This window comes from Nicotiana tabacum, chromosome 8, assembly GCF_000715075.1.
Source record: "Nicotiana tabacum cultivar K326 chromosome 8, ASM71507v2, whole genome shotgun sequence".
Taxonomy (NCBI): domain Eukaryota; kingdom Viridiplantae; phylum Streptophyta; class Magnoliopsida; order Solanales; family Solanaceae; genus Nicotiana; species Nicotiana tabacum.
In genome coordinates this window covers 39,023,155-39,167,333 of record NC_134087.1, presented here as the reverse complement: position 1 = coordinate 39,167,333, position 144,179 = coordinate 39,023,155, and the positions used below count along the sequence as shown (strand labels likewise).

The window sequence follows — 144,179 nt, the reverse complement described above, 5'->3', positions numbered from 1 at the left end:
GCAAATATTTTTCCTGCAGTAGTCACTCTTTGCTCTAACAAATATTTCAAATTGTGATGATCAGTTCTTACAATAAAATGACTCATCTATAGGTAGTGTCTCTACCTGTCAACAACAGATAATACAGCCATGTACTCCTTCTCATAAGCAGATAACCCCATGTGCCTAGGGGCTAATATTTTACTAAAGAAGGCAATAGGTTTGCCTTCTTGCATTAACACTACGCCCATACCCTTACCACAAGCATCAGATTCAATGATGAATGGTTTAGTGAAGTTTGCTAATGTCAGTACATGGGCTATTGTCATAGCTTCCTTAAGCTGAAAAAATGATTGTTCGGCCTCTGGATTCCACTGAAAGGCATTTTTCCTCAGCAATTTTGTCAATGGTTTGCTAATAATTCCATATGACTTGATAAACCTTAAGTAATATCCTATAATCCCTAGGAACCCCCTCAGGGCCTTAACTGAATTAGGAATAGGCCATATAGACATGGCCTCAATCTTAGAAGGGTCAGTAGACACTCCTTCACTAGTGATAATGTGACCCAGGTAATCCACCTTAGGTTACCCAAAGGAATATTTGGACAACTTAGCAAAGAGCTGTTCAGTTCTTAATATCTCCAACACCTTTGTAAGATGAATGACATGAGATGACATAGAAGGACTATAGACTATGATGTCATCAAAAAATACTAAGACAAACTTTCTCAAGTAGGGCTGAAATACATGATTCATTAAAGATTGGAAGGTGGCAAGCGCATTGGTCAAGCCAAAAGACATGACCCATAACTCATAGTGACCCAAGTGAGTTCTAAATGCAGTTTTGTATATATCACCCTCCCCCATTATGATTTGGTGATAACCTGCCCTTAAGTCAATCTTAGAATACACACTTGATCCACATAGCTCATCCATTAGGTTTTCCACTAAAGGAATTTTAAATTTATCTTTAATGGTCATGTTATTCAATTCTCTATATATAATCAATACAAAACCTCCAACCACCATCTTTCTTCTTAACCAATAGCACAGGAGAAGAAAAAGGTGAATGACTGCGTTGTATTAAACCATTATGCAGCATTTCATTGCCTTGTTTCTCTATTTCATTTTTCTGAAAAAAAATTTACCTGTATGGCCTGATACTGACTGGATTTGCATCTGATTTCAGGGGAATGTGATGGTCATGATTCCTCTTGGGAGGTAGGGAAGTAGGCTCAGCAAATATTTTTCCTGCAGTAGTCACTCTTTACTCCAACAAATATTTCAAACTGTGATGATCAGTTCTTACAATAAAATGACTCCTCTATAGGTAGTGTCTCCACCTGTCAACAGCAAATAATACAGCTATGTACTCCTTCTCATAAGTAGATAGCCCCATGTGCCTAGGGGCTAAAACTTTACTAACGAAGGCAATAGGTCTGTCTTCCTTCATTAACACTGCACCCATACTCTTATATCAAGCATCATTTTCAATGATGAATGGTTTAGTGAAGTTTGATAATGTCAGTACATGGGCTATTGTCATAGCTTCCTTAAGCTGAAAAAATGCTTGTTCGGCCTCTAGATTCCACTTGAAGGCATTTTTCCTCAGGAAGTTTGTCAATGGTATGCTAATGGTTCCATATGACTTGATAAACCTTCTGTAATATCCTGCCATACCTATGAACCCCCTCAGGGCCTTAACTTAATTAATAATAGGTCATATATACATGGCCTCAATCCTAGAAGGGCCAGTAGACACTCCTTCACCTGTGATAATGTGACCCAGGTAATCCACCTTAGGTTACCCAAAGGAATATTTGGACAGCTTAGCAAAGAGTTGTTCAGTTCTTAATGTCTCCAACACATTTGTGAGATGAATGACATGAGATGACATAGAAGGACTATAGACGAAGATGTCATCAAAAAATACTAAGACAAACTTTCTCAAGTAGGGATGAAATACGTGATTCATTAAAGATTTGAAGGTGGCAAGTGCATTGGTCAAGCCAAAAGACATGACCCTAAACTCATAGTGACCCAAGTTAGTTCTAAATGCAGTTCAGTTTTGTATATATCACCCTCCCTCATTCCGATTTGGTGATAGCCTGCCCTTACGTCAATCTTAGAATACACATTTGATCCACATAGCTCATTCATTAGGTCTTCCACTAAAGAAATTGGAAATTTATCCTTAATGGTCATGTTATTCAATTCTCTATAATCAATACAATACAAAACCTCCAACTACCATCTTTCTTATTAACCACTAGCATAGGAGAAGAAAAAGGTGAATGACTGGTTGTATTAGACCATTGTGCAGCATTTCATTGACTTGTTCCTCTATTTCATTTTTCTTAAAAAAATTATACATGTATGGCCTGATACTGACTGGATTTGCATCTGATTTCAGGGGAATGTGATGGTCATGATTCCTCTTGGGAGGTAGGGAAGTAGGCTCAGCAAATATTTTTCCTGCAGTAGTCACTCTTTACTCCAATAGGTATTTCCTCTTCTTTTTGCTCTTCTGTAGCTAAAATAGTAAACAGATGAGCCCAAACTGTCTTTCCCTTTATAAGTAGTTGTTTCACCCCATAAGAAGACATACTTTTTAGCTCCCCTTGACTGTAAATCCACTTTAACTCTACTATTTTCCCTTTGTGAGTCACTTCAACCTTGTACTCTATAAAATCTAGAAGTACATGGTTGTGTTTTTTCATCTAGTCTCCTCCTAGAATCATTTCACTCCCTCCCAATCTAATCAATCTCACTGAATCTTCAAACTCTACACCTTGAATCTTCCATTTAAAGGTGGGACAAGTGTGATAACTCATCACATGATTCCCATTAACCATAGTAACCCTCATAGGAGAGGTCTCCTTGATTGCACATCCCATTTTCTTGGTTGTTTCTATGTCTAAAAAATGGTGTGTACTCCCTGAGTCCAACAAAATAGACATATTATTCTTCTTAGACTCACCTCTCAGTTTAATAGTATTAGGAACCTCAGTCCATGACAAGGCATTTAGACTAATTGCCTCATCAACTACTTCCTCATCCTGTAAGTATGGCACTGCTTATTCAATCCCTGCTTCCCCTGGCTCATTTGCCTCTTGATCAGTGGTCGCAGAGATAGCATTTAACTGTCTCTGTTTGCATTGATGTCCGGGGTGATACTTTTCTCCACACTTGTAACAGAGTCCTTGGGCCCTCCTAGTCTCAAATAACTTATTACTTTGATTACCCACTGAACTATTAGGTACTCTAGTGGTTTGGGCAGAGTAACTTGTAGTTAAACTCCGATTTCCCTGTGCTTTTTCCTTCTTGTTCAAGGACTCTATCAAATTCTCCTGATGTCTAGCCATCTCCACAGCCTTACTGAGTGAATATGGTTCTAACAACTTAACAGAATGTCTAATTTCTTCCTTGAGCCCTTCAATGAAAAACTCTTAGAAGAAATCCTCAGGTATAGTCGGATTCCTAATCAATACCCAAGCCTTCAAGTCCTCAAATTGCTCCAAATATTCATTAACAGTTGTCGCGCCCCCTTTTTCTCGCAAAATCGGGCTTGTGACATTTGGGAGGACAACTCGTTCCCTTTTAGGAATTGGGTTTTGGACTTGAAGAGTCTCCGCCTAATGATTAAGTGCATTAGGACACTAAGAAGGGTTTAAGTTTGAAGAACCAGAGTTCGGGTAAGGGCTAGAAATTATCTCGAGGGGAAGGTGTTAGGCATCCCTCAAGTTCCACTAGTGTGGTTCCCGGCCATGTTACAATTGTGACTTTACATGATCAAATAAGCAATTAAGGGCCTCAAATAGAAGAGGATTTTCACATATTATTATAAGCAAACTGAAAGTTTGAAGAGAATAAAGAAAGCAGAAATTTTAAGGAAAATAGTTCAGACAATAAAACAAGTTAAAAAGAAAGGGGGTCCTTGGTTTACAAACAATATGGATCACATCAATGCAATACCCGGTAATCGCTCCTCAGAAGAGGGGTTGCACGTGGTATTAGCGCACCGGTCATCATATCCATATCTACCCTTCCCACCCTGTTAAGGCAGTAAAGCACAAAATGGTGTCGTTACTTATTTCATGCTAGTACTCGCCCCAATCCTATCAATCCCGGAGGCATTTGGGACTATTAGTCCTAAAGGGAAGAGAAATTTGGTTTTCAGAGTTTTAAAAGGATAAAATTCTAGGGCGACAATCAAAACATATAAAGCATGTATGGGATAACACATAACATTTAAAGGGCTCAAACAGGCCTCCTCATTTAAAGAAACAAATTGGCTAGCATGACTTACAAGTACTGGTTATGGTCTGAATTAAATTAAAGAGTAGGATAGGCTGATTCATCACATATTTCTCAGATGAAGAGTCCGAATTAGCCTTCTTGGTTGTAATTTATCAAAGACTGATGCAGTTGATTAATTACCTAATGGTTTGCCTAAGTGAGACCTATAGGCATGATATCTAACAGTGCTTACTCCGATTTTAAAGAAGGCTTACTGATTGTAGAAAACACATAAGTTCTGCGGATGTTAAACGACATTACTACTAATTTTAGACTTGTAGATGAAATAAACGAATCAGATTCAACTGGTTACTCCTATAGGCATGATTTCTAGGCATTGTTGGTTTTAAGACGATTATAAAAGTGCAGGAGTCTTATAGACATGGAATCTAGAATGAAACGTATTATTACTTAACCTACAACTATTTGCCTGATGATAGATGTAAAATGCAGAAGGGCAGAAACTAGAGGCAGGATTTCTATATGACGTGCATAAATGCAGAAAACTATAGGCAGGATTTCTATATGACGTGCATGAATGCAGAAAACTTATAGGCAGGATTTCTATATGGCGTGTATGAATACAGAAACTTATAGGCAGGGTTTTTGATGCGAAAGTGCAGAAACTATAGGCAGGATTTCTAATGAAATGCGGAAGTGCAGAAATTGTAAATAGTAACACCTATGAGCATGTTGTCTACCTTTTTCATACATAAGTGACCCTCCCCTTTTCACTAGAACCCCATAAGTTATTACAACATATTACAGACCAGAATGAATTAAGAAAAGTAAAATTACATCAGAAATTAAGCTACAACCAAGGAGCCTAATTCAGACTCAAGGTCTAACAATATGAGGTGAACCAACTTCCAGGATCAGGTTTCCAAAGCCTTCTCTTATTTGGGATGTGTCAAAGTTCCTCAAGAGCCTCAAATGGACTCCGGACAGTGCTTACAACCCAAATATATTGCAGAATTAAGATCATGGTGCAGTGTGGAAATGCTAGCCCTCATATGTCCCAATTCAGAGGGAACACAAGGTCCCAAAGCAAGGCTCATAAGAGGGGGCAGAACTTAGAATCTAAGAGAAAGTTTAAGTGCATAGAGGGGGGAATTAAGGAGAGCCATGGCAGGCTGGTGGTCATGCCCATCAATTAGGAGTGCTGGCACACCTCTGACTAGCCTATTAGCCACATTTTGAGAGTTGGGATCCATTGAGGATCAGGTTCAGACCTAAGCAGCAATTTGGATGCTGTCAGGCCATGAACCTTAACTCAAACACATAGAAGGGAGTGGGGGTATAGGGAGTTCATAACAAACAACAGATGCAAAGAGAGAGTAGCATATTCAATACAGAACATGAACAACAAAGTAGACAGGAGTGTAGCAACTGTAAAAAAAACACATATGGATGGTGCTGAAATCAAAATTAAGACATACCAGTTTCAGGGAAACAAATAAGTGAAAGCTAAAGTCTTGTAAACCAAATTGCAAGCAAACAGTACAAAAGATCTCAGAAGAGAGTTGAGTATTGAAATCGAGAGGTGTGTGTGTAAAGTATTGAATTTGAAGTGTTGAAATGAAGGTTCAAGGTGTCTTAAGTGCAGAAGGGTCGTGCCCCTTTTATAGTGCAAAAAACAAGTAAGAAAAGGTAAGGGACTAGTTTGCAATCAATCACACAGAATCTCCCTTCAGTTAAGGGATTCTGATTTCAAACGGGTAGAAGACAATTAAGGAAAGAATTGGATTAAAATCTTTTCCAAAGTAGTACAAGAAGGGCAAAAACATAGAAACTATTTAAGGAAAGAGTTTGATAGCAACACGATTTGTGCAAATAAGGAAAGGCAATCAATCATCCGCCAGTAAAAATTAGAAACTGAGTTTTGGTATGAATGAATCCAACCAGAAAAGGTGAAGAAAGGTTTAATTAAAAAAATCAGTAACAATCAATCGAACCTTATTAAAAGGAATTCTGAATCAATCACAAATTGGAAAAATCTCTTTTGAAGGAAGAATTCCTCATATATAAAGCATACAGACATGTCAAACAAGAAAGAACTGTCATGCTAATTAGAAAGAATCTTGCATAGAAAAGTTCAGAGTCACAAGCAAAGAGGCTCAAATTCAGTACAGAGACTCAGACTTAGTTCGAGAGACTCCAGGGTTCCATAATAGAACCCTAGTCCAAACATAAAATCAAACTTGCCAAAACCCCCAAATCCTAGGGTTTTCAACTCGAGTCAGATGCAGAGACGAGAAGACAAATAACCGAAACAGGCTCAGAGGTCTCTTTCAGAGGCTCATGAGAAAACAAACAGGTAAAATAGCAGGTTCGAAACAAGCATAGTGAAAAAGTTGATTTGAGGCATAAAGAACATGTTTTAAGAAAAGCTTGGAACTAAAACAAGTTCAGAAGACAAAGGGGTAGCATAAACTTAAGGAAACAGTAGATGAAACATGTTTAGAAAGAACTCAAACAAAGTATAGAAGAAGGAAAATAAGAACTAAGAGCTTAGTAGAAATTACAGTAAAGGAACACAGGGTTAAATGAACACATAAGATAAACGTGTGAAAGCATGATATAGAAACCAGTAGAGGAAAGAACGGAGCACAGTAGAAGAATATGCATAATAAGGCAAACCTAAGAACACAGGAGAAGGACATGCAAGGTAGAAAAGAGAACATAAAACATAGCATAGACAGATTCACACAAAGAAAAGAAGAGGGGGAGTCAGAAAACATTTTAAATTTTTTTTCAGAAACCCTAAATCGAAGAGAAACAAATTTTGAAAGAGAAGATTGGGGAAAACATTTTAAAAATTTCAGTAGAACACAGACATAGCATAGATCTAAGAAAATAACCAGAGAAAACCTCGAATTGCTTAGGGTTTCAGAGAAACCCTAGAAATGAGAAAGGCTTGGAAGAAAATCCGATCCTGAGTCGAAAAGACTCATACTGCTTGAACACGCCGGAGTGATGGCCGGAGAAGCCATAGATCTACAGATCTGAGAAGGATCTGAAGAGAGCCATCGGAGCCGGACCTCAAAACTTCGAACAACCATGGTTTGTTGGTGGAGGGGGTGAGTACCAACCATCTATGGCCTGAGAAGCCATAGATTCCAGTGGAAACATGGTAGAATAAGGTGGGAGATGGCTAGGGTTTCAGAGAGCTTGAGAGTGTTTTGAGAGACGAAGGGTTTCAAGGCGGCGGGTCAGGTGAGAATGAGGGATATTAGGGTTTTCGTTTTAGGTTTAATTATGGAAGGGTGATTCTTGGCCGTTGATCTTGAGTGATCAACGGTCCAGATTTAAGTGGTAAGTGGGGAACGGGTTGGGTCGTTCGTAATTGGGTCATGGGTTGGGTCCAAATTGAAACTGGGTTGGTTTTAATTTGGGTGGAAGTGGGGTCAAATTGAGGTTAAAATTGAAAGGAAATGAGGCTGTAATTGAAATAGAAATAGGCTAAATGTTAAATAGACAATTTTCCTCTTTTATTTTATAAAAATAGTGAAAAAGACTTTAAAAACAAATTAAAAATACTGACCCAACTAATAACGCATAATATTGATTTAAAAATATTGAAACCAATTTTACAATTATAGAAATGCTATTAATCTTAAAATAGGCTATAATTGCAATTATATGTAATTTAGTCTTTTAAATACAAAATAAATTTGTAAAAATGTACAAAAACTTATCTTAACTATATTTTGGTATAAATATGGGAATAAAATAAATTATTTACCAAAATTGATGATTTCGGGAATAATTATGGATTTTGTACTGCTAAAATGGATAGTAAATTGATTTTAAAAACTCTTCAAAAGATTGGAAAAATACTAAAACACTTGGGTATGCTTATGTATGAATATATGCTATTTTGAAAGTATTTTGTATATAAAACATAGGGAAAAATTGGGTATCAACAGCTGCCCCTCTTTACCCGAGAAGAATGAAAGAGTTGTCGGGTAAAGTTATGATGGCCAATTTTGACCGAATGAAATGATTTGAAGAATTTTGACCGAGCTCTGGTTCGTGAGCTACCTACATATACCTGGTCTTACAGGAATCAGGCCATATGTAGTTCAGGATCCATTGGCGGAATATGCCGATGGAGATTTCGAAAATCGGACGCGATGTTCGGGTTGAGAAGGATGGTCAGAGTCTGATAGGCTACGGGAACTGGAGCGAGATCGCCCCTGCTGAGACGGCTGTTGCTAGCCGGTTTACCTGCAAATTAGCATATATTGTGCATAAATTTAAACGTGATGCAAGTTTCCATTGGACCATCAATGTTGTCTTTGGACGGTTAGGATGACGTCCTCGGACCATGACGTCCTGGGCCATGAAGCGTATAATAAAGGATTTGCAGGCTATGAAATGATGTCCTCGGTCTATGAGAATGATGCCTCTGAACTATGATGCCTTTGAATAATGATATGCAAGAGATAAAATGCGGTCCTTAGGCCATGGCATGGCGTTCTCGGGCTATGCAAATGGTGCCTCCAAACAATGACGCCTTTGGACAATTTGGCGATCTTTCAGCCCATGAAATGCAGAAGGTGGCGATATTTCAGCCGATGCAAGACATAAATAAAAGGTGGCGATATTTCAGCCATGCAGGATGGAGACAGTGCTTAGTCTCGGAAGGCAGAAAGGTAGCCTTATGCAATGCAGGGAAATGCAGATGGAGGTAGAGCTTAACCTCGGAAGGCAGAAAGGTAGCCTTATGCAATGCAGGAATGCAAATGGAGGTGTTGATACCCAATTTTTCCCTATGTATTTCTTTTACATGCAAATACTTTCAAATATCATGTACATACATATATAAGTATGCCCAAGTGTTTTAGTATTTTTCCAATTTTTTAAAAGATTTTTAAATTGATTTATTGCTCAATAATTATTCCCAAAATTATCACTTTGGTGAATAACTTATTTTATTCTCATATTTATACCAAAATATAGGTAGGTTAACTTTCATATATTTTTACAAATTAATTTGGTATTTTAAAAGCTAAATTGCATATAATTACAATTTTAGCCTGCTTTAAGATTTAATAGCATTTTATAATTATGAAATTGGTTCCAATATTTTTTTCATTAATATTTATATACTATTAACGGATCCAGTGCTTTTAATTTGCTTTCAAAATCATTTTTTACTATTTTTATAAAATAAAAAGGGAAAACTGGCTATTTAAATTTTGGCCTCAGTTCGTTTCAATTGTAGCCCCATTACATTTCGATTTTAGCCTAAAATTGACCAAATTTCAAACTCAAATTCGGACCAGCCCAATTACCACTCTAACCCGACCCAGCACCTATTCAACCGACCCAGACAATAAACCCTTTTAATCCCGGCTGTTGATCATTTAGATCAACGGCCACCGTTGCTTCTTACCTTTTTTAATCCAAACGACCCTAAACCCTACCTTATTCTTTCAGAGACGCCGCCTTTGAATCTCAACTCTCTCTCAACTCACCTCAAACCCTAGCCGCCACCTCTTACTGAAACCCTAATCCATGGTTTCCCAGGCTCATCAGAGGCCTATACCAGCCTCTCATGGCTTCTACGTGCTCGTTTCTGAGGTCCTATGACCAGATCTTGAAAGGTTTCGACCTAGCCTTTGCTTGATGACTGTTCTCCGATCGTCTTCAACCTTTGTCCGGCCAGCCATGGCTATCCGAGTTCGACCTTCGACTCTCCTGCTTAGATCGATGGTTTTCAAATCCTTCCTCATCACCTGGGTTTCTTACAAAACCCTAATCTCTAAGGTTCCTCCGATTTTATTTCAGATCTGCTCCGGATCTATGTGTGTTTTGAACTTGCTAAGCATTTTTCTCGAAGTTTCTTTAATTTTGCTTTCAAAACTCTTTATTCTTCAACTAGGGGTTCATGTTAAGTTATTTCGAATCTCTTCTCTGATTCTCGACATGTTTTGCTGTGTTTTGCTTGTGTTGTTTTTCTATTTGAGTTAGCATGTTGAAAACCCTAATTTTTGGAATTTTGTTTGAGTTTCTTAGTCTATTTGTTTGTATTAGTTTGATTTACCTTGTTTACACCTGATTAGCGTTGAAAACCCTAAATTTTGGGGTTTATTTGAGATTCTGAATTCGCTTGTTTGTTTCACTTGTTTATCGCCTCTAAACTCGACTAATTTTCGAAAACCCTAGTTCTTTGGGGCCTATTCGAGTCCCTTGAGTTTATTCGTGCAATTCGTCTGTCTGAAGTTGCTCAGCCTGATTCTTTTTGTTTCAGCATCTCTCTTTCTTATGTGATTCCTTTTTGTTCTGAGTTCCGACTATCTGTCAAACTCGACTGTGTTTTCAGAAAGGTTTTTACTTGATTCTTCGCATGCTTCTAATCTTTTCCTCTACTACTAAATCACTGAAACCTGACCTACGTGACTATCATGCTATGAATGCTTGCTCTATGCTATTACTGTATGATGTTCCTTCTCGCCATAGCTTGGCCTCACATGCTTATTACTTGTGCACTTCATTTATATACTAAGTCCCTTCTGTGATTGATTTCAAACTCGTGATTGATTTTTCAAAACTTTTCCTTATGAAATTCTGATTTTTTTACTCGCCCGTTAACGGTTAATTGATTCTTTCTCTCTGTTTGGCCTTACCAGATCCTTTCCAAAATAAGTACATTCCTGTATTTAGACTTAATCCCTTACTATATGGTTTTACTGCTCCTTTTATGGTAACAATCATTCTGCTTACAAATTGATCTTCTTTCCTTATATTAATCCTGTTAGTGTCTGTTTGAACGGTAATCCCTTGATTAAAGGGGAATACTTGTGTTAATTGATTCTGATTGTGTTTATTTCCATGTTTGTGTTGAAACCTTATTTGTAACCTTATTCTCTACTCGTATTCAAAACTATAAATACTTGTACCTCTTCTCTTTCAAAAAACAAGTTTGAACACACAGCATAAGTCACCACTTCTTCTCTCAAATACACTTAGGTTTTCTAAAAAAGCATTCGAGTTTTCTCTAAACTCATAAGCTCTCTTCTCTGATTGTGTTTTGGCTGCAAGTATCCTGCTTTTCTTTGTGCTTACTTTTCTGCAACTGGTATGTCTCTTCTTGTTTAAATTCTGCCCCATCTCTTATGTGTTTATGCTTCAGTCTTTTCTTTGTTTATTTTACTGCTTTCTGCAAGCTTGTTATTCCTGCTCCTATATGAATCCCCATCCCTAAACCCTTTGTCTGCTGAGTTATGGTTCAGAAAACACGACAACCCTTGACATTGTTGTTCATGTATATGGACTGGACTCCCTGAGTCCTAAACTCTTTCAATTCCCATTCCTTTTCCCCCTTATATGTATTCTGAGCTTGAGACTTTGGTCTGGCAGTGTCATAATCACTGCCTAGACCATAGTCTGACCTTCAATAGGTCTGTGCTCTTATTTGTTGGTTGAACAGGCTTGGTTAGGGGTGTGCCAGCCTACCTTGTGGCTAGGCATGACCACCAGCCTGTCATGGCATTCCCCAACCCCCTCTCTTGCACTTACACTCATTCTTAGAACGTAAGTTCTGCCCCTCTCTTGTGAACCTTGCTTTGGGATCCATGAGCTCCCTCTGAACTTGGACACTTGAGGGCTGGCTCTTCCACACTGCACTGTAACTCTTTCTAATTAACATCTTGGGTGTAAGCACTGCCTGGAGTTCCTGAAACTCCCTGGATCTCTGAAACACCCTAGATAAGAGAAGGCTTTGGAAATCTGGATCTCGGAAGTGGTTCAATCTCATATTGTTAGATGCTAAGTCTGAATTAGGCTGCTCGGATGTAGCTGTAATTTCTAATGTATTTTTTCATTTCTGTCTTATTTTTTACTGGTCTGTAATAATTTGTACTCATGGGATTTTAGTGAAAAGGGGAGGGGGTTACTTTTCATGTACAAAAGGGTAGAAATCATATCTATAGGTTTAATTTCTACACTGCGCAATTTCACATGTAGAGACCATGCCTATAGGATTTAACTTCTAAACTTTATGCAACTATGCATATAGATACCGTGCTCATAGGGGTTTACATTTCTGCATATAATGATACCATTAGGCAAACTGTAGGCTTAATTATAAAGTTGTATGTAGATACCATGTTTGTAAGACTCCTATTAAAAAGTGTTAAAATCAGTTAACGTATAGAAAGCATGCCTATAGGAACTTCGAGTCGGAACTGTCTCATTTTTTCAAAACAGCACCAATCGTTTAAATTAATATATACTTTGGTAAAACTGGTAGTCTTCTGTGATTTTCTGAACCTCGTAAGTTAACAAATATTTTCTAAACCAAACTGGCATTTTCTGAAACTCACTTTTTCTGATAAGGTTCGTGAAACTCTTTTTTTTTTAACTAGTATGCATGTCTTCTGAAGCTCCTTTCTTTTCTTTTAAATCTTTTTCAAAACAGTACATTCTTTTTCTGAAACTCATTTCACTCTGATAAAAAAACTGGTAACTCTTCATAACTAGTTTGCTTTTCAAAATTGTTAGTTCTATCCAACACATAGCTGAAAGTAGACTAGTCCTTAAGAACTGCATTCGAGCGAGCCTAATGCGGACTTCTTGTCTAAAAGTATGTGTTGAACCAGTCCGCTTATCGCTTTAATTTTAAAGACCAGTACATGCAAGACATGCTAAACTCTATGGCTTATCTGACTTAAGGAGGTTTACTTGAGCCTTACTTGCTTATATGCTTCCCCTTTTACTTGCATTATGTGTTTTGATTGACGCCTAGTGTTTTGTCCTTTGAAAGCTCTCAAAATGCCCCAAATCCCTTTCCCTTTAGGATTAGTAGTCCTAAATGCCTCCGGGACTGATAAGATTGGGACGGGTACTAGCATACAATAAGTAACGAAACTTTCCGCACTTTAATACCTTAACGGGGTGGGATGGGTAGAATATGGATATGATGACCGGTGCACTAATATCATGTGCGACCCCTCTTCTGAGGAGTGATTGCTGGATATTGCATTGATGTGATCCATATTATTTGTAAACCTAGGACCCCTCTCCCCTTTACTTGTTAATTTTTAAGTTTTCTTATAAATTAATTTTCCAAACTCTCTACTCCTTCAACTCTTAAACTTGTTTGCAAAACTATGTGAAAAGTCCTTTTCTTTTCTACTTGTCTGCTTAAAGTCACAATTGTAGCATGGTCGGGAACCACACTAGTGGGTCTTGAGGGGTGCCTAACACCTTCCCCTCGAGATAATTTCTAGCCCTTACCCAACCTCTGGTTCTTCATCTCAATTATTTCTTAAAGTGTCCTAATGAACTATAATCATTAGGTGGCGACTCTTCAACTTCTAAACCCAATTCTCGAAAGGGAATAGAGTTGTCCTCCCAAATGTCGTATACCCGATTTCGACTCTTAGAAAAAGGGGCGTCAATAGGCGGTAGAGATTAACCTCGAAAGGCAGAAAGGTAGCCTTATGCAATGTAGGAAATACAGATGGAGGTAGAGCTTAACCTCGGAAGGCAAAAAGGTAGCCTTATGCAATGCAGGAAATGCAGATGGAGACAGAGCTTAGTCTCGGAAGGCATAAAGGTAGCCTTATGCAATGCAAGAAATGCAGATGGAGACAATGCTTAGTCTTGGAAGGCAGAAAAGTAGCCTTATGCAATGCAAGAAATGCAGATGGAGACAATGCTTAGTCTTGGAAGGCAGAAAGGTAGCCTTATGCAATGAAATGCTGATGGAGACAATGCTTAGTCTCGGAAGGCAAAAAGGTAGCCTTATGCAATGTAGGAAATGCAGATGGAGACAATGCTTAGTCTCGGAAGGTAGAAAGGTAGCCTTATGCAATGCAGAAAATGCAGATGGAGACAATGCTTAGTCTCAGAAGGCAGAAAGGTAGCCTTATGCAATGAGTAAAAAGGGCAAAATGATGATAGAATTTTCTTAGCTGATAGCGGATCGAGGCATTGTGACTGCTGGGGATACTGTGTCTGCTGGGGGTACTGCGTGCAGATTGCAGCTGTGAGTAAGTGCAATGGTTCTGGGAGTTATATTCCTGAGCAATGTGAGTCTCGTGAGTGTGTAGTATATTTTATGATTTTGCAACTCAAGCGCCTGCATTCAAAGAAAAATCGTTAGTTTGTAAAGGGGGGAGGTTAGTTCGTATTCTCGCTGGCTCTGCTTGACCTGCTCGGCTCCGTTTCGATGCTATTGGGCGTATCATTGGGGTAGCGTTGCTAAATGAAGCAACTTTGGTAACAGACATGCATGATTTAGTAAAGAAATATGACAATAAATACATAATTAAGAATAGTTTTCTTTAGATGAACTGAACACTACGACGTGGTCCAAGATACTGCAACTTCTCTCGCTCCGGAATTTTGAGGGTCCTTCTCAAAATTCTGCCCCAGTTTACTGTGATGCTGCTTCCGACGGCTGTTTGCGTTGAATGGCTGAAATTACTTTGGAATTTTGAGGGTCCTCCTCAAAATTCTGCCCCAGTTTCCAATAGCGAGGGGAAATGAAAATTTTATTGAATTATGACCGAACCCGTAGGGCTGCCTATGTATCCCCTCTTAAACGGGAATCAGGTCAGGCGTAGTTCAAATTACATCATATGAGGAAAGCATAAAAGTCACACATAGTATCGCTTCACTGCATCTGAATTGATCGGCTTCGGCCAAACTTCACTGTCCATTTCCGCAAGTATGAAGGCTCCTCCGGTGAGGACTTGGTGAACCATATATGGACCCTGCCAGTTGGGAGAGAACTTCCCTTTGGCCTCCTCTTGATGTGGGAAAATTTTCTTTAACACCAGCTACCCCGGTGTAAACTGTCTCGGCTTGACTCTTTTGTTGAAGGCTCTGGACATTCTGTTCTGATAGAGCTGACCGTGGCAAACTGCATTCATTCTCTTTCCATCTATAAGAGCTAGCTGCTCGTAGCGACTCTCTACCCATTCTGCATCATCAAGTTCGGCTTCCTGTATGATTCTTAAGGAGGGAATTTTTATCTCAGTGGAAATGACTGCTTCTGTACCATAAACCAATATATAGGGAGTTGCCCCGGTTGATGTGCAGATTGTGGTGCGGTATCCCAACAAGGCAAATGGTTACTTCTTATGCCATTGCTTATGCTTTTCTATCATCTTCCTCAGTATCTTCTTGATATTCTTATTGGCGGCTTCTACGGCTCCATTCATCTGAGGTCTGTAAGTTGTAGAATTCTTGTGTTTGATCTTGAAGGTTTCACACATGGCTTTCATCAGGTCGCTGTTGATATTGGAACCATTATCAGTGATGATTGACTCCGGAATTCCGAATCGACAAACAATACGGTCGCGGACAAAATCTGCTACCACTTTCTTAGTCACTACTTTGTACGATGCTACTTCAACCCATTTGGTGAAATAATCAATTGCCACTAGATTGAACCTGTGCCCGTTTGATGCGGCAGGCTCGATAGGTTCGATAACATCCATTCCCCAAGTGGCGAACGGCCATGGAGAGCTTGTTGTAGTAAGCTCGTTTGGAGGCACATTTATCATGTCTGCATGTATCTAACAACGATGGCATTTTCGGACATACTGGATGCAGTCTGTTTCCATAGTCATCCAAAAATAACCAGCTCGGAGTATTTTCTTGGCTAAGACAAAGCCGTTCATATGTGGACCGCAGGTCCCTGCATGAATTTCCTCCAATAGCCTGGATGCTTCCTTTGCGTCGACACACCTTAGTAATCCCAAAATCAGGAGTCCTCCTATATAGGATTCCTCCTCTATGAAAGAAGTTGTTAGATAATCTCCAAAGTGTGCGCTTCTAAGTAGGATTTGCGAGTTCTGGATATTCTCCCTTCGTCAAATATTCCTTGAAATCATGAAACCAAGGTATTCCGTCTGCTTCTTCTTCTACATGAGTGTAGTAAGCTGGCTGATCATAGATCTTTACCATAATAGGATCAATGAAGTTCTTGCCGGGGTGTTGTATCATGGACGATAGGGTATCCAATACATCAGTAAACTCATTCTGAACTCTGGGAACATGTTGGAACTCTGTCTTTATGAACCTCTTCCTCAATTCCTGTACATGATGCAAATAAGGGAGTATCTTAGAGTTCTTGGTTGCCCATTCTTCACGAACCTGATGTATAAGCAGGTCTGAATATCCGATCACTAGCAATTCCTGAATATTCATGTCAATGGCCATCTTGAGCCCTAAGATACAGGCTTCGTACTCGGCCATGTTGTTGGTGCACGGGAACCTGAGCTTGGCAGACACCGAATAATACTGGCCGGTTTCTGATACTAGGACCACTCCTATGCCAATTCCTTTGAAGTTTGTTGCTCCGTCTAAAAATATTCTCCAACCATCATAGGGTTCTGCAATATCTTCCCCTATGAAAGATACCTCTTCATCAGGAAAATACGTCTTTAGAGGCCTGTATTCTCCATCCACGGGATTTTCAGCAAGATGATCTGCCAGTGCTTGTCCTTTGATTGCCTTCTGAGTCACGTAAACAATGTCGAATTCACTCAGCAGGATTTGCCACTTGGCTATCTTTCCAGTGGGCATGGTCTTCTGAAAGATGTACTTTAAAGGATCCATTCTTGATATGAGATAAGTATTATAGGCACAGAAATAGTGCCTCAACTTCTGAACTACCCAAGTCAGGGCACAACAGGTGCATTCCAATAGAGAATATCGAGCCTCATACAGGGTGAACTTCTTACTGAGGTAATAGATGGCCTGCTCCTTTCTTCTCGTTTCATCATGCTACCCTAGGACACAACCGAAAGCTCCATCCAATACTGCGAGGTAGAGTAATAGGGGTCTACCTGGCTCAGGCGGGACCAAAACTGGCGGCATTGACAGGTATTCCTTGATTCTGTTGAAGGCTTTCTGACAATCATCAGTCCATTTGGTAGCGGCGTCCTTCTTCAACATCTTAAATATTGGCTTACAAATGACAGTGTATTGAGCTATGAACCGGCTGATGTAGTTAAGCCTTCCCAAGAAACTCATAACCTCTTTCTTGTTCTTCAGTGGTGGCAATTCTTGGATGGCTTTGACCTTTGATGGATCCAGTTCTATTCTTTGATGACTCACAATGAACCGAAGTAGTTTTCCAGCAGGAACCCCGAATGCACACTTGGCGGGATTCAGCTTCAAGTTGTACCTTCTTAGTCTGTTGAAGAACTTCCTCAGATCTTCCATGTGGTCATTGGATCTCTTAGATTTGATGATGACATCGTCTACATATACCTCGATCTCTTTGTGTATCATGTCATGGAAAATAGCAGTCATGGCCCTCATGTAGGTGGCCTCAGCGTTCTTTAACCCGATGGCATCATCTTGTAACAATACATCCCCCACGGCGTAAGGAAAGCCGTCTATTCCGCATCTTCCTCATCCATCTATATCTGATGATACCCAGCAAAACAATTAACGAGTGACTGCAGTTCATGCTTGGCGCAGTTGTCAATTAGAATGTGTATGTTCGGCAAGGGGAAGTCATCTTTCGGATTGTCCCGGTTGAGATTCCGGTAGTCGACATAGACACTAACTTTCCCGTCCTTCTTCGGCACTGGCACAATATTGGCTAACTATGTTGGATACTCTACTACCCTGAGAACCTTGGCTTTGACTTTCTTGGTGACTTCTTCCTTGATTTTCAAACTCATGTCAGGTTTGAACTTCCTGAGTTTCTATTTTACTGGTGGACATGTCGGATCGGTTGGCAGTTTGTGAGCTACAATAGATGTACTGAGACCAGACATGTCATCATAAGACCAGACGAATATGTCTTTATATTCCCTTAGAAATTTCGTGTACTCTTTCTTTTCTGATGGTGATAGATGAACGTTAATTCGTGTTTCTTTGACATTTTCTGCATCTCCTAGGTTGACAATCTCAGTTTCGTCCAGGTTAGACTTAGGTCTATTCTCAAAATCCTCAACCTCTTTAACAACCTCTTTTGGTATATCATCTTCTTCTGAATCCATATCCGTTTGTTGCATTGCCTCGTCGCACGTCACAATCGTCGGTTCATCAAGATAAGTAATAGTAATGCTGTGTAAATAAAGTAAACGATAAAAAGTAATAAGAGCAAGATTTATAAGAAACTAAAATGCTTTGATAAATTTTTATAATTGTTTTGAACATTGGAGCTCTTATTTCAATATTAAAAATGCAGAAAGAAAGTCAATTAGCGAAGAAATAAAGATAATGCATGGTGCTTTGTTCAGCCTTGCTACCCCGAAGCTTTCCGGGCCCTGGTGGTTCTAATGGACCAATTATTGAGGCGTGATACTCGGTTCACAGCTTGTATAGAAGGGCTTTCCTCCCTCTCCCCCTCTAAAATGACACAACAATCCATATTATCATCTTTCAAAAACAAATTCCTCATCGCCTCCAGTGCTTCCTCTTCTCCTGACCCATATATGACATTGGCGGGCTAGAAAGTCTGTTCCAAGCGAGGTATTGGATGCTCCAGTGGGTAGTAGGGACTGCGCCATGGTGGCGACCAGTGGTTGAATTCCTCCCAAGTGTATTCATATCCCAAACCGAAAGTGGTACCGTGTTTCTTCAACTTGATAGGCTTAGCGATTCCTTGGAGATTCTTGCCAAGTCCCTTGCCAGGTTCGTATCCACACCAATTCAGTATACTTTCAATTTTGCTATCCCACCATTTGTCCTTGTCCACGGTGTTGACTCGTTCAATGTGATGGTAGGTTTCTCCTCCTATCTTCCTTCTTCCTCTAATTGCTGGGATGGTCTAGCGACTGTATATGGGATTGCTATCGTCGTCGTGAATAATTACCTCTTGGTGATTCCACTCGAATTTCACTACTTGATGTAGGGTTGATGCTACAGCCCCAGTGGCATGGATCCAGGGTCATCCCAATAGCAAGTTGTAAGATGCTGGGACGTCTATCACTTGAAAATCAACGTCGAACCAAGTCGGTCCCATTTGCAGACACAAATTGATTTCCCCAATAGTGGACCTTTGGGATCCATCGAAAGCTTTAATATTGATGGCTCCATCCTTGATCTCATGTAGGCTCTTTCCCAATGCTCTTAGAGTCACCAATGGATAAATATTAAGGCTGGACCCTCCGTCAATCAGGACTCTGGTGATGAAATGACCTTCGCACTGCACGGTGATGTGCAAGGCCTTGTTGTGGCTTAACCCTTCAGGTGGTAGCTCGTCTTCGTGGAAAGTGATTTTGTGACTCTCCAATATTTGCCCCACCATGTTTGCCATTTTTCCTCCAGTTATGTTGCTGGGTACAACAGCCTCGCTCAGTACCTTCAATAAGGCATTCTTATGTGTGTCAGAGCTTTGTAGCAGAACCAAGATAGATATTTGGGCTGGCGTTTTGTTCAACTGATCAATGACCGAATACTCTTTGGCTTGTATCTTCCTCTAGAGATCATCAGGCCCAGTTTCAATGACGGTTGGTCATCCAGAGGCCTGCTTACTGGACTCGGTTAGGTGTTTTGGGGTATAAACCCTGCCGATTCTTGTCATACCATATGCTGCAATTGCTTCTCCAGATTTGGTTTTCCCTTTCCTTCTTGCCTCGGCGGTGTAATCCCATGGTATGGCCTTTGTATGGAACGATGTTACGGCTGTCATAGCCACCAAAATGGGTACCTTTGCCTTGGATGGTAACACAACCATTTTGAATGGTACAGGTGTCTTTGGAGACCCAAACTCGACCTCAATAGGTCCTGGCGTCTTTGCAGAAGAAGGTGCTTCAAACTCAAGTGGTATGGACATATCTACTTCAGCATTTTCAGAAGGCTGGATCTAGACCACAATCGGATTAAGTGTGATCGTTGGTTCCTTTGGCTCGTCACCTTCAGCGATCAATCTGATTGACCCTTTGGGGTCCCCAATTGTCCTCTATCTCAATCATGTGAACACCCCCACCCTTGTGGTCAGGCAGAGGGTTGTTGCGAACATTCGGAGCTGGCTCCTTTGCTATGATGACCTTGTTGTCAATCAAAGCTTAGATCTTATCCTTTAGAGAGCGGCACTCATCAATGGTATGCCCCTTCATGTCAGAATGGTATGTACAAGTTTTGTTTTGGTTGACCCATTGGGAGGGGTTTACGGCAGGGATGGGGGGTGATGTAACCAGCAGCTTTGAGCCTTTCATACAGTTGGTCGATAGGTTTGGCAATGGCAGTATACTGTTTGAGGGGTCTGTGGTCGAATTTTGGTCGGGGTCTAGGAAAGTTTTGGCGGGTGGGAGGTGGTTGATAGTGAGAGGGTTGAGTATTGTAGGCTTGATAGACATGTGAGGGTTGTGAATATCTGGGCGAAGTGTGCTGATATGTGGGAAGTGGAGGTGATTGGTAAGTAGGTGGTGGAGTTTGGTAAGAGGGCGAGGGTGCTTGAAATTTGGGGTAGGTTGATATGTGAGTGGAGGTATTGGGTAGGCTTGGTATTCAACTGGGGATTTTGTTCTTTGTGCAACCATCACGGCACTCACGTCCCTTTTCTTGGACGTGCCACCAGACTGTAGAGCCTTGTTGGTGGCCTGCAAAGCTTCAAAGTTAGTGACCATACCACTTTTGATACCTTCCTCGATCCTTTCCCCTAGCTTGATGATGTCGGAAAATTTCTGGCTTTCAATCAGCATTAACCTTTCATAGTACTGTGGGTCTTGAGCTCGGACGAAAAACCTGTTCATTTGTTCTTCTTCTAAAGCCGGTCGAACCTTAGCAGCTTCTGATCTCCAACGAGTAGCATACTCACGGAACGTCTCAGTGGGTTTCTTCTTTAAGTTCTGGATGTAGAACACGTCTGGTGCATTTTCCGCATTGAACCTGAACCTGTCCATGAAATTGGATGCCATACTTACCCAATTTGACCACTTCTTAGGGTCTTGGTTGATCTACCAAGACAAAGCATCTCCTTTCAGACTTCTCATAAAGAGTTTCATGAGAATCTTTTCATCCCTTCCTACTCAGACCAGCTTGTCGCAATATGTCCTCAAATGGACTTTGGGATCCCTTGTGCCATCAAACATCTCGAACTTGGGAGGTGTGTACCCCTCAGGAAGTTCGATATCTGGCTGAATGCAAAGATCCTCGTAATTCAGTCCCTCAATCCCCTTGCTTCCTTCGACACCCTAAACTCGGCTAGTCAGCTTCTTGAGTTCCGCGGCCAGATTTCTGATAAGAGAGTCAGACTCTGGCATGCTTGAAATAGGTTGAGTATAGTGTGGTGTGGTTTCCACATAGATGGAGGTGTTGTGGGGATGATCATTTGGGTAGTTTAGTGGTTCAGGAATGAGCAGTGGGGTGTTGTCTGAAGTGTGGCATGTGTTGCAGTGGTGATAGGGAGCGGGTTGGTTTTGTGGTTTCGGGATGCTTTGTGGAGGTGTGGGGTTTTGAGTGTTGGCAAAGTTGACATTTGGGGTAGTGAGGGAAAATGACAAATTCGCCGAGTTCCGAACTTGGTCCAGTTCTTCCTGAAACCTCAACAACTTCTGTTCGAGCTGGGAGGCACTTTCCTTGGAAACCTGAATACCCTGAGGAACCTCTACCCTTTCAACTGAGTTCTCTTTTCTGATGTTGCTCAAATCTTCCATCTTTCCCTTGTTCTTGTTTCTGATAGGACTCGGAAGAGGAGGAGGTGGAGGGCCCTTAGATCTTGTGGAGTATGATGACGATGCCAGAGTTCACGAACTAACCTTTGGGGAGGGGAATAAACAAAAGGTAAAAACAAAAAAAAGGTAGCAAGTTAGTGCGGATTATGAGAAGAAAACGCTGCAATATTTAAACACATAGTGCAAGAATATGAATCGTATCCTAATTTGGGAGCCTCGTTGTGCCCGATATAGGCATAGCGACAAGTTGATTTGGAGAACTTATAATGCTAAATGCCTAATTTTATTGATAAAAAATAAGGCGAATCCCAAAATGACACTAAAATAGCAGAAAAATAAAATGTTACTAATGGTCGTTGGTCTTATTACATTTTTAAAACAAAAGAAAAGACTCCTAACTACTTGGTCCCAGAAGGACCTTCCCCAGACTTGGCATCTTTAGCTCCATCGAACAGCTTCACCAGCTCACATAGTCCCAGCAGCAAATAGGCTCTAGCCAAGTCTACTCTTCGTTTCCCTCAGCGTTCTGGTAGTTTTCAATCCTCTGGATGAACTTCCTTTCCAATTCCACTAAACCCCGCTCCAAATACCCTAGTCACTTGTTGGTGCTGACAACCATATCCTTCCATTCTTTGATCAACTTTTGATAGGCTTCTTGAATCTCCTGGTGCTCACTTTTGCATTTCTGTATCCTCTTGCACAATTGGTTGTACTTGACCTGTGCTTTAGCCTTTTCATCGATGATCCTATGACCTCGAACAAACCCAGGTTGGCCCAGACCATTGTGATTATCCTCCAGCCATCCCGAATAGTATGGGGTGCAGCCAGCATGGTATCTATCTGGCTCGATAGTATCTCTTCCTATGATGATCTTCCAATGCCACATATGTTGAGCCTGGCACTTATAAGGACTGTCATCAGCTTGGAAATCAGCCCGGAAGTGACTCATCTTGTCGACTCTTGGTATAACCTGCTTCCTACCAGCTTGTCTCATGACCTGGGGGGGGGCATAAGGGTAAGTTCCTCTTAAACCGACCAGTATCAGAAATGGTGCGTCCCTGGATTGGGCGATGAACTTGTTAGTAGGGAACCATTCGAACATCCATTGTATTTTATCCTCAGTCAGATTTTCAAACAGATTCACCCATCTTTTGGCATCTTCTGGCTGAGCGAACATGTCGGGCATATAGTTTATTCGCCTTGGTTGATGGAAGGCTATATGATCGTCCCAGTCTCTCCGTTGAATCTCTTGTCGATATTCACCCCTTTGGAGATGCTCCATGAGCCAGATCTGGAGTAGCAAGTTGCAGCCTTCGAAGTGTGGGGCTCCTTGTTGACACTTTTCCAAGGCTCGGTACATTTCTGCAACGATCATGGGCACTATGCTAAAGGGTTGCCCACCAATTCCCTCCATTAAGGTTTTAGTGACCATAGCTAGCCTGGTGTGAATCCTTGCTTTCTTCATAGGAAACACTATCATCCCCAAGAAGCAGAACATAAAGACAAAGACGCTTCTGTGGATATGCCCCAATGAGGTGAGGGCGAATTCATCTGGGTAAGTGCAGTAGGACTTACTATGGTCGTACCTTTCGTACAGATAGTCGAAAGGAATGTAGGAATCCTTCAAACAGGTCAAGTCTGTGTTTTTCTTTAGTCCCATCATTTTGAGAAAACCCCTACCCTTGCGATTTTCCGGCATAAGTAAATCCGGAGTCTCCCACGGAATACCAGCTAATCCTCATATTTCCTCAAGAAGATGTGTCATCTCAATCTCCCCGAAGCGAAACACAGACCTATCACAGTCCCAGAACAGAGTAGCAGCTTCTATGATTTTGTTGTTGGGTTGGACCTCCAGGAGAGAAGGCAAATTTCCTAGGTATTTCCGGACAAGAGCCTGATCACTGGAGTGAAGATCCTCCCACCAGCTTAGCAACCTTGGGTGGATGTTGGTGACCATGCCAAATCTGGGGACTTCGTGCCTCATTTCTGCAAAACAAAGTGTTAGACCCTTACCCCGCCGGACTCGACTATTTAAACCAATAATTAGCATAAGCAGCATTTAGTTCTCCAAATAAATGCATAGAATATGGTAATGTCCGTTTGGGTTCCCAGGGAACCCAATGGACTTTGGACAAGGCTATCTTAAAGAGTTATTATGTGGACAACATAACTGACTCGGCTAGGTTTTGACAGTGATGCATGCACAATTAAACAGAGTAGGGTTTCTATAAGGTATTAGACTGGTACCTTTGAGCGGACAACTCAAGAGGGAAAGGCACGGAACCGTCGACTACAACGTTGATCGACTGATTTTACCGCAAATACGCCTTTGACAAATTTAGGGGGTAATGATATCGGAAGGGCGCAACCACTCATTATAAATGTTGATATGGTATTTTGTTTGGCACGAGTGGAATATGATGATTGAATATGCAGTTACAAGAATAAAACAAGTTGTCATGTATTTGCACGTTCATAAAGTAATGATTACAATAATTGCTCATAATTACAACAGTATTAAAGGAAAGCATTAAAGAAAAGAAACAATGAGCCAAGTCAGTTTCGTAATAGAAGAGAAATAAAGACATTAAATAAAGGCAAAAAAGAAGCAGTAAAGTCACAAATAACATGAGATGGTAAAAGCCTAAAAGAAGTATCCCCAACAGAGTCGCCACACTGTCGCACCCCCTTTTTCTCGCAAAATCAGGCTTGTGACATTTGGGAGGACAACTTGTTCCCTTTTGGGAATTGGGTTTTGGAACTTGAAGAGTTGCCACCTAATGATTAAGTGCATTAGAACACTAAGAAGGGTTTGAGTTTGAAGATCCAGAGTTTGGGTAAGGGCTAGAAATTATCTCGAGGAGAAGGTGTTAGGCACCTCTCAAGATTTACTAGTATGGTTCCCGGCCAAGTTACAATTGTGACTTCACAGGATCAAATAAGCAATTAAGGGCCTCAAATAGAAGAGGATTTTCACATATTATTGCAAGCAAACTGAAAGTTTGAAGAGAATAAAGAAAGCAAAAATTTTAAGGAAAATAGTTCAGACAATAAAACAAGTTAAAAAGAAAGGGGGTCCTAGGTTTACAAACAATATGGATCACATCAATGCAATACTCGGCAATCGCTCCTCAGAAGAGGGGTTGCATGTGGTATTAGCACACTGGTCATCATATCCATATCTACCCTTCCCACCCCGTTAAGGTAGTCAAGCGCAGAATGGTGTCGTTACTTATTGCATGCTAGTACTCGCCCCAATCCTATTAGTCCTGGAGGCATTTGGGACTACTAGTTCTAAAGAGAAGGGAAATTTGGTTTTCAGAGTTTTAAAAGGATAAAATTCTAGGGCGACAATCAAAACATATAAAGTAGGTATGGGAGAACACATAACATTTAAAGGGCTTAAACAGGCCTCCTCATTTAAAGAAACAAATTGGCTAGCATGACTTACAAGTACTGGTTATGGTCTGAATTAAATTAAAGAGTAGGATAGGCTGATTCATCACATATTTCTCAGATGAAGAGTCCGAATTAGCCTTCTCTGGTTGTAATTTATCAAAGACTGATGCAGTTGATTAATTACCTAATGGTTTGCCTAAGTGAGACCTATAGGCATGATATCTAACATTGTTTACTCTGATTTTAAAGAATGCTTACTGATTGTAGAAAACACATAAGTTCTGCGGATGTTAAACGACATTACTACTGATTTTAGACTTATAGATAAAATAAATGAATCAGATTCAACTGGTTACTCCTATAGGCATGATTTCTAGGCATTGTTGGTTTTAAGACGATTATAAAAGTGCAGGAGTCCTATAGACATGGTATCTAGAATGAAACTTATTATTACTTAACCTACAACTATTTTCATGATGATAGATGTAAAATGCAGAAGGGCAGAAACTAGAGGCAGGATTTCTACATGACGTGCATGAATGCATAAAACTATAGGCAAGATTTCTATATGACGTGCATGAATGCAGAAAACTTATAGGCAGGATTTTTATATGGCGTGCATGAATACAGAAAACTTATAGGCAGGGTTTCTAATGCGAAAGTGCAGAAACTATAGGCAGGGTTTCTATATGATATGCAGAAGTGCAGAACTTGTGAATAGTAACGCCTATGAGCATGCTGTCTACCCTTTGCATACATAAGTGACCCTCCCCTTTTCACTAGAACCCCATAAGTTATTACAACATATTACAGACCAGAATGAATTAAGAAAAGTAAAATTACATCAGAAATTAAGCTACAACCAAGGAGCCTAATTCAGACTCAAGGTCTAACAATATAAGGTGAACCAACTTCCAGGATCAGGTTTCCAAAGCCTTCTCTTATTTGGGATGTGTCAAAGTTCCTCAAGAGCCTTAAATGGACTCCGGGCAGTGCTTACAACCCAAATATATTGAAGAATTAAGATCATGGTGCAGTGTGGAAATGCCAGCTCTCAGATGTCCCAATTCAGAGGGAACACAAGGTCCCAAAGCAAGGCTCATAAGAGGGGGCAGAACTTAGAATCTAAGAGTAACTGTAAGTGCATAGAGGGGGAATTAGGGAGAGCCATGGCAGGCTGGTGGTCATGCCCATCAATCAGGAGTGCTGGCACACCCCTAACTAGCCTATTAGCCACATTTTGAGAGTTGGGATCCATTGAGGATCAGGTTCAGACCTAAGCAGCAATTTGGATGTTGTCAGGCCATAAACCTTAACTCAAACACATAGAAGGGAGTGGGGGTATAGGGAGTTCATAACAAACAGCAGATGCAAAGAGAGAGTAGCATATTCAATACAGAACATGAACAGCAAAGTAGACAGGAGTGTAGCAACTGTAAAATAAACACATATGGATGGTGCTGAAATCAAAATTAAGACATACCAGTTTCAAGGAAACAAATAAGTGAAAGCTGAAGTCTTGTAAACCAAATTACAAGCAAACAGTACAAAAGATCTCAAAAGAGAGTTGAGTATTGAAATTAAGTATTGAAATCGAGAGGTGTGTGTGTAAAGTATTGAATTCGAAGTGTTGAACTGAAGGTTCAAGGTGTCTAAGTGCAGAAGGGTCGTGCCCCTTTTATAGTACAGAAAACAAGTAAGAAAAGGTAAGGGAATAGTTTGCAATCAATCGCACAGAATCTCCCTTCAGTTAAGGGATTCTGATTTCAAACAGGTAAAAGACAATTAAGGAAAGAATTGGATTAAAATCTTTTCCAAAGTAGTACAAGAAGGGCAAATACATAGAAACTATTTAAGGAAAAAGTTTGATAGCAACACGGTTTGTGCAAATAAGGAAAGGCAATCAATCATCCGCCAGTAAAAATCAGAAATTGAGTTTTGGTATGAATGAATCCAACCAGAAAAGGTGAAGAAAGGTTTAATTAAAGAAAATCAGTAACAATCAATCAAACCTTATTAAAAGGAATTCTGAATCAATCACAAATTGGCAAAATCTCTTTTGAAGGAAGAATTCCTCATATATAAAGCATACAGACATGTCAAACAAGAAAGAACTGTCATGCTAATTAGAAAGAATCTACCATAGAAAAGTTCATACTCACAAGCAAAGAGGCTTAAATTCAGTACATAGACTCAGACTTAGTTCGAGAGAATCCAGGGTTCCATAATAGAACCCTAGTCCAAACATAAGATCAAACTCGCCAAAATCCCCAAATCCTAGGGTTTTCAACTCGAGTCAGATGCAGAGACGAGAAGACAAATAACTGAAACAGGCTCAGAGGTCTCTTTCAGAGGCTCATGAGAAAACAAATAGGTAAAATAGCAGGTTCAAAACAAGCGTAGTAAAAAAGCTGATTTGAGGCATAAAGAACATGTTTTAAGAAAAGCTTGGAACTTAAACAAGTTCAGAAGACAAGGAGGTAGCATAAACTTAAGGAAATAGTAGATGAAACATGTTTAGAAAGAACTCAAACAAAGTCTAGAAGAAGGCAAATAAGAACTAGAGCTTAGTAGAAATTACAGTAAAGGAACATAGGGTTAAACGAACACATAAGATAAACGTGTGAAAGCATGATATAGAAACCAGTAGAGGAAAGAACGGAGCACAGTAGAAGAATATACATAATAAGGCAAACCTATGAACACAGGAGAAGGACATGCGAGGTAGAAAAGAGAACATAAAAACATAGTGTAGACAGATTCACACAAAGAAAAGAAGAGGAGGAGTCAGAAAACATTTTAAAACTTTTTTCAGAAACCCTAAATCGAAGAGAAACAAATTTTAAAAGAGAAGATTGGGGAAAACGTTTTAAAAATTACAGTAGAACACAGATATAGCATAGATCTAAGAAAATAATCAGAGAAAACCTTGAATAGCTTAGGGTTTCAGAGAAACCCTAGAAATGAGAAAGGCTTGGAAGAAAATCTGATCCTGAGTCGAAAAGACTCATACTGCTTGAACACGCCGGAGTGATGGCTGGAGAAGACATAGATCTACAGATCTGAGAAGGATCTAAAGAGAGCCATCGGAGTCGGGCTTCGAAACTTCGAAAAACCATGGTTTGATGGTGGAGGGGGTGAGTACCAACCATCCATGGCCTGAAAAGCCATGGATTCAGGTGGAAACATGGTAGAATAAGGTGGGAGTGGTTAGGGTTTTAGAGAGCTTGAGAGTGTTTTGAGAGACGAAGGATTTCAAGGCGGCGGGTCAGGTGAGAATGAGGGAGATTAGGGTAGTTATTTTAGGTTTAATTATGGAAGGGTGAGTCTTGGCCATTGATCTTGAGTGATCAACGGTCCAGATTTAAGTGGTAAGTGGGGAACGGGTTGGGTCGTTCGTAATTGGGTCATGGGTTGGGTCCAGATTGAAATTGGGTTGGTTTTAATTTGGGCGGAATTGGGGTCAAATTGAGGTTAAAATTGAAAGGAAATGAGGTTGCATTGAAATAGAAATAGGTTAAATGTTAAATAGCCAATTTTTCTCTTTTATTTTATAAAAATAGTAAAAAAGACTTTAAAACAAATTAAAACTACTTACCCAACTAATAACACATAAATATTGATTTAAAAATATTGAAACCAATTTTACAATTATAGAAATGCTATTAATCTTAAAATAGGCTATAATTGCAATTATATGCAATTTAGTCTTTTAAATACCAAATAAATTTGTAAAAATGTACAAAATTTTATCTTAATTATATTTTGGTATACATATGGGAATAAAATAAATTATTCATCAAAATTGATGATTTCGGGAATAATTATGGATTTTGTACTGCTAAAATGGATAGTAAATTGATTTTAAAAACTCTTCAAAATATTGGAAAAATACTAAAACACTTGGGTATGCTTATGTATGCATATACACTATTTTGAAAGTATTTTGTATATAAAAATTCATAGAAAAAAATTGGGTATCAACAACAGTTCATTTTTATTCTATGTATTTAAATTCACCAATAAGGTTCAGTTTACTGTTAGATGCGCCTTCAAATCTATTACAGATTTCTATGGTAAAATCTACCCATCTAACTATACCCTTGCTAACATGACAGGAAAAGAACCAGGATTCTGCCTTACCATTAAGGTAAAGAACAGCTTCCTCCAGTTTCTGTTGTGGATCAGTTATGTAATTACACTGAAAGTACCTCTCGAATTTACGCAACCAAGAACAAGGGTCTACTCCCTCAAAATATGGGATTTCCCACTTGGAATGAGAGAAGTTCCCTTGAGATCGACCAAATAAAGGTTCACCATTTTCTCCAGCTCGAGCATGACTACCCGACCCCATAATCTGCATTCCTTCAGTTGGTGCACTCCCCAGGATTCCTCCTTGTGGAACGATCATCTTCTCCAACAACTTATCGATTTTGTTACCTAATTCATCAATTCTCGAATCATTAGATATCATGTACCTTTGTAATTAAGCTTCCAACTTTTTAACTGATTCATCTGTAGATTTAGACCTTGTTTCTTCTTCTGTCATCATGATTTGGCTAGGAAAGTGCTCTGATACCAATTGTGATGGACTTACTATTTAGAATTGTAATTATATGAATGATTGAGAAATAATAGAAGAAACATTATTAGAATTCAGTATCTAATCGAATGATTATTACAAGTATGTTGAAATTACAATGAAATTATAAATCTAGAGAATTAATCTGCAACTCCATTGATGAATTCAACCTAAAAAGAGAAGAACGAATTAGAAGAATAATAATAATAAGAAGAAGAAGAAGAAGAAGAAGAAGAAGAAGAAGAAGAAGAGAGAGAATTGAGAGAAGAAACGAGAGAGAGAGTGAGGGAAATGAATACCAATCCAAAACTGAATTAGTTGGGCCAGCCCAATTCTGTTATAACAGCCCAAGTCTTCTAACTGCTTCTAAATTCTGCACCGTTGGATAAAATTGTATTTTGATCTCAGCCGTTGGTTTATCTTCTTATCTAGGCCATTGATCTATTATTAACTATCTCCTCTACTTGCCACGTATCCTCTCTTATTACCCCTTATTTACCCTAAAGCTTTCTCATTTCATCTCCTTCAGACCGTTGTTTCCCAATCCTAATAGATTACCTGGAGTAGAAGTTTGTGAAGAGTCTGAATCTGCTTCTGTCACTGGCATACTGGAGATGGAGGAGTGTATTAGCCTGATTGTTTGGTTTACAGGAGGAGATGACGTTTGGGGTTGGGATTCTGCAACTGGAATTGGTGTTTTAATTGGTTGGGGCAAATCTAAAATATTAGAAATATTAGGGGTGGGATTGGGTGAATTAGTAATTGTACTAGTTGTCGATTCTATGTGACTTTTTTGAATTGCATTACTAGAGAACAAATTTTTGAATGAAAAACTATTTTCAACAAATTGTGTAGCTTGAGGTAAATAAATTTTTGATGAGATTGGATCACGGCACTGGTGGCAATAATGGGATAATGAAAACCGAGATAAACACATGGGGTGGATTTTGGTTCAAGTTTATTTTTGGAGTATGGTTTAAGCCATGGATAACATAAACACCCAAGAAATCTTAGGGAAGCATAGTCAAGTGTCCTACCAAGAATTATTATTTAAAAGTGTGGTAGGGAGTCAGTTAATGAGAATAACCACATGGTGACAGGCGAAGGACCAAAAAAATTATGGGAGAGACGCCTCATGTAAGAGTGTTCGTGCAACGCTCAGCAAGAGCAACTCTTTGAGGTGTATAGGGTGGGGTGGAAAGGTGTCTGATACTGTGAAGCAAGAGATAAGAGTCAAAACTATTATACTCTCCTCCACCATCAGTATAAAGCGATAGAATTTTGATATCGAAATATTTTTCTATCAAAGGATGGAAGTTTTGAAAAAATTCTCTTTCTTCAGATTTATTTTTAAGTGTGTAGAGCCAAGTATATCTCATGTATTGATCAACAAAAATACAATAATATAATTTTTTGTCAAGACATAACAGAGGAGAGGGCCCCCATAAATCACTAAAAATAATTTGAAGAGGTTTAGAGCTTTTCAGAGTTAATTGTATGAAACGGATGTCGATAGGCTTTATTAGACAAACAAGAATTACAATAAAGAAACTTGGCTCGCTCAACAATTGGAAGTGAGAATTTATTTAAGACGTATGTAAGAACTCTAGAGTGTGGATGACCAGTCTTTGGTACCAAGTGGTCAGCAAAGTTGAAGTGGTAGATATGTGATCTTGTAGATGTGAAGTGGACTAATCATATAGTTTATTTTTTGGTCCGGCCGCATTCCAACAGTGTCTGCATTTTCAAATCCTTCACAAGAAAAGAAAAAGGAAAGAATTCAATAGATGTTAAATTGTCCGATTAAATTTGGAAAAAGAAATAAGATTATGTTTGATAATTGGAGCACATAGAGTATGAGTTAACTTAAAAATATTATTTGATGCATTTAAATGAGTAGAACCGATATGTGAGATGGTAATTTATTACCATCACCCATAGAGACATCCTCGTTATCGTGGTATGGTTGTAGGTTATGTGGTTCAATTGTGATATGGTGTGTGGCACCAGAATCCAATACCCATGGGTTATTGGTAGTGTTAAAGCCTGTGATATAATTGGCTTTGGACTCAAAATGATTATGTGACTTGGATCAACATATATTTGCAGTATGGCCAATCTTGTTGCATAATTGACAACGAATAACACCCATTGGGTTATTGTTTGGGGTTGCCACTGGATAGATGTATTGGAGCGAGTATTTTGTCGCCATGGTTGGGAGTTGTTGTCATAAGATTGGCGGCGATTGTTGCGATTGTTGACATTGTTGTTCGGTTTGTTGTGAGTAGCAACCACTGTTGTGATAGGACTATGAGTTTTCTTAGCTTCCTCATGTCGGATAAAGAGCTCGTAGTCAAGAAATTTTTCATATAGTTCCTCATAGATGATTGTGGTGTCACGTGCTCGTATGGCACCAATATCTCACGAAACTGAGGGCCAATTCCACTAAGAATCTTAATAATAAGTTCGGAGTTAGTGACCAGGGCACCTGCAGTGGCAAGTTTATAGGAGAAGGACCGAATACGATGAAGGTACTCAGTAATAGGAATGGTGTCTTTTGTGATTCCTGCAAGTTGATCATGAAGACTGAAGATCCGAGTCTAGGACTTGTTTTCACAAGCAGTGTGCAAGGAGTCCCAAGCCTGTTTGGATGTGTTAGCAGCTGTCATGACCCAAATTCACATGACTGGCACCCGGCACACTATACGATCCGAGCAAATCAACCCATATGATGCACCCAAACTAATATGCATGAAAACTAATTAACTGCGAAAGCTCTTTGAAAAACATATATATTTTCAAGTTAAACGATGGAAAGTTTTCCAATTCAGAATCATACATGAAGTCTTTCATAATAATAATAATGAGACTAAGTAAAATAAATATATTTTCATGTACGTCATGTACAACCCCATTACTACAACTTTTCACGACTATCTATGGAGCCTCTATACCAAACGTATAACTAAATACTTGGGATAATGCTCGACTAACTTAAATTAATAAAATAACATGATAGCTGCCACGAAATAGGTATAGTGCCTCACCATATACCTAAGGAAGAGAGTCATCCTAGTCATGTCTGCATACCACGTACCATACCTCATCCTGAAATATGTAATGGAAATGGGGCCCTAGAGGGGGCCCCCTAAGGGCTAAGTACACAACAACGGTACTCAATAAGTGTCCTAGACTCTCTCTAACTCAAGTTCATGGGACAAGATTTTAAAAAAACTATGCAACCATTATTTGATATAAAGTGATATACAATTATATAAATCATGTTCTTTATCATTTCAAAAGAAAATACAAGTAAAGTATAAACCATGATATGGATTCTTAAAACATTTATATCAATCCAAGATTTTGAATAAAAATCATACAAAACCTTTTCAATTTCATTAAGTCATTGAAATCACTTTCGGTTCCTTAGGCCTAAACATAAGAAAGTCTTCTTTATCTTTCACCGGGAGTACTATACCGACACCGACATAATAAACAATCACTAGGTGATCATTCTAGCAACAAGTATTTGACCGTACTTGTCTAGGCGACTTTTCGTAGTGCCGTACGAGTCGACTTAACCTCATTACTTTAAGAAATGATCATTTTTCCTCTCAATGTGGGACTTCATCCTACAAACCTCGGCTAAATCTTGGAATGCGTCCCTACACCGGCATGTGTAGTTTTGTGGTAACGAACTTAATATTCGAATCAATCTCGGTCATCTCCACTAGTAACTCCCAAAACATTTGAATATCAAAAGTAGATTCATAGTATAATTGCATCAAAGGATATATTTTTATCAAATCATGATTTTCATAGCCAATCCAAATGATTTGAGAAAAATCAAATGAATAACCTTTTTCCTGTTAAAGCCTTTAGCAATTAATACCAATCTAAAAATACAACAAGTGCTTCCTTTGTTGAAATTTCAAAAGACAAACATTTTTCATGAAAACATATCTTTAGCCCTCAAGCATTTTATACTCTCATCAACAAATAAGTTTTAATAAAACTTATAAAGTTTTCCTTAAGTGTCATCTTGCAAATAAATTTTTTAAAAATAAGATTTTTATCATCACATGACACTTCAAAATCAACAAACTTAGAAACACATGGTGACATCCTTCCCGCTTGTCCCCACAAGTACGGATGCACATTTATAAGTAATATCATGAATTAACAAATCACCCCTTTCGAGAGAATTCCTCAAGAAGAGTAAGTCATAATCAACTTACCTCAACCTTCAAGCTCCAAAAATACTACAACGCTCCAATTGATTAAAATTCCCATCAATTACCCAATATCATCAAGTCACTATTCATTGTCTTCTCCAATATAACCCTAGGTTCATTAACACCCATTTCAAGAACTAGTGTTGTATCTTATCCAAATGGTGATTCTCGATTCAACTCTTTCATCAATGAAGTTATCAAGTCCATAAGAAACATTAAAAACTCAAGATATATCCATTTATATCAATTCATCACTATTCATCTTCTTTTTTGCCCAAATATCATTTTCAAGACCCACCATTAGGGTTCATACAATATTCCGTTACAAGTTCAAATAAAACTTATAAACATGCTACCCATACTTCAATATATCATTGATGGTAGGCTAGAAACTCGTGTTTAAATCGTAGTATTGCACTATAATTACCGCATTTACATGCGTTAGAGTTTAAATGATAGTGAATTATACTTATTACGTGTTTTATGTCTTTCAGGAAATGATTTCGAGCTATTAAGGTAATTTGGAGATAAATCGAACAAGTTGTGGCTTTGAATTTGGAGATAAATCGAACAAGTTGGAGCTTTGAAGTCCGAGTAGAAGCCCAAGAAATTAAGTCGGGATCACGTTTGGGGGTCGAAGACCAAGTCCAGGTGTCAAAAAGTGGACGAAACCATTTACTCTGAGAAAATATCATTGTCGTGTCGCATGGTACAACACGACTGTATAAAAGGACTACCTGTCAAAAAAGTCTGCTCTCTAAATATCCTTACAAGTGCATCGCATGGCACGGCGCGGGTGTACAATTTTGTTAGAGTTATTTCTTCTTTTGGCTAGGAAAGGGTAGTTTCATCCGGGCTCATTCCTACGGGGTATAAATACACAAAAAATACATCTTTGAAGAGACTTTTGACCTACGAAAGGATTGAGAAGCAACTAAGGCAATAAATTCATCAGGACTTCAACCAACAATCGGTGCAATATGGGAGTTTGTATTGAATCATTATCATTGATGTCTTCTATGTTTTTATACCTCATTGAGATGACGTTTTCCATTGCAATGGAGTAAATTCCATTAGGGTGTTGACAGATATGGTATTTTGATAACTTGATCAGGGATTTGATTCTTGATAATTGTTGGAATTAATTGATGGAGTTTTAATTCGTATTGTAGAGTTATTTCTTATTTTGCTTAATCGAAAGAGGAGCTTGATATTGAATTTCTTTACATCTTATGCTCTAGTTTATTATAACGATTCAAATAGGTAATCGAAAGAGCCTATTGAATTGTTAGTCGAACTAGAAAATAGGGGAATATTAGTGAGAACTTACCCTTTAGACTATAACCATAAGTTTATTCATTGCAATTGTTTACCGCGCTTCAATTGAATTAATTACTGAAATTAACGTTTAATAAAAAAAGGAGCATAAACTTCAAGTGTAATCTAATTATCTGTTAAATTCGTGAGAATCAACAGTATTATAGAGTGAACTAACTCAAGAATTGGATCCCGAGTCAATTATCTTGCACTTATCTAGTTAATTACCCTTATTTCTCTCATAGATATTTCGTCATTGCTCATCTACTGTCTTTTGTTATCAATTGTTAATTGCTTAATTTTTAGTAGTTAATCATAGTAATATTCATCAAATCAAGTGTTAATTTTCCTGGATAGTAATCAACTAAAGATTATTCCAACACTGTTTAAATCCAATCCTTGTGGAGACGATAATTAAACTATACTATCTTTGACTAGCGAGCAATAATTTTGTGTTGTATTTTGCGCTCGTCAAATTTTGGCGCCCTTGCCGGGATTGGCAATTAATAGTTTTTAGTACTAATTCAGGAACCAATTTTTACTTTAATGTATTCACGGTTTCTTGCTTGTGTGCAGGATACAGGTTTGATTTCTCTGGTGTATGACTCGATCTTCTTCAAAGGAAGTGATACCCTACAAACTAGAGTTGGAGAAACACTTGCGACAACTAAGAAAAGAAAGAAAATTAACAGAAAATTTCTTGGTTCATACTTCGGCTCAAGACAACATGGAAAACATGGAGATTGATGGATTATACTTAGCTGCAAGAGAGGCAGCACAACAAGAAGCTGCACGGATAGCAACTGAGGCAGCCCTCGTAGCTACTGATGACACTATCAAAGATGGTGGGGGTCAAAGATTTTCTGAACCAACCCTTGGTTGAAGATAAGTTCGAGAATGCATCACCTAGGCCTGGAAGATCATTGGGTGACTATGCCACACTAGTCTAGATCAAGGACTGTCAAGTGTCAAACCTCCACCCATAGCATCAAACAACTTTGAGTTGAAGCAAGGCTTGCTTCAAACCATCCAAAACAAATGTATCTTCAGAGGGAAGGTGAATGAAGATCCTAACACTCACTTGATGGACTTTGAAGAAATCATGAACACATTATAGTAGATTGGAGTATTAAAATATGTGATCTACTTAAGGGCATTCCCCTTTTCATTGAAGGATAACGCGAAGCATTGACTTCTTAGCTTACCCACAGGGTCGATTAGGACATGGGAATATATGACAATAAATTTTCTTGACACGTACTTCTCAGCTACAAAAACAGGAAAATTCATAAGGGAAATCCACCATTTCAGCTAGAAGGGGACAGAAACGATTTTCGAAGCTTGGGAAAGATTCAAGGAGATAGTCAAAAAGTGTCAGCACAATGTAATTGATTTGTGGATGCAACTCCATGATTTTTGGGATGGACTGACACCTTCCTCGCGACGAACTTTGAATACTGTATGTGGAGGTCCAATAATAAAGAAAACTCAGTAGGAGGTTGTTTTAATTCTTGATGAATTATCTGAGGATGATAACAAGTGGCCTACTGAGAGTAATGACAGAAGAAAATAAGTTGGGGTTCACCAGTTGGACTCTAACACATCCATGCAAATCTAGCTAGACACCATGGCCAAGGAGATAAGAAAGCTGACATTGGCCAAGGTACAGAGTGAGCCGCAAGCAACAAGTGACTTTTGTAGAATGGGACACCCTACACATGAGTGTCAAGCTTCAGCTGAGGAAGTAAATATTGTGGGGAACTATAATAGAGAAAACTACCAAGGTGGGAGCAACTATAATGCTATGGGGAAAAGACATCCAGGTTTTTCATGGAGTTCATCTAGTGGGAGTTTGAACTCATGGCAGCAAAATAATCCTAGACTCCAGGGTCAAAGACCACCAAGTTTTTAGAACCAGTAGAGATGGCAGTACCATCCACAATAGTCAAATCAGTCTAGTATGAAATATCTCATGAAGGCATTTATCGAAAAATCAGATGAAAATTTTGAGAATCAAGGCAGAGCCATCCGAGAATAGGGCACGATCATCCGGAATTTAGAAATACAAATGGGATAGATTGCAAATTTATTATCTAAGATGGCTCTCGGTACTCTACCCTCTGATACTGAAAAGCACCCAAAGGAGACAATGAAAGTTGTAGCTCTGAGAAGTGGCAAAACATTGGCTGACCAGTGGTGAAAACTAGGCCCGAGGTAGTGAACAAGCAGACCAAGACATTAGAAGAGAAAAAGAGTTAAGAGCAGAAAGGCCAGAGTAGTGGGGTACAAAATGAGATTGAAAAAAGTAGACATATGCCAGCTCTACCATTCCCTCAAAAGATGATGCGGGAAAAACTTGACAAGTGTTTCGGGAGGTTCTTGGAGATTCTCAAGCAACTTTATGTGAACATTCCATTCACAGAGGTACTCACTCATATGCCTGCTTATGTTAAGTTCTTGAAGGAAATCTTGTCCAGCAAGAGGAAATTAGAGGAGACAACGGTGGTCAAGATGAATGCCCACTGTAGTGCCATATTGCAAAATAAAATTCCTCAAAAGTGTGGGGCTCCAAGAAGCTTTGCCATACCATGCTCGTTGAGGAGTCAGAAATTTGACAAGGCCCTCTATGATTCTGGTGCTTATATAAATCTAATACATTTGTCTGTGTTCAGGAAATTGGAAGGTGAGCTTAGAATGATCAAATCAATACCAGTGTCCATATAACTAGCTGACCAGACCACCATTTTGTCTGAAGGAATCATTGTGGAGATTCTAGTACGGGTGGACAAGTTTGTGTTCCCCGTAGACTTTATTGTTTAACCTAAAAATGGTTTTCAATGTCAAAATAATAATTTTATATGACGGGCCACAAGCAACCGATTCAATCCGAAAGATATAAAATTTCGTTAATATAACGTGATAGAGAAGTGGGAAATAAATTCAATGACAGATAATATAATAAAAATAAAGTAGAGAAGAAAGAATTCTTATTGAATGATCCTTGATAGGATAATGAGCCGAACAGAGCTTGAAGGGCCGAATTATGGCTAACTTGAGAGCAATATACTATAAATTACAATGTATAGAATTATAGAGAAGAAAATTAGATTCTCCTGATGGTGGTAAAAGTATGTCTATTTATAGGGCTAAATCTAAGTAACTAGTTTCCTTGAATTATGGGTCCATTATGAGCATTTACTCAATCCATCCATTACTTTGGAAGACTTGTAACAGCTGTGTAAATGCTGGAATTCCGTAACTGATGAGTTAATTCTATAACTGATGAGTTAATTCCATAACTGATGAGTTAATTTCGTAATTAATGAGTCAATCTCGTGCATGTTGAGTCAATCCTGTGCCTGTTGAGTCAATCTCGTGCCTGTTGAGTCAATCTCGTGCCTGTTCTGGGCTATTTCATAATGATCAGTTCCGGGATAACAGGCACGGTATGAGTATGTTTGGTCCGGGGGGTGTTTCACATATCATCTTTACATGTCATTCTTCACTTTTCTTCAAACTTTACTGACACGTGTCGCCATTTAATAGACCCACATGACGAGTTTAATTTTTACTAATACAGATAGTGCCCCCACTTTCCGGTTACTCACTATGATATGACGGGAAGTGGAAGATTTTATCCTTTTCATCCTTGCCTCTGCCTCATTAAAAACCTTGCCAGAAAAACCCAATAGGGATAAAAACTGGACGAAGGAAAAAAGAGTGCAGAACTTAGATATTCAGATGATAACTCCATCGTTGATGTTCCTTTCGTCAATAATCGGTTGGTTTACCCCTTTCTTGTTTCGGGGTTTGAAGACAAATCTTTGCCTTATGTTTGCAAAGTTTGATATATATATTTCGGCTTTATTTTCTGCCTATTTTAATGTTTGGGTTTTTGTTTTACCCTTTAACTTTGCATTAAAAATGCTTCAATGCTCCGTAACTTTTTTGAATAAGCACGAATGATAAAAGAGGGCCATTTTATGAATGACACTTAATGAAGAAGATGTTTCAACTTCATAATGGTGTAAATATACAAAAGAGGGAGGAATTTTCACATGTTTTTCTTTAACAATGTTTTGAAGAAAGTTTTTACATTTAACTTTCATAACATTTCGCATGTGTTTGTGTATCGTCGATAACTCATTTTGCAACTGTTTTTTCTTTTAACAGATTCAATATAAGCTTACAGTCGTAACTGTTGCAACAGTTTTTTTTTAATTAGTACAAGGATATAACTATTTTTGTTTACAACAGTTTTAAATATAAGGGTATGAATTTTTACCCATAACTATTTTTGTTGATAACAGTTTTCAAATGAATACAAGGGTAATGCTTTTTCATCCGTAACTGTTTTCAGTTACAACAGTTTTTGAGTAAGTACAAAGATGTGCATTTTTACCCGTAACTAATATTCTACCTTTAACCTTTTTTAAAACATTCGTTTATATTTACGAATATTTTTTCAAAGGTTTTCGAGTCAGGATTGTGTTTTTGGCACGTGACTTTGCTCTTAACTTTCAATTTGTTGGGTAGACCTTAGGCTTGACTTGAATTTTGAATTTTCTAGTCTTCTTTGCCTTCTATATATATAGTCCCCAAGTGTTAGAGCTTTGAAGTATAAAATCTCGAGCATTTGATTATTCCTTCCACGTGGTCCATTTCCTGAAAAGGAAAAACATACGGGACTCGGAGGTATATATTTAGATGATGACTGCTTAACCCCCTTTTTTACCAAAAGGGTTGTAACCTAGACCGGGATTAATACAGTGTTCCTCGTGTTTTTCGGGTCTAATATCATCATTTGGTATTTTAGAGAATTTATCCGAGTACTAATTTTTCTTGGCACTTTAGAAAATTATTTGAGTGCTCATACTTAGTCTTTTAGACTTAAAATATATATTTGGATGCATCGTTACATGTGCGATGTCTTAATGTTGCACCTTTGGGTGTCTAACTTTTATATAAAAGAGGGCTCTTTTATATACTTTAAACGCTATGAAGAGGACGTCTCCTTTTCATTCAGGCGTAAAATAGGATCGATTGATTTAAGTAGAGTTTTAGTCTGAAGGAATATTAATCCCGATAGGATTTACAAGAGTATTGACCCCATTAAAGTTTATGGGAGTATTGACCCTGGTAAGACATTGAGTTTGAGGGAGTATTAATCCCAAATAAATATATATCTTAGTAGATTTGTCCTGAAGAGACATTTAATCTGATTGGATTTTGAATCTAAATTGGAGTATATGAACATACTTCCAAATAGAGAGGGACACATGTCCGAAATAATATTTGAGATTTACGGAATAATCGATCCGAGTCATAATACAATTAGCCATTAAGAAAGGCGTAGATATTTAGCTTGAATGGTTGTTGTTGGACCGAATATAAATCACATATTTGTTCAAAGTGAACTTTATTCTGGTGGCTTATTTGCATACATTTATCTTGACTTAGATGTAACACTCTCGTTTTTTATCGTGGGATTCTTGACTCTGACATGGAGTTCTTGATCCTTTTTATGTACGTGTAGTATATGTATTTTTGAAAAACTCATTCAACATTGTTTGAAGTGTTTATGCTTGATATGAGTAATACAACTAACTGAGTTGAGCTGGTAAATAATGTCAGGTCAAATTGACTAATCTTCACGTATGAGTAATTTCCCTAGTGTTTGAGTTTTGACGTATGAGAACTCAAACACTGGGATCATAATTTGACAATTCGCGGTCTAATAGTCCCCGGCATGATAGTTAATTTCTATATTGATGGACTTTCAGATGGTCCAGTTCCAACATAGGGACGGTACCAAAGCTCTTTTTATCAAATATTTTGTACCCTGGCCGGGAACTACGGAGGTTCCAAAATGTTGTCGAGGATCATGCCATATCTTGATTTGAGTTATTCATACAGAATTAATGAGTTTTTGATTTGAAGCCTTATTATCGGAGTAATTTTCACTGCTTTCTTTATAAATTTCTCGCATCATATATTTTGTTTGTTTGGTCCATGTGGCATATTAGCTGTTGGAGCCTTGAATATTCTCAAATATAATTCTCCTCCAACAAGGCAGGTAGTACGGGATGAGACACACTCAGAGTTATCGAGAACATGCTTATCTTTGGGTAAAGTCCCATTCTGCAAGTAATATAAATGAATTTATTATGCCAATTCCAAATTATATTAGTCAGGCTTACCTCATTTTCATTCTAATTGATGATAGATTAGGAATCGCATAAATAAGAGATGGCTCGATCCCGAGACTGTTTGATCCGGAAACGATATTTCTCAATAAGTGCCCGGGGCTGCTTTCTAAGTCAGTGATATCAGCAGTAGATCTGAGACTAACACATCCGACTCAATTTTCTTGGGCTGCATAGTTTTCTTGGATTTGATCAATCGTTAAATCAATATTTTTGCTTTGAGTCCCCAAGCTAATTTAAGCCCTGTAGCATATGCTTCATACTCGGCTTTGTTGTTAGTAATAAAATAACTTTTATGAATTATCTAACTACTTTCCCTGATAGGCATTAAGCATTGCCCCTAACTCGAGAGGTTTAGTACTTGTGGACCTAATTGTGTAGAAGGTTCGGATCCTGAGAATTATCCCAGAAATAACATGTTCGAGTAATATGTTCAAGCTAAGATTAATCATGAAATCTGCTAAATTTGTGATTTTAAAGTTGTACGTGGCTGATAAACAATATCATATTCACTTAGTTCGACTACTCATGTAGCTAGCCTTCCTGACAGTTCATGTTTACGCAAAATATTGCGTGATGAAAATATAGTGACTAAGGGAATTGAATGACATTGAATAAAGTCTTAGATTTAGAGCATCAGAGATAATTTGGTGTACATGCAATCATCTTTCTCCTCAGAATTTTGAAAGTAATGATGTGTTGTTGTTAGATAGCAAGTTCAAATGATTCGACTTTTCGGACTAAACCGCTCTTTCAAAGATCTGTAACTTTATCTTTTTATGATTTGACTCTAGTTTCTTCTTTTGCTTGGCTGGATTATACCGCGGGTCAATATTTAGCATATAAACATTTTCTTCCGGTGGTACACCTGCTATGTTAGCATGGAGGCAAGCAAAGCAATTTTTGTTAGCATGTAAAAGTTTGATCACCTTACCTTTAAATTCCGTGTCGAGTTTTGACCAACGTAAACCTTCCTATTTGGGAAGTCAATGATAATTTCTAGTTCTTCAGCATTTGACCTCGTGGCTTCTGATGCCTTCGGTTCAATGATTGCTTCCGAAAATATTTGTATGATTGTCCAAGGTTATTAATGAACCTTCCTTCCTCGTGTCTATTCCATCCCGCAACTATCTCTTCTTTTTCAGTTGTTAGGTGTGGTGTCTTTGTAAGCAATCTCGTAGATGTTTTACCCATGTTCTTCCTAATCTTCATTCTTTTCCTGTGAAATTTTACAATTTAGCAAGGTAATTCCTTGCCTGTTCGGGTAGAGCCTGATCTTTTCCAGCCCGTGAAGGAAATCTCGTATCTCTTTGCTCGGACCTGTTTTTTAGATTTTTGCATTTAGATTCGAATCACCCAAGAATCACATCCACTTGATCTCCGGACCTATTTTTTACTTTCAATTGAATGAACGTGTCTTCCTCTATTCGAAGCTTTGTATTATATCGAATGTAAATTTTACTCCTCAGTTCTGGGAAGGTCCGGCGTTATTCTTCTTAAATCGGATCCGGAATCACCTCGGTTTGATTTTCGAACCTGTTTTTGGACATCTTATTAGTGTCGATTCGACTTACCGTGTCTTCTCTGTTTAAATTTCGGTGCTGCAACGGTTATGCATATCATTCTCGCAGGACAGATAGGAATTTCCGGAGGTGTTCTATCCGCTCGTTCTATTCCTTGATCTGTTTCTGCAAGGTTAGAACTAAATTTTGCAAATTAAAATTACCTGGCGTATCTGAACCTCCTGTTCCGGAATTGTTTCGTATAGATCCGTTATAATCAGTTCTGGTACTGATAGTTGCGGTACCAATATATCGATGTACATTCTCCATTCTTCTCTGCTTGTTGCTTACATATCATTATCATGGCTATTCTTCCCTTTTTATTTTGCATGGTAAAGCCATCTCCAACTTGGTTGTCCTCGACTGTGTTGATTGGTAAATTTTGGCCATGATGAAGGTTTAAACTGAAAACAAGCGAATATTAACAAAAATTGTTGCTATCTTTGGATGAATAGCAAATTTGCTTGAGTTCCCGGTAATAGAACCAAACTGTTTAACCTAAAAATGGTTTTCAAGGTCAAAACAATAATTTTATATGACGGACCACAAGTAACTAATTCAATCCGAAAGATATAAAATTTCGTTAATACAACGTGATAGAAAAGTGGGAAATAAATTCAATGACAGATAATATAATAAAAATAAAGCAGAAAAGAAAGAATTCTTATTGATTGATCCTTGATAGGATAATGAGCCGAACAGAGCTTGAAGGGCCGAATTATGGCTAATTTGAGAGCAATATGCTATAAATTACAATGTATAGAACTATAGAGAAGAAAACTAGATTCCCCTGATGGTGGTAAAAGTATGTCTATTTATGGGGCTAAATCTAAGTAACTAGTCTCCTTGAATTATGGGTCAATTATGAGCATTTACTCAATTCATCCATTACTTTTGGAAGACTTGTAACAGCTGTGTAAATGCTGGAATTTCGTAACTGATGAGTTAATTCTATAACTGATGAGTTAATTCCATAACTGATGAGTTAATTTCGTAATTAATGAGTCAATCTCGTGCCTATTAAGTCAATTCCATGCTTGTTGAGTCAATCCCGTGCATGTTCAGTCAATCTCGTGCCTATTCTGGGCTATTTCATGATGATCAGTTCCGGGCTAACAGGCATGGTATGAGTATGTTCGGTCCCGGGGGTGTTTCACATATCATCTTTATATGTCATTCTTCATTTTTCTTCAAACTTTACTGACACGTGTCGCCATTTAATAGACCTACATGGCGAGTCTAATTTTTACTAATACATTTATTGTGGTGGATATAAAAGTGAACAATGAGGTGCCTCTAATTCTAGGGAGGCTATTTTTATGTATAAGCAAAGCTATCCTTGATACCTACAAGGGGCAGTTTATGCTCAAAGTGGGCAATGAAAAAGTGGTGTTCCAGATGAAGAGGATGATGAAATACTCTAGTGATGAGGTGTTTGCCTACTCGTGCTTCAAGCCTAATGTTGTTGGGGAATTGGCTGAAAAATATAAGTTTAACAAGATTGTGGGGGATACTCTAGAGAGGTATATTACTCAGTCTAACAGAGTGGAGGATGAAGATCCTGAAATGAAGAAAGAGGCTTAAGCCCTTGAAACTGAGGATCAAGCGGTTAATGAGGAGGAACTAAAAGAGGAGGCTCCTAAGCTTATTGCGGAATTGAAAGTCCTCCCTACTCACTTGAAATATGATTTTCTTGAAACTATTAATTTTTCTGCGATTATTTCTGCTTACTTGATAGGTACACAAGAGCAAAAGCTAGTGGAGCTGATGAAAAAGTACAAAAGGACCATTGGCTGGAGTATAGCTGATATTCAAGGAATCAGTCCAGCCATTTGCATGCATAAAATTATGTTGGAAGAAAATAGCAAGCCAGTGGTGCAGCCCCAATGTTAGCTAAATAAAAATTTGGATGAGGTAGTGCCCAAGGAGATCATCAAATTGCTAAATGCGAGAGTAATTTTTCCCATCCACCAGTGAAAGTCATACCTAAAAAGGGGGCATGACAGTGGAGAAGAATTAAAACAATGAATTGATCCCAACAAGAACAGTCACTGGGTGGAGAATGTGCATTTATTATAGAAGGTTGAATGATTCAACAAGGAAAGACCACTTCCCATTTTCCTTTATTAATCAAATGCTCGAGAAAGTGACTTGACATGGATGCTACTGTTTCTTGGATGGGTACTGAGGCTACAGTCAGATATCCATTGCCCCATACGATGTTGAGAGACCACATTCACTTACATGTCAGGTATTTTTGCTTACAGGAGGATGTCATTTGGGTTATGTAATACACCTGTCACTTTTCAAAGGTGCATGATATCTATATTCTCCGATCTAAATGGGAAGTGTCTAAAGGTATTTATGGATGATTTCACCCTCTTTGGTGATGACTTTGAGGATTGCTTGAAGAATTTGGAGCTTGTGCTTGAACATTGTGAAGCCACTCAACTGGTTCTTAATTGGGAAAAGTGTCACTTCATGGTGAAAGAGGGAATTGTGCTGGGCCAAAAAGTGACTGGACATGGCATTGAAGTTGATAGAGCTAAGGTTTATGTAATTGATAGGCTCCCTCCACCGACTTCTGTGAAGAGCATAAGGAGATTCATGGGACATGTTTGGTTCATAGGAGGTTCATTAAAAACTTTTCCAGCATTACCAAGTTGTTGCCATCATTACTAGCGAAGGATGTCAAGTTTGTTTTCACTATGGAGTGCTTAAGAGCATTCGAATTGATAAAGGAAAAGCTTGTGAGTACTCATATTATGGTGACACCTGATTGGAGCTAGACATTTGAAATAATGTGTGACGCTAGTGAAGTGGTTGTGGGGGGTAGTTCTGGGGTAAAGAAAAGGATAAGATGTTTAGGCCCATATACTATACAAATAAGACATTTAATGATGCTCAAGTCAACTATGCCAATATTGAGAAAAAGTTCTTTGTTGTGGTCTTTGCTTTTGACAAGTTTAGATCATATCTAGTGGGGAGTAAAATGATTGTACACACTGATCACTTGGCCCTAAGTCCAAGCCACGTCTGATGCGGTGGGTGTTGTTGCTCCAAGAGTTTGACTTGGAGATAAAAGATAGGAAGGGCACAGAAAATCAAGTCGCGGATCATCTATCTCGACTTGAGAGACCTCCAGTTGAAACAGTTAAATAAGGGAAGAATTCCCTAATGAGCAGATTTTCTCCATTGTTGCGGTCTCTGAAAGGCCTCCTAGGTATGCTGATGTAGCCAACTTTTTGGCTAGTGGATGGTTGCCTTGTGACCTCTCTCGTGATCAAAGAAGGAAGCTTCAAGGTGAGGTATAAGTTATTTTTGGAATGACCCTTTCTTGTTTAAACTATGTGTAGATGGCGTGATTCGAAGATATGTGCCTCAAGGAGAGATGGCAAGCATTCTGTCTCATTGCCATGATGGATAAATTGGAGGACACTATAATGGAAATCTCAGTGTAGCAAAGGTCATGGAAGTCGGTTTCTATTGGCCTATTTTGTACAAACACACATGGGCGTATGTTGCTGCATGTGACAAGTGTCAAAAGTAAGGAAATATTAGCAAGAGGGATGAAAAACCTCTCAACTCCATTCTGGTATGTGAAAATTTTGACGTTTGAGGCATTGACTTCATGGGCCCATTACCAATGTCTCATTCTTATAAGTATATCCTCATAGCCATTGACTACGTCTCTAAATGGGTCAAAGCAATCCCTACTAGGACAAATGATGCTCGTGTGGCGTGTGAGTTCTTACGAAAGAATATATTTACCTATTTTGGGACACCTCGAGTGATTATCATTGAAATTGATCGCACTTTATGAACAAGCAGTTTGTTGCATTGCTGTCTAAGTATGGGGTCAAACACAAAATAGGGACCCCATACTATGTCCAAACTAGTGGGCAAGTTGAAGTGGCTAACTGTGAACTTAAACGAATTCTTGAAAAATGGTTAGTGCTTCTCATAAGGATTGGTCTGTAATGTTGGATGAAGCTCTATGGGCGTACAGAACTGCATTTAAAACAATCACAAGGACTTCACCATTCAAATTAGTGTCTGAAAAATCATGTCATCTACCTGTTAAGATAGAACATAAAGCTTATTGGGCAATTAAGATGCTTAATCTTGATCTTAGTCTTGCAGGTGAACACATGTTGGTGCATATGAACGAGTTGGAGAAGTTTAGACTGGACGCATATGAAAATGCATAAATCTTTAAGGAGAAGACAAAGAGGTGGCATGATCGCCTGATTAAGCTAAAAGAGTTTCATAAAGGGGAGAAAGTTTTACTATACAATAGTAGACTTAGGTTGTTCCCCAAAAAATTCAAGTCAAGATGTACATGTCCATATGTGATGAAACATATCTCATTGTATGGCGCCATTAAGATCCAAGATAAGGAAGGGAATTAGAGCTTTAAAGTGAATGGGCACAGGTTGAAATTGTACCTGGTTGGAGGATTTGACAAGCAATCCTCTAGCATCGTGATCAAATGAGCCTAAGTGACAGAGTTAAGCTGACGACTATAATTCAAAACTACTTCTAACCTTTTTTCTTGCTTTTGTAGAATAGTTAGATAATTGTAGTATAGGATTATTAGACTTTAGGAGTTTTGATAATTGCTTGAACAGGTATGAGCATGGATTGGACACATAATAAATACACAGTAGAGTTGGGGTGCAATCCGTAGGCTCAAATGTGAAAAAAATTGAAACTCTGAGAAAAATGACCTAGCGCGCTACATGGGGCGCTGCATAGGGCACCGTGCTAAGCCAATGGGGTGTCTCTGTCAGAATTCAAGCCTCTAAACTTCTCCACTACCGCATCACATGGGTGACGCGGTTGTGCAAATTTTCGGCCAAAATTTAAAAAAAAACTAAAAAATTTAAAAAACATAACGACCAACCCCCACTTCCTTATACAGCCCCCCCCCCCCATATCTCTCATTCTTTCTTCTTAAACATTCCTCTCTAACTCACCCCCTAAATTCTTCTTCTTCAAATTTCTTCCACTCAAATCCTATCACTCCCATTCACCTCAAGGTAAGTTCTCTCTCCTCTTCTTCTCCCTTTCTTTTAGTATTTATTTGTAATATGTAGATAGTTTTAGTTTAATTTAACTTAACCCCAGGTAGTTAAAGTTTTGATAATTTTCTAGTAATTTCACATTGTCTGGCGGAATTTGTGCTTGGAGTTGTTGGGATATTTGATATTATTATCATTGTGGATTTTTTTTGATGTATTTTGACCGTGTTGGAATAATTTTATGATGAAGTATGGTGGAGGCGCCCATATGGCCAAAAATTGGTAAAGTTTTGTGTAAAATTTGTGCACTTTGTGCTATTATGAAGATGTGGTGATTGTGTTGGGTGGTGTGTTTATGTAGTTGTATGGTAGTTTTAACCCACTTTGAATTGAAATAAGATGGTAAAATATTTGCCCACAATGTGTTTGTTGAAATGCTTTAGTGACGTAAATTTGTGTTAGTGTTGCTAATTTAGAAGGGGAGTGCTTTGTGGGATGTATTGCTAGATGATAAGTATGGGGAGGGGGTCATGTTCTTATGTTGTGAAACTTTAACGTGTTAGTCCCGAGTGCTAATCGATTGACCACCCCATGCTAATGTGTTGCGAAGTGCTAATTGGGGTGCCCGATTAATACTAAGTACTTGTGTAGTGTTGTATTTTAACTTCTTAATTTTGTTATTGTTAAATTAGTATAACTTCTTATGTTTCTTTTCTTAGTTACTAGTGTAGCTTCTTGATTTTATATTTACACTAGTATAGTTCGTGGTTTTGTTGTTGTAATATTATGTTGGTGGTTGGGTGAGTTATTGATTACTTGTGGCGTGCTTTCAATGGGGTAGTATGAGTCCCCGATATACATTATACTTGTGAACATGCTAATAACATAAGTGTGGGGTGGTTACCCCGTTTGGTTTTGCCTTTTGTTTTAAGTAATGTGGCTAATTGTGTTCGTCTTGTGCAGGTACAATGTCTCGTCGTCCTAGCAAACGTGCTAACACAAATTCCTCCGAGGTTGCTTCTAGTAGCCGTAAAGGAGGTAGGTGGGCACCTCCCCTCGCCCCAGTGGAGGAGGAAGTGGAGCGCATTGATCCAGATGCGTATGTAGTACCGAGCTGCAAGTATAGCATTTGGGTTGTGCCAGCTCATGCTAGAAATTGGTGTCGGACCTTTGTTTTAACGGTGATCCCTGACCTAAAAGTTGGCATTGATGATGGCAAGCTATCTAGGAAGTACTCGGGGATTTTAAAAACATTAGATACTTGGGTTTTGAAAGCTTGTTCCATCCCAATGAGTCAGTGAACGTAAACATGGTAAATGAGTTCTATGCTAACTGACAGCCTAAAATCAGTTTGGATGTGGTGTATACGGTGCAGGTGAGAAGAAAGATGATCCTCATTTCCTCACAGGTGATAAATAATATTATGGGGTTCACAGAGCACTCTCATAAGTTGTTCCAGAGGTTACTGCGTCGGCCCCCTATCTTGATATTAGGCTCCATCTGTGTGGAGCTGATTCTTCTACCATGTGGACGGGGGATGCTAATGAGTTCCACAAAGACATGAAGAAAGAGCAATTTCCAGTATCCCTCTAGGGTCATTCTCCAGTTGATTAATGCAAAGATCATGCCTACCCAAAACGACACTAATGTCTCCAAGTTGAAGGTGTGTCTCATTTATGCCATCTTGACTCAAATAAAGTTCGATCTGGGCAAGATTATGCTTGAGCACATAGCTCGAGTACGACCACTTAGGGACCGCCACCTGTATTTCCCAAGCATGATCACTCGGCTTCTATGGACGCACCATGTGGAGGAGGAGTTCCATTATGATCGGATGATTCCGGCAATGCGACCTCTTAAGGCCTTTGATGTCACAACTGTGATAGGCCCCCTTCTACTGATGTTCATGTGGATCATAGATTACTTCATGTCGAGGAGACGCTACAACTGCTATTTGCTAATATGCGCCTTCGCTGCTCGGGAAAAGACTGACTTGGCAGAGCTGCAGGAGGACCACTCCGTCTCCGAGGTCACTCAGTAGTGGTTGGCTTGGCCGATGGAGCACAGATGCCACCGGATGAGGACGTAAACTCTGTACCTCCGATGATGAGGAGTTTCTACCCACCTTTGAGGGTGTTGATGAGGAGTAGGCCAAGGGCCTCAGGGAGTTACCTTTTTACTCTTGTTTCTATTGTTTTGCATTGGAGACAAAGCAATTTCTTAAGTGCGGGGTGGGGTGCTCCTATTTGTTTGTATTTGTATCTATTTTCTATTTATTAGTTGGTTTTGTTTGATTTGTTTCTTGCTTTCTTAGTCAATATGGTTTGTAATTATAACTCTAAATTCTATCGGCCTGTAATAGTTAGTAGTCATAATTGTTTAGTTTCGACTCTTTCAGACGATAGATTTTGTTGACTAACTTCTTGAGGGATTTGAAGTCGAACGAGAAAAATACAAAAAAATCAATATATTTGAAAATCCAAAAATATGTCTTTTATTTTTATTTTAGTTTACTTTCTTTGGTAGTATAATAATTTCTCCTTGGTTTTTCTTTGTGTCGTGGTTCTATCCAACAGTTTTACTTGAACCAGGTGTAGTTAATTTTTTTTAGGAATATAGAATCTTGAGTCATAGCGCTAATTTGAAGCAATTTTTCTTGACTGCATATGCCTTGAGAGTGGTAAGTGTCTTAGTTGTGATGTCTAGGCTTAGTTCTGGAATCACGAATAAGTACCTTAAATTGTCTGATTGTGACTTTTCTTAACTACTTTGACTAGAGAGTTAGGATAGATCCGATCCTAACTGAGTTATGTGCCAATGTGAGAGTGAGGTTTGTGTTGATATTCTATGCATGTCAATTGATGTCTAGAACTTGCCACGTGTATTTGCAAAGCGAAATAGTAGTCTTGTCAATCTAGGAAGTGGTATAGGCATCTCTTTGTTGAGAGAATTATATGTTTGTGACCCGCCTATTTTTTTGGTATCCTAATTAGCTCTTTTGAGCTTGTAGTCCTATTTTCTTTAGCAACTACACTACAAGTCTCATCCCTTTGTTTGAATTGACTATCTGGTTGAACTGTTTACCCCTCTTGAGCACTTGATATATTTATAAGCTTGTTAAAAGGTAAGTGGAGGTATGGTTAGGTTTTTGAGTGAAACTATAGAAAAGGATAAAGATAATTTTTTGAAAAAATTGTGAGAGCCACTTGTAGGGAATTTAAAAAAAAGAGAAAGAAAAAAATTCTAGTGTTTGTATATATTATAAAGAAAATTATTCCTTGCTAGTGGTAAATCTTGCTTTGTCTATGCTTAAAAAAATTGGGAGCTTGGTGTTAATATGAAGTGAAGGTTGAGGTTTGGTTCAATACAAGTGTGGGGTTTGAATTGTTAATGTATATGTATTAAAGTGCTCAGGGAAGTATAGTCACTATATCTATATGTATCCTACCTGTCTCGCACCTACATTACAACCAAAATAAAGTCATATTTGATCCTTGACTGAATGAGCTCAATTAGTAGAGTATTACACTACGGGGCAAATCTATGGTACATTTTCTGTGGCACATGAATTTTATTTCTGAGAGTTAGTGAATTCTTTCTATCTTGAGTTCCTATTTTTCTTGAATTTTATTGTGTGTGGAACTACTCTATATTGTTTGTATGAGGGCACATGATCTTGGCATGATGTGTTAGGGAAGTTGTTTGATGAAAAGGTAGTCCCTATGTAAAGTGTAATTTGATTGCCTGAGAACGAGCAATAGTCTAAGTGTGGGGTGTTGATGGTAGGCTAGAAACCCGTATTTTAGTCGTAGTATTACACCCTAATTACTATATTTTACGTGCGTTTAAGCTTAAATAATAGTGAATTACATTTATTACATATTTTATGCCTTGCAGAAAATAATTCCGAGTTATTAAGGTAATTTGGAGCTAAATCAAACAAGTTGAAGCTTTGAAGTTTGAGTAGAAGCCTAAGAAATTAAGTCGGGATCACGTTCGGGGGTTGAGGACCAACTCCGGATGTCAAAAAGTGGACGTAACAATTTACTCTGAGAAAACATCACTGTCGCACCGCATAGGGCACCGCATGGCGCGACGCGGCTGTGTAAAAGGGCTGCCTGTCAAAAATTCTGCTATCTGAAAATCCTCACACGCGCGCCGCATGGCGCGGGCGTATAATTTTGTTAGAGTTATTTCCTGTTTCAGCTAGGAAAGGGTAGTTTCGTCTAAGCTCATACCTACACGGTATAATATACCAAAAATACGTTTTTGAAGGGACTTTTGACCTACGAAAAAGAATGGAGAAGCAATTAATGCAAGAAGACACAAGAATTTATTTCAACCAATGATCGGTGCAATACAGGAGTTTGTATCGAATCATTATCATTGATGTCTTCTATGTTTTTAAACTTCATTGAGATGACTTTTTCCATTGCTATAGAGTAAATTCCATTAGGGTGTTGACAGATACAGTGTTTTGACAACTTGATTAGGGATTCAATTTTTGATAATTGTTGAAATTAATTGATGAAGTTTTAATTCGTATTGTGGAGTTATTTCTTATTTTACTTAATCGAAAGAGGAGCTTGATATAGAATTTCTTTATGTCTTATGCTCTAGTTTAAATTTGTGATTCAACTAAGTAATCGAAAGAGCCTCTTGAATTGTTAATCAAACTAGAAAATCATAGAATATTCATGAGAAGTTACCCTTTAGACCATAACTATCATTTTATTTGTAGCAATTGTTTACCGCGCTTCAATTGGATTAATTACTGAAACTAACGTTTAATCAAAATAGGAGCATAAACTTCAAGTATAATCTAATTATCTATTGAATTCATGAGAATCAACAGTATTATAGAGTGAATTAACTCAAGCATTGGATCCCGAGTCAATTATCTTGCACATGTCTAGTCAATTACCCTTATTTCTCTCATATATATTTTGTCGTTGCTCATCTGCTGTCTTTTGTGATCAATTATTAATTGCTTAATTTTTAGTAGTTAATCGTAGTAGTATTCATCAAATCAAGTGTTAATTTCCTGGATAGTAATCAACTGAAGATTATTCGAACATTATTTAAATCTAATCCATGTGGAGTATTCGAACACTATTTAAATCCAATCCACGTGGAGACGATAATTAAACTATACTATCTTTGACTAGCGAGCAATATATTTGTGTTATATTTTGTGCTTGTCAATCATATAAGTGAAGCTCAAGTGAAGGGATTACCTCTTTTCCTCTTTCTGGTGTCCTTGAAGATTCAATACATTTCCTATGAATTTTGATCCATGGATGTTGTTAAAACTAATATTAAATGGTGTTATGCAACCACAAATGCATCTTAAACACTTACCTTTGTATTGATGAGGGGTGTGCTCCTCCTTCTCTCTAGAATCAAGACCTAGCTCAAAAGTGAAACTTTATTCTCTCTCCCCGAATTGTCCATTTTTATAATTTTGATGACATGCATAGCTACGCCCTCTTGCAATATAGCTACGCTCACTTCTCTTTAGCTCCCCTTACTTTGACAAGCTTGCTGGAATCATCTAAGCTTAAGGTAGCGTAGCTACGCACAACTCGAGTAGCTACGTGTCTAATGTGCTACTACCTTTTAGTAAAAAGATCATAACTTCTTATAGGAATATTCAAATGACGAACGCTTTGAAGCATTGAAAACTAGACTCATAGACCTTTAATTTGACCGTACACCACATAAATCTTCATATATTGGGAGTTATGCTCGTCCAATGTTGGTTCTTGTGCAAACACATTTGAAACTTTAGCCCATTATACAATTTCCAAATTGACTTAGCCTTAGGGTTCTTCTTAGACCATAAATCATTATTAATATACCTCATACACATATTACCATGATCAATTGATATCCTTCATATTATTAGTCATGTTCATTCCCGAATTAATATAATTAGCACATATCAATCTTCTTAATGGTCTTAAAACACTTCAAATTTTTCTGGGGTGTTACACCAGCAGCAAATGTGGAAGCAATGGTAGGGTCAACAAACACCATAAGAACATTCTGGATGAGTTGATCCTGACGGAATCAAAGTGTATAAGCAGGGTTTGGGGTTGTATAGGTGCCAAAAGTAGTGATCGGTATAGGAATCTAGGTAGACCCGTCAAGGTGACCATAGAGGTCATGGTTGTGCATAAGCATAGAGAACTGAGCTTTCCAAGTGGCAAAATTGTGACTGCCACTGGAGCCGTCAAAATGGGCTTGGCCACAACCCAGCCCGCTACTTGAGTAGTGTTGGGATATGATTTTTTGAGCCCATTTAAAATTGAGACTTATAAGCCCGGCCCAAGTCAGCCCACTGGCCCTTGAGGCTTGACCGAGGCTGGACCTGGGCCGGCCCGTGGGCCAAAAGTTAATTAAATTCAAATTAACTAACTATTAAATAATTAATATTTTAAAAAAGTAAAAACTAAAAAACTATTAACTGTAATTCCTATTCCCAATCTTAGACTGCTCATTTACTTTTCCATATCAACTAGAATTTAGATTTTTGACATGCATGTAATGTGACAAAATTAATTTTTCTTTTGCTTAATTAATAATGAACTCGAAAAGTTTTAGGTGGCCAATAATAATCTTTTTTTCAAAAAAAAATATTACTTTAAGTGACCAATGATTAGTTTGGATTACTTTAATATATTATTAATATTTAAACTGCTCTTCAGTATAGTAAAAGATCAGTTTTAAATACAAAAACAAATTGACCACTAGCAAATTTCATGAATTTTAAAAATTTTATGGACTATAATGATGAAATCAGCAAATGGTGTTAATCCTATATTAAAAAACCTCAGTATATAAACTTATTGAAGCAATCCTCGAATCTGAGAAAAATGAAACAAAAATATTAAGAAAATATTCATGTAACTTTAAAAAAGAAGAGCTAGAGATTTAGAGAATTTACATTTCAATTACGAAATTTCTCGTCAAATATCAAGCTGTGCTAAGGTTGGGCTGACCCGTTTTGACATCTCTAACTGCCACTAAGTTTGATAGGTAGTTGGGAAGCAGGGTTGAATTGGACGATGGTTGTGGTACCGGTAGTGTTGTCGGCATTGACAACTCTTGGAGTGTTTTCATCTTTCGTCATTGGAGGGTTTGGTGTGAAAAAAAAAATTGGATCATGCTCGTTAGAGTTGTATAGGCTCTAATACTATATAAACAGTCAAGAATATGATGGAAAATTGTATCTATATTGAATGCCAAGCTCAGTTTAAATACAAGTCTTCCTAACAGTACTCCTTGAATTAGGAGACTTATTTAAATCAAAACACTATCAAGAACTAACTAACTAAATGATAAATATGAACTAAAAGAATAACTCTAAATCTATATCTAATCTAAGGATAAGCATGAAGGCTAAGAACTAATCCAAATGAATAAACAATTGGTAACAAGTGTTGTTCCAATAGATTCTCCAATAGAACTTGTGTTTTCAGATAAAGCAAGGTGACAACATAGCAGAAGGGATCATTGTACTTGAAGAACAATTTCGCCCTTAAGCGAGGGAAATTGAATCTTTAATTTAAAGTTGCATGCAATATTTTGCTACATACAATTTTCTATATAAACTTATGATTAATCATGCTCATTATGCATCTAATACTGAACTTGATACAATATTTGCATATTTTTATATATATAAAATGAGCGGAGCTAGTCATGCAGTTGCAGGTTTGACCGAATCCAGTAATTTTGGTCCAAATATTGTATTCGTCTTAAGAAATCTATTGAATTATACACAAATTGCCAATTTAGAACTCAATAACTTAAAAAAATAGAATCTGAACCCAAAGGCTTCAAATAGTGACTCTCTCTCTCTCTCTCAAATAGTAATAACCTTAATCTTTTTTATTGAAATTTTATGAATCTCCAAATACTAATGTTATATGAGATGCAGGGGTGGAGTCAACTATTCTATTACAGATTCAGCCTAACCCAGTAGATTTGGTACAAACATTATAGGAGTATTTATTTTAAGGAATTCATTAAATATATCCAAATTAATAATTTAGAACCCAATGACTTAAAAAAATTACAATCCCGATCCCACACGATTCAAATCTTGACTTCACCAACATAGTGAGATTTTGTAAGATCACTTACCACACAAGAGGTAAGTTAACTAAACAATCTAATTCACCACAATTTAGAAAATTTTACGTACACGCTAAATATAATATTTAAGCAATAAGGATAAAAACTTGTTCATTTCAATGGTAGCTTATCATGTTAAATAGTATAAATTATAATGAGGCGAAAATATATACTATATTAACTAACTATAGTTAAATGAGGAAAGTTCATGTAAACACCCGTGGTAATTTTTTGAGAAATTTTCACAAATCACTATTATTTAGTGGTCATTAGCTAGCTGTAGCTACCATTTAATATATTACTTCCTATAGCTATGTTTTCATCAGTTTTGCTAGAGTGTATTCGATGTATTTAAGTTATTGTATTCATGAATACAATAGCAAACTTCGGTATGAAACAAGGGAGTACAACTAGGCACTTATTGCATTCGACTGCATTCACGATATGTATTTGTGAATACGGTAACATAAATAGCCTAAATCGTAGTCTATTTAGCTGTTTTTAAACGGAAAGTGAATCAATTAACACAAATAGGCTCATAATATAACTCAACAAACTCAATTATAAATCTGAATACATAAATACATTTGAATACATAAATTATATTAATTAAAAAAATATATGAATACATTCATGGAATATAGCGAGACAGTGAATACAAAAAATACATGGAATACAACGAGATACATTGAAATACAATGAAAAAAAGAGACAATGAATAGAATGAAATACGTAGAATACATCGAGATACATTGAAATACAATGAAAAAAAAAGGTAACAGACTCTTCAAGTTGCTCAGCCCCAAACTCCGTCATCTTTGTTCAAGAATAACTCTAATGTCGTCTCGTCGATAGCAGATTTCGAACCTCCATTGTCAGCCCCAATTTACCCTACGTCAGATTTCGACATTGATAGGAAACATAAGGAATTGATTTCTAAACAGACTCTTCATCCACTAAACATAGCTATACGATATTTTTATTGTCAGCCCCAATTTACCTTTCAATAGCAGATTTTGAACCTCCATTTTTCTCTCTAGGGCTTGATTTCGACACTGATTCAGAACCCTAGACCACTGACAATGAAAATTTCGTTCGACAATGGAGATGAATTAGTGGAGAATCATGGTTGTATTTATGGAAAAAGACTGGCGTTGAGAGAGAGCGGGTGGAGAAAAATCTGAAAGAATGATAGAGAAAAATAATACAAAGCGTATTTTATGGCTTAAGAGGAGAAGATGACCATAAATAGATATTTGATTATAAAATCAAAAGGTAGCTATAAAATATAATTTTTTAAAAAGATATTTATTTAAAATAAATAAGATATCAACCTTTGCTACCGAGAAAAAAATTCCTAATTTTTTTACCTAAGTGTATGGCACATATATTTTTTTTTACATAAAACGTACTATCACTTAATTTTAATTTAATCATTACTCCAACATATATTCTTTCTTCAATTATAACCTAACCTGTAAAACTATGATGTGGCGCATGTAGCAAGTTCTTTTTCCCTTATAACTTTCTCCATTTCTAAACTATTCCCGTCACTCTTTAGCGAACGAACTAGAAAAAGTATAAACCCTAACGAGTAGGGAAAAACCCTAGAAAGTTCCACTTGTACCCAGGCTTCTGCTTCTTCGGCCATTTGCTAACTCACCAAGTAGCCTACTTTCTCGCTCAATTGATCTCTCTCGCCATCAACAATGGCGTCTATGATGGTAAGCCTCGATACTTTTCGACTGTATTAATGCTCATTCTAATTACTGAAAGAATAAAAGGCTCCGACTAGTGCCGGGTAATGCGAGAAATGTAGGCAACTTTCATTTTAAAGTACAAATCTGAGTAGAGCTGTTGTGGAAGTGGAAGTTCCACAAGTTGTAACAAGGTGAGTGGAAGTTGTGGATCTAGGATATTAAGTACGTGTCTGTGTGTGTAAACAAAGACAGAGACAGGTGACGAAAGGCTGTCGATGTGGCAGGGGAGGTTGCCAACTATGTCAATCCACCCATAATTGTAAATATTGATGTTTTTTTTCATCATTTTGATCGGAACAGCTGAACATTTGTTGCGTTTGTTCTTTAGTTTGTCCGCAGTAAATTCAGATTAATGATGATTAATGTGGTAGGTTCGTTACCATGAGAATATACAAAATGTTTATGGTGAAGGTTTTGTTTTACATTTTGAAGGTTAGGCTTTTGTGAATATGACTACTGTAGGATCGGCATTAATTAGAATGTGCAGACTTCTGTTTCCAGGTTGTTCTACTGTTACTACTTTGTCTTAGAAGACAATTTTTATCAGTATTGGAATGAAATGGGTCCAAGTAGATGGGAATTTATATAGAGGATTCGATAGCCAACTCCAACTAATACGGAAATGGGGCACAATTAATTGGTTGATTGGATATACCTATGTGTTACTGGTGTATTTTTTCGTTTATTGTTCCCTTTTTTCTTCTAAATCATTTTCTGATCTGGTGTTGTGGCTTTTGAAATAACAGCAACCTCAGATCATATTGCTGAAGGAAGGGACTGATACGTCCCAAGGGAAGGCACAGTTGGTGAGCAACATAAATGCTTGTATGGCTGTGGCTGATGTGGTGCGTACCACCCTTGGTCCTAGGGGTATGGACAAGCTGATCCACGACGAGAAGGGAAACACGACTATTTCGAATGATGGTGCCACTATAATGAAGCTTCTAGACATAATACATCCCGCTGCAAAAATACTTGTTGACATCGCCAAGTCCCAAGACTCTGAGGTATGCTGTAATTTGTAATTTTGCTGCCTCAGAACTCATGCTATTTGTTGCTATTATAACATCAGTTGAATAGTGTAGTTCTGAAATTCAAAGTTGATTGCAGTGCTTTTACTTCAAATGTACATAGAGATGTGGCTCATAAGTTGGACTGTATGTGCAGTGTAGAACTTATGAGCTCGGGAAATTTGATGATTGTACTGCACAATGTGTGTTGGCAGTTAGTTTTATGGTCGTCATCCTGAATACATGCTCTTTTAGAAGATAAAGTTGGTAGAAGAATTTTGAGCCGGAGAGCTGGAATATGGTAAGCTGCGAAGGATGCTTGTTAAGTACTTATCACCCCGAAAAAAATGAAGAAAGAAAGTGAATGGTTTGTTAAGTTCTAGAATATCTATTAGCATTTCTTTTCTTTAGATCACGTGGATTTTCCTTGGAAGCAAATTTTAGGAATTGCGGACCTGATCTTATGTTTTGAGCCACTTTGAATAAGATGCAGTAAACTGGTCTTCTTTAATTGTGTCAGCTGGTTCTTCTGTCAAGGTAATAAAGAAAAGTGGGTCTGAAAATAGGTTGCCACATATTTCCTAGCAAAACAATTTTGAAGTGAGAGCTTTGGTATAAGGGAGAATGACTTGATTGCCTGTTTTGAATAATTCCTTTGAATGTCGAGTTCCTACATCAAATGACCTTAAATAACCACAACATGGGCCCATTGCATAGTCTTGGGGCCTGGTGACAAAAGTATTTCACCTAGTTTGGCTGATTGCAACTTTAGATTCATGCAGACATATGGAAACTTAGTGTTGGTTTGACATCTAAATTGTCAATTTACATGGATATGAAAGCAGGTGGGCATCAGTGTAGTAAGTCATTTTTTGGGGGATATTGAAAAGTTTGCGAGCACGGGTTCACGTGAAAGTAGTGGAGTAGTGGACATGTCTTACATGGCATATGATATCATCTGTGTTGTTATTATGTTGTTTCATCTTAGTGGGTACACGCACTTCTTTTGCTGATAATACATGAAATGTAAAGAAAGCAGCTTCGTTGTATCATTATCTGGCCAACTGATCACACTCAATGCCAGAGGAGGACAGAAGCATTTCATTTTACAGTTTTAGAGTATTAACAAGTATTAGGAGGAAAAGAAAGAGATAAAAGAAAGAAAATGGTGTGCATTATATGGAATTTTGTTGGGCATTGGCTTCCAAGCTGATAATCTAGGTGGCAACTATAGGTTGAAATGTCATAAAGAAAAGGAAGCTGCTCTGAAAATGATTAAAAGTGCATTATAACAAGAGGGAAAAAGGTGAAGTGATGGTAGAAAAATATTATGAAGTTCACCTAGGCTTCTTTGTCCTAACCTCACAATCAAAGTAGCTTTTAGCTTAAAGAAGCTTAGAGAGTAGTAAATGTTATAAACTCATCTTTTTATACTATGGTGATCATATCTCTCGGCCTTTTGATTAAGACCGAGGGGAATATCTTATAACCATAGTGCTCTTTGTTTGATCCAGTCGAATGCAGCTTGTCCACAAATGAGTCAGGTCTTGTAAAAATTTGGAGAATAGGACAGTAAACTAACACTTGAAGATATAGTATTGCAATTGATTATATGATGTAAATCCACAACTTGTTGATTTGGTCTTTTGACTGAATGGAATCCATAATAAGCTGTGTTATAAGATTGTTTTATTGTTGCATGATCGTTTAGTTCGAGTTATTTCTGTATTTTTGAATTGACCTGAACAACATATACGGATCCCCCCACCCCTTCTTCATTTCTAGTGCCTTGTCGATGTCTGCAGGTTGGTGATGGAACCACTACAGTAGTTCTGCTTGCAGGAGAATTTTTGAAGGAAGCCAAGCCTTTTATTGAAGAGGGTGTCCACCCTCAAAATCTTATTCGCAGTTATCGAACTGCTTCTAATATGGTAGATTTTTCCTCCTCCTGTTTGCTCATTCCTCTGTCTTTCTGCTTTTGCTCTGTTCACTGTCCCAGATGGTTTAGTCATCATAGTTCATTGAGTAATTTGATATTGATTATATAGGCAATAGAGAAGGTAAAAGAATTGGCTGTTAGCATTGAGGGAAAAAGTTTGGAAGAAAAGAAAACTCTGCTTGCAAAGTGTGCTGCTACGACTCTGTCGTCGAAGCTTATTGGAGGTGAAAAGGAATTCTTTGCACCCATGGTTGTGGATGCCGTTCTTTCAATCGGAAATGATGATAGGCTGAACATGATTGGAATTAAGAAGGTGCACAATCTTGCAACTGAATTTTTTTTTCTTTTATAAGGCTTTGATTGCTTAATTTCTGACTTTGTGGCGGTGGCCTGTTGGTTCATTTTTTTGGTCAGAGAGTTAACTGGTACTTTCATAAAGTATCAGAGTTCAGAGAACATTTTAGAGCTTATATTGATCTGAGTATCCATCTGAATGTTGTAATGTTGTTCATGGGTTGTTTAATCTATAAGCTATGAATTTATAGAAATATTTTGGTGCAGCTCCTTTTCTATTTAAAGTACTGTTTCCCTGCTCTTTTAGTTTTCATACTTTCTGTAACAGGTTATCTGATTTTCATCAGATCAAGAGGCTAATAAGATTTCTGTTAAAAGTTTTACGCTCTGAACCCCCTTTGAATTGTTAGGCCAGGATTTAGGGTCCCGTGTCTTCCCTTATCTTCCCCTCTTTTTTCCTCCCAAGCCAGAGGGTTTACAAGCTTAATTGTTTACTCCATTTAACTTGTTGATAAAAATGTGTAATGGGCTAGTTACCCCTTTTGGCTGCTCTCTGTAGTAATAAAGTTGCTGAAACATTGTGGCAAACCTAAGTTGAGTTGTTACAGCTAAACATTGCTATAAAGGGTGAGCTCATATCCCCTTCACTCTCCCTGAAAATAAAGGAATCCTAGTAGAGAAGGAAAAACAGTCTTATTAGAGGCTCGTTTGAGGCGCGCTTAAGTGCTGAAGCTAAGTTAAAACCAAAACCATGCACTTCACCTCGCTTAGGTGGCACTTTAGTTTAGGCACTGAGGTAGTTAAGACGTGCACCTCATCGCTCATGAGCTCAGTCTTTAAGATGGTAGTATTAGACATTATATATAGTTGGTAAACTGATTACATTAATTGTTTAAGAATGTTGTGAACAAATATTTAGTGATTAGGGTTGGCGAATCAAAATTTTTGATGAGAAAACAAAAAAAAACATCTTTCAGCGAGATCCAAAATTTAAAATTGTTTTTAACTTGATTGACATGGTTTTTACTTCATATATTTCACTTAATTATAGTTGTTTTTTTGTGTTGTTGTTATTTCTCTTGCACTACATATATATGTTATCTTTCTTCATTAGTGCCTTTATTCATTAAAGCTCATACTTTAGTTTCACTTTTCGCTTAAATCCCGCAATAAAGTTAGCGTTTTACCTTTTACGCACTTTTCAATTCTCTTGTGGGAAAATAACAAAAGATTTGCAATATGCTAGACGTATGGTTGTAGCCCAGACTGCTTTAGTGGATAATTGGAGCATTAAATTAGAGAATATCATTGAATCTAACTTATTTATCAAAAAAAAAAGGTTCACCAATAAAAAAGAAAGTAGAAAAATGTTCGACAATGTTGTCCTATGTTGCACTGCTTTTGCCAATATCTTTATTCTTTAGCTTTGATATGTGTTAGGGGGTGGAAGAAAAAAGTGATGATTTATTCTTTGAGTAAATTGAAATAGACCTCTGAGCAAATAAAGAGCATATATGCTGTTGCATTACAACTTAATTAGAGACTACAGAAATTTTACTATCGACTCTACAATCTCATTTAATATTTTTCTGACCTTTTCCTTTTCTCCATTTTGTTGATGTGTAGGTGCCTGGAGGTAATATGCGCGATTCTTTCCTTGTAAATGGTGTTGCCTTTAAGAAGACATTCTCCTATGCTGGTTTTGAACAGCAGCCAAAGAAGTTTGTGGACCCCAAGATACTTTTACTGAACATAGAGTTAGAGCTAAAATCAGAAAAGGAAAATGCAGAGATAAGGTAGTATGTTTCAGACATACTTCTGATTTTGTTTGAGAAGAAATGTGTAGTTTCTCCAATTTAATATTTTCTTTCATAAGTTTCACTGTTCTGTATGTGCTTACTCCACTTCATCTTCTGTATAGGCTTTCAGATCCAGCACAATATCAGTCAATTGTTGATGCAGAGTGGAATATCATTTATGACAAGTTGGATAAATGTGTAAAGAGTGGGGCCAAAGTTGTGTTGTCTCGACTTGCTATTGGGGATCTGGCCACACAGGTTGGATACAAACTTGCCTTACAGTCCATTGCTTTAATTAATGATCTTATCTTCATATGGATTCTTCAGAGAGCTAGAATTTAGAGAGTTAAGTAAATGCAGTAAATGTTGCAGCCTGATCTTTGGAGAGATATAGTCATGCTGATTTTTCTTGAGCATGGAAGTTTATTACTTTATTCCATAATATCAAAGATTTTGAAAGATGCAGATATGCTTAATGAACAAAGATCGAGTATGTGCCTCCCTCAACATTCTTTTTTTTTCCTCTTTTTTTTCTTGACTCATTGGGCCTTCCTCACCTCTTAATTTTGGCTGGAGAGGGAGGTTTCAGTAATTTGACGACAAGCCAAATTATCTAGAAATTGACAGAGTTTCCGTGAGGGAAAGTAGAAACTATAGTATCTCCATCTGGTGCTTTCCATTTAATTGATAAAATTCTTATAAACTGTTGAAGTTTTGATCAGAAAAAGAGAGTTTTCCTTGATGCATAATTACTGAACTCCAAGTTTTTGACATGACTTGTTTTCCTGCTGGTTGCTGCAAAGAGATGTAAAGAAGAGTTAAATGTACTTTTGGTTAGCGCTATCATCTGATTAAGGCTACATTTTCTACATTTCTGCCAGAACCATCTCACTGACGCTTATTTTGGCTATAGGAGATTATTGTGAAGATTATGACTAATATTCTTTATGTCTTTTATGTGCCCAGTATTTTGCAGATCGGGATATATTTTGTGCTGGTCGTGTCGCTGAAGAGGATCTGCAGCGGGTAGCAGCTGCTACTGGGGGAACAGTACAGACAACTGTGAACAATGTCATTGATGAGGTTTTGCCCTTGTACCTGTTACCTATAATCTTACTGTGACAATTGTAGACACCTCCCATAACATGGTTGAATTATATTAGATTTTGGTCAATAACTTTTACTTCAACCAATTGGATTATTATCTAGGTTCTTGGCTCTTGTGAGCTTTTTGAGGAGAAGCAAGTTGGAAATGAGAGATTCAATATATTCAGTGGATGTCCCTCGGGCAAGACCGCCACTATTGTCCTTCGTGGTGGAGCAGATCAGGTTTTTGATCACTTCAGTTATGCATACGCCTATTATTTGATTCTTTGCTCCTAATTTTCTTTTCAATGATCTGTAGTTCATAGAGGAATCCGAGAGAAGCTTGCATGATGCTATTATGATTGTTAGAAGGGCTTTGAAAAACTCTACGGTCGTTCCCGGAGGTGGTGCTATAGATGTATGAACGTTCTGTAACCTCCTGGAAAGATTTCATTGTGATAATAATTATACCTTATTGATTGAGAAAGCCCTTGGATGCAGATGGAAATAAGCCGTTTCTTGAGGCACCATGCTCGAACAATTCAAGGAAAATCTCAGCTCTTTATAAACTCTTATGCAAAAGCTCTTGAGGTAGGGATTCTTCTTTCATTTCGCTTTGACAGAGATATTATGTTCTATTTTTCCTAGAATTAGCTAAATGTATTTGTATGTGCTATTTGAATGTATTTCCAATGTCTGGAATTTTCGCTCTTATATACTTCACTTTTGTGATAAGGTTCCAACATCAATTGCTAGCTTTGTCAAGTTACCCTGGAGAACAGGAGAAATAGATACACCACTGATAACACAAAAATAATGCAGAAATAAATGCTAGTGGTCTTTTCAGTCAGAGAAATGCAAGGGTGATTGTTACATGCTAGAAACTCCGATAATAAGAACTAGATGTTAGTGGTCTTTTCATTCAGAAAGAAATGCTAGGATTTATTTTCAGTCTGGTAAATGCCAGAAGCCCTGACAATGCAGCATGGTAAAAGCTGCTTTTTCTTTTGTCTGTGGTCCAAGACTTGCAGGAATTTTGAATCAGTGCACGGTGGGATGTAAAGGGCAGTTTGAGGGATTTTAATTGTATTATCCTTCGGTGCCACTTTTATTCTCTTGGAGGTCTTCTGATTGGTGCTTTCCCTTTATCATAAGATCACTTTCTTCTACTTTGGTATATGTTGGCACGCTAGTCTACTTTGATCATTGGTTGTGTCCTAGACCTTCTTGCATTTGTCTAACTTGATAATTGGTTTTATATAGATCTGCTTTTAATGAGAATCTTTGTTGGTCAGATATATTTTTACCAAAGAATTGTCTTGTTTGATTCCAAAAGAAGCCTATTGTTTCTTGCTGTAAAAACTCTTTTAAGCTATTGATATTGCTCCTCCTATGTGGTAAGATATTTGTCTGTATTATCATTCGTAGTTAGCTTGGGCTGCCGATGCTAGTAGGTCTTTGAGATAGTCTGTGGTGTTCTTTTTGTGGATAATTTCTTGATATTGCTTACTGTGAGGTTGTATGGAATTTTTTGATTTTGAAATGTATCTCCTATTCCTTATAGAGCACGTGTTCAATTCTGTGATACCTTATTAATTAGTTAAATTCTGTGATACCTTATTAATTAGTTAAATTCTGTGATACCTTATTAATTAGTTCTGGCATAATGCAGATTATTCCCCGTCAGCTATGTGATAATGCTGGTTTTGATGCAACTGATGTGCTGAATAAGCTCCGACAAAAACATGCTCTTCCATCTGGTATGCCTACCAATATTTTGGGGGCTATATAACAACAGTAGCTTATTGAAAAAGTACTAGTAGGAACAGTATATTTTTTATGTTTCCAAGCGTACTAGCCATTGTTACGAGAGTTGATAGTTTTTTCTGGAATGGCTTCTGGTAAAATTTTGGGGGTTCTTTTCTTAGAGTACTCAATGTAAATGATTTTGTCCAAAAAAGAAAGAAAAAAGCATACTCCTTAATGATATTGCACTATGCTGGACAGGTGAGGGTGCACCTTATGGAGTCGACATCAATACTGGTGGCATTGCCGATGCATTTGCCAACTTTGTTTGGGAGCCAGCAGTCGTGAAGGTTAGTTACATTCACTGTTTTTTGTTGATAAATTTAGTTTAGCTTGTTATTAATCAACCACTCATCTTTTGGCACTTGTTTTTACTGAAGCATCAGTTTTTAAAATGAAAATTATTTTTTCAATATGCTTAACAACAACAACAAACCGAGTAGTTCCCACAAGTGGGTCCCAAGTTATTCTTGTTTCTTAAAAATACTTTATGATTTCTACTTTGTCCAGATAAATGCCATTAATGCAGCCACAGAAGCAGCATGCCTCATTCTGAGTGTGGATGAGACAGTGAAGAATCCTAAGGTAATTTCGACTTTGTGAAACCACTCTCTCCCCAGTTTGTCTACCACTATGGACATAATAGACGGTGCATATTAGGGTTTTCCAGTCTCCCTTTTTTCTGCTTTGTTAAATCTAAAAGTTGTTAAGTTGCTTTAAGAATCAGAACAAAATTCACAACTTCCAACGTTGGAGGAATTTTTCTGCCTTCCCTTGTCGCTCAGCAATTCTTGCTGGAAACAAATACCCTAGTAAATAGTAATAATGCAGTAGCTCTTCTGAATTTTATTGATTACGGGGGGGGACTTAAGATCCTTTTGGCCAAACCTTAATGGCAAGGTTGTTAGTTGGTACTTTGCATTTTAGGGCTCGGCAGGTGTCAGAAAGATGTGGATGGAGAGAAACTCTATATGGTGCCATTTAGCCTTAAGCCGACTAAGTCAAAGCAGTCCTGTCACTGTGTCTTGCAGTCTGAGCTAGACGAGAAGCGACTGTAATGTGTAAAGGTGTTTTTGAGTGCTCCTACATCTCTCCACTTCTTTTTTTGATAACTTAGAAACCCTCGAGGGAAAGTTGGCGTATGGTTCGAAACTTGGTGGATAATGAGCTTGGTCCTTACGGTTTTCCTCGTAAATACCAGGCTTTTGTCTGCGGCAGGGTTTGAACTCGTAGCATGCACCTAACTTGCGAATCATGCGCTGCTCTACCACTAACATGCAGTGTCTACCTCTGCTGTGGTCTAAGAATCTCTGGGTCTAAAAAAAATCAAATTAGTGTAAGCTAGTCCTCTTCAAGCTGACAATCTGCCTTTATGCATTTTTTGTGTTGTTTTAGGTGGAGTTTAGTGGATTACTTTTATGTTTTTATCTTTGCTCATCAGATTTTCTTTTTTGCTTGTGATGTGTTCATCGTACTTGTATGTGTCCTTGCTATGCTAGAAGTAATTCCTATTTCCTGACATTGCAGTCTGAGAGTGCTCAAGGAGATGCTGCTGCAAGCGCTATGGGTGGTAGAGGGCGTGGAGGTGGTCGTGGCCGTGGAATGAGGCGGCGATAGATTTCACAAGTTCCTTGCAGATTTTGCTATGATTTTCATTTAGACTTTTTTGCATTGTTCACTCCTGCTGAGATGAAATCGAAAGGAATGCAAGGAAAAGAAAGGTGGGAAGCAAGGGGGTTGACCCCTTGATGGTACGCCATCTTTGTATGTGATGTGATTCCCAAAATTGGTCTCTAAATTCTGGCTGATGAGTTTATTTTTATTTGTGAACTAATTTCCCGGTTTTGCAACTGTCATATTTCCGTTGGCTGCTAATGTAATGTATTTCTAGTTGTCTCCCCTGTCGTATTGAAATCAGTGCAGAACTCCCTTGTAAGCCAATGGAGAAAAATGCATCCTTGACCGAAATGTTAAAATTTGGAAATTGTTTCTTTTGTAGTTGCCGAAAGAGATCAAAGCACTATTATGTTAGTGATCTGGCACATCCTGAGAACTAAAGCATCTCCGCTGTCAGTTTTTCAATGTGCGAAGCCTGCTGGTGGATATATGCAGAATTCCTTTGAGGAATAACCTCCATCTGATCGTGAAAGGTTCACAGTTATACTAAATAAGAAGGTTTAAAACTAACAGCTTAAAGACGGCAAATTCAAAAATGAAATACGATCAATGCAACTCCAGACAGCTATTGCTGCAACTTAGAGCATTGTCTAATTCCAATGGCATGTATAGGATAATAGGAAAAGAAGCCCATACGGCAAACGGGATTTTGCAAGTAACTATGAAATAAATTAGTAGAAAGTGGTAAATCGATCTTTGTTTGAAAAATTAGAGATGTTACCTTAATATGTGGGAGTATCATAGAGCCATTCGGTCTAAAATTGGAAACAGAAGGATTGTGCATATTTTCAAGTTATGTTACTCTTCATACCACGTTCCAGCAAACCAATTTACTGTTTAAGTTCAAAAAAACTTCGAAGTATGATACAGCATCCTACATTGAGCTAGCTTGCAACTCCTTTAATATCTTTGACGGACCATATAGCGTTCAGAAGTATCCATTCACAAGGTAAAAATAGCACGGTATAGTCAGTTTTCGGACTGGTCATTCAAAAATAGCCAGCGTTTACCAAGTCCATAAAAAATAGCCACTATTTTGCTGCAACAGAGACTGGTCCAGCATAATATACTGGAGTTCGGTACACCTGTGTATGAACTCCAGCATATTATGTTGGACCAATATACTTTGCTGGCTCCAGTATAATATACTGGAGCACCGGTGCTCCAAACTCCAGTATATTATGCTGGACCGGTATACTTGCTGGAACTCCAGTATATTATGCTGGAGTTCTAGTGTACTTATACTGGAACTCCATCATATTATGCTAGAGTTCCAGCATACTTATCCTGGAACTCCAGTATAATATGTTGGAGTTCAAGTATACTTATACCGGAACTCCAACATAATATACTGGCGTATTTTTCAGGTTTTGAACAGTGTTTTCGCTCAAATTTATCTTTACATGAAAAGTGGCTAAATTTCGATTACTTTTGAAACTGGGCTATTTTTAAACGACTAATTGTAAATCTGGCTATTTTTGAATTTCTCCCTTCACAAGTTATACCGGTGAAGGGCTTATAGCATTGTGAAGTTCGTGCACGACAAAAGATCCATCACACATACATTGATTTCTGAACTTTATAAAACCTAAGTTTACAAGTCAATTTTTTTGATAAGTTTACAAATCACATATTTTTTTCCATATAAAAGCATACCTAGGGTTGTGCTGGAGTATGTACATGATTTAGACTTTTGAATTTATCTATCTATACTATATTAAAAGTGGGAAGCCCTTAAGTCAAAAATTAAATTATTTTTTTACCCTTTTAAAAATTTAGTTATCCTACTTTTAAAAAAAAATATAATATTTAAATAAGAAGAAGGACAAAATTATTCTGAAGAGTTGTGAATGTTAAACATTCCATATTAATAATGAAAAGTGTCGTTTAACCGTGCCCTTTCTTGCACTCATTTACAAAGAACAAAATTGAAGCGCAACCCTCCTATATATAAAAATCCATCTAACATTTCACTTGTCACAAGACTTGTCTATAAACCCTTTTTGTTATTTTCGACACTAAATTCCTACCACTTCCTTTTGTGCTCTCACTAGGAGAGCTTCTGTTGACAGCAATAACGCTAGGAAATTACCTGATGAATCTTGCCGCTGTTTGTGGCTGAAAATGATACAAAGGGTATGAATTCTTTGTTTTTTATATCCATAATTTTGTGTTGTTTTGAATTATTGACTATTTTTCGTGTGTATTAAATCAAAGTAAATTACATTACTTGGTATCTGTTGAAGTACGACTTTGTATTTTTTCTTTGCATATGCTGGTTTAATTTAGTATCCATAGATTACGACCATAATAATATGTTTCTGGTTCAATTTCTTTCCTTGGTCAATTTTGGAGATTAAGAAAGAGAGATAAGTATGATCTCCTTATGTTTTTTCCAATTATTTGTTTACGTGAAGGAAAAAAATTATCACATTAAAAATGGGAATCCCACAATTTAAAAGTTAAATTATTAAAATCGTTGATATTCACATAAATATCTTACTTATAAAAAAAATCTTAAAAGTCCAAAATGATGAGCTGTAACCGTTGGCATAATTTAGCATAAAATGGATGGCTATTGGCAAATATGTCATACGCGCGCTGTAACTTTGTCAAGGATGTTATGATATTATAAAAGTCACACATGCCATTTCTCCAAAGGCGCCGAATTAGAAACGATTAGTTTTGGAAGAGGCATTTATGTTCCTATATCATTTTCTAGGCAAGGACAACTCTAATTTCATCCATGAAAAATACGAAAATGGCTTTCAATTGCGCATAATTTCCCTTTAAGCAACTGAAGTACAAATGTGGAGAGAAATACTATCTTTAGAATACTTAAAACTCCTCCAATATTATACATAGGGACAAGGACGTTGCGGTAAGTCTCTAACATGGTTTTCCTTTTCTTCTTTTCTTTCATTTTTTTTAATTTCTTCTCTTAGAACTATGGAAAGTAGAAAGCACATCAAAGAAGGATGGGAAGTTCGCGTGGCTAAAGAGACATCATCAAAGTGTTGAATCAAAGAAAATGCACAACAGATAAGGAAACAAAGAACTTTATTGTGTTAGAACGGAGGAACCATATAAAATTATGCAAGAAAATGCTTGAAACAATTCCGAATTGGCAATTGCCTTTTGTTGGAAATTAAATCAAGATTAGTTAGTATTCCTAAGTTGTCTAGGATTTGATATTTGGTAGTTTATTTAATTCATGTCTAGTTAGGTTTTGTTTACCAATTTTATATTGGAATAGGTTTTTGTTTTGTAGTATTATAAATAGGGATGCTACTACATATTTTCTATTGTGGAGAGGTAGCTACGACGTAGAGAGATTCAAGAGTTTATGAGTTGTGAAAAACCCTCCTACCAAGTTCTCTCCCTAGTTTAATAAATTTTTTCTATATAGCTTTTGCTAAATTTTTTGCTTGTGCCTAAATTGTTCTTCGGGGTATTTCAATCCTTCAAATTGGTATCAGAGCCTGTGTGAGATTCTGTCAGAGCCGATAGGAGAACTAAAAAAAAATAAAAAAAATATGGATAGTCTGTTACCCAATTGTCCCGTTTTTGTGTTTGATGACAAAAGTAATTTCGAAACTTGGTATCAACAGATGAAGATTTTTTTAAGGCTATTGGATTATGGTCCACCATCAATGAAGGATTTGAGGAACCTCCAGAAGGCACAACACTGACGGGTGATGCAGTTATGCAATTGGAGAAGAAGAGAAAAGATTAGGGAAAAGGGTCAAAATTGCCCTTCTACTAGTTTATTGGTTCCTTGTGCCACCCGTTACACTTTTCGACCATTCTCGTCCCTACCGTTAACAAAGTTTGCAAAATTATCCCTAACCCTAACGTCCCTCCACTGTGGCAGCTGACTCCTCTAATATTTTGTCCATGTCAGCTGCCATGTCAGCAGGTCCCACCAAATAAAATGCCATGTCAGCATTGACCTCTCACTTAAACTGTCAACTGGACAAGGTCAACCCAAATTCTAATGACCCGTACCCATTTCCTTGACCCAACTATCACAAATAAATAGGTAGAATCTGAAATTAAGGGGACTAAAAAGAACAAATGAATTGGTAAAATCTGGAAGTAAGAGGACTAAAAGGATGGATTTTATGTTTGGTAAAATTGGCTAACGAAATGGATGATTTAGTTAAATCAATTTTTTTTAGAAATTGCTGAGGAACGAAGAGGTCGTCGAATCAGTGCAGTTGAAGAAATCGCAAGACTCACCGCCTGATGATTTCTCACTCCTCTTAGATCCTCCACGGCTGAGCCACCGCCATCGCTGCCATCGACCGATAATCTTGAAAACACTCAAGCCCAAGAGATCTTCATATGCTTGGATGTTGATTTTTCAAGTCAATTTTTTGTACCAACATCGTGAAAAGACTTAATCTTGAACTGGTGTTTTCTTATTTTTTCTAATCCATTTTACAGATTGGGAGTATTTAAATTTAATTAGGAGGAAAAAATCTAAAACCCCGTGAGTAAAATAAGCCCAAAAGATCCCCATTTGCTTGTAAATTGATAGACTTTCTTTGTACGAAAATCTTGAAAAGATCCAATCTTGAAGTGGGGTTTTGTTTTCTTAGTCTTTTGAGATCAATTTTTACAGATTTGGGAGATTATAGGTGAAGAATCCAAACTTCAAATTCAAAGTGAAGAGGAAACATGAAGAAGGAGAAAAGAGACGAAGAGGGGAGCCAATACTATGGAGGTTAGTTCTGCCCTCTGAAAATTTTTCGGTGAAATGCCATGGTTTCCGGCGATTTTGGTATGAGGTGAGGGAGAGAAGATGAGAGAAAGGGTGGAGAGGTGAGGAGTGGGGGGTCATTTATGTTAGGGTTTTAATTTGGTGGGGTCGATGACATGGCAGCTGACTTGGCAGCTGGCATGGACAAAATATTATAGAGGTCAGCTGCCACATTGGAGGGACATTAAGGTTAGGGGTAATTTTACAAACTTTGTTAACGGTAGGGACGAGAATGGCCGAAAAGTGTAACGGGTGGCACAAGGAACGAATAAACAATAGTAGAGGGACAATTTTGACCCTTTTCCCTTTAGATTATAAGGCACGCTACTATCTCGCCATAAAGGTTGACTTGTATGTATCTAAAAAATATTTACATGCAAAGTCATCAAAGGAGGCTTGGACAATCTTGGTGAAGGCACATCGAAAAGTTGTTGACATAAGGAAAGAGAAACTGCAAGAGTTTAGGAGTCAATTTGAGTTGGCTCGTATGAAACCAACAGACTCTATTAAAGAATTCATTGCAAGAATTACTGAAATAGTCAATGGTCTAAGGACCAATGGAGAAGTATTGGAAGAAGTTAAAGTTGTTGAGAAAATATTACAGTCACTTAGTTTAAAGTTTAACAACAAGAAAGCTACTCTTGAGTCTACTAAAGATCTTAGCACTCTAAGACTTGATGATTTAGAAGGCGAATTAGTGATATATGAGAGATCATTGAATCAACTCAAAGATGAGACATTAGATGATGCATCGCAAGAAAAGGATGATCAGCCAATTAAAGAAAAAGAAGACATATCAAAGCCGACGGAGATAAATGAAGAAGGTCAATATTCAGAAACAGAGGAGAAAGGAAGAGAAGGTACATGTAAGTTTTGTTGTGATAGAGAATCTATTGAATGCGAAGAAAAGTCAAATAATATTCAAATTGATCTGCCAAAAATTTCTCCAATTGCTAAAAAGGAAGATGTGGTTGTAAGGGACGTTCGTCCAAAAGAGGTTGGTATTTCACCTGAAAAGTTATTTGATAATATTGAAGATGGAACTATTAACGAAAAAAGCAAGATGGTTCATCAAGAGAAAGTCTTTGATGATTGCACAAGATTGAGACAAAAATAGTTTGGGATCCAGCACTACAACACATGATTATAGATATTGAAGATGAAATAAATTTTGTGTCATTGTTCAAGATTACATGTTTCAAGGAGCAAGATGATATATCTAATAGGTGACATTACTCTACAACCTATTGAATGTTCAATTTGAGTTAATTGGGTGTACAAGTCCAACTACAAGGCAACTGGAGAAGTAGATGATTTCAAAGTAAAGAAAAATTATATTGATGATATTTTGAAAGGATTTACCATGGTTAAAGACAAATCATATATGGCCAATATTGAAGGAAAACTGATGTTAACTAAAGACGATACTCGCGACTTTATATATGATATGAAGACAAATCATATATGATATGTTGCATCAACAAATCATATATGGCCAATATTGAAGGGAAACTGATGTTAACTAAAGACGATACTCGCCACTTTGTTGATGCAACATATTTTAGAGAATTGGTGAAGAATCTAAAGTAATTGACTTCTATAAGGCTTGATGTTACTCATGGCATGATCAAGTTTGAAGATCTTGGTTTAAGGGAGGCTGTTGGAAATTAAACCAAGATTAATTAGTATTCTTAAGTTGTCTAAGATTTGATATTTGGTAGTTTATTTAATTCATGTCTAGTTAGGTTTTGTTTACCAATTTTATATTGGAATAGGTTTTTGTTTTGTAGTATTATAAATAGGGATGCTACTACATATTTTCTATTGTGGAGAGGTAGCTACGACGTAGAGAGATTCAAGAGTTTATGAGTTGTGAAAAACCCTCCTACCAAGTTCTCTCCCTAGTTTAATAAATTTCTTCTATATAACTTTTGCTAAATTTCTTGCTTGTGCCTAAATTATTCTTCGGGGTATTTCAATCCTTCAAATTTATTATTGCAAATAGTTTCATAGCTCTCTAACAAATTTGTCTTCATCTAATTTTCGAAATCATAAGAAAGGTAATTTGTTATGCAAACTCGGTTAACTTGAACTTCTTTATCTGTAGCTTTCTTCGATGTCTACAATTTCGTCCAGTGTGTGTGTCTAATATTTAACATGTATATACAGCCTTTAGAACTTTCCTCCACAATTTGCCAAGAACAAATGCACTGAAAATGTTAATCCTATTTTAGTGTTGCTGCAATTGTACTTTTAGTTTGTGCGCTAACTTCACTACTCAGATCTCTAAGATTTTTTTGCACTTGCATTGCATATCCATATGACTAGCCCTCAATAAAAAAATTCTGACTGGTGTTTTCTTTGAAGAGAGTTACAATAATGATCTCTTCATCTTTCATTATATTCTTATAATTTTGGTAATAATTTTCGTTGCTAATTTGTTTCTCCTAAAAATGGATTTACATAAATCATTACTAATTAAATTAATTTGGTGAAACATGATCTCTTAGTAAATTTGTGATCAAGTAGTTGCTGAAAATTTAAGACTAACAAAAATCTGCTATTGCAAAATCAAAATATTTTTCATTCAATATGAATAATGAATTTAAAATGGTGGACTGAAGCTAATTAACGATTAACATGACAAAGTGTTAACAATTGATTAAACTTTAATTGTTTATCTTCGTAGATTCAACCGATATTCAATTACCCTCAACGAACAAGTCAGCATATAATTCGCAAAAAATTATGCTTTATTCGTTCGTGTATAATTATTTATTCAAACTTTTATTTTAATTATATTGATACTATTTTATGAAAATCATATACTATATGACTCGATATACATGTGCAATGCACGTGCCGAAAAATATTATTTTAAGTAATATACTTTGTAATAATGGATGCCTTGAGTTGGAAGTCCATGGGAAATAATCAACGTTTCATGGGGGATGTTTCAGTATTGGATAGAGTGTTTGCTTGTGTTGGTTGCACAATTGTCATTGCTTGAGCAGATCAACGCCTGCCAATATGATAATCCACATTTACTTGCACTTATGGAGAAGGTTCAGAAGGATCAGGCTTCTATCATGGTTATTGGTCAAGTAGATGCATGTTATATGTTCATTACAAAAGTCATGGTCATGACTAAGCTAGCGAAATGGATGAAAGGGATATACACCATAAACATCATCTATAAGGAAATAGTAGGTGAGATACGCTTCATTACGTTTATGTACCTCATACAAGCAAAATAAGTAAAAAGCATCACATGCATATATCTAATTAAACTCTGATTGTTCATCTTTGTAGGTTCGAACAATATATTCAATCATCTTGACCTCGACAAACAAGCCACCAATACGTTGATCCATATTGATCATTTAGAGAAACTTACATCTTATACTTTCCTATATAATTATTTACTCAAAGTTTTATTTTAAGAATATTAATATTATTTTATAAATGTACTACATGATTCAGCTTCCAGAAGAACTAGTTACAGAATAATCATAGGACAACACAAGGGTGACTAAACCAATTCCACTCGTTTACTAATGTTTTCGATAAGCTGGTTAGCACTCAGCACAGCGTTCTCAACGGGAGTTCTACGCTTGACAAGCTGTCTTGGATTTCTACATGTTTGTAATATATCTGACATTTCTTCAGCTTTGTCGATGATGGATTTTCTTCTCGTATACGAAGAGTCTCCATCTTCAATATATGTGTTGGGCAACTTCTCAGAGTGGGGTGTAGAAACCATCATGTCTCTAAGTTTCTGTACCTTTTCAGTCATTCCTTGTTTTTTGAGATCATTGCACATTCTCTGATATGTAAGATATTGAGGAACTAGTCCTCTCCGAATCATGTCACGAAACCACTCAATAGCATCATCAAATCGATGCATCTTGCAGAATAAATGTATAAGCATGGTACTTGTAGCCAAGTCCAAATCAAAACCCTTTGCCCTCATCTCTTGGATAATTTGCATTGCCAGATCCAACCTATCCTGCTCACATAGCATCTTTACCAGCAGATGGTATGTTAGTCGATCTGCCACGTATCCAGATTCAATCATCTTGGTATAGAGGTTTAAGCCTTCTTCAATCTTCCCAAACTTGGACAAGTACCGAAAGAAGTAATTATACGTTGTTGCTGTTGGCATAAAACCTCTATTTATCATCATCTTAAGAATCTTACTAGCCCTGACAAGATCTCCTGCCTTGCAATAACCTTTCACCAATGAATTGTAAGTTGATAGAGTTGGACCAGATTCCAGAACCGACAGCCTCTCCATCATTCCTGATGCTTCCTTGAACCGCCCAGCTTCCCCTAATGCATCTATTATTGGATTGTAGACAATTGCATTGGGCTCAATTCCTTCCTCTTTCATCTCACCAATCAATTCAATTGCCATCTCAACTCTACGCATCCGGCATAATCCTTCGACAAGGGTACCATAAGTTACAACATTAGGTTTTATGCCCTCCTTTTTCATCTCAGCCCACAACCGCTCAGCTTTCTTGATCTTTCTTGATCGAAACCATCCATTTAACAATATATTATAGGCCCGAATAGATGACGACCAATTTGAGTCTTGTCCTTTTCGTCTATAAAAATACTCAGAAGCTACCTTCACATGCCCCTCTTTGCATAAAGAATCTAATAGTATCTCAAATAAGTTGTTCTCCAAGCCCGCAGCGTGTAAAAAGTTTATATTTGAAGAAAATTCATATGTTCGAATTGCTGGTAAGAGCATACCTGCAAAGACAAAAGGATCACAGTACTCATCAGATGATTAGAACTTACATATGTGCACCAAATATTGAGTGGCCAAAGATTCAAAATGAACTGACTTAGAAATCACTTGAGAAGCAGAAGATAATTGCAGCAGATCTCTCCTCTCTCTCTCTCAAGAAACTGTACTCCAGATGAAGTATGCAGTTGGCTTTCCATTCAATGCCTTAGATTCTCAATCGCTCTTTTTAGTGGGGAAGAATAGTGCCGGAAGGGAGTGAGACCAAGTCGAGCCACTAGTAGAGTAAGCCCTGACAGATCTCCGTCCCATTTCATGGATGCATCGCATTGAGAATTGACTCGTTAGATTAACCGCTTAGACCTTTGGTAGCAGGTTGCAGCTTGCACATGCAGGATCCCCCAGGAGGTCAACTTGATCTATCCTATTTTCAATCGTTAAGGTGGAGAACCGAACCAATTAAGTTCACTGAGATATCGCATGGTTAAACTTCTCGGGCTCGACCCCCATGATGCAATTCAGGGATGAGGTGAGAAGAAAACAGAAAAGATAGAGTTTTGAAGAAACCTACGGGAAAGTCAAATCATTTCATTTCGACAATGGCCCAAACGAGAGCAAACTATTCTAAGAGACCTCGAGCGTAATACATGCTACTTGAAGCGAGCTACTTTAACTGCCAAAGGAGCTGGGCAACTTGAGTTAGACGAGAGACAAGGACATAATTTCAAAGAGGCTTGATCGGGATGAATCGAAATATAGCAGCTACACCAAAACTAGGTGCAAAGAACCAACCAGACTGACCTAGTGGATAAATCAGAAATACAGGAAGAAAAAACATAGAAAAGGAAAGGCAATTTGGCATTTTGACCGACTCCAATAAATCTGAGTTAAAATTCAACATGTGACACATCTCTCTTATATTATAAGAGAAATGAACTATCATGTCATTTTTAGGCCGAACATGATCAAATTATGGAACACACGAGTGCCTTTCTAAGTTGCTAGGACTCTTCATTTTCGGTGCCACACTCATGTCGACACGACGTGGGTGTGGGTGTGGAATCCACACCGAATCTGGTCAATTGATTATGGATACATTGACCAAACTCAACAAAGAAATTCGGGACAGATGCAATAATTTATTTTATGAAGAGATACAATGATTTCTGAAACTACACAAAAGTTAGGGTGAAATCGAAGAAAATGGAATACCTTGTATATAGAAATTTTCATGTTAGTCCTTTTCTTTTTATCTCCTAGATTCTCCTCTTGATCAATATTTTCTCCTTCTCGGAATACCCTGTAGGTTTTCCACACTTTTCTCATAATTCAGACACATTTTTATAAATCTATTTTTAGATATTTGAATTATTTTTAGCCGAATCCCGCACCTGTATCCGACTATCCGTACTTGGGATTGTAAACCCCCCCCCCCCCGAAAATTTAGATTATGAAGGATCCAACCTCTACATCGCACCTGTATCAGACACCCGCACTCGAGTCCGAGCAACTTAGGGCATTTTATGGATGATCCTGATAGGCATTCCGAACACTTATTTCTCATACGCAAAATCAAATAGATTAAACTCTTTAAATATCTCATAACAACTTCTTGTATAAGTTTAAATTTAAAAAAAAAATATTAGCAGGATGTACAAAAACAACTAGTACTCAAAATCCAGCTCAAAGCCAGAACTTGTGAATTTGTAATAAACTGGAGCACACAAATTACTGGGGAAAAATAACAGAAGTAAATTAACAAAGAAATTCAATAGTAAAAAACACCATAATTTCGCCTATTGCAAGCATAGCTGATCTCAACTATGGATAAAGGAGGAGGATTTCAGCAGATTGACGGCCAACCTAAAACTAGTTGAACTATAATATATCCCCTGAATACTAAATTTTTCGGGAGGGATTGAACTGAATAGCGCTGAATTGACACATAGTATACATATATTCATCCCAAACTACTTTTAAATTGAGGTGCAGTTAATTCATTGATTGAATTTTTTAACATTTTTATGTATGATTCTCGGAAAATAAAACCAGTACCTGCCCTTGCATATCGTCTGATCAATATTGCAAATGTATCAAGATTGGATCTTTCAGTAGAACTGAGTCTATCAAGTATCAAATTCCAAGCAGAATCAAATTCCCTTCCTTTCCCAAGTGCATTAAGCATAGCATTAAACACAGTAACAGAAAACTTAAACCACTCTTTCTTCTCAGCCCATAAGTAAAGGGTAAATAAAGGCTTAGGTGAAGAATCAAAATGGGTGAAAAGTTGAAGAAACAGAGGCTCATTTACTTCAAAAATCCCAGCTTTATCCAATGCATTTTCAAGAATAGGTCCAGGTGGGATGGTGGGGTCACTGAGGATGTCACATAGGGTGGTGAAAGTAGTGGGACAGTAATTAGGGGTGGTGGGGTTTTGGGGTTGGGGTGAAATGAGGGGGGTGGGTTGTTTAGGTGGGTAGTTCAATGGCCATTTCATTAGGGGCTTAACTCGTGTTGATTTCAGGTTTGAATGGGTTGAGAAGAGCTTTGAATTAGGGTTTTTTTGGGTAGTGGTGGGATGTGAGAGAAGAGAAGTTAGAGAGATAATGGAACGGCGGATGTTTAGAGCTTTCATTGCTTTGCTCCACAAGAAGTAACACAATCTAATCTAATATATAAGAATGTTATACTAGTTCATAAATTAAAGCATTTGACGAATTTGTGTATCCACTGTTTCTGTAGTTGGATTTGTGTCTGCTCATTTGAAAGAAGCAGTGAGTGAGGTTGTAACTATGGCGGATTGGGGTTTACTGAATTTCTGGCATTTTCTTCTCTTCTTCTACTATCCACCTGTATGCATACTGTATCAACAATATTGATTATACATATTTATACAACTATATACATAATATACCTCTTTGTATAAAAGTGTATAAGTATCTCTCACGAAATTTTTGTACCATTTTCACTTGCAATTCTTGTATAAAACTAGTCCAAATCTCTAGCAAATAACTTCAAACTTTGTATACAACTTACTTAGACTATTTCTAATAAGTTCAAACAATACCCACTCTAAATTTCTCACAAAATCATAATCGAAATTTAACAAGATTAGCATTAAAGGAGATGAGATTTTAGGTTTCTTGCGTCTGTTTTTGCGTTTTGTAGTTGTGATAGGTATGTATAAACCTGAAGATATACAAAATCAAAAAAAAAAACTATTTGGAGAAGTATTGGTTAAGGAAGAAGGCACGGATGTGTGTTGACTCAGTGTCTTGATCAATGGTTACACTAAAAATAGGGAACTGATTTTTGTTTGCATATGATTCTTTTTTATTAATTAAATTAAATATTTATGGGTGAAAAATGAGCGAGAGAGCTACAATAGGGGTAGGTAGAAATAAATGAGGTTGTTATAATTAGAGGGAATGGAAAAAAAAGAAGATCTTATTGATATTTGGCTACACATTTGCAAACTTGTCACTGGGCTAAAATAGTGCAAGTCAACTTATGGAGTGCATTATTATATATTTTGTCATATATATATATATATATATATATATATATATATATATATATATATATATATATATATATATATATATATATATATTGGGGGATCGGGTTGCACGAGGATTATAATTTAACCATCCTTCTTGTATAACACGTGTGAATTTTCTTATTGCTTTGTTAGTTTGTTGTTGTTCGAGAATTGTTTTTCTTGAGCCGAGAGTCGATCAGAAATATCATCTCTATCTCTATAAGGTAGAAATAAATTCTGCATATACATTACCTTCCCCGGGTGAATATACTGCGAGTGTTGTTGTTCTTGTGCGGATTCAAATCTGCTTCTTTATCCCGGCATTTTGTAACAAATTCATTTTCAGTAACCTCTCTAATAAAAAATTGTGTGGTCAATAGAGAAGTAGAAGAGATGAAAAACAATATGTAATTCTTATTATATACAAATTCATATATGTAGTACAGAAATTTGATCCATCTATATAAAATTGAATGTCGCAGAAATTAATGAGAAATATGTGTATTGTAGATGTAGTTGCATCCTTATTCTCTTTAAGCTGATCAATGAATCAAAACTGAGATAACAACCCTGCAACAAAATACAATGTATGTTAGCTCTTTATTAAATTAATAATTCCAAAATTAGCATTTTTCAGCCAATAGCAAATTCAGAATTAAAGTGGGCGTACCACTTAATATATACACACTTTTTTTTTTTTTTGAATATTTTCGTTAAATCTTTTGCGCACACATATACTTATATACACACAAACCATGAGTTCAAGGCAGTGAGTGCACGTGCATCAAAACTGCTTATATGTTTGATTCGCCTCTATCTTACGCAATATTGTCACACTCCACTTAACGTGAATACTTAACATTTTTTTCTTTTATCTTTTTTCGTCTTCTTTCAGTATGCAGGGATCATCCATAGTGGCGTTCAGATTACATGATGTATGATTTAGATTGAAACATATGAAATATATGCAGGGGCGGATATACGTACCTCAAGTTGTGTCACGAGACAACTCTTTGTTGGGAATTTTTACTAGATGTGTAGTATGTATAAATAATAAGCAAAGTAAAATATTAGGTACAAATATAAAAAATGATATTGCTTGTCATTATAGTGATTTATTTATTTGTTCACTTGTTCAAATATTGATACCGCTCCTATATATACGCCACTAGGAGTATGAAACATCACATAAGGCAGGACAAGAATTTGAGAGCACAAAACTCTTTTGATGAAATCATATTACCTTTAGTGTTAATTACATGTATGCCCCTTATCTTCATCTTCTCTGGAAGTTGAAGCATTTGATTGCAAAAGCAAAGGTTACTGCAAAGAGTATACAGAAACCAACCACTGCAACACCAGCAATGCCTAAGAAATCATGTCTGTATCCAAACTGCTCTTTAATGAACCTTTTTATTGGTACTGTATGAACACCATCAGCAAGCTTAAGATGTTCATTTACTTCTCCATATTGTGATGTTAAAAGTCCATATAAACTCCATGCTACTGGATTAGCCCAATAGTACCATCTCCACCATATAGGGATTCTCTGTAAAAGAGAAAAAAACTAAGTTAGTGAATATAACAAATCCATGATTTTGTGAATTTCTCGTTCATCGATGAAGGGGAGCCTTTGCGTAACTGGTAAAGTTGTTGCTATGTGACCAGGAGGTCACGGGTTCGAGCTGTAGAAACAGCCTCTTGCAAAAATGCAAGGTAAGGCTGCGTATAATAGACCTTTGTGGTCCGGTCCTTCCCGGGGACCCCGCGCATAGCGGGAGTTTAGTGCACTGGGCTGCCCTCTCATTCATCATCGATGATCACATGATGAAGAGGACTGTTAACAAACATTTGTGTTCAAGATGGAAGAGAACATGTCAGAGAAATATTACCATTCGAGAAATCATGAAGCCGCTGAACAAATTCCACATCATATAGAATGGTGCAGCAAGAATTGCAGCAATGTTATGGTTTGGAGAGACTGAAGTTGTCATCATTCCGAAGAAAGTGAAGTATAGAAGTGTGAAGTACATGAAGTATATGTACCAAACAAACTTCCATACGTTCCACTCGAAAGATGCCATGAAGTAGAATATGGTACTATATATAAGTGTCTGTATGAAAACATATGGAAATTCAATTGTGACCTGCAAAAACAGTAAGGTCCAATTTAGATAAGGCACGCACATCATTTGCGGACCAAGTCTTACATCAGAGTCATATAAAAAAGCACATGAAGAATATCAAGATGACATGCCTGTGCAAATGCAAAGGGTAGAGCTGAATACATCCCTGCTGCTCTTTCTCGATATGAGACGAATCTTTCAACATATACAACAGGTTGGACAGAGGACGCGTTCGTGATTCCAATAAAAAGAACTGCTGCATACATGGATCCCATAGCATTTAATATGTCCTGCTGAGTACTCCTGTGGTGAAAAGGTTGGTAGATAATGTGAAACAGTGAGAACATTTAATAACTGGTACTCCAGGTAATAAAATTTTGTGAAAACAAAAGGAGAAAGTTTCAGTATGACAGCATTCAGTTTTCTGATTATGAGGAATCATTTGAGTGACTTCGGTCTTGTGACAAATGTGCCATAAGATCAAAATGAGTGAACAGATTTATATCATATTGAATGGTAAAAACAAGGTTTCAACTACAAGAAAGAAACCAGACCTCTTAGAACCAAACTTCCAGCATATACTTCCAAACATCAATGAGATTATGACCGTGTAGAAGAAGCGCACAGCAGTATACTGCGGATTTCTCCAGTAGGACAGGTTTTGCTTCCAAAGACATGCAAGAAACTGCCCGAAAAAGGACTGAGAGTACTTGCTTGGGAAATTTAGTTCAACTGAATCTTCTTCTGGCTTGCTTAAACTTTCAGCCATTTCCTCATTTTGCCTGAATTGACCAAAACAAAGTTAATTAAAAAAAGCAAAAATCAGATATTTCTTAATCTCTCTCACACATACACACACACACACACAGAGAAATACCTATATAATGTTGATTTCCGATAAACGTCCGCAAAATCTATGCCGAGGCGATTTTCTTCCGCTGGAGAAGTCACTTCAAGAACCCAAGCAGCAGGGTTCTGTCCAGACTTAATTTTGTGAACTTCTTGAATTGCCTAGCAAAATTAGGACTGGATTATATATTATGCAGTTTTAAGGCATAGCAAGCTCTGAATTGATGAGTTAAGGGATTACCTCGAAATACTGAACAAGCTTGCATGATCTGTTTCCCAGTGGACCAGCATAAATGAGCTCTCCACCTCTTTTCATTAGCAAAAGCTGCATACCAAGTAAAATCATGCCTCACTTTCAGAAGCTAAAGGTACTAATCATATCTTTAAGCTTGTTGGTGTATAACTGCTAGAGCTGTAACTACAGTAGTGTAAACTTGAAGATTAGATGTGCATTGACCAAGATTTAAGATGAAAACCTCGTCAAATGATTCAAAGATATCTATACTAGGCTGATGGATGGTGCAGACGATTGTTCTTCCAGTGTCGACAATGTTTCTCACTGTTCTCATTACAATGGCTGCAGACCGGGCATCTAGTCCTGAAGTAGGTTCATCCATAAATACTATTGAAGGATTGGCTACAAGCTCAACTGCAATCGTCAACCTTTTCCTTTGCTCTGTTGACAATCCATCTACCCCAGGTAGGCCAACCAAAGCTCGGCGTAATGAAGTTAGTTCCACTAGCTCCTCAACCTCTTCAACAAAAGCCTGCAAAACTGGTTCTTCCTCAGGTTCTGTATGTACAAATTGTGAAACGATTTTAAGTTCAAAGAACTATAGGCGATTACCTTTTGTGTTCTCAGATCAACCTGAGAAGATAACCGGAGCCAAGCAGAAAACAGAAGTGACTCGTGGATAGTTAAGCAGGGGGAATGAACATCATTTTGTTCACAATATCCAGATACCCTTGCAAAAGTTTCTTGCTTTTTAGGGTGCCCAGAAATATATATATTTCCTACTATATGTCCACCAGTTTTCCTACCAGCTAAAACATCCATTAGAGTAGTTTTACCAGCACCACTGACACCAACTAATGCAGTAAGCACACCCGGCCTAAATGCACCGGTAACATTGACTAGTAACTGCAATTTATCTCCTGCTAGACCTTGTTGCTTAAGTTCCTGAAGAAATAATTCAGACAATGATTAGGGATTTGTTATGGAACAATTGCATTAAATTGCTACTAGAATTAAACTTCTGTTTGTTTACCATGGGGACGTCAACGTAGTAACTAATGTCTCTAAAACACATGGAAAGTGGACGAAAAGGAAGAACCATGCCTCTTCGTTTCTTCTGCTCCCTTCCTGCCGAGAGACCAGAAATCATGAATTTTTCATTGAAACAAAAGAAAACTTTGAAACTGAGAATGCTTTAACAGACCAGTGAATGAGTGTGTGTGGTTCAAAAACTCTCCAAGTGGAATAATGTTATATTCACTCTCTTGTTCTTTGTCCTTGTTCTGGATCTTTCTCTTTGAGACAACTGCTTGCTGACTCCCTAATGCTGCAGAAAGTTGTAAAAACATGTTAAGTTTCCTTCCGCACATTTGCAAAGCGGTGTGGTTATAGTTACACTTTACATTACAGGTACATCAGTTTGCATTAAGAGCAAGACATGTCAACTTGTAATACTAGAGCGTTCAAACATCTTTCATTTGCTCAATTCTTTGCGACAGCTAGAGTTTCTCTCTAAACGCGTCATGATAAAAGACTTGTAGAACCAGAATATAGCTATGCAAGATGATCGTATGGAGGATTTTTGAAGAGAACTTACGGTTAAGGTAAGTCAGAAATATTGTGAAGAGGATGTTGAACAATATTGTATAACCAATCAATGCACCAACACCGATCCAATACCAATAGTCCTCTGGAAACAAGCTGCGGACCTTTAATAACATCTGACCCAGAGGCATGTCCCCAAATCTCTGCCAATTTCGAAAGAAAAGGTAAATCTATGTCCAACAGTAGTACTGATTACCAAATGAGAAACATTTGTCGATAGTAGTCCAAACATATTTTTGTGTGAAGCATCAACCGAGTGCTGTGTCACTTTTATAGTAGTCATTTCTTAGCGATAATGAATTATACAGGTTAACTAGAAGGCCTTCGACACCAGGTGAAGAGATCTATTTGTTTTTGTTAAGAAGATTTAAGTTCCTAAAAAGGAGCAATACATGCTAATATCTGGTTTTCATGAATAAACATTGAGTTGCATTTATTCAGATCAGCTTACTTGAACAACCTTCTGATCTTTGTTGACAGGCTTATAGATTGACTTTTTGACTGGCAAACAGAAAGATCTAAAAAGAATACTAGGACGATGGATAAATGTATAGATACTTGCACATATGGAACACTGCACCTGATTTCTTCATTGCTAAGTTGGTGGCCCGTTATGTTTGGGTATATTCAAGTGTATTTTTGGACTGTAATTGGATATGAAACAGACACAAATAGAAACTGCAATATCAAATTACCTTATCCCAAGAATGGCCACGGAACTCATTTACTGAAGCAGCATTCTGGGCATACATCAAAGGCGAAAACCAGTAACCCCAGATCCACCAACTTGGGATACTATCTGTAACAATACGAAAGTTCAACTACAAACTAATCAAAATTAAAGCCATTTTTTTTCTCGGGGTGAAGTAACTAAATCATAGATTAAGCGAAATTGAGTATGTAAATGACCTCTTGAAAGAACAAATCCTCCGAGAGCCATGACAACCAACATTGCAAAAGATCCAAAAGTATTAGCAACTATCATATTTCTGCCTAGTGCTGCCATCAAGCGGAAGAGACCTATTGACATCTGATGCAATGAAAGATACAACAAAAACTGACGGAGGCACCTGAAACAATTAAATAAAATAAGTTGTCCTAACTCTATCAAACATGGTGATAAGTTAATACAGAATCTAAAACAAGAGGAAAAAATCGACAAAAAAAAAAACGATACCTAGTTATTTGAGGATCAAAGCCAACCACATAGTATGTAGCTGCAACCCAAATAATGGACTCTAAAATTGATGTGGGAATACTCAAAATCCAAGATGGAAGAGTATATATCCAACAGGGGTAAAAGTGTAAATCTCTTTGCTTGTAAAGAACGGGAAGCTTGGCAATCAGCATAGGCACCTCCAAGAAGCCATTGAAAAGAACCATAAGAATTGCAAAGTAGAGAGCACCAAGATAAACAGCTCCATCTTCAAGTGTATCGTGATGCATTGTTGAACGGAAGAACACACTCATCATTATCAAAACAATCAAAAAGAGCTGCAAAAGTTGAGAACAATATTTCCATCTCAACAACTAATAGTATAACTCTAAAATGAATCTAAAATTATGATGAAACTGCTAAAATTATGACCTGTGTGATTTTGAATACAAGCACAACTGAGTTCCTTTTTAACAATAACATCTGCCAGGAAAAACTGATCTTTAGAAGCTCGGATTTTTTCACACCGTAAGTACTAGAGGACAGTGCTGCAGGGTGATCGTCACGTTTGTCAAATGGGATATCTAGCTCCTGTGTCAATGCATTACCAACATGAAAGGATTGAAAGCGTTCAACAAACTTTGTCGCCGGCACATAGTTGTACTGGCTATTGGGAAACCAATACTGCCCTTGATCTTTTTCAGATGTTACCTGTGAAAAGATAGCAAGATGACAAACCAAATAAGAGTACTATCAATATGGCATCAGTTCAATGCTTGAACACTGACAATTACCTCTTGAAGAAAATCAGCAACATTTTTCCTGGAGGGGCATTTGAAACCCATAAATTCAAAGAACCCAAGTGCACTTTCACGGGGACCCTGATATACGATATGGCCCTCACTTAAAAGAATTATATCATCAAACAGACAGTAAGTTTCAGGGTCAGGTTGCAATAAAGAAACCAGGGTAGTCCCATCAAATGCGCGAGTCGTATGCTTTAAATACTTGACGATTTGATAGGTAGTTGAACTATCTAGCCCGGTTGAGATTTCATCCATTAAGAGTACCCTTGATGCACCCATTAGCAACTCACCTGCATGCATGTCTCACAACTTCAATATTCCAAGCAACACTTTTTCATCAACTAGTATCAGAAATGAAGGAAAGTACCAGTAGTAAGGCGCTTCTTTTGACCACCTGAGATCCCTTTGAGCATTTCATCTCCTACTAATGTATCCGCACAAATATCCAATCCTAAAATCTTTGCAGATATTTCAGAAGATATAAAAGAAATGTCCAAACAATAGTCCGCAAAGTACAACGAGGTTTATAAAGCTGTTACTATCTTTTATCTAGCACATGATGCTATTGCATCATAGTACCAGTAGATAAAACAACAGTGATTTCAACATGTAAAACAAACATAGAGGAAAATATAGCTCCATATGCAGCATGTGGAGTGAATGTAGAAAAACAATACCTGTAGAATGTAATCTACGACTACACTTGTCTGTTCTCCCAATGCTACTGCCTAGGAGAAAACAGTTACATCAATATTCAGATATCTATATTTGTCTATATAGATAACCTGGAAAAAGCTTTACTCGTTACCTTAATAAAGATATCAAGATCTTGATCAGGAATTATTCCAGCATTTTTCTCTTTTCTTAGAAGTTCCATAAGCAAATCTGCCCAGATTTAATATAACTATATCAAATTCAACTATAAAAAGTATTGTAAAAAAGTGCAGGTCTAGATAATATTACCACGCTTAAAACCGACACCCTGGCAACGTCCAGAGAACTCAAGTGTCTCCCTTACTGTCATTTCTGCAATATGTGAATCCCTTTGGCTGATGTATGCAGCAGTCCTCTGAGGAACAAACTCCTTCAAATCATGTCCATTGTAGGTAACTTTTCCTGACATCTTCAAAATAAGTCAACTGCATTAATGAGGAACTATAACAATCTTTTCAAAAACAAAGACAACTGCAATGTGATCTAGAACCAAAACTTGAACTTTTCAGTAATTTTTGTAGTAACATATGAATTCTAAGGAATGTACCTTCAAATCTTTATCAAGGCGGCCAGCAAGTGCCAAAAGCAATGTTGTTTTTCCAGAGCTTGGAGGACCCAATAGTAGAGTCAACCTGAAGACAAGACTACCTCAGGATATTTGAAATTTAACTCGTCGACATGATACACGCTTCATTGGAGCTCAAATTTTACCTTGAAGGCCTTATAAAACCACTTATGTTGTTTAGGATAGATAATTTCTTTCTCCGACTTGGGAAAATCCTCAGCTGTCTCAAGAAAGTCTGTTCTCATTTTTATGACAGAAACATTGTTAGACACTCGGGACATTGAAATAGTAATTTAGGAGAGACATGAGACTTACCTCAGTCATGTTGAATATGAAGTTTGGAACTGTTGGCAATGCTCTGTCTCCTACATGGACCTTTGCATCAACTTTAAGATGCTGAAAGCAAACCTTAACTTTTGGGAATTCCAAATTCACCCTGAAAGTTAGATTAGTTCGATAGGTTTTAGAATATAAACGATACAATAGATAATGTTGAAGATTATATGGATGATAAATAAATCAAGTTGAATAAAGAGTCTGAGAATAGTTATCACTATTTGATGAGAATATGCAGTGCAAATTCAATAATCTTACAGCTCGTATTTGGACATGATAACCATGCCAAACACCACTATGCTATGAAACATATTCACTTGACATGCTATTCTAAAATGTTTTTGCTATAAGTTGAAGATAGAAAATGTTTTTGCTATAAGATTAATATATGTTTCTTCAACCAATAGATCCAAATTTCAGCTGATCCTAAAACATGTACAGATTTCAGTATTGATCCTTCTTATGGCAATTCTCCATTTTTTTATCTGCTTTTAATGAAAAAAAAAATCTAAGTCAAACTCCAGAGACCAACCATAGTTAGAGATAGGCAACTAATTGGAATTTGAATTATTCACAAGTCACAACTATCAGGTTTAAGACTCTTAACACTTCACTTAGCTCTTTCAGCTTCTTGATGTCCTAAAGAAACTGAAGGGGCATAACTGGTAAAGTTGTTGCCACGTGACCAGGAGGTTACGGGTTAAACTGTAGAAACAGTCTCTTGTAAAAATGACCGCATACAATAGAACTTGTAATCCGGCCCTTCCCCGGACCCCACGCATAGCGGTAGCTTAGTGGATTGGGCTGCCCTTTTTGATGTCCTAATGCAACTCAAATTTGGAGACCATCATTGAATTATGTTGTCTATAGCTGGGGGTAATCATTTTGAGATGTTTCAAGTTTTTAGCAAGAAAATATCATAGATAATTAATCTTTGGTTGGTGGAATAGGGAGATTCAACATTGTTAAAACAAGGTTTGGTTGCTACTCTTCTTTTCCTTCACTTAATACCCGCATAAGTTATGCAGGAAATGGGAATACATGAATACTTTGGATTAAAATGGATCCAACTCCCCTCTATTTTCTGTCTCTCCATTTCTCTAAGTTAAATCATGACAATATTTAATTCCTTACTAAAATAAAACCCTAACCATGGTTAAAATATTTAGTTCCTTCTTTTTTCCATTCCCAAACATTTTAAAAAGCTTTTTAGCCATGAGTTTATACAACTGGCATTAGAAAGAAAAAGAAATTCCAAAGGAGATTGAGAATCCAAAATAAAAGTTTTAAATTTAATAGCAGCAAATTGAATCCTATAATTACAACACCCAAGAAAACATTGAAGAAATCCATAACTAGTAAATCTAAGTTGCCGAAATTCCTTGACAAGAAAATCTAAAGAATCTTTTTAAGAAAATTTACAGTAATGAGACATGTTCCTTCATGACTAGTAGCCGGATATTTCTTTGAATTTTTTCAACAAAGTTAATATTTTTTTTTTAATTTTTTGTTCTTTTTTGCGTGTGCAGGCTTATTATAATTCTTTTTATTTAAACCAATTTAAGTTACAAAAAAATTAAAGTTAAGGAGGTCAGTGTTGGAAAAATATTTGGGAATGGAAAAAAGAAGGAATTAAATACTTTAACCACGTTTAGAGCTTTCTTATTTTAGTCAACTAAATCTCATTCATTAATTTTTAATCACGACAAGTGTCTCCAATCCAAATAGGAACTTGGAGAAATGAAGAAACTAGGAAATGAAAGGGAGTTGGATCCGATTAAAACAACTAAAAAGACAAAAACAACGCTCATAAAATAATAGTAGTAAACAAGACTTTTTAAATAAAAGTAAGCACATACTTTAAAATAGACATTGTATGCTAGTAATTTTTTAGTATATCAAACCAAACATCTAGCAACAACCTCAATCCCAAACAAGTTGGGTCGGCTACATGAATATCTATGGGACAACTGAAATAAATAAAAGAACTTACGCCTCAAATCTTTGCTTAACTCTTTTAAAGAACAGCTCAGTATCTTCATTAATGGCATTAATCAAGTTATCGAAAACTTGCTTCTGTTGTTGATCTTTCATTTTACCAACATGAACCAACGAAACCTCTCCAGAAATGTCTCGAAAGATCGATGTTCGGGCTCGGATATAAGTAGGAGATCTCTGCAAAGCAGCTAACACAAGAGCCTCTTCATCTTTGTTAGCTCCATTTTCAGTTGTGCTTGAGAAAATTCTCTCTGAGGAAGAGTTCCACATTGTTGTGGACCTAAATGTTGATTAATTATATCCACAGCTACAAATTTTGAGGAGAAATCTAGAATGTGAAAATTAATTAAAGGATTTCTGAATATAATTTGTGAGGTGAGTAATGTTAGATGTGTCCATCCAACAACTTTGCATTAATTTGGTGTGTTACTACTTCTTCTTCTCTACCCTCAACCAATCTATGCATTTTTCTCATAAAATCATGCATAGAAAGTGACATTTTGAGAGAGAAATGGGAAACAGATGAAGTGTTGGAAAATCTTAGTTAGACTTTGGTTACAAATGCTATACTGAAAAGTCAAGAGTTATTTGCTGGACTGAAAAGTAGTTAAAACAGTTAGGAAAAAGGTACCTTTACCATTTCCTTCACTCTCGAACCCAAAGAAGAAATGTGAAATTTTGAAAAAGAATATACCATGGGATTCAACTGGTACTAATATAAAGGTGCTTATAATTTCCGGTGGAATCGAGTACTGATGGGCTAAACCAACCCGAAGATACTCGTGATATTGTCCAATTTGGGTCAAGCCCGCACAGTTTTTTCCAAAATGCCTCACTCCATTAATAGATTTATACACATTTTCAGCTATCAATGTGGGGTCAAAGTTACATGTGGCTCGTTACCACGGCCCATGGGTCAATTTTCGAGATTTACTGTGTGTCACCCACATTGTCTCAAGCCTGCAACTAGCTTCTTTTTGTCTGTGTGCACCTCTAAGCTCGTAAGGGAAAGTAAACCAAGACCCACGCCATCACTCGCTATCCTCATGCTCGTCCCGCTAAACTTGGCTCTGATACCAATTGTTGGGCTAAACCAGTTCGAAGATACTCTTACATAGTGTGATATTATTCGCTTTGGGCCAAGTACGCACAATTTTCCTCAAAAGGCATCACCCTATTAAGAGATACTTACACCTTATATGTAGTATCCAAATATTTTCAACTATTTATTTGCACACACTATTCTCTTGTGGCTATGGTCCTAACAAAGTATAAAATTATTTATTTTAAAGTGGTTCAACTACCAACTATCTATATTTTATTGTGTCTATATAGTGTGACTAGTAAGTAGCAAGTGCGATCTCATATGTAAAGTAAAGTTACGTGTAATTCAACATTTTTTGTTTAAGATGCTAGTACAATATTTTATATGGACTGCAAATTTGTTTCTAACTGTACTATATGGTATTTTTGTTTGTTCATTTAAATACTTGTAAGACTTGACAGAGTTCTAGATTGTCTGTCAATATAAATCATTGAAAGACCATAAATATGACAACTGAGCGCAAGCTGTTTTTACGTTACTTTGTCTAGGCATTGGACCAGCCCCATTTATATTCTACATTTTCTGATCATATCACACTTTGCATTAGCTCTATGATGTACTTGGTGCACTGACAAATTTTACATGCTCTTTTTCTTTGAGTTCTCTTTGGAAAGTAACTAGGTAATAATTTATGTAATTACTAGGATAGTAATTACACAGCTTAATAATTACATAGTAGTATAATTACGACAACCTATTTGTTTGTCATGATGTAATTATAAGTCTATTGTGGTTGCACAAGTATAATTATACAGTTAGATTAAATTTTAAATATAAAATTAATTATCAAAAATTTAAAGTTAAGATTTAACATATATATATATATATAATATTAAATTTGACATTTAAGATAGATATTGTTTCTTGAAAATATATTAATTACTAATTGTATATTTGTAACTAATATTGTAAAAACAATTGATATATACTTTTCAAATTAATAATATTTTACTTTAATCAATTGTAAAAACTAAAAGTACATATTTTGTAAGAACATCATGTACTGCATACTTGATAAAGTGATTAATTTTTATAAATATAATGCCATAACATTACTCAAATATTTTATGAAAAAATAATCTATCAATTCGAACTGAACAATGAATAAAATGCAATCTGAATTAATAAGTGACTACTACTAAAGTAAATAAAATGGAAACGAAAATATAACATAAATTCAAAATCCAAAAAAATTAACATAATACTCTCATCCAAAATTATAACATAACATAAAATAAGTTTCAACATAATTTAAGTAAATATAATTCAAAAGAAAAGGAAGACATAAATCTATAACCTCATTTAACAATGAGTTCTACTTTAATGACATCACTCGTTATATGCTAAGTTTATTAATGATTCATTATTTTTAATATTAGGAGGAGTAATTTCAAAACTAGAATATTATAACACAATTATGCTAAATGAAAAAAATATAAAAAATATGAGTAACTACATGGAATCACAAAAAAGAATGTTGAAAAATAGAATATTATCTAAATATTAAAAAGTAATATATCATTTTAACATAGTTAAGTTTGCATATAACCCCATCTAATAAAGAAATTCAACTCTAATGACATCATTACTCATTATAAGTCAAGTTTGTGAATGACTTATTCTTTCTAAGATTACGAGGTATAATTTTTTAGTAAAATTAGAATAATAACATTACTAAGTGCAATAAAAAAATAAAGAAAAATAATTAACAAAAGAAATAAAATATGAGAAATTATGTAGAAACACGTGAAGTAAAGGTTCAGAAATGAGAAATAAGAAGGAAAAAAATAATGTGAAAAAAAATTATTTTAAAAAAAGAAATTAAAAAGTTAAAAAAAATTATTTAAAAAAAGAATAAAAAAGTAAGTTTAAAAGAAAAGAAAAGAGATTCAAAAAATAACCTTGTAATTGCACAATATAATTGTGAGCAATTCTCAGCTTCCCCTTGAAAATTGTAGAGTGTAACTACGCCCCCTCAATTATATCCAATTAAATGTTGACAATTACTTAGTCAAACAAATATGCCAAAACCGTGTAATTACACTCAATTACACACAAATCCAATTATAGGGTGGCCTTCCAAACAGGTCCTTATAGTTTTTCCTTTTTTTTTTTCCTTTCCACCATTACTTTTGTGTTGAAGGCGAAAAAACAAAGAAAACATTAAACCCAAATATTGACATTAATGTATATACAGTTTCCAATTAGTGGGATTTTATTGGGTTATTGTTATTGTTATTGTAATGTATATATAGTCAAAACTTACTTTAACAACCTCGTTTTTGCTCTGGATTTTTTTGGCTACTACAATGAAGTATAATAGAGAACATATATTACAGTTAGAGGCGGATCCATGATTAAAATTTAATGTATTCAACTTTACAATGAATTAATTATATTGTTAAAATTATGGATTCCAAATCTAATATTTATTAAAATTTTAGTAGATTTTTACCTACGTATCTATACTCAATGTCGAATGTTAAAGGCTACGTTTGCCCTTGATTATAGCATAACAATAAGTTAGTTCTAAAGAAAACTTGGCCGTTAGAGTGAGCTATTATAGAAAGGATGACAATCAACGTGAATTTATAAAGATTAATTCTATTCTCTATCCAAATATTGTGTTCCTTCTGTCCAGATTTACAGACTCTTTATTAAAGACACTCCAAATTAATATTTTACTTCATTTTACTATTTATCTATTTTATATAATATTCAGAATTTTTAGAAATCAAATCTATTGAACAAATTAAATTCCTACTGATGGCACTAGACGCTAGCTCTTTATGTCTTCATTTTATAATATTCAACAGATACTAAAAGTAAAAATGTTTTAACTGTGTTTTTTTTCCTTTTGGGTCAAGACTTATATATATTTACTACAACTCTTTTTCTCTTAACGTTAACTAGTAGTCGTACCCGCGCGATGCGCGGTCAATATTAAAAAAATATTAATTAAATTAAATTATGATCAGGCTTATTTGATCCTATTAGATCGTATTGCTGTAATAAAATTCAATTGTCATCTTGTTTGTCAATACGATATACCCAATAATGAAATCTCTATTAAATCAAACGTACTTATATAGTCAGTGAATAATTTTTTTGTTCTATTTTTCTTTATTATATTAAACAATATTTAGTATTCACTTTCTTTTTGTAATATATGAGAAGATATATAATTTATTACTATTGATTTTTTTTATTTTAAATTTTATTATGTTGTTCTTAATAATATTATCTAAATTTTAGTGAATAAAATCTATGTTAAACTAACGGGACTTATACAGGCAGCGCATCGAATAACGTTTTTGTTATGTATTTTTCTTTATTATATCTTTCAATATTTAATACTATTACTTTGTTAATAGAAAGTTTCATTAGCATATTACGTTATTTAATATTTTTCTCTGAAGTTTTTTTTATTACTTTATTTTTGTTTTTTTATTTTTAAATAATTTTAAAACTCCAACTTAAAACTACTCCCCAATTTGAATTGGTAATTTATTATTTTTTTAATTTTATTTTTTATATTAAAATTATATTAAAACTCCAACTTGAACTACTCCCCGATTTGAATGGGTAGTTTTTCTTCTCTTTTTTTTTTGTTTTTTTATAGAGATTTTTTTTTGCTTTTTTATTTTAAAATAATTTAAAAACTCCAACTTGAAACTACTCCCACCCAATTTGAATGGGTAGTTTTTTTTATATTTATATTTTCGTTTTTTATATAGTTAATTATAAGATATCTATATTTATTAATTCAAATAAAGTAATCAATTAATATATATATATTTATTTATTCATATATATATGGTAGTTTTATATTTTTTTATTATTTTCGTTTTTTATATATATTTAAATTCAAAAAGAATATATATTTCGTTTTTTATATATATTTTTTTAATTTCGTTTTTTATTTTAAAACTCCAACTTGAAACTACTCCCCGATTTGAATGGGTAGTTTTTTCTTCTCTTTTTTTTTTGTTTTTTTATAGATTTTTTTTTTTGCCTTTTTATTTTAAAATAATTTAAAAACTCCAACTTGAAACTACTCCCACCCAATTTGAATGGGTAGTTTTTTTTTATATTTATATTTTCGTTTTTTATATAGTTTATTATAAGATATCTATATTTATTAATTTAAATAAAGTAACCAATATATATATATGGTAGTTTTGTATTTTTTTAATTTCGTTTTTTATATATATTTAAATTCAAAAATAATAAGCAATAACTAATTATTAATTAAAAATAACTACCAATTTGAATGGGTAGTTATTTTCTTATATATTTATATTTTTATTTTTTTATTATAGTTAATTATAAGATATCTTTTTTAAATTTTAATTATTTTAAAACTCCAACTTGAAACTATTCCCCGATTTGAATGGGTAGTTTTTCTTCTGTTTTTTTTCGTTTTTTATAGTTTTTTTTTTTTTTGCTTTTTGATTTTAAAATAATTTAAAAATTCCAACTTGAACTACTCCGACCCATTTGAATGGGTAGTTATTTTTTATATATTTATATTATTTTTTTATTATAGTTAATTATTTATTTAGATATAGATAAGAAATCTATATTTATTAATTAAATTAAAGTAACCAATTATATATATATATATATATATATATATATATATATATATATATATATGGTAGTTTTTTTAATTATTTTTATTTTTTAGATATATATAATTATTTACTTCTCTTTATATATATATATATATATATATAGATAGATAGATAGAGAGAGAGAGACACTACAATATTAGAAAGAAACTACTCCACAATTTGAATCAAAAGTTTTTTTATTTCTTTATTTTTATTTTTATTTTTTTATTTTAAAATAATTTTAAGACTCCAACTTGAAACTACTCTCACCCAATTTGAATAGGTAGATATTTTCTTATATAGATTATATTTTTATTTTTTTAATTATAGATAATTATAAGATATCGATATTACAAACTATTCCCCGATTTGAATGGGTAGTTTTTCTTCTGTTTTTTTTTTTTCATTTTTTATAGCTTTATTTTTTTTTTGCTTTTTGATTTTAAAATAATTTAAAAATTCCAACTTGAAACTACTCCCACCCAATTTGAATGGGTAGTTATTTTTTTATATATTTTTATTTTTATTTTTTTATTATAGTTAATTATTAATATAGATATAGATAAGAAATCTATATTTATTAATTAAATTAAAGTAACCAATTAATATATATATATATATAACCAATTATATATATATATATATATATATATATATATATATATATATATATATATATATATATATATATATATGGTAGTTTTTTTAATTATTTTCATTTTTTAGATATATTTAAATTAAAAAGAATAACCAATAACTAATTTAATAACTAATTATGTCATGTGTCATTCTATTGTTCTGCTCTATATATAGATAGATAGATAGAGAGAGAGAGACACTACAATATTAGAAAGAAACTACTCCACAATTTGAATCAAAAGTTTTTTTATTTCTTTATTTTTATTTTTATTTTTTTATTTTAAAATAATTTTAAGACTCCAACTTGAAACTACTCTCACCCAATTTGAATAGGTAGATATTTTCTTATATAGATTATATTTTTATTTTTTTAATTATAGATAATTATAAGATATCGATATTTATTAATTCAAATAAAGTAACATATATATGTATATATATATATGGTAGTTTTTTTCCGTTATTTATAGATATTTAAATTCAAAAATAATAATCAATAACTAATTATTAACTAACCAACTAATTAGTAACTAATTATGCCATGTGGCTTTTTCTTAGGCTGACACTTGGCTAAAGGAGAGAGCTTTGTCCTCTCCTTTTAATAATAATATATATAGATAATGTGGAGCAATATCTTAAAGTGCCAAGTGTATTTTTAGGAATCTGCCACTTGACTTCATGAGGGGCTTTTGTCTTTGGCTTTTAATTATAGATAGATTCTCCAACAAGTATTTCGGTCAAATAAATAGGGTCTTGAACTTGAAGTTGCCTCCCCTATGATGACTATATATTAAACCATATTTGATTGCTCAATTTAATGTCAATCACTTCCTAATTAATGTAAATGCATTTTAATTGACAAGACAATTTTCTATAAAAAGAGAAATTAAATAAAAACAGAAAGTCTAGAATCATATACATATCCAAGCAAGTATAAATAATATGAGAAACTCTGTAGGGAGGAGGGAATTTGTAAAAGAAAATTCGAATCTAACTTTCAGAATTTTCTAAAAAGTAGTACTAGTATATGTGTATGACGTATGTATTACATACTTCCACTTTAGGGATACAAAAAATTTTATAAGCCAATTTTTATTGCAAACATCCAAACTTAGAAATGAAGAAATCATCTCCGATGTTATATGTATTAACCTCTAATGGAATAATTTGGAATTCATGGAAATTAAAAGATTTTATGTAGGGGTTAGAAAATTATAAGTTCATACGACCACCTAATTAAAGGGTGCACAATAGGACTAAGTTTTTTCAACTGTAATTATTCTCAAAAATCTTTATTTTACTTAAACGAAGTACAATATTTTAGAATAATATGACAGACATGTGAGTATATTTATTATCAACCGTTTGTAATAAATGCTATTGAAAGTGGGTTAGTTGCGTAAAGATGTTATTGGCTTTATAATTTACTACTTAGTGTAATTTTTAATTTTGTGTAGTAGAAAAAACATAAAAAGAGAGATTTTGACGTATATGGTTGTGTGTCCATCAAAAAGTAACTTGCATTATCAAAAAATTTGGAATAAAAAAATATCTCAGGGAAACAACCCATAGAAATGACATCAGATAGCCATTCTAAAATGCTGCTATTTAGGAATTAGTTAGTGTGTTTTGAATTTTAATTTTTTAGTTTAATTTTTCGAGATAAAAGTGTCCCGAATTGTCTTGAAATTAAAATTTTTTAATTGTAACTACTGGCTAATATAATTGTGTAATTGCTCCATATAACCCGGTGGCCAAGAATCAGTATTATGAGTTTTAATTCAGTAATTTTTTGGTCATGCTATATATTTAAGTTCCTTTTTTCCTTGTTAATATAATTGTGTAAAAAGAATAGAAACAAAAGTTATTCCACATTACATAATGTCAATATTGTTGTACTCTATATATGCACCAAATTAAATTTATTTACTTGAATATTCATCTTTATTCAATCAATATTACGTACTTTTTTTCGGGAAAAAAATAGTTGCTTCTACCTTCCCTTGTATATGTAATAGTCTCGACTGGCCATCATACAAACTTTTGTATTATGTAAATTATTTTTTCCAAATAATTCCAAAAAAGAAAAACCAGTTCAAATAATTAAAAGAAAACTCAAAAACTTGTAACCACAAGTATTAAGAGTAGAAAGAAGTGCAGGGGTGGGACGTACGTGTCCTGAGATGCACAACTTCAACTTTTACATGTGAGAAGTGAAGACTTATTGTATACGTATTAAATTAGTCCATATAGAGTTGTTGGTTATATGTTTTTTCTTGTCATTAGTATGGATCATCTAAGTAAAGACTAATGTTTTTTCTTTTCTTTTTTTGGGTTCAAGAAGAGTAATATGTACAAGTAAACCAACTAATACTTAGGTTCGAGTCCTGGGTATGGATAAACTATAGTAGGGAGCGTTGCCCCCGAATGGGCCCTACCCGACGCAAATCTAGATATAATTGGGCTTCAATGCGAGTACCGCACACCGGATAGGAAATCAAAAAAAAAAACCAATATTGCTTGGCTCTAAAGCCGAATCTCTAGGGTGATTTCGGTTCGGTTCGAACTAGGGCTGGCAATTTGAGCCCAAACTAATTCAACTCGCTCAAGGTTGGGTCGGTCATTGAGTTTGTTGAATTCAGTCCATCTTGACCTAGATCATCTCTATCCATCTTAAGTTGGGTTGATTTTTAGGTCAAACTGATCTATAAGTAACTTTGTCAAAATAATTTTAAAATACTTTTTTTTTGTTTGATATATTATATATAACCATAGCAAAAGAAAAGAAATCTTATTTGATAATTAAATAATTCATAAGAAAACGAGACACATTAATTAAAGCTTGGTAAAAGTTGGGTGGGTTGCTCTATGACCCAAATTTTAGCTCATCTTGACCCGGCTCATCTCAATCCAAGTAACTTTTGGGCGTCCATTTTTTGATTCAGCCCATTTTGACCCATCTAAAATTAGCCCAACCCGTCCATTTGACGCTCCTAGTTCGAACTATATGTATATACAACAACAACAACAACCCAGTGAAATCCCACTAGTGGGGTCTGGGGAGGGTAGTATGTACACAGACCTTATCCCTACCCGAAGGGGGTAGAGAGGCTGTTTCTGAAAGACCCTCGGCTCAATATAAGACAAAAGGAGACAATATCAGTATTATCACAGAAATCATAAGAAAATATAAGAAAAACAAGAACAACATAAAATCCAGAAGAAAGCTGCAAAACAAAAGCGATAACTAGTAAATAGGTCCGGCACTAAAAAAGAAATAGAAAGACACGACATTGCCACTCGTTACCTAGACAAAACCCTACAAGACTACTCTAGCAACGGAACGAACTAATGCAAAACCCAATTACCTCCTAACCTACAACCCTAATACTCGACCTTCACATCTTCCTATCAAGTGTCATGTCCTTATCGAACTATATGTATATATGTACAAAAAATACATTCATATGCTCAAAGTTTCTGCAGCAGTATTATGCTGATCTAACAATAATATTCCTAGTCTTGATTTTTACTAAACTGCTAAATAATGTTGTTTCTCTTTGCCCTCTATATATGATAGGTCTGCATATGAAGGTATGTGAGATGTCACAGTAAAGGCAATACCTACATTTTCAAAGCTGAAAACAATTTATTGTAAGAAATTTGAACAGCTAGAATTTAATGCATGCCTGCAATATTGGACATTAATTTCCGTGCATTTTATCAAATTCAAAACAACGATTTTCAGATCCTCTTTAACAGCTTGGGAAAGCTGGAATGTAACATGTGCATGAACATTAATTTCTCAAGGTGGGGTGAGTTAACTTTTAATTAGTATGTAAGTTCTTTGTACATAGTTTCTATTAGGACTGTAGCATGGGGTGGATTTGTAAAGATAGTTTGTTATTGGCAAGTTGGAAGTGGGATTCTTCCCACATCGGAAGAAAGAAGTCCCGTGTTTGTCATGTGAAACACTCCCGGGACCGACCTTACTCGTATCGTGCCTGTTAGCCTCGGAACTGACTCAACAAGCACGAGATTGTCTCAACAGGCACGAGATTGTCTCAATAGGCACGAAATTGACTCAACAGGCACGAGATCCTATAGTTAATTATTTTTAACAGAAAAATCAAATTTATTTGAATTTTTAAATTCAAAATTCGAATAAATAGTTGTGTCTGTTTGTGAAACAAGACATCTTTCTGAAAGGGTCTGTTGGTTGCCTATAAATACACAAGAATTCCAACGAAATGGATATAGAAAATCACAAGTGTTATTGCAGGCTTTGTTGTATCCTAAAGAGAATCGTTTTGTATTTTCCCTAAATTAGTATACAGGCGATAACTCTTTAAGGACAGTCGATTTTCACTCCTCAAAGCCAATTTTGTTTATTATTTTCTAACAATCTTAAAGAGTTATTCTACTATGGAGAAATTGATGTCTGTTGTTGAGAATCCGAAGGAGTTTATCAAACTTGATCGCTTTGATGGAACGAACTTTACCCGTTGGAGAGACAAGATGATATTCTTGTTGTCCGCTCTCAATATCTACTATGTTCTTGATTCTGCCTTGCTTCCGATGCCTGAGCCCACAGCAGAAGATTCTGACGTAGTCAAGGAAAAAAGGAAGAAACGAGAATATGATGAACTGTTGTGTCGCGGCCATATTCTGAATACTTTGACAGATCGACTCTATGATCTTTACTGCAATCTGAAGTCGCCAAGAGAGATTTGGACTGCTCTACAAACTGCATACCAGAATGAAAAACGAGGTATTGACAAATTCCTGGCTCTGCAGTACTTTGAATTTAAAATATTTGATACTAGGCCTATAATGGATCAGATTCATGAACTGCAAATCTTAGTATCAAAACTAAGTGATCTTGAAGTTAAAATTCCTGATGCACTTCAAATAGGTGCTATTCTTTCGAAATTGTCTTCCTCTTGGAATGACTATAGAAAGAAAATCCTACATTCTATGGATAAAATGACTGTGGAACAATTTCGTACTCACATTCAAATTGAAAGTGAGACTCGTGCTCGTGATGCTATTAGTCAGCCTTCGAGTTCCGCAGTCAATTTTGTCAGTCAGAATGATTCAGGAAGTGGGAACAAACATCTGAAAGTTTCCAAAAAGTCTTCTTTTAAAAAGAGAAAGAACTTTAGTTGTCATCATTGTGGAAAGAAAGGCATATGATTCGGGACTGCAAATATAGAAAGGCATAAATAAATTTCAATGCAGGCAATACCGAAAAGTCTGGAAAGATTAAAAAATCTGGAAATTCTGAAAAGGCAAACGTAGTGGAAAATTCTGCCCAAGGACTGGTTGCCATGGTTTCCGCAATGCAAATTGGTATGGTCATAGAGTTGAATGTGGCTACCGCTGCTACAAATACTCAAGACTGGTGGCTAGATTCAGGTGCTACTATTCATGTCTGTTATGACAAGAAGATGTTCAAGACATATGCAGAAGTGCAGGATTCTGAACAAGTCTTGATGGGAAACCATGTTGCGGCAGATGTTGCTGGAAAAGGAAGTATTGAGATTAACTTCACATCTGGCCAGAAGTTGACGTTACTGAATGTGTATCATGTTCCTGATATGAAGAAAAACTTAATGTCCGCTGCTTTGCTGTCAAAGAAAGGCTTCAAGATAGTTATTGAGTTTGATCATGTAATAGTGTCTAAGAATGAAGTTTTTGTTGGAAAAGGCTATAACTGTAACGACATGTTCAAATTGAGTATTAATGAAATAAATTATGTTTCTGCTTACATTGTTGAGCCTGATTCTTGTTTATGGCATGCTAGACTAGGACATTTAAATTTGGCTCCTTGAATTATATGTCCAAAAATGGTTATATCTCATGTAAAACTCAACATATAAAATGTGAAATTTGCATACAAGTAAAGATGACTAAGAAACCATTTCGTAAAGTTGAAAGATCCACAGAACTATTAGATTTAATACATTCAGACTTGTGTGAATTAAATGGAGAATTAACTAGATGAGGCAAAAGATATTTTATTACTTTTATAGACGACTTCTCTAGATTTACATATGTTTACCTACTTAGAACTAAGGACGAAGCTTTTTAAAAGTTTAAAGAATACAAGTCTGTTGTGGAAAATCAAAGGAGTAGGAAAATTAAAATTATTCGAAGTGATAGAGGCGGAGAATATTTTCCTAACGAATTTAATATGTTCTGTGAAGAGCATGGCCTAATACATCAAATGAGTGCCCCTTATACTTCTCAACAAAATGGGTTAGCGGAAAGAAAAAATAGAACTTTGGTGGATATGGTTAATGCTATGTTACTTAATGCACATCTACCACATAATTTATGGGGTGAAGCACTACTAACTGCATGTTATTTTAAATAGAGCACCTTCAAAAAGTATGCATATTTCGCCTTATGAGCTTTGGAATGGTAGAAAACCAAATTTAAATTATTTTAAAGTGTGGGGGTGTATATCCTATTATAGAGTACCTGACTATCAAAAAACAAAATTGGGTCCTAGAGGAATTAAAAGTATTTTTGTAGGATATGCACAACACTCCAAAGCTTATAGACTGCTAGATCTAGAATCTAATGTCATTATAGAATCTATACATGTTGAATTTATTGAAAATAGATTTATAAATGACAATGTTGATGAAATGACTGAAATAAATGGAAAACGTATTGGTGCTAATAAATTGTCGCTTTCTGAAATTATTAAATACAAGGAATTACCGAGACCAAGACGTATCTAACCTCAGTTTTAAAATGAAGGATTTAAATGAAGTTGATACTATTTTGGGAATCAAGGTCAAAAGAGATAACAAGCAAGTGACTTTGTCACAAGTACATTATATAGATAAAATCCTTACTAAATTCAGTCATTTAGGAATAAAGGGGTATAATACTCCTTATGATTCTAGTGTTAAGCTAACTGCAAATACTGGAAGAGCAGTAGCACAGTTGGAGTATGCAAGTGCGATAGGTAGTATGATGTATGCAATGCATTGCACTAGACCCGACATTGCATTTGTTGTTTGTAAACTTTCAAGGTTTACCAGTAATCCAGGTAATGATCATTGGAAAGCAATAAGTAGAGTACTTGGATATTTAAAATATACAAAGCACTTAGGCATTTGCTATAATGGTTTTCCTAATGTATTAGAGGGATATTCTGATGCAAGTTGGATTACAAGTGTTAATGATAATAAATCCACATCAGGATGGATATTTACTCTAGGCGGTGGAGCCATTAGTTGGGCATCCAAGAAACAAACATGTATTTCCCATTCTACTATGGAATTTGAATTTATTGCATTAGCAGCTGCTGGAAAAGAAGCAGAATGGCTGAGGAATATGTTACTTGATATAAAGTTGTGGCCACAACCTATACCAGCCATTTCCATATTCTGTGATAGTGAGACTACAATGTGTGTTGCTCACAATAAAATATATAATGGGAAATCGAGACATATAAGCTTGAGACATGCTTATATAAGAGAATTAATTACAAATGGAGCTATAGCTATAATATATGTGAGATCAAATAAGAATTTTGCTGATCCACTTACGAAGCCATTAGGTAGAGATGTAGTACAACAAACTTGTGGAGGGATGGGGCTGAGAACCTTAAATTAAATACAGGGAATAGGAACCCCACTTTGAGTTAGTATACACTCTAACAATATAAGTTCAATGGGTAATAACAAGTTACTTGTATTGTTTAAGCACCGATCTCCTCTTTAGGAGCCCTAATTCTATTGTACTACTTACTGTTATATGAGGAGTTAAGGAGTTGTTAAATGTTTGTTATAACAGGGGCATAAAGACAAACTCCAAAGTGCATACTGTTACATGAAGAGGTTGATTAATCTTAATGGAATTATTAATGTCTGGAGTAACAGGGACATAGTAACTAATTCCACCTATATGAATATTGAAGTGGTGCCGCTTCTAGCAAGATTTAAAGGGTTTATCTTGTAAATATTCATGAATTCAGGATGAGCACATGGCCGTAAACGTGCTAAAGCGAATACTGGATTTTCTAAGCTACTAGATAACACTGTGTGTGTGGTACTTTCGGTTTTGGCACAATGAGTTGTGGTTCAAATCTTAAGATACCATTAACTTCGTCAAAACTTTAATATACTTACACTAAAGGAAAGTTCAAATCTGTAAAAGATACTTTCAATTATTCACAAGTGTTATGAAGCGAAATAACAATCTAGTGGGGGATTGTAAGATAGTTTGTTATTGGCAAGTTGGAAGTGGGATTCTTCCCACATCGGAAGAAAGAAGTCTCGTGTCTGTCATGTGAAACACTCCCGGGACCGACCTTACTCGTACCGTTCCTGTTAGCCTCGGAACTGACTCAACAGGCACGAGATTGTCTCAACAGGTACGAGATTGTCTCAACAGGCACGAGACTGACTCAACAGGCACGAGATTGACTCAACAGGCACGAGATCCTAGAGTTAATTATTTTTAACAGAAAAATCAAACTTATTTGAATTTTTAAATTCAAAATTCGAATAAATAGTTGTGTCTGTTTGTGAAACAAGACGTCTTTTTTGAAAGGGTCTGTTGGTTGCCTATGAATACACAAGAATTCCAATGAAGTGGATATAGAAAATCACAAGTGTTATTGCAGGCTTTGTTGTATCCTGAAGAGAATCGTTTTGTATTTTCTCTAAATTAGTATACAGGCGATAACTCTTTAAGTACAGTCGATTTTCACGCCTCAAAGCCAATTTTGTTTATTATTCTCTAAATATATATTCCCTCCGTTCAGTTTTAGTTGTCCATTATGAACTTTGCACACCTCTTAAGAAATGATAAATGAAGTGTATAATTTACCATGATACTCATATTAATTGATGCATACTTTTAATAGATTTGAGAAAATAATTTGAAATGAGTAATTAATATTGTGGGTATTATAGGAAAAAAGAAATTGTTTTCTCTTAATATGCTAAAAGTGACAAGTAAAAGTAAAAATCTATTTTTAGAATATTAGACAAGTAAAAGTGGATGGGGGAGTATATTATATTTTGAATCACCTTAGTCAAAAAAAATAACTTAACGGTCAAGGAGGTTTACTCGACGCTCTCTTTCCTATTCCACTACGCTAAGTGGTCTTTCCCTTTCTTGCTGGATGACTTTTGTGAGATGTTGGTTCAGTTCCTATTGGCTATTGACTATAATCTCCTTAAATTTAATTATTATTTTTTTCGAACTTCCTTAGCGAACATTTTGCCTCCGCCACTAAACCGTAGAGTTGGTTGATTTCCACCTTGCGAATACCTAGTGGGAACAACTTGTGATTTAGTTTAGTGGACTTTCACCTTATTAATATTGGTACATATCTTTCATAATAATCTTCATGAAAAAGAAGGAAAAAGAAAAATTAGTTCAGTAAGTTTTTGCAACAAAGAAAGTGAGGCTCCATACCTTTCTCCGTGGGCTTTAGAAATTATTCTCATAGCTATGCTTAGGCCGACAATGTGTAGAGTGGAAAGAGCGCTTAGCAAAAGAATCATGTGACCAATATGAAATGTGGTGAAACTAAGTGGATTAGTAAATATCACAATAATTGGAATTTGACATACATCTTACAGCTTGTTTGGATATGATTGTTATCTATGTATTGTATCGTATTTATTACTTTAAATACAATATTTGGTTTGACTGTTATTTATATTATATCGTCAAATTCATTGTTACGCAACGATGAAAAATACCACTAACATAATGACCGATTTGGTGTGGTCATGTCGTTACCTTACTTTTTCCTCTTATCTTGCCCTTTCTTATGTTAAATAATTATATTTTATCCTTTATCCTACATTTTATATAATAATTTTACCTCTTACCTTACTTTTTCTTTGTAAAATTACAAGTTTATTTTTCATATTAATTATTAGTGCATGGTATTATGAAATGACAGCAAACAATACAATTTCTCCAAACATTATATACATCAAAACGATACAGTACAATATCATACAATATAATATAATACATTATAAAACGATGCATAACAACCATCCAAACAAGCTGTTTTATGTGATTAAAGAAAAGAGAAGGTTGACTGTGGCTTGGCTGAAAAAGAGAACCTTCTCACATTTACAAAAAGAGAAACTAAATTCATAATATATTACTGATATTAACCAACTACTATTACCAATATTAGTCAATTGGCTATTTGTAGCAAAAAAAAGGGGTCAAAATTTACCTTCTTTTGAGTGGGTGTTATTAGAATAGATTGGGTACATCATAAGGAGCTTGAATCCTAATTTTGGGATGATTCATTGGAGTTTTGAGGTGGTTTGAATTGAAAATTCAAGTAGAAGATGAACATGAAAAATAATAATATGTGTATCACACTGTAGTATTTGTGTATCATATATGTATCGTATTTGTATCAAATGTACATCAAATGTATATTCAAGTATACATGTGTTTGAGATACATGTTTGATACATTTTAACTACGAATTTTGATATTAAATCAGTCCAAACCACATCAAATCTTCCTCAAATTCTATATATTGACTCGTCTATATGTTTTCAATAAATTTTAACTATACCCATTAAATTATACTCCTTTTTGCTTAATTTTTGGATTTTTTTTTGTGTATATATATATATATATTTATTTATATATATATATTATCACCTTATTTACTACCTCATCCATGAATTTTTCTTTCCGTCTTGCATGTATTGCTAATCACTCTTAAAAATATGGAAGGAGATCTTTGCGTGTGATTCTTGGAGTTGGAGAGAAAGAACCTTATCTATTTGGGTTTTCAATTTTTATATATATTTGGCTAGCTTTAGTAAGTTTATGGTTAATAGCTAGAGGTTGGTAAGTTGGAACTTATTTGGGACATTTATGTAAGGTTCCCTTACAAAAATTACTAAGCGTGCACAATAGGCTTCGATAGATTATTTAGTTGAGTTTGTGTTGCACTACTTAACAATTCGGGGAATTTGCATCTATACCCGCTTTTTGTGTCACGTTTTAACTTGTGCCCGCTTTGCAAAAAAAATTGCAAACGTACCCGCTTTTTCGCATAACTTCAGCATACGGGGCTGAAGTAGCAAAGGCAATCACGCAAAACTCCAGCATTTTAGTAGTCGGGCCTGAAGTTATTTTATAACTAGCGAACTTCAGCTCTGGAGCTGAAGTTTTTATTTTATAATTGGCGAACTTTAGCTCTAGAGCTGAAGTTTTTGTTTTGTAACCGGGAAACTTCAGCTCTAGAGCTGAAGTTTTTGTCTTTGTAACTGGGAAACTTCAGTTATAGAGCTAAAGTTATTTAGTTCATTGTATGTTCACTACCCCAAATGACACTCTTTTCACATAATTTTTGCCTGGATTCTTTTACTGCAATTGTTATGGCCCAGTTCTCACTTCTTTTTCTTTTCAATGGAACGATTACATAATATACAAACCTGAAGTTCATCATCCAGGAGTAAAAGCTAGATAGAAAACAAGCTTCTGGTGCAATATCTCGCCTTCACAAACGGTAGCAATCACACAATGTCTCATGGAAATCATTTAAGCATGAGATTTTGTAAACAAAGTCAACCTATTGCACCTTTTAGCAAAAAAAAAACATATTGCACCAGCAGATCATCTTTTCTCTAGGGTATTAGACTAGTAGATTAGATAAAAAATAGCAGCAGAAGAAAGAAGAAGAAGAAGAAGAAGAAGCAGAAAATGAAGGAGGAGGAGAAGAAGAAGAAGAAGAAGAAGGAGGAGGAGAAAGGGGGCTGAAGTTATTTAAAAAGTGGGTACAAGTTAAAAGTCTTTTAAAAATGGGTATAGTTAAATGAGAGCGACCAATAGGGCGCCCCGTGCAATTTTTACTAACAATTCAGACAGGGGTTGGGCCAATAATTTATTTTGCTCATCAAACTTAGGGAGAAATTCAAAAATAGCCAGATTTACAACTGGTCGTTCAAAAATAGCCCAGTTTCAAAAGTAATCGAAATTTAGCTACTTTGTCACAACCCAAACCGAAGGGCCGCGACGGGCACCCGGTGCCTTACTCAACCGAGTACCAACATAACATATCTTTCTTATTATACTATCTTGAGTAAATGAGCCAGAACCCGTCATGAGATAACAAGAATAAAACGTAAGGGAATACTCAACATATGACGACCCAACATGATATACAAACTTATACATGTGACATACGGGCCTATAAGGTCGACATGACCATTTGTAAACTCAACACATAGGCCAACAAGGCCATACAAGTATCCATAAATCTGACATTTGTCTACAAGCCTCTAAGAGTACATAAAATCATAAAGGTCGGGACAGGGCCCGCCATACCAATCAATATATATCCAAAGCATACTGACCAAATAGGCAACTCTGGAGCAAGTAGAGTGCACCAACACCTCCGCTGAGCTGATAGCCTACTAAGAAGACTGTCAACCTATCAATCGGGACCTGCGGGCATGAAACGCAGCGTCCCCAGGCAAAAGGGACGTTAGTACAAATAAAGTACCGCGTATGTAAGGCAGGAAAACATAAACAAGAACATTAATGAAAAGAGAGATAGAAGAGATACAAGATGTAACATATGCGTGCCTCTGGGGCTACTCACATGAAATACATAATACATATATATACATAAACTTTTAAAAACATACGCCTCTGTAGGCATCATCATCATCATCGTCATATCGTACCCGGCCTCAAAGAGGACTCGGTAAAAACGTACCCGGCCATCATAAGGCTCGGTAGAATCGTACCCGGCCATGTGAAGCTCGGTAAATCCAACCGGTCAGTGGTTGCACAATAGGTGTCGTACCCGACCTACTATAGCGCGGCTCGGTAGAGTAAAATAGATACTATATATAATGCATACTAGACTCATGGAATCACGTTTTAAACCTTTTGGAGTGACTTAAGGTCGTTGCACCTTCGATTAACATTATGGACATTATACCATCAATGTGAGCTTCTATAGGATTCAAGGATCATACATACTTGCTTAGAATAACTTTATAAGGAAAGAACAACATGAGCAACCTTAGTTTCTAGGAGTAGATCCGTTATGAAATAGAGTATTCATTTCAATTTAGATCATGCCAAAAGAAAGAGAGAAGTGTCTTAACATACCTTAACCATGGTGAGTCCTTAATACCTCTCAAGCTACTCTTCAAACAACTCAACTCAATCTACCATTGCATAAGGAGATTCAAAATCAGTGTTGAATAAAGGCTAAGTCTGCAACTTAAACTTGTAGCTCGTTTATATAAATTCGGGTAGCATCTCCCCTATAACAAGAGCCTCCTCAAATATCATATACCAACAACAATTACCAGAGAAATCCAGCAATACATAATTATCAATAACAAGACACCATAAAACAACAAAAAGTCATAACTATTTTACGACGAGCGACAAACTCCAATTGGAATTTGTATACCCCATATCATCCCTTATAGACTTTTTACTTTAACTTAATAGTATCATTAACATGATACTGAAGTCATTCATCAATAATTCCAGCTTTATACCATATATCCATAACCAAGAAAATGATCCACAACTTCAATTATTCTTAATTAGCAATTTTATTCACTAGTTCATGTCTAATTCATCCATTTAACTTAACCAACACCAAGATAACCTTAAGAACATGTAGTAATACAATATAATTACCTCATACAGTAGATGCAAGTCGAAATCCATATTATATTTATCTTACAACAGCCCAACACACCCCAATCAATTCATACCAAAAACGACGACTATAGTAGTATCCTTGGACACCCCGAAAATATTACAAAGAATGACTAATCCATCATTTTGCCATTACGTGATGTTTATCCACACCATTTATCCTCCAAAAACTCTATTAAATAGCAGCAAAATATACAGCTCAAAAGCTACACGAAACAACCCAAAACAGCCCGAAACAAGTCGAATAATTCGAACTCACGGCTTCTGATCACCGTCCCGTGAGTTCTAGCTATTACGAAATGTATTTATCAACCTTCCTTCATATTTAAAAGCTTAAATACAGAAATAAGGCATTTTCTTAAATATTAAATATCTTCCAAAACTCAAACTACAAAGAAAAAGAGAGGCAATATAGCGATACTTACGTCGTAGAGATCGTTTTAATGTTATCGCAACTTGATTTCGTGCCCCAGATGATAATCTTGTTGGAAACCCTTGTGGAGAGCTTGAGGGGAAGGTTAGGGGTGTTATTTGGTCGTGCTCTCTGGAAAAATGGGGAAAGAGACGAGATAAAGGATGTAAATATCCCATTTTGTTGAAAAGTCAAAAAGGTGCTACTTGGCACCATCTCATTGGTCCTTTTTCAAACACTTATATCTTTTTATCCGGATGTCGTATGAACGAACGGTTAAGAGCGTTGGAAACTACATTCTGTCACACCTCCTTTTTCCGCACCCGCGAGGGTGCAAGGGAGTTTTTCCAATTAAAGGACAATCGAGACGGGATTGGTTTATTTATTTCAGAGTCGCCACTTGGGAGATTTAGGGTGTCCCAAGTCACCAATTTTAATCCCGAATCGAGGAAAAGAATGACTCCATATTACAGTCTGCGTACCAGAAATCCGGATAAGGAATTCTGTTAACCCGGGAGAAGGTGTTAGGCATTCCCGAGTTCCGTGGTTCTAGCACGGTCGCTCAACTGTTATATTCGGCTTGATTATCTGATTTTATACAAATATGAACTTATGTGCAAATTTTATCTTTTAACCGCTTTATTATTATTGTTTTTAAAAAGAAATGTGAACATCGCTTAAAACACGTCTTTGGACTGCGTCACATGAAATGCACTCACAATCCGGAACACGTTTTATTTGATGTTTTGGAATTTGGATTCGGGTCGCATGAAATGCACACCCAGGCTTAAGAAAGTAAAATATTAAACACGCGCCTAAAGAGATTATCGCGTTATTATTTTGGGGAAGACCGTGAAATTCGCTAAACGGTCCTTCCGAATTCTAATTAAACCATACATTTTGTGAGGGCCCCGCAATCTATACGTTTTATTTGGCGAGGCTCGTCTCATTTTTATTTTTAAAGGATAAACCTACAATGACTATATTTTCTATTAAGTTCGTCTCTAAAATAAAAGAAAATCTCTTAATTATTTACATGCTGAAAAACGTAACTTATTAGTTATTAGTTTACGGCTAATGCGAATGGAAAATTGCGATCGAGTTTGTACAAAAAAAACTGCTTTCATTTTATATTCTGTTATTCAATAATACTAGAACATGAGATTGACCATAATATCAAAACAGATTAATTATTCTCCGATTAATTTAAACTAACATTATTAGATGAAGAAAGTATACATATGCAACCTCATTATTCATTAATCATTCAACTACATCTTTATACGAAGAAAGAAAAATTATATTCAACCACAAATCTAAACAGGAGGAATTCAACAGGAACAAAGTCTGATTAATATTTCATTTTTTTGCTTCAAGCCGAGATTGTACAAATGTGTACCTGGAAACAGCAGTACAAGAACAAAAGAAGGAGAAGTCAACAGCAGTAATAACACAGCAACAGCAGATTCAGCAACACCGCAAACCAGTACAGTAGGAATAGCAGAAAACCCAGGAGACTATAAACGACTCCAAGTATAGAGAAGAAGTAAAAGGCAGGAAGGTTCTGACTATTTCAGATCTTAAGCGAGGCAATGAAGCAGTAACTATTCTTTTTCAACTTCAAAACTCTCCAAAATGAATTCTGCCCTTGTATATTCAGTGTATCCAGAATGTATATCGGGTGTATACTTCTCACTCCGCCCCCTCTTTTTTTCTTCTCTCTATCTAGTTTTTCCTCTCTTTTTTTCCACCTTCTTCCTAAATTTTCTCTTCTATTTATAGCAAAATTTTCGAAATTTTCAGATTTGTTTTTTTATTATTTTATTATTGTTTTAATTAAAAGAAATCCCACTTACAAATTGCTTTTATTTTTTTAGAAAAAGAAATCCCACCTTTATTTACTTTTATTTTTAAAATTCCAACTTTAATTACTTTATCTTATTTAAAATCCCACTTTTTATTTTTTTAAAAGAGAATCTCACTTTATTTAACTTTTCTTTAAAAAACAAACCACTATTTTCTTTTTCTTTTAAAAATGCTACTTTCAATTACTTTAAATTTTTTAAATTTTCAGATACCTTTATATTTATTTTTTAATTCCAACCTTATTTTACTTTTAAATTTTTTAAAACTTTTTACTTTTTTTAAATTTTCTACATTCTTTTACTTTTTTTTATTTTTTTATTTTTTTATTTTTTTAAAATCATTTCCGAAATTACTATATATATATATTTTTTAAAATAAAAATAATAAATAAAATAAAATATTTTCGGATTTTGTTTTTATATATATAAAAAACAAAAAACAAAACTATTAATAGTGATAATTCACTTTTTATTTTTTATTTTTTTGGTTTTGTTTTGTGTTGGACAAAAATGAAGAAGGGGTGTTGGGTTAATGGAGTGGACCGGATCGACCCGGTTTGAAACGGACCGGGTCATGGGGAAAGTTGGGCAATTATTTGGGCCTCTGGTTTGAAATTGAAGAAGTGGCTCAATCCGATTTTTCTTTGTATTTTTGTTCTCTTTTCTTCTTTTATTTTTCTAAAACTAAATTATAAAAGTACTTAAATTATTATTAAGAACTAAATTAAGTTATAAAAGCGCAAATTAACTTCCAATAACAATTAACACACAATTAAGTAATAATTAAGCATAAAATTGTTCATTTGGACATTAAATGCTAAAAATGCAAAAGATGCCTATTTTTGTATTTTTTTATTAATTTAACAAATAAACATGCATAGACAAACATACAAATAGTTACACAAAATATCACAAAAATTGCACACCAAGAAAAATTATTTTATTTTTGAATTTTTTGGGAGTAATTCTCATTTAGGGCAAAAATCACGTGCTTACAGCTGCCCCTCTTTGCCCGAAGACACGAATGGTTTTCGTGCAAAGATAAAGCGAGCGATTTTTGCCCATCCGAGTACTCCGTGTGAAGCATTTTTTTTATTTTTTTATTTTGAAAAAGATTTGACCGAACCTTTGCTTCAAAGGTTTCCTACATATCCTGGGCTAAACAGGAATCAGGTCAATGTAGTTCGGGAAGTTTTGGTAGCTGGGACTACCGTGGGACTGCGATGTTACTGCTGTTGCATGTTGTTATCACTACTTACCGATCTCCTTGTTACACCGTGCTTAAAAGAAAACAAGAAGCTATGCTAGATTGAAATTTGTTCTTGTTGCCTTGCTTTCTTGTCGACTTGTGTTTCCTCCGGTGCTTTTCTTCCGTGAATTTTGGAATGATACTGGCCATCTGCTTTTCTGAATACCAGTTTTCATCATTTTGCTCGGTCCGCTGGGGACATGGCTTTCTTCATTAAGCTTTTGGCGGTTCCTCTGGTGGGTACGGCTTTCTTCATCAGACTTGTTATGCTGGGCATGATTTAATGTTCACCAGCTGCTTCTTTCAAGACGCGTCTTTTCTTCCTTTTGAGTCATGCGCCTGAATTTGTGTTGGGACCTCTTGTTGCAACCTTCTGTTTCCGGTGCTGAGATTTTATTGTTTCCTGTTAGAGATTCTTGTTGTAACCCTCTGTTTTATTGTCTTCTAACTTGATCTTGAAATGTATGCCTCTGTTATTATGGGCGGGCTCCCAACTTCAACACTTGAAAAGTAAAGACTGGAATGTATGCCTCTGTTATCTGGGCGGACTCCCAACTTCACTACTTGAAAATTAAAGACTGAAATGTATGCCTCTGTTATCTGGGCGGGCTCCCAACTTCAACACTTGAAAAGTAAAGACTGGAATGTATTCTTCTGTTATTATGGGCAGGCGCCTGGCTTCATCATCTTGAATTTAACAACCTCTATTCTCCAGGTGGGATCCTACAACCAAAACAAACAAAACAAACGAGAATTTCCTAACCCAGTTTGCACTGGGAAGATTTGTGAGTCGTTAGCAAAATTGTAATCTATTTATACTACTGATGCAATGATGAGAGTAAATTAAGACTAGGCTAGGATGTGCATCTCCTACGAGTAAAACCAAAACTCTTGCTAGCAAATGTGTTTGCTAAAAAAACCTCGATGACTCAAACTAGAAAGTGCTTCTTCTATGGTTGAATCGGAATGAGCTAAACTAGGAAGTGCGTCGTCTAAGGGTGAAAACTTCAAAGAACTAGACTAGGAATTGTGTTTCCTATGGTCGAACTCAAAATGAATCAAACTACGAAGTGCATCTCCTAAGGGTGAAATCTCAATTCCGGAAGTGCGTCTCCTGAAATAAAGTATAACCTGAAAAGGCCAAACTAGGAAGTGCATCTCCTAAAGTAAAAGTATAACCTGAAAAAGCCAAACTAGGAAGTGCGTCTCCTAAAGTAAACTTAATTCACGAAGTGCGATTCCTATGCACGAAATTAAACTTAGGAAGTGCGTCTCCTAGGGGTTAAATAGTCTTAGGAAGTGCGTCTCCTATGGGTGAAACCTTAATGATTTTGAACTAGGAAGTGCGTCTCCTATGAATGAAAATAATTTAGGAAATGCGTCTCCTATGCATGAAATCTTAATTTAGGAAGTGCGTCTCCTATGGGATAAAAGTAAACTTAGGAAGTGCGTCTCCTATGGGCAAAACTAAACTTTAAGGAAGTGCGTCTCCTATTGGGTACAATAAACTTAGGAAGTGCATCTCCTGTGGGTACAATAAACTTAGGAAGTGCGTCTCCTATTGGTAGAACTGAACTTGGGAAGTGCGTCTCATATGGTAAAACTGAACTTAAGAAGTGCGTCTCCTATTGGTAGAACTGAACTTAGGAAGTGCGTCTCCTATGGTAAAACTGAACTTAGGAAGTGCGTCTCCTATGGTAAAACTGAACTTTAGGAAGTGCGTCTCCTATGGTAAAACTGAACTTAGGAAGTGCGTCTCCTATTGGGTACAATAAACTTAGGAAGTGCGTCTCCTATTGGGAAAACTAAACTTAGGAAGTGCATCTCCTATTGGTAAAACTTACTTAGGAAGTGCATCTCCTATGGGTACAACTATACTTAGGAAGTGCGTCTCCTGTTGGTGAAATAAACTTAGGAAGTGCGTCTCCTATTGGTGAAATAAACTTAGGAAGTGCGTCTCCTATTGGTGAAACTTTTCTTAGGAAGTGCGTCTCCTATTGGGTAAAACTAACTTAGGAAGTGCGTCTCCTATTGGGTGAAATAACTTAGGATGTGCGTCTCCTATTGGGTGAAATAACTTAGGAAGTGCGTCTCCTATTGGTACAACTAAACTTAGGAAGTGCGTCTCCTATTGGTGAAACTATTCTTAGGAAGTGCGTCTCCTATTGGTAAAACTTGGCTTAGGAAGTGCGTCTCCTACTGGTGAAACTATTCTTAGGAAGTGCGTCTCCTATAGGTGAAACTATTCTTAGGAAGTGCGTCTCCTCTTGGTGAAACTTATCTTAGGACTAACTTAGGATGTGCGTCTCCTCTTGTTGAAACTATTCTTAGGAAGTGCGTCTCCTCTTGGTGAGACTATTCTTAGGAAGTGCGTCTCCTTAGGATGTGCGTCTCCTATTGGTGAAACTTAGCTTAGGAAGTGCGTCTCCTATTGGTGAAACTTAGCTTAGGAAGTGCGTCTCCTATTGGTGAAACTATTCTTAGGAAGTGCGTCTCCTATTGATGAAACTATTCTTAGGATGTGCGTCTCCTATTGGTGAAACTGACTTAGGATGTGCGTCTCCTCTTGGTGAAACTTACTTAGGAAGTGCGTCTCCTCTTGGTGAAACTTAACTTAGGATGTGCGTCTCCTGTTGGTGAAACTAACTTAGGATGTGCGTCTCCTCTTGGTGAAACTATTTTTAGGAAGTGCGTCTCCTTAGGACGTGCGTCTCCTATTGGTGAAACTTTTCTTAGGAAGTGCGTCTCCTCTTGGTGAAACTAACTTAGGATGTGCGTCTCCTCTTGGTGAAACTATTTTTAGGAAGTGCGTCTCCTTAGGACGTGCGTCTCCTATTGGTGAAACTTTTCTTAGGAAGTGCGTCTCCTCTTGGTGAAACTAACTTAGGATGTGCGTCTCCTCTTGGTGGAACTTACTTAGGATGTGCGTCTCCTATTGGTGAAATTGACTTAGGAAGTGCGTCTCCTAATGGTGAAACTTATCTTAGGATGTGCGTCTCCTATTGGTGAAACTTAACTTAGGATGTGCGTCTCCTATTGGTAAAAATAAACTTTAGGAGGAAATACATCTCCTATGGGTAAAAAACAAACTTAGGAGGAAATGCATCTCCTAAGGGTGAAACTAAAACAAACTTAGGAGGAAATGCATCTCCTATGGGTGGACCAAAACAAACTTAGGAGGAAATGCATCTCCTATGGGTGGAACTAAAACAAACTTAGGAGGAAATGCATCTCCTATGGGTGGACTAAAACAAACTTAGGAGGAAATGCATCTCCTATGGGTGAAACTAAAACAAACTTAGGAGGAAATGCATCTCCTATGGGTGGACTAAAACAAACTTAGGAGGAAATGCATCTCCTATGGGTGAAACTAAAACAAACTTAGGAGGAAATGCATCTCCTATGGGTGGACTAAAACAAACTTAGGAGGAAATGCATCTCCTATGGGTGGACTAAAACAAACTTAGGAGGAAATGCATCTCCTATGGGTGAAACTAAAACAAACTTAGGAGGAAATGCATCTCCTATGGGTAAAAATAAACTTAGGAGGAAATGCATCTCCTATGGGTGAAATAACTTAGGAAGTGCGTCTCCTATGGGTAAAGCTTAGGAAGTGCATCTCCTATTGGCAAAACTAGACTTAGGAAGTGCGTCTCCTATTGGTAAAGGCTAGGCTTAGGAAGTGCGTCTCCTATTGGTAAAGGCTAGGCTTAGGAAGTGCGTCTCCTATTGGAACAGACGTGGAATGTATTCCCTTGTTATACAGGTGGGCGCCTAATGGTAAAGACATGAAATGTATTCCCTTGTTATACAGGTGGGTGCCTGAAATATGAAATGCACAGACAAAAAGTATTCCTCTCGTTATTCAGGTGGGCGCCTGTCTATACTAAGACATAAAAGTATTCCTCTCGTTATTCAGGTGGGAGCCTGTCTATACTAAGACATAAAAGTATTCCTCTCGTTATTCAGGTGGGCGCCTGTCTTCGAGAAAATTTTCACAATGAGAAAATTTTCTGCCCCGGTTTGATGATTTTCTTTATGGCCTGTCTTTCCGCCATCAATAACGTTCATTTTCCCTGTTTCTAAATCAAAGAAAAATTTGTTAGTTTAAAAACATGGTAAGCGGTCATGCCACTCTTGTTGGGGATGGTTTCCTCTTTCTCCTTTCCCAGCTTTGTGTTCCATTATGCTATCAAACTTGCTGGGGATGATATTAATTGCTGACACTGGCCCATCCCTTTTATCAATCTCATCTTGATAGGGATACCCTTCTTGACACGGGTTTTGCGCCTGTTCCTTGTACCACTTGGATGTACTAGTTGATGGCCTATTTTGAAGTCATTTCCCACTGGTTCCGACCAAACAGACTCTACTAGGGAATTTTCCTATGAAAGGAAAAAAATAAAAAGAAACAAAATAAAGACAAAGGAAAAGATGACTCTTTAACAAAAGAAACTATAAATAAAAATCTATCAAACGCAGATACCGACTCTAATGGCCATGACATGCGTATGTGGCCTATCCTCTGCCGTCAATCGTCTCTCAAGACCTTCCCTTGACGATTCCCCATCTGATTCCCAATCTTATTCGACTTGTAGTGCCCGAAGGGTTTTTTCACTATCAAGCCTCTCTCATTTTGGTTTTCTCTCAGCTTTCATCGCCTTATGGTGTCTTTGAAGGTTTTCACCGATAAGACTCTCTCATTTGTATTACTTTCCAGCTGGGGATTTGGAGTGTCGCCGGTATGACTCTTTCTGTTGGAGATTAGAGTCCTTTCTGCTGTGGAACAAAATGTTATGTTCGCCGGTAAGACTCTCATTTGTCTGACTTGGCATCTTTTGAAGACTGGTCAGAAGGTCTTTCTTTGGACCGTAATGTGGGTTTTGGATAGGCTAGAAAGAAAGGGTATAAAAGGCTAAAAAATACATTAATTTTGGGTTATTAGTTACAACCTTCGGAATTAGATTTATTCACATTAAACGCAACCTTTGCCCCAGTTTCTTGCTTGGGGATATCCTAACTGATTTTTTTTCATTTTTCAAAACTATGACCGAGCCGTGAAGCGCCTACGTATCCTCTTTGAGGAATCAGTTCAAACGTAGTTCCCAATTCCTCTTTTCATTTCGACTTTCTTTTGTTTGTTTTTTTTCTTTTCTTTTTTTTCTTCTTTCATTTTTCTCTTTTTTCGTTTTTTTTTTTCATGCCATATGCTTGCGTTTTCTAGTCGTTTTTTCTGATTCCGAACGAGGGGTATGACAAAAAATAAGTAAGGCTCAAAAGGGGTAACGAAGGATAAAGTGTTTAGGTAGCAGAATAAAATGCCTTCGTCATTCCAGTCTTCAAACTATGCCAAGTGCAAACACCCCCATTCAAAACAACGATTTGTAGCCTCTTCTAGATGGTGCTGGACTTGACAATTATATTCAACATTTGCTTTTTCATTGGTCCTTTCTAAAGAACCGTTGGGCGACACTCTCATTATCATGAACGACCCTCATGCCAATTTGGCGAATCTTGCTTTTAACGATTTTTCTTCATATTTTACTTGCCCCAGTTCCATATGACTCGAGCTCTGAATAATCTCAACCGTCCTTATTTCCTTTAAATGGTCTGATCGGGGTTTTATAATTAACTTTAAGATTAGGCCCCAAACTGTGTGCGCATGTCATGTCACTAGAATCATCGTTGAAAAAATGATAAAAGGACTAAACAAAAGAAGATTGGAAATAATAAAAGACCTGATTTTGCATTAGACTACTGGCGAAATGGTTTGAATAACAAAACAAAACAAACCAGAACAAAATCCTAAACAACCCTGACAAAACTTAAACAGACCGCTATGACAAAAACGGAAAGATAAGCGGCATGATATTGACACAAAACAATCCGAATTACAATCCTAATGATCCGAACAACAGAAATGAAAACAAAATAAGCCACCACAAGCTTTTCTCCTGTTAACCAAGTAACAGAGCGTCCTTCCACTTTATCAAGACTGGCATCTTAGCCACTGAGCTTCACATTGATACTGCCAAGACCATTACCAGCTTCAATATCATCAACATCGGTCAACAAGTTCTCAAGAGGATTCGCGTGCTCCCTGTCACTGTCATCGATCACAATTGCCCCTTCCTGAATCATTCTTTCTATTTCCTTTTTCAAAGAACGACAGACTTCAATGCTATGTCCTTGGACATTAGAGTGATACACGCATCGAACAGCAGGATCGAATCCTTTTGCATATGGGTCTGGAGTATAGCCAAGGAGCGGCTCAATCAGTCCTGAAAGCTTTAGCTTTTCAAACAAACTCGCGTAGGACTCCCCAATTGGCGTGAAATTGTTTCCTTGCCTTTGTTTTCCCCCATGCCCCTGTTTTCTAGGGTCGTTGGGTGCTTGAAAACGTTGTGAAGGCAAGAATGCATCACGTGGTGCTGGCTCTCGCCAGCGGGGGTGACCTGATGATTGACCCTGCGACCGGACCTTGTTCGGAGGATAATACTGAGGCGGATTATATGGAGCTCGGGGGCAGACTTGGGCATGATGGTCTGAAAAGAGTGGCTCTGAGGGTGGGTAGTAGGGTTGTGGAAGGTTGTATGGAGTGTGTGGATAATTTGGATGACTGGGCCTGGGCTGGTAGTGAGGGGAAAGACCTCTGAATTTGGACCCAGTACCTGCTTCTACTGATGCGACCTCGAGCGCACCTCCCGCGCCGCTCTGAATAGCCTGGGTCGTTGCCTTGAGCGCTGAGTAATTTAGGATTTTGTCAGACCTTAGGCCCTCCTCTATCATGACCCCTATCTTTACCACTTCATTGAAGGATTTCCCAACCGTTGTCACCAAGTGACCAAAGTAAGTTGGATCAAGTGTTTGCAAGAAGTAGTCCACCATTTCTCCCTCTTTCATGGGAGGATCAACTCTGGCCGCTTGTTCTCTCCAGCGGAAACCGAACTCACGAAAACTTTCCCCAGGCTTCTTTCCAGTCCTCAGCAATGTGAGACGGTCAGGGACTATCTCGAGATTGTATTGAAAATGACCTGCGAAAGCCTGCGCCAGATCATCCCAAGTGTACCATCTGCTAGAATCCTGCCTGGTATACCATTCTAGTGCCGATCCACTCATACTTTGGCCGAAATAAGCTATCAGCAACTCATCTTTGCCACCTACCCCTCTCATTTTGCTATAGAATCCCCGCAAATGCGCCATGGGATCACCGTGCCCTTCATATAAATCAAACTTAGGCATCTTGAACCCAGTCGGGAGTTGGACATCCGGGAAAGGGCATAGATCCTTGTAGGCCACGCTGACCTGGTTGCTCAATCCGTGCAGGTTCCTGAAGGACTGCTCCAGGCTCTTGAACTTCCTCGTCACCTCATCTTGTTCGGGGATTTTAACCGGCTTTTCAATCTCTGTCGGTACCTCTAAGTGCAGGTTGTAGGTATGGGGTTCTGGTGCATGAAATGTGGGCTCAGGGGGATAGTATTGCGTATCAGGAGCCTGAAACAATGGCTCGATGGTCGTTCTTTGCAGGGTGACTGATGTGGGTCCCACAAAAGTGGGAACATTTGGTGTCGGGAGAGGTTGATGGGATGGTGGAGCTTGGGAATCATGGGGGCTTCTCTCCTGAAGACAACGATGATTTGGGAGGCTTGTTGAAGGGCCGGAGTGGGGGTATTCGGGCACGTGCCCTAGTGGCTCAGGGCTCCTTTGTGCTTTGGCTAGAGCTAGCTGCATTGCATTCATCTCTAGTCCCATCCTTTCTATCTTTTCCATCGCTTCCTTTAACAACTGGCTCACCAGCCTTTCTTCCTTGGTACTATTCTCTGAAGTAGTCATGCTTGTTGTTATCGGTCCTTTGGATCTAGTTTGGTAAGGGTGTGTTGCCAGAATTCTTTAACAACTAACTGTTTGAGATTCGGAAAACAAACTTGTTAGCGTTTAGAGTTTAACAGATTTGATAACAACACATTGAGGATGCAATGCTCCTAGGCAGTTAACCGTTTCTAACATGCTTTGCTTCAAACAACATGCGTCATCCTGGCTTGCTTATTTGCCCCTTTGAAGTACTTTGGGAACCCCTGTATTTTATTCTATTTTGTATTTTCTTTTTCTTTTGATTTTTCATTTTTTTCTCTTTTTTCTCAATTTTTTTTTTGTGTTCGAATCTTATGGAGATTGCTTACGTATCATGACCCCGCATGAATCAGACCTTGCGTAGTTCGGCCCAATAAAGATAAACAATACTCAACATTTTTTTTATTTTCATATTAAAACAAACTGGGTTTCAAAGGTTTAAAGATGACCTACAAACTTGAAAATCAAACAACCCGCATATTCTAATCAAAAGATTTACAAACTCAAAAACAAACGCTAGCTTCCTTTCCCCGTTTGTCAAATGCAACCAAACGGCTATTTTTGCAAATGTGGCCCCTTCCAAATTTCACATGAATTTTGAGGCCGAGGAGGATTATTTTATGACACTTTACAAACTTGTCCGTTCTTTTACGAAAATAGCCTTTCGACAACTGAAAGATACTCTAAGGCTATTTCGGCAAGAACGGTTTAAGACGCGGCTGAAGCTGGCTTGGCTTATTTTTGACAAAACCCAAAGGTATTCACCTGACCGCTGACTTTTTTCCAAACTACAATAAAAACGTGGTGTTGCAAACACGGCCCTTCAGCGCCTCGGGGACGAAGATTTATAAGGCTGTGTGGGTCGACTAGACCAAAATCCTAAACATGACCCAAAGGTGGCTATTTATGCAAAGTCAGCCTTCCGGCGTCCCTTTCGGGAACATTCGGCTATTTATGACAAAACAACATCACCTGATTTATTTATGACTCTTTTTATCATTTTTTCAAATTAGAAAACTCAATATTGCAAGCACGGCCTTTCAACGTCTCGGGGACGAAGAATTTTAAGGCTGTGTGGGTCAACTGGACCAAATCTTAAAAAATGACCCGAAGGTGGCTGTTTACGCAAAGACAGCCTTCCGGCGTCCCTTTCGGGAACATTCGGCTATTTATGGCAAAACAACATCACCCGACCTATTTACGACAAAAATCAATATTTGACATATTATTTGTTTTTTATTATTATTATTAATTAATTGTTTTTGGCTTTTTAGCAAAAGATGGGGTTGGACCCGATGAGGGTTGCCTACGTATCTCACATCCGGTGAGAATCAAACCCGCGTAGTTCGGGCAATCAAGAATAAGTAGATGAACTAACTTCCTTTTTTGAATTTGTGAAAGAACTACTTTAAAAGGAGAAAGGAAATATTTTTGATTGATTTTCTTTTTAAAAGAAAGACTTCTAAGATATATATATTTTTTTTAATTTCCATTTGTTTTTTTTTTCTTATTCTAAAGGAAGAAGAAAATATTTTTCGGAATTTTACCTTTAATAAAAGAAATGCTTCTAAAAAATATTTTTTTTTGAATTTTGAATTTTCTTTTCAATTTTGAAAGAAGAAAAATATTTTCGGATTTTTTTCTATCTTATTATACATTTTTTTTAAAAAAAAAATAGTTAAAAGACTTTCTAAAGAAGTTAATAATGGAAAATATTTTTGGATTTATTTTTTGTTTTTGAAAATTGGGGGTCTAAAAACCTTTCTAGACTTTTTGGCAAGACAAATATTTTTGCAACAAATAAAGACATATATATATTTTTTGGAAATAAAACTTTTGGATATATATATATATATACATGTATATTTGTGATAAATAATGAAAGACTCTTTTTTTTATTATTATTATTATTATTTGAATTTTCATAAAAAACCCATTTTAAAAAAAGTAAGACTCTTTTTAATTTTTATTTTTATGACAAGACAAACTATATATTTCTATATATTTTTTTTGAAAAACAAAACAGAACAACGATTTTTTTTTCTATTTTTCCTTTGCTTTTAATAAAACAAACTAATAAGACGTTTTTTTTTCTTTCCAAAATTTCGGCAGAGTTTTGACAGTATTTGGGTATTGGGTTTTTTCAAAAATAAACAATCAATTCCCTAACCGCTATTTCCTTTTTTTTCAATTTCACAATATTCATAATATTCAAACACTGGTCAGCATGCGGGCACGAGACAAATAAATGCACGGAAAACAAATAGGATGCATCAGGATGACCTTTTCATATCAGGTTGCTAGTCCTAGACGGACCCAACCCCTGTGTCGAGTCCCCTAAGTCAAATGCAACGTGATGCAAATAAGCGTTCCTACTAGGGATCCGGCATGAAGTCACGTTATTCTATGTTCAAAATCTGGGTCGGTGTTCCAGACAGTGTACCCGAGCGGACCACTCGAGTTGAGGAAGGAGCTCCTGTCCGGGAACCAAAAGGCCAGCCGGCTTAGAAACTTTCCGAGTCTCTTTTATTTAGGGTATGACACTAATAGAATAAGGAGTCTTAACCAGTAAGCACATCCCCGAAGGTAAGAAGAGTAGGTTTCGGCACAGTTTATATACAGTTCAGATAATATCAAAGCGGTAAAGGCAACATTTAGCACATTAGGCTCAAAACATGTAAAAATCAGATAAAGCCAAACATAACAATTTATCTAAGCTCGAATTTCTAACCCTGAACCAGTGGTTCTGGGTCAAAGTATTCCCCAGCAGAGTCGCCAGAGCTGTCACACCTCCTTTTTCCGCACCCGCGAGGGTGCAAGGGAGTTTTTCCAATTAAAGGACAATCAAGACGGGATTGGTTTATTTATTTCAGAGTCGCCACTTGGGAGATTTAGGGTGTCCCAAGTCACCAATTTTAATCCCGAATCGAGGAAAAGAATGACTCCATATTACAGTCTGCGTACCAGAAATCCGGATAAGGAATTTTGTTAACCCGGGAGAAGGTGTTAGGCATTCCCGAGTTCCGTGGTTCTAGCACGGTCGCTCAACTGTTATATTCGGCTTGATTATCTGATTTTATACAAATATGAACTTATGTGCAAATTTTATCTTTTAACCGCTTTATTATTATTGTTTTTAAAAAGAAATGTGAACATCGCTTAAAACACGTCTTTGGACTGCGTCACATGAAATGCACCCACAATCCGGAACACGTTTTATTTGATGTTTTGGAATTTGGATTCGGGTCGCATGAAATGCACACCCAGGCTTAAGAAAGTAAAATATTAAACACGCGCCTAAAGAGATTATCGCGTTATTATTTTGGGGAAGACCGTGAAATTCGCTAAACGGTCCTTCCGAATTCTAATTAAACCATACATTTTGTGAGGGCCCCGCAATCTATACGTTTTATTTGGCGAGGCTCGTCTCATTTTTATTTTTAAAGGATAAACCTACAATGACTATATTTTCTATTAAGTTCGTCTCTAAAATAAAAGAAAATCTCTTAATTATTTACATGCTGAAAAACGTAACTTATTAGTTATTAGTTTACGGCTAATGCGAATGGAAAATTGCGATCGAGTTTGTACAAAAAAAACTGCTTTCATTTTATATTCTGTTATTCAATAATACTAGAACATGAGATTGACCATAATATCAAAACAGATTAATTATTCTCCGATTAATTTAAACTAACATTATTAGATGAAGAAAGTATACATATGCAACCTCATTATTCATTAATCATTCAACTGCATCTTTATACGAAGAAAGAAAAATTATATTCAACCACAAATCTAAACAGGAGGAATTCAACAGAAACAAAGCCTAATTAATATTTCATTTTTTTGCTTCAAGCCGAGATTGTACAAATGTGTACCTGGAAACAGCAGTACAAGAACAAAAGAAGGAGAAGTCAACAGCAGTAATAACACAGCAACAGCAGATTCAGCAACACCGCAAACCAGTACAGTAGGAATAGCAGAAAACTCAGGAGACTATAAACGACTCCAAGTATAGAGAAGAAGTAAAAGGCAGGAAGGTTCTGACTATTTCAGATCTTAAGCGAGGCAATGAAGCAGTAACTATTCTTTTTCAACTTCAAAACTCTCCAAAATGAATTCTGCCCTTGTATATTCAGCGTATCCAGAATGTATATCGGGTGTATACTTCTCACTCCGCCCCCTCTTTTTTTCTTCTCTCTATCTAGTTTTTCCTCTCTTTTTTTCCACCTTCTTCCTAAATTTTCTCTTCTATTTATAGCAAAATTTTCGAAATTTTCAGATTTGTTTTTTTATTATTTTATTATTTTTTTAATTAAAAGAAATCTCACTTACAAATTGCTTTTATTTTTTTAGAAAAAGAAATCTCACCTTTATTTACTTTTATTTTTAAAATTCCAACTTTAATTACTTTATCTTATTTAAAATCCCACTTTTTATTTTTTTAAAAGAGAATCTCACTTTATTTAACTTTTCTTTAAAAAACAAACCACTATCTTTTCTTTTTCTTTTAAAAATGCTACTTTCAATTACTTTAAATTTTTTAAATTTTCAGATACCTTTATATTTATTTTTTAATTCCAACCTTATTTTACTTTTAAATTTTTTAAAACTTTTTACTTTTTTTAAATTTTCTACATTCTTTTACTTTTTTTTATTTTTTTATTTTTTTATTTTTTTAAAATCATTTCCGAAATTACTATATATATATATTTTTTAAAATAAAAATAATAAATAAAATAAAATATTTTCGGATTTTTTTATATATATAAAAAAACAAAAAATAAAACTATTAATAGTGATAATTCACTTTTTATTTTTTATTTTTTTGATTTTGTTTTGTGTTGGACAAAAATGAAGAAGGGGTGTTGGGTTAATGGAGTGGACCGGATCGACCCGGTTTGAAACGGACCGGGTCATGGGGAAAGTTGGGCAATTATTTGGGCCTGTGGTTTGAAATTGAAGAAGTGGTCCAATCCGATTTTTCTTTGTATTTTTGTTCTCTTTTCTTCTTTTATTTTTCTAAAACTAAATTATAAAAGTACTTAAATTATTATTAAGAACTAAATTAAGTTATAAAAGCGCAAATTAACTTCCAATAACAATTAACGCACAATTAAGTAATAATTAAGCATAAAATTGTTCATTTGGACATTAAATGCTAAAAATGTAAAAGATGCCTATTTTTGTATTTTTTATTAATTTAACAAATAAACATGCATAGACAAACATACAAATAGTTACACAAAATATCACAAAAATTGCACACCAAGAAAAATTATTTTATTTTTGAATTCTTTGGGTGTAATTCTCATATAGGGCAAAAATCACGTGCTTACACATTCCAAGACCTTCAATTTTGTATATAATATGTCCCAAAAAAATCTCATATAGTACATGAAATTTATTACTCAAAAAGCTCCATTACAAGGCAAATCCTTAGTCGTTTTTTTCGCAACTTAAATCCGATTTTTCTCAAACTTTATACTTCATATCCAAACATCATATATAGTCATATCATGGCTTTAAACTCATTTAAATCATGATTAACAAGTCTCATATTCATCTTAACTTACTTAACACTTCGACAAACCTTTCTTATCCTTGTAGAAGGATTTCATCCTTTTTAAGTTTACATTAGATAATCCTATAATGATAGTAACGTCTGGAGTACGGGGTGTAACAACATGTACCCTTATAAACATTTATCCTTGAATATTAACTCTCAAAGGCTTGCAAAAAATACGGGACGTGTAATCACTTTATATACTTTCCAAGAGGATCTCATTTCTGAGCTTACATCAATGGACTTACGACGTACTTTCACATACAAAAGTATGGGTTGTAACACACTTTTCACGTAAAGATAAATCTGAGCGAAAACACAGTTCAAAACCCGCAAAATACGTCAGTATATTATACTGGAGTTCCAGGATAACTATGCTGGAACTCCAGCATAATATGATGGAGTTCCACCATAAGTACACTAGAACTCCAGCATAATATACTGGAGTTCCAGCAAGTATAATTATCCAGTATAATATACTGGAGTTTGGAGCACCGATGCTCCAGTCTCCAGTATATTATACTGGAGTCAGCAAAGTATACCGGTCCAACATAATATGCTGGAGTTCATACACAGGTGCACCGAACTCCAGTATATTATGCTGGACCGGTCTCTGTTGCAGCAAAATAGTGGCTATTTTTCATTGACTTCGTAAACGCTGGCTATTTTTGAATGACCAGTCCGAAAACTGGCTATACCGTGCTATTTTTACTCAAACTTATGAAGTATTGGACTTCAGCATGCAACAGCTACATGAACTACTGAATCGTAAGAAGAAATCAACCAAATATATTGTATTTTCTGTTGTTTAACAAATAAACAATAAAAAATAGATTACGCAATCAGGAAAAACGCAAAGCTAATTAACATATCTTCCGTTGAAGAAAAAAAATTAACATATCTTCCCATTAGTCTCGTTTTTTTCCCCACTTCCTTGGCGATATATTGATCAATCCTCTTTTACCAGAAAATTAATTTGTGCATAGATGGAAGTAAATATGTGTCTGTGTTGATTGTAGAATTTCATTAAACACAGTGAAAGCTTCCATTCGAGTGATAAAATGGCGTGTAATAATTTTCAAAAATTTATTTTAGGTCATGGAATCAACTCCGACAATGACATTTCAGCATTTTAAAAATCCTCTTGCTAGAAATCTTGCTTTTGCCCCAGTATATTTTCAATTTATCGAAATAAATCATTGCAGTAATTTCCAACAAAATATGAGTATAAAATCACATAAATCACAGAGTATAAAAATAAACAAGATATATAAGAGTGATATCACGAACGTCGTTGAAATTCATGGTGATAAGATTATGAGGGTGTTTGGATGGGCTTAAAAGCCGGTCAAACTAGTTTTTAAGCACTTTTTTATTTTATAGAGTGTTTGGCAAAAAAAAAAAAAAAAAACTGCTTAAAAAAAACTAAAATGTACTTAAAAAGCCAAAAACCAACAAGTTGGCTTACCCCAACTTTTCTGATTTTGGCTTAAAAGCTATTTTAGTTTGACCAATAAAATTATTTTCTATTATTTCAAATAAGTTGAGACTTTTATGAAAGTTTACTTGATTGAAAGTGGTGAAAAATAAGCATTCAAGAATTATATTTATAAAAATTATCTAAAGTAATCAATTAAATTTAAATAAAATTAAAATATAAATTATTTTTTATTTGTATTAATTCATAATTAAATATATTGTAGTAATCAGCTTCTTTTATTGTTAACAGCTTTAAAGATATTTTTGTCTTTTTAATAGAAAAAAGTGTTTACAAGCACTTGTTTACCAAACACTTCAACAACTTTTTTAAAGCTTCAACACTTTTATCAAAACAGGTAACTGTTTATTTATAAAACAAGCTTCAGCACTTAAAAGTTGTTTTTAAGGACTTGTGCTTAAAAACCACTTTTTTTTAAGTCTATCCAAATGGGCTCTATATATAACCCAAAAAATATATGATTAATTCTAATTCCTCTATAAGGGAATTATTTTGTCATTATGTAACCGTCCATGCCCATGTTTCTTTAGTCCGTTCCGGTAAAAATTTAACTCGTACATAATATTTATATAAAATTAATAAATACGTGTTAATATATACATTTTTCTCACTTAACCATGATAAATATGTATTTTCACTCTATTTAACTATTTAATCATAGTAAATTGATATAGTTTATCACGAACACCGGATAAAGATTTTTACCCACGATCCCTAAGGCTTGTTTTTTTTCTTCAACACCCCCTATACTTTATAATGACTTAAATTTTAAGGTCAAAATATTTAAAGAAAAAAGAACGACTGCGACCCACATGGCCACATTCGACCTATGAGTCAAATTATCCAATGCCATTTATATAAACCCCTCGATAATATCCCATTGATCCAATCTAAATCTTATCAAATATAAAAAGACTCTATGCCGTTTAAATAATGATTTGAACTGTTAAAAACTTAGAAATTGAAACAACATGGAGATGAAGAGAAAAAAAGTTCAAACTTCATAAAACCTAGGATTCTGACGGTTTAATTTAATGAATTTAAATAATGTATGGAATTCACATAGTCTTAACTTAGGTTGGAATTGGATCCAAATACCCACACCTAATCAACACACCTTAAGACATGGCTATTGTTACGGGCTGCTTTCCAACCATTCCCCATGACCCCTTGGGTGCACCCCCTGACGTCCTAGCAAGCCTTCCAATGCCTAGTGCCACGGACGGCCTCGTGGTTTTGGCTGTGTCAAGTGACAAGCGTGTATATGCCTCTGTCGCCCCATCGATATCCCTCGCCAGCGCCCAGCCGCAGGCAGATGCCAACAGCGCTAGGCGCGCAGACCGTGATGGCAAAGACAATGTTGCTGACAACGAATTTGTTTCTGCCTTGTAGAAAACTAAGTCATTTTCATTGTAAATATAGAGTAGTTTTATTATGTACTTTCTTTATGTTTCTCTAGCTTAGTTAAGTCTAGTCTTGTAACTTTGGTTTATTTTTTTTTAAGCACTATTAGGGGGGATCAAGCAATTAAACTTTCTAGCAAGCAAACAATTCTCTATACTGGTGTCTCTTCGCCTCGACACCGTGTTACTTTTTCGATTATGGACCTGTTAGTCATTGTTAGAATAGTTATGTAACCCTAATCCCATATGTATTAGGAGTAGGATATGTTATGTATATATATAGGGCTCATTGTATCATGTTTAACATATGTAAATAATATCAATCATATTTTCTCCCGTGTATTCTCACATGGTATCAGAGCTTTAGTGAGAAACCTATCGTTGTGCATCATTCCAGCGACTTCCGGAAAGAAAGATCTCGTCGCCGTGCAATTTCCGGCGACTTAGAAGGCTGCCCATAATCACATCAATTTCTGTTGGTGTATGCAAAAAACCAACACCACCACAAAACTCCCCAGGCTCCGGCGACCAAACCCCAGTAAACCCCACCGAAAAACTCCCTTACACGCACCCTCACGCGCCAGAACTTCCCGGCGAGATATACGCGCCCCATGCACCGGCGCGTGAACACTGTTCTGGCCATTTTTTGAAAATCTTCCAGTTGGAAAATCGGGTCGCCTAGTAATTCCAAGTCTATCCATACCTTTTCGTTTGATTCCGAGCACTTTGAGTTTTTCCGGTGACTTTACTGAATCTTTCTTGCAGCTACAGTAATTTTCTGGCAAAAATAGTGTTTCCTTCATCTGTTTCAGTGAGTTGTCAGTTAATTCTTTTTGTTATTTGGTGATAATCCAACGATGTCTTTGGGAGTCGATGCTTTCGGATCTAAAAACCCGGGTTCTGGCAGTTCCGATGTTATGATTACCTCAGAACCTTTAATGGGAGGTTCAAACTACTTAGCTTGGGCTTCATCTGTCGAGTTGTGGTGTAAAGGTCAAGGAGTTCAAGATCATTTAACAAAAAAGGCTAGCGAAGGTGATGAAAAGGCCAAAACACTTTGGGAGAAGATCGATGCTCAGTCTAGTTTATCTACATTAGAATGTGAGTCATGTCAGCTCGGGAAACATACCCGAGCCTCCTTTCCTCGTAGTATTGAGAGTCATGCAAAGTCTGTTTTTTCTTTAGTTCATTCTGATATATGGGGTCTTAGTAGAGTCAATTCAACCTTGGGATTTCGTTATTTTGTTAGTTTCATTGATGATCATTCAAGATGTACTTGGATTTTCTTAATGATAGATCATTCAGAGTTGTTTTCTATATTCCAGAATTTTTGTGCTGAAATTAAAAATTAATTTGGTGTTTCCATTCGCACTTTTCGCAGTGATAATGCCTTAGAATATTTATCCTCTCAATTTCAGCAGTTTATGACTTCTCAAGGAATTATTCGTCAGACCTCTTGTCCTTATACCCCTCAGCAAAATGGGGTTGCAGAGAGAAAGAATAGGCACATCATTGAGACTGCTCGCACACTTCTCATTGAATCTCATGTTCCGTTGCATTTTTGGGGCGATGTAGTTCTTACAGCTTGTTATTTGGTTAATCGGATGCCTTCATCTCCCATCCAGAATCAGATTTCGTATGCAGTATTGTTTCCCCAGTCACCCTTATACTCTGTTCCCCCTCGTGCTTTTGGGAGCACTTGTTTCGTTCATAACTTAGCCCATGGGAAAGATAAGTTAGCTCCCCGTGCTCTCAAGTGTGTCTTCCTTGGTTATTCTCGTGTTCAGAAGAGATATCGTTGTTACTCACCTGATCTTTGTAGGTACTTTATGTCCTCTGACGTCACATTTTTTTGAGTCTAAACCTTTCTTTACCTCTTCTGACCATTCTGACCACCTTGATATATTTGAGGTCTTACCTATACCGACTTTTAAGGAGTCTACTATAGCTCCTCATTCACCTTCCGCCACAGAAGTCTTACCCGAGTCTACTATAGCTCCTCTTTCACCTTCCGCTACATAAGTCTTACACATTCCTACCGTTGGAGAGTCTAGTATGGCTCCTCCTAGACTCCCTGCCACAGGAACACCACTCTTGACATATCATCGTCGTCCGCACCCAGCATCAGGCCCAGCTGATTCACGTCCTGCACCTGACCCTGCTCCTAATGCGGACTTGTCTCTTCCTAGTACACCGATTGCACTTCGGAAAGGTATACGGACCACCCTTAATCCTAATCCCCATTATGTTGGTTTAAGTTATCATCGTTTGACATCACCCTATTATGCTTTTCTATCTTATTTTTCCTCTGTTTCCATCCCTAAGTCTACAAGTGAAGCATTGTCTTATCCAGGATGGCGGCAGGCTTTGATTAACGAGATGTCTGCTTTACATACGAGTGGTACTTGGGAGCTTGTCCCTCTTCCTTCAGGTAAATCTACTGTTGGTTGTCGTTGGGTGTATGCAGTCAAGGTTGTACGGATGGTAAGGTTGATCATCTTAAGGCTCATCTTGTTGTCAAGGGATATACTCAGATATTTGGGCTCGATTACAGTGATACCTTCTATCCCGTGGCTAAAGTAGCATCAATCCGCCTTTTTCTATCCATGGCTGCGGTTCGTCATTGGCCTCTCTATCAGCTGGACATTAAGAATGTCTTTCTTCACGGTGATCTTGAGGATGAGGTTTATATGGAGCAAGCACCTGGTTTTGTTGCTCAGGGGGAGTCTCGTGACCTTGTATGTCGCTTGCGTCAGTCACTTTATGGTCTAAAGCAGTCTCCTCGAGCCTAGTTTGGTAAGTTCAGCACGGTTATCCAGGAGTTTGGCATGACTCGTAGTGAAGCTGATCACTCTGTATTCTATCGGCATTCTGCTTCGAGTCTCTGTATGTATCTGGTGGTCTATGTTGACGACATTGTTATTACCGGCAATGACCAGGATGGTATTACTAAATTGAAGCAATATCTCTTTCAACACTTTCAGACTAAGGATCTGGGCAAACTAAAGTATTTTCTGGGTATTGAAGTCGCTCAATCTAGCTCAGGTATTGTGATCTCAAAAAGAAAGAATGCCTTAGATATTCTTGAGGAGACAGAAATGATAGGTTGTAGACCTGTTGACACTCCGATGGATCCGAATTCTAAACTTCTACCAGGACAGGGGGAGCTTCTTAGCGATTCTGCAAGATATAGGCGGTTGGTTGGTAAATTAAATTACCTTATAGTGACAAGACCTGACATTTCCTTTCATGTGAGTGTTGTGAGTCAGTTTATGGATTCTCCGTGCGATAGTCATTGGGATGCAGTTGTTCGCATTCTTCGGTATATAAAATCAGCCCCATGAAAAGGTTTATTATTTGAGGATCGAGGCCATGAGCAGATCATTGTATACTCAGATGATGATTGGGCAGGATCACCTTCTGATAGACGTTCTACTTCTGGATATTGTGTCTTAGTAAGAGGAAATTTGGTATCTTGGAAGAGCAAGAAACAAAATGTGGTTGCTCGGTCTAGTGCAGAAGCAGAATATCGAGCAATGGCAATGGCGACATGTGAGCTAATTTGAATCAAACAGTTGCTCAAGGAGTTGAAATTTGGTGAGATTAGTCAGATGGGACTTGTATGTGATAATCAAACTGCTCTTCATAATGCGTCAAATCCAGTGTTCCATGAGAGAACTAAACATATTGAGATTGATTGTCACTTTGTCAGAAAAAAGATACTCTCGAGAGATATTGCTACAAAGTTTGTGAAGTCTAATGATCAGCTTGCAGATATTTTCATCAAGTCTCTCACTGGTCCTCGTATTAACTACATATGTAACAAGCTCGATACATATGATTTATATGCACCAACATGAGGGGGAATGTTAGAATAGTTATGTAACCCTAATTCCATATGTATTAAGAGTAGGATATGTTATGTGTATATATATAGGGCTTATTGTATCATGTTTAACATATGTGAATAATATCAATCATATTTTCTCCCGTGTATTCTCATAGTAATCAAGCTTTCTTTTATTCTCAGTTCTCATTTCTATTCTCTCAATTGCTCTTGACATTGGTTTTTCCGTACGTCACTGACAATCTCATATAGCGTACAAAGGAGACCTCAGTTGGCGGACAGTAAACTGCACTGGCATAAGTTGCTTAGTCTTACGCTGTCAATTCAAGAAATCTCAGGAAAGTGTCGCGTAACAGTTGGTATCAGAGCATAGGCTCGACATCGGACGAGGGAACGCATTGTCATTACCACCATTTCTGACCATGGTGAATCATGGGGACCGCATTGCGGCCCTTAAAGAGATGATTGAAGTATTACGGCCCATCGTGAATACGGTGGCTGAACTAAGAACAAGCCTAGCACAAAGATTAGACGACCTGGACCGCAGAGTGCTCCACGCCGAAGTTGACATAGAAAATATCAATCGCGACTATAAAGGAGACTGGCAAACGGCAGCCATAGAGGTAGCCAAAAAATTTGGAAATTCGAGGGCCTCCAACAGGAGAGCTCCAAGGATTTAGCCTACAGGGCACAAGAGGCAGACATGGTGACTGCCATGCAACAAACTATATACAACTTGACAGGCCAACTCAATGTTGTCAATGCTGTTGTACAGGGCATGCTTCGAGGAGGCGGAAACCAAATCGGGGGTGCTGTGAACCTTGCTTCAGTGACACAAAAACTCAAAATTCCTGAGCCAAAGCCATACAGTGGAGCTAAGAATTCCAAGGAAGTGGAAAACTTCATCTTTGACATCTAATAATACTTCGATGCCGTTGGGGGCCTAGAAGAAGCTAAGAAGCTAGCAACTGTTGCCATGTATCTTCAGGGTGATGCTAAACTCTAGTGGCGGGTGAAATACGAAGCTATCAGGGCCGGTGAAGATGATCTCGAAACATGGGCCGAACTGAAGGCAGTCATACGCTTACATTTCTTCCCCGAAAATATTGAATACAACGCAAGGTGAAAGCTACGAGAGCGCCACCAGACCAAATCAGTGTGGGATTACGTGCAGGAATTCTCCGCGCTCATGCTAAACATACGTGACATGGGGGACAAAGACTAGCTCTTCACCTTCCTGGAAGGGTTGAAACCTTATGCCCGTATGGAGCTTCAAAGACAAAGGGTAGATACCCTACCCAAGGCGATCGAAGCAGCTGAATGTCTTGGGGACTATCAAGTGGAATCTCGGAAGGATAGGCCTCAACCGTCTGCCCGAGCAGGATACAAAGGGGGCCAACCTTCTTTATTGGCATGCTAAAGCGACTCCCGTCTAGGCGTATTGTGGACCATGTAATTGAGTTGGTTTCGGGCGTGAAGCCACCTGCCCGGGCGCCTTATAGAATGTCACAACTCAAACTCACCGAGCTTCGGAGATATTTGACGGAAATTCTAGACACAGGGATCATTGTGCCCTCCAAATCCCCATACGGGTCCCCTGTTCTATTCCAAAGAAACATGATGGCAGCGTGCAATTCTGTGTAGATTATCGGGCTCTAAACAAAATCATCGTGAAGAACAAGTACCCTATTCCACTAATAGCAAACTTGTTCGATAGACTGGGTGGTGCGATGGTGTTCACTAAGATAGAGACATGTTATTGGAAAGTTTGGATTGCAGCGGGTGATGAGCACAAGATGACTTGTATGACAAGATATGGGTCGTACGACTTCCTGGTTATGTCGTTTGGCTTAACTAACGCTCCAGCCACATTTTGTACCATGATAAACCAAGTCTTCCGAGAGTACATTGACGAATTCGTGGTTGTCTATTTGGATGACATTGTGATATATAGCCAAATACTTGAAGAACACCTAGAGCACTTGCGGAAGGTCCTCGCCCTACTGCGGGAGCACGAACTATATGCAAAGCTGTCCAAGTGCTCCTTTGCTCAAAATAAGATTGACTTCCTCGGACATGTCATCTAGGAAGGGTGGATCAAGATGGACCAATAGAAGATTCAGGCAATCACAAATTGGCTGCCGCCTAAGGATATCCACGCCTTAAGAGCGTTCCTTGGCCTATGCAACTTCTACCGGCGATTTGTAAAAAACTACTCCCACATCGCAGTGCCATTGACAGAACTCCTCAAGAAGGTCACGCCTTGAGATTGGGGACCCAGGCGAACGGAGGCCTTCAACGTATTGGAAGCGACTATGTCTAGTAGCCCCGTCTTGGACCTCCCTAATTTGACCAAGTCATTCGAGGTACAAACAGATGTATCCGATTATGCCCTTGGCAGAGTCTTGCTACAAGAAGGGCATCATCTAGCATACGAGAGCCGGAAACTGAAGGATACATAGTGGCGCTATGCCGCCCAGGAGAAAGAATTATTAGATGTCGTTCATTGCTTGCATCTTTGGAGGCACTATCTGCTGGGGACCCTGTTCGTGGTCAAGACAGATAACACAGTTGTTATCCATTTCATGACCCAGCCGAAGCTGAATGGTCGACAAGTCAGGTGGCAGGAACTCCTAGCTGAATTCCACTTCAACCTGGAGTATCAAAGTGGGAAGACCAATCATGTTGCTGATGTGCTCAGTCGGAGAGCTGATCTAGCATCGGTGTGCCTACTCGCCACCCTAAGAGAGGGCAAAGTAGCCATCACCATCAAGGACCAGATACATGATCTATTCATCAAGGATCTTGCTGCACAATATTTGGTTGATTTGGTAGGACAGGGCAAGACTAGCCAATTCTAAATGAAAGATGGTTTTCTGAAAGTGAAAGGGAACCAACTTTATGTTCCTAAAGAAGGAGATCTACGAAAGACTCTTCTGGCGGAATGTCATGATACTCTGTGGGCCGGTCATCCCAGTGAAGAATGCACCATGGCATCACTTCACCGTGCATATTATTGGCCTCAAGTGTCTGATGACATCGCTCAATATGTGAAGACCTGTCTAGTATGCCAGAAGGACAAGTCGGACCGCTTGACACAAGCAGGACTCTTGGAACCACTAGTTGTCCCAAAGAGACCTTGGGAAAGCGTTTTCTTGGATTTCATCACCAGATTTCCCAAGGTCGGAGATCTCACAACTATCTTGGTTGTGGTGGATCTATTTTCCAAGTATGCCACCTTTATAGTAGCCCCACAATATATATCAGCAGAAGATATAGCTCGACTATTTTTCTCTCATGTCGACAAATATTGGGGCCTGCCCAAATATATTGTTAGTGATTGTGACTCACGTTTTACTAGCAACTTTTGGACCCAACTCTTTTAGTGCCTCAGGTTAAAATTGAGTCACATCTCAAGTTTTCATCGGCAATCTGATGGCCAGACGGAGCGGTTCAATGGTATGTTGGAGGAATATCTCCGCCACTTTGTAACCGGATCATAGAAAAATTGGATAAAGCTTCTGGATGCTGCTCAACTGTGTTTCAATTCACAAAAGAGATCCAATACAAATAAAAACGCTTTTGAAATTGTTACTGGGCAGCAACCGCTACTCCCACACACCGTGAATGTACCAAACATATCTAAATCTCCTCGAGCTGCTAGCTTCTCAAAAGAATGGAAGCAAAATTTGGAGATAGTGCATAGCTATCTCGCCAAAGCCCAAAAGCGAATGAAGAGGCATGCTGGTCAAAATCGTCGTTTTGTTGAATACCAAGTAGGAGATAAAGTGATGGTCAAAATCCCAAAGCGGTACTTATTTGTGGGGGTACATAACCCTCGCCTATTGCAAAACTAGATTGGACCTTTGTCCATTGAAAGGCACATTGGGAAAGTTGCATACCGGATGGATACCCCAGCTTGGTGGAAAATTCATCTCGTCTTCCATGTGAGCCTTCTGAAACCTTTTCGGGAAGACACAAAGGATCCTTCACGGATCCAGCTCACAATACCCAGCATTCGAGGCCCCAATGCAACCGGAAAAAGGCGTGTTGAAGCTATTCTTGATGATCGAGTGATTCACATCTCAAGAAAAGATCACCAAGAGTTCTTGGTGAAATGGCAGGGCTGTAATGCAGAGGAGAATACTTGGGAAAGGGGAACAAACCTCAAAGCCTACAAGAGCCTAATTGATGATTATTTTGCAAGTAAGGCACCGAGGACGTAGCCAACTCAGGTGGGCTAGAATGTCATGGGCGACTTTCCAGCCATGCCTCATGACCCCTTGGGCGCGCCCCATGGCGTCTTAGCAAGCCTGCCAACGCCTAGCGCCACGGACGGCCCCGTGGTCATGGCTGCGCCAAGTGACAAGCGCGCATGTGCCTCTGTCGCCCCACCGATATCCTTCGCCAGCGCCCAGCCGCAGGCAGATGCCAACAGCGCCGCGCGCGCAGATCGTGATGTCAAAGACAATGTTGCTGACAATTGACCTGTTTCTGCCTTGTAGAAAACTAAGTCCTTTTCATTATACATATAGAATAGTTTTATTATGTACTTTCATTATGTTTCTCTAGCTTAATTAAGTCTAGTCTTGTAACTTTGATTTATTTTTTTTAAGCACTATTAGGAGGGTCAAACAATCAAACTTTCTAGCAAGCAAATAATTCTTTGTACAGGTGTCTCCTCCCCCTCGACACCGTGTTGCTTTTTTGTAATAGATTTCATTAATGCAATCAAGCTTTCTTTCATTCTCAATTCTCAATTCTGCTCTCTCAATTGCTCTTGACATTGGTTTTTCCGTATGGTACTGACAATCTCGTCTAGCGTGCGGAGGGGACCTCAGTTGACGGACAGTAACTACACCGACATCAGTTGCTTAGCCTTACGTCGGCCTTCCAAGAAATCTCAGGAAAGCGCCGCGTAACACTATAAATGGAAATAGGAAAATAGTAATCTTTTGTTTGAATGATAATAGAAATGACGGTTGAATGCAACAATTCTTCGATCTACTAGCAACTAGTTAGACGTAATTGTATGGAAGGCAATATTTCTTTCTTCCTTCGAGAATAAAATCAGTTAGTCTGCGCAGCTCGGTGTGCGAAGCATCTCGCGTTCACGCAGGATTCGGAAAAGTATCGTATTTCAAGGGGGTGTGATATATGCAGTCTACTCTAATGTAAGCATCAATTATTAATTTTATAACTCGAATATAACCTGTAAATTATATGAAGATAACTTTACCGTTACTCCACGTTCAAAAAAAATCAGCTAGTCTAGTTCAGACAAAAGTGTAAGCCGTGGGGTTGCTCTTTACTTTGTGTCTGAAGCAATTAATACGACTGACAGGATAATTCAAATAAATAGACAATATCATCTAAGAAAATATTGATGAGTTGGAAGCAAATAAGCAATATCGAGCTAAGATCAGATGCCAAGTGTTAGAATTTAATGTGACCCTCACATTAAAAAGAAAATAAATTTGATGAAGAATAAGAACATCAGTTTTTTATCTAAAAATTTGTCAGACTACCTATCCTTAACATTAGTTTAATGCAAGAGATAGAATTATAAATTTTTTAGCAGCCACCCTTAAGAACATGCAGCTCCTAAGGTAAAATTTTATTCGCATCCAATATTTCCATTAATCCAAAAAATATATGATACTTATTTTTATAAATATGATCACTACTGAATCATAATTAATTAATGTGTATTCTTACTCTATTTTATTACTTAATCATTAAAAAAAGACAGTTCGGTGCATAAAGTTTTTTGTATTCACGCAAAAGTTAGGGAAGACCGCACCTAAGGTGTGTAATGTAGATAATCTAACATAATACAAATATTAGTGGTTGCTTTCATTGCTCGAACTCAACAACAACGATGATCCAGTAGAATCCTATCAATGGGATCTGGGTTCCACAGAATCCTATATATCCAGTGGCGAAGCCAGAAAATTCAATAAGGGTGTTCAAATTTTGAACACTCTTTGCCAGTGGACTATGCAAGGGTGTTCAGAGTCTATTTTTTAATCAATAACAAATAATATTTTATCTTATACGTAGTATAATTTTTCGGCAAAGGGTGTTCAGTTGACCACTCTTGGGCTAACATAACTTTGCCCCCGTATATATCCAACTTAACCATGATGGATTAATATAATTTGGAACACGTTTGGACAGAAGAAAATTTTCCCTTTTTTCCAATTTTTTTTCATTCTAAATTAGTGTTTGTTCATAAAATTTCCAATTTTCACTTGAATTTGTATTTTGAAAAACTCCAAAAAAGTATTTTTCAAAATTTTCACTCAAACCACTCACAAACTTTAAAAACAACCCAAAATTATTGTCATGTCCAAACACAACTAAATTTCAAATACTATTTTCACTTAAAAAAAATTCCCATATTTTAAAATTTTACAATTCTTATCTCCAAACGCCCACTTGATGTAAACACCCATTGCGGATAAATTTTTATCCACAACACTTGGTCTAACAAAGGCAAAAGAGAGGGAGAAAAAGAATAGAGAAATAGGGAAAAACATGTGACAATATGGTCAAAACCCTAGAGTAAGAAGATAGTGTGGTACCAGTGGTCAGATTAAAGTAATACACTATTCTATTCTCTTCCAATAGCTAACAAACCTTCACTGAAGAAAGGAATTCGAATTGTACTTAAACTATAAAGCTATGCTTTTGTTTATTCAATACTCCAGCCTAGCGACACAGACTTTGTTTAATTTTTCCTTTTTGGTCAACATCCTTTCGAGAAGTCCGCGCCTATGCCCCCCTGCATTTTTTTAAAATTTGAAATTTGTCACAATAATATTGTTATTGACGTTTTTGGATCTTGTTGACTTATATTGAATCTTTGAGGGAGTGAAAGTGAAGTAACTTCGTCACTTTCTTTGCCATTTGTTTCAATTTTGACCTTTCAATTTCCAAAAATTGTATTGGGACCTTTTCTTTTAATCTGTAGTTTCTAGAATGTGGGTGCGCTACTAGATTTAGATGCGCTTGTCTAGGACTCGATCTTGGTACTAGTCCATCACAATCAAAATCGAAGCATGGGCCTATTAATGAAGCAAATTCAATGAAGCAACAACTGGTACCATAGAGAAGCGACCGTAAACTAGAGAGTCATGACCAATTTGAAAGATCATTTTATGTAGCTGAAATAACTGAATTTTGGGTTGTTCGATCAACTAAAGGAAACTGAATGAAATTCATAACTATCTCAATCTTATTTTTTCCGTTTTTCTTTTTATTGTCTGAATATTCAAGAGCCAAGACCATTCCAATGCCCCTTTCGTCATGCATAAACTAAACCAATAATTAAGATAAGCACGAAAATGAAAGCTTCTATAAATACAGATACATCCAATACGTCGAAACTCATTGCTCGTGGATAAAGAAAAACCGCTTCAACATCAAAAACAACAAAAACTAGAGCAAATATAAAATATCGGATTCGAAATTGTAACCAAGCATCGCCCATTAGTTCTATACCCGACTCATAAGTAGAAAGTTTCTTCGGCCCTTTGCTAATCGGGGCTAACACTCCGAAAATTAAAAATGCCAAAATAGGAAGAATGATAGATATTATTAGAAATGCCCAAATAAAAAGAAGAAACATAAACGCACTCCTATGAACGTGGAAAATATACCGGATTTAATTGGTCGATTCAAATTGGAATTGTCAAGTCATCCATAACTATTTAGTCAAGACAAGAAATTCATTTTGATCGAACCGTCTAGTTTGTTTTGTTTATTGGTTTATTGTAGGGTATAACTCATTTCAAGATTCATCGACTGGAATCCGATTTTATTTAGTTAGTAGAACATTCTAACTATATATTACTCTTATACAAATTCTCTTGTTTTCACCCAGGATTTTCTCTAAAGAGGGGGAATTTTAAATTAATTACTTATCTTATTTCTTCTTTAATTAGAAATTCTTTAAAGATTTTTTTTTTCTATAAATAGAATCAGGAGGTCCTTTTGTCTTTTTTCTTATTTTTTCTTAGTGATTTAGAATAGAAGAAGTAATCAAATAAAGTACCAAGTAAAAATTGATTTATGTTCCTTGGGAGAAATAACTCAACATTCAACCAAACTAACTATTCAACCTTCTTGTATCATGGGGCCAACATATATTATTAGATCAATTTTTTACGGAATATCTACATAAAATACCTAGTTTGGCAAAAAAGTTATGGGTTTACGTGCAACATAAATATAGCCTAAATTTGCTCCTGACTTAGAGGGCTTTTCTCTATAAAGTATTACACGATTGTTCTTGATAAAATTTATCTGCATAGGATGTTTACATCAAATTAAGCAATTTAACTTTAATAGTTAAAAATTAAAGTGAAAGTATAACAATAACATACACAGCATGATCCCACATGTAGGGTCTAGGGGGAGTAGAGTGTATACATACTTTAACTTTATCTTGTGTAAGGTAAACATGTTATTTTCTATAAATCCTCGGTAGTAAAAGTACATATCACTTAATCATAAAGTGATAAATATGTGTATGCATTCATTGGTTTAAAAAATAAGAAAAATTAACTTAAATAGACATCTACCTAATAGTTTAAACTTAAATAACCGGTGGACATATAATATATGAATAATTCATAATACTATATGTATAACTATGTATAATCAGTGCATATCTATGTACACCGGCTAAAAAAGTAATATCGAATATGATTGACTATTTGTGTAAAGATCCCTTAAGTAGATACAATGCGGGTAAATTTTTATCATTCTTCTCCATCGATACACGACGGTAAGGAGTATTTGTACATGTACCCACTTTTTGGGGACGCTATTGAAGTTATACCCGCATTGCATAATATTTTATAAAATTTACCTACCAAAATCTGAAGTAGTTCAATATATGCAATACAACTTCATAAATCAAATCTTAAGTTCTTCTATCTTTTAAATGCAACTTCAGAAATTCAATCTCTTCAATGCAAACTTCATATTTCAAAATTTAGGTTCTGAAACATAAATTTGTTCTTCGAATTTCAATAATCCAACACACGATTTAATGCCCCAAATCTATTCCAAATGAGCTCTACTTTGAAATATAACTTTCAAATATCATAAAGAACAAACCTCAATATCAAATTATCAAAATAAAAACAAATTTAACGAACTCATTTTATAACTAAGAAGAAGAAGAAAAAGAAACTCTAAGCACAACCTACAATAGTGTTTTGCAACTAAGA

The 144,179-nt window shown here is 36.5% G+C and overlaps 3 protein-coding genes and 1 long non-coding RNA gene across 4 annotated transcripts; 1 reads left to right on the top strand and 3 right to left on the bottom strand.

Annotated features, from left to right (window-relative positions):
• The first annotated feature begins 57,827 nt into the window (after positions 1-57,827).
• Positions 57,828-68,035, top strand: LOC107769239 (T-complex protein 1 subunit eta). The gene is made up of 14 exons (XM_016588441.2): positions 57,828-58,074; positions 58,857-59,117; positions 60,926-61,051; positions 61,169-61,372; positions 62,980-63,149; positions 63,275-63,410; positions 64,119-64,235; positions 64,362-64,481; positions 64,558-64,656; positions 64,740-64,829; positions 65,911-65,998; positions 66,246-66,334; positions 66,555-66,629; positions 67,572-68,035. Exons 1-14 carry the CDS (start codon positions 58,060-58,062, stop codon positions 67,659-67,661), a joined length of 1,680 nt encoding a protein of 559 aa, XP_016443927.1. The 5' UTR covers positions 57,828-58,059; the 3' UTR covers positions 67,662-68,035.
• Positions 68,036-75,892: 7,857 nt separating this feature from the next.
• On the bottom strand, positions 75,893-80,197 carry LOC107769237 (uncharacterized). The gene is made up of 2 exons (XM_016588440.2): positions 79,298-80,197; positions 75,893-77,247 (listed from the first exon to the last, which is right to left on the bottom strand). The coding sequence occupies exons 1-2, from the start codon at positions 79,875-79,877 to the stop codon at positions 76,019-76,021; spliced, it is 1,809 nt and encodes a 602-aa protein (XP_016443926.1). The 5' UTR covers positions 79,878-80,197; the 3' UTR covers positions 75,893-76,018.
• A 982-nt stretch (positions 80,198-81,179) lies between these two features.
• On the bottom strand, positions 81,180-91,585 carry LOC107769236 (ABC transporter G family member 32-like). Its single transcript, XM_016588439.2, has 25 exons — positions 91,169-91,585; positions 89,155-89,275; positions 88,986-89,074; positions 88,822-88,906; positions 88,524-88,683; positions 88,369-88,445; positions 88,238-88,288; positions 87,928-88,018; positions 87,549-87,850; positions 87,187-87,465; positions 86,776-87,092; positions 86,508-86,668; positions 86,294-86,397; positions 85,591-85,741; positions 85,198-85,320; positions 85,027-85,121; positions 84,606-84,938; positions 84,235-84,525; positions 84,000-84,083; positions 83,787-83,920; positions 83,464-83,691; positions 83,041-83,212; positions 82,676-82,930; positions 82,027-82,332; positions 81,180-81,353 (listed from the first exon to the last, which is right to left on the bottom strand). Exons 1-24 carry the CDS (start codon positions 91,441-91,443, stop codon positions 82,060-82,062), a joined length of 4,251 nt encoding a protein of 1,416 aa, XP_016443925.1. The 5' UTR covers positions 91,444-91,585; the 3' UTR covers positions 81,180-81,353; positions 82,027-82,059.
• An 18,007-nt stretch (positions 91,586-109,592) lies between these two features.
• Positions 109,593-111,784, bottom strand: LOC142163555 (uncharacterized). The gene is made up of 3 exons (XR_012694502.1): positions 111,669-111,784; positions 110,677-110,735; positions 109,593-110,001 (listed from the first exon to the last, which is right to left on the bottom strand). It is a non-coding gene; the product is annotated as an uncharacterized LOC142163555 (long non-coding RNA).
• Between the last annotated feature and the right edge of the window lie 32,395 nt (positions 111,785-144,179).

What these genes read in the sequence shown, in the direction of transcription:
- LOC107769239 (XM_016588441.2), top strand. An exon ending in TTGGGGATCTGGCCACACAG is followed by an intron (nt 63,411 to 64,118) that starts GTTGGATACAAA and finishes TTATGTGCCCAG; the next exon opens with TATTTTGCAGATCGGGATAT. An exon ending in AAAACATGCTCTTCCATCTG is followed by an intron (nt 65,999 to 66,245) that starts GTATGCCTACCA and finishes TATGCTGGACAG; the next exon opens with GTGAGGGTGCACCTTATGGA.
- LOC107769236 (XM_016588439.2), bottom strand. Translation starts at nt 91,443, where the DNA reads ATGTGGAACTCTTCCTCAGAGAGAATTTTCTCAAGCACAACTGAAAAT. An exon ending in AGGATTTGTTCTTTCAAGAG is followed by an intron (nt 86,398 to 86,507) that starts GTCATTTACATA and finishes GTATTGTTACAG; the next exon opens with ATAGTATCCCAAGTTGGTGG. An exon ending in ATTTCTGACTTACCTTAACC is followed by an intron (nt 85,321 to 85,590) that starts GTAAGTTCTCTT and finishes AACTTTCTGCAG; the next exon opens with CATTAGGGAGTCAGCAAGCA.
- LOC107769237 (XM_016588440.2), bottom strand. Translation starts at nt 79,877, where the DNA reads ATGAAAGCTCTAAACATCCGCCGTTCCATTATCTCTCTAACTTCTCTT. An exon ending in CAGACGATATGCAAGGGCAG is followed by an intron (nt 77,248 to 79,297) that starts GTACTGGTTTTA and finishes TTGTCTTTGCAG; the next exon opens with GTATGCTCTTACCAGCAATT.